Source organism: Amblyomma mixtum, chromosome 3, assembly GCF_055824585.1.
Source record: "Amblyomma mixtum isolate Tamu chromosome 3, ASM5582458v1, whole genome shotgun sequence".
Taxonomy (NCBI): Eukaryota; Metazoa; Arthropoda; class Arachnida; order Ixodida; family Ixodidae; genus Amblyomma; species Amblyomma mixtum.
In genome coordinates this window covers 405,835,807-405,959,935 of record NC_143014.1, presented here as the reverse complement: position 1 = coordinate 405,959,935, position 124,129 = coordinate 405,835,807, and the positions used below count along the sequence as shown (strand labels likewise).

At 48.3% G+C, this 124,129-nt stretch overlaps 1 protein-coding gene across 1 annotated transcript; it reads left to right on the top strand.

The window, feature by feature from the left end:
* Positions 1-6,811: 6,811 nt before the first annotated feature.
* Positions 6,812-121,831, top strand: LOC149357487 (uncharacterized). Its single transcript, XM_089584747.1, has 31 exons — positions 6,812-6,889; positions 8,876-8,951; positions 13,326-13,439; positions 15,715-15,828; positions 16,821-16,922; positions 18,112-18,144; positions 30,872-30,936; positions 32,791-32,860; positions 37,701-37,814; positions 40,090-40,203; positions 41,196-41,297; positions 42,487-42,519; positions 55,252-55,316; positions 57,171-57,240; positions 62,081-62,194; positions 64,470-64,583; positions 65,576-65,677; positions 66,867-66,899; positions 79,637-79,701; positions 81,555-81,624; positions 86,465-86,578; positions 88,854-88,967; positions 89,959-90,060; positions 91,250-91,282; positions 104,012-104,076; positions 105,929-105,998; positions 107,985-108,060; positions 116,381-116,445; positions 119,691-119,798; positions 120,600-120,677; positions 121,814-121,831. The coding sequence occupies exons 4-29, from the start codon at positions 15,760-15,762 to the stop codon at positions 119,757-119,759; spliced, it is 2,043 nt and encodes a 680-aa protein (XP_089440873.1). The 5' UTR covers positions 6,812-6,889; positions 8,876-8,951; positions 13,326-13,439; positions 15,715-15,759; the 3' UTR covers positions 119,760-119,798; positions 120,600-120,677; positions 121,814-121,831.
* The last annotated feature ends 2,298 nt before the right edge of the window (positions 121,832-124,129 follow it).

The following is a 124,129-nucleotide window of genomic DNA, read 5'->3' as shown; positions in this document are numbered from 1 at the left end:
AAAATGTGAGTCTGTGAGCACTTAGGTAGTCCAGAAATTGCATGGTGTTGCATACTGTGAAGTGTAGAAATGGAGACCTGTGATCTATAAATTACTGATGCCTATCTGTAGGCTCTCCTAGTAGCCTGCAAAGATGTGGCGCTTTTAACTTTTCCTGGTTTGTGAGAGGCCTGGCTCTGGCCTGACCGTGCCCGGCGATGTGTAAAGTTGCGTGTTTAGTTTTGAGCTTGAAATGTGTTAAGTTGTGGTTCCTAGCTTTTAAGCAGAGCGTTTGGCAGAAGCAAAGTAGGCCTTGTTCTGAAACTGGAAATTTTGTCATCTTGGCCTGTTTAAAGAAAGATTTATTAAAGGCTCTGGCAGTGACGCCTATTTTCTCTTTAAAGGTGCACAGTTCCACACGACAGTGTTCAAGCATTGCCCCTGCCAATGTATAAAGGTAAGGATTCTGTTGTTAGGCATTGTTTGCACTTGTGGAAAATTTGGAGCGCTAAGCATGTGAAATTTGGTTGTCGCACGTGATTGTGGGTTCTCTGCTGCATTCAGAAGTGTATTATTCGGCTCAGGTTTTTATGGCAACACACTGTAGGGATTAAGCGTGTTGTGCTCTCCTCTGAATGTGTTTTAGAACTCCTTTAGATTCACGGTGTCAATAGTATCAGATCATGCAAAAATTTTTTGTATATTTCTACGAACTTGTGTGAAATGCTTTTAGGTTGGCTTTTGGCAGTCACTTTGAAGTCATTTGCAAATACGTACCTGGATTACCTTAACTTTAAAGCTCAATGTTCAAAACACTGATTCTGCCTACTCGTATTCTTGTAACTTTTTTGCAGTTTGTTGTAATATTTTGAAAGCTGTGATTTCCAAGCTGTAGAATGTTACTGCGAGTTCAGGATGGCACTGGTCCGTTTCTCGACTATTCTCAATAACGACGCCGCTGCCATTTGCCCACCGGCTTGAGCCTGAGGCAACCGGCCTTCATTGCAATGGCTGACGCTGCGTAAAGTGTTCGTGCTTCCAATGCATCAAAGTGTCCATTGGGCCTGTGCCCAAATTGAACAAATCTAAGAAAGACAGGGGCACAGGTAGAAGACTGGACTGTGCACGGTTGCCACATGCGGAGTCTTTGTCAGCATGGAAAGCACGGCTTCTTTTTAATTAAAAGAGGCACTATTCCAGATTTTGGCGAAAGTCATTCCACTTTATTATCTGTACATAGTCTGCACAAAATACTATCACAAACAGCAGCATCACTAATTCGCTTACAGGTTTCTTCTCCTTCAAGAGAATTCGTACCGGGCTCTCTATGACTTGCTTTGGCATAAAACTACTTTCAGTCAACTATTCGTACTTCTCTCTGCATTCTATCTTCATTGTTTCTGTGTTAATAGAGCTTTAAGTGAGCACAGTGTCAGGACCAGGAAGAGTAACCTGCCGGGACGTGGTAGAGCGGAAGACGTGCTGCTTACACAGGGAGCTCCTAGCGGGGATGACATAGACTTCGGACATCGGTCAGAGAAGGAAGATCAGAAATGCTTCTTACATCATCCTGATGTATGTGTAGTGAAAGTGTCAAATGGTGGTTTTGGCGATGAGAGGGTGTAATTATATTTATAAAATTCTTACATAATAGGTCTCACATACACTGAATTACCCAGTCTGCAAGCATAAGGAATTCACAGTCCTAAATTCACACCCTACTTTGGCTTCATTCTTAGATACTTTCGATGTGTGTGTGTTGCAGGGTAGATCTCCAGCCATGAGATATGAGCTGCTTCAAGAGGATTCTTCGTTGTGTGTGCTAATTTTTGCAGAGCTCGTGTAGAATACCTGCATCGCATCCAGACGAAGGTCAGGCACGTGGGTTCACCCAGGGTGCACAAGGCCTTTCAGAGTGAGTCGATAGTTGTCTTGGATGCATGGAAAGAAACAAGGGAGTTAACGCACTGGGTGTCGAGCCAGGATTTCTGAGTGTAAGGTGTGTGTTCACGCGGTGCAGTTTCAGTCCAGCTTCGGATGCAAAGCAGCATTCTTTTGCAGTTCGTATGTCAAATCGGTGCAGAGATTTTAGAACCAAGCAAACAAAAACTAACTACTACAAGAATTTTTCTATATTATTACCTCAATGCCTTTCTTTGTTCTGTTTTTTTTTGTCGCGTCGGAATGGGAAAAAATTTATATATTCTGTTCTCAATATGCTTGCTTGTCTCACTTTATTTCACAGAGCACGAGAAAAAGTTCATGATAGACTATGTCTGGCTTCCCTCTCCGTTTTTGAGTACTGAAAAATTAGATAAGATTTTTTTATTTTTTGGTTCCTGCAGTGTTTTGTGTAATTAGAGAGCTCGAAAACACTTGGGTTAGTATAACAGGTGCGCGAGGTAACCTGCTGCTTTAAATAAAGATGTGCATTAGGCGCTGGAACAATACCATCGTGCAGCACTCGCAGGGCGGGGTCATTTTGTTTCTTCATGCAATGTTTATGTCGTTGCATATGGGCGGGTATGGGTGATGTAGTGCATCCTGAGTTTTCCTGTAGCATCTATTTCTGTGCAGTTGTAAAGAGTCTTAAAGAGCGAATAACTGACATTTGAGTGGAACGCTAATTTGTCGTACAATTTGCAGCTAAAACGTCATCTGCCACCTAGGCTCATTCCAAATTTCAGTAAAACGGCGTGTTGAGCGAGGTGGTACATACTGCTGGGAAACAGCGCAGGAACAGGGACAAGAGAAAAGAAGACGACGGGACAGGCGCTGCCCGTCCCATCGTCTTCTTTCCTCTTCTAGAGGCCCGTGTGTTGTGCGATGTCAGTGCACGTTAAAGAACCCCAGGTGGTCGAAATTTCCGAAGCCCTTCACTACGGCGTCCCTCATAGCCTGAGTTGCTTCGGGACGTTAAACCCTAATAAACAAACATAAACAAACAACTTCTTTTCTCTTGTCCCTGTTCCTGCGCTCTTTCCCAGCAGCCCATTCCAAATGTTCTATTAATTTCTCTCTGAACAGCCTGGTTTTTGAACTGGCGAGGAAGGGCACCCAAATTCACCGGAGTTCACACCCGCTCGCAATTCTGCGGTTAAAGATGATTCTGAAGCAAAACTGGGAATTCCGTTTACCTCTGCTGATTTTTTAACACCTGGCAGACAAAGCTAATAAGGTACATTGTATGTTTAATTGAATGCGGCCATGTTTTGCTTTGCGCTTTCCTTACTTAAGTTGACGTGCGTGATTTTATGAGATCTAGGTAGCTATTTCAATGATGTTTCTTTCTTTTTTGTTGAAGAGACTTGGAAAAGATGCATGCTGCAGATTGGGCCACGTATGTCGATATGTTAGGTAGCGATAAGGATGCATTTCACACCCTGTGCTCGAAAGACCCCAGAAGCGAAGGCAAAAGTCCACTGAGTGGTTTACCCAACTAGTCCGACTGTGCACAGGAAAGAAAGGACGTTTTTGAATACACATCTCCTAATTATGATTTTAGATGCAGTTCACGCATTCGGTGATGAGAGCATGGCCCCAGTTTCTGCCCTGTGATATTTCCGGCAGCTTGCTAAAGCATTTGGCATACAACCGTGGCGTTACATCATGACATGGTTGCGTGACAAGGACAGTAGCCGAAGGCACTTAGGGAGGTGCAGAGCAGATGAAAGAGGCTCCAGAAGCAAACTGGCAAGCAAAAAAGTGGAGATGTGACACAGCAGAGGAATTGGCTAGCATAAAGAAGGTTTACTTTGTTTTTCTGGTAAAATATTGAAGTAAATAGGTTTGTTGTGTTTCACATTAAACATTTCAAAATCTCATTTCTTGATGCATTGGACCCATTATTAGAAAAAGAAAGGGTACCAGGTTTTTATTCTTTCCCAGATTCATCTACAGAGAGCTCCAAAGCTACTCAACTAGAATGGTGCGTGTCTATATGGTAGGTCCTATTTATGCACAGAAGTGGCTCCATGTAGGCACCTCAACTTATTTAAGTGACCTTTGAAAGATGGAACCTCTTTGTGGAGAACACCATGTTGAAAGCAGAATTCTATCGGCAAGGTTTTTCTTATTTTGAACCATGGTACTGAAACAGTGATTCACCACATGTTTTTCCGTTAACTATTAAATTAACATTTTTTTCGTGTCATATTAAAATCACAAGCATGCCTAACCATAATAAGTGATAAATTACATATTGCCTTATCGTTTGAAATGGAGACAATCAGTTAAGAGGATTACGTGAAGAGAAATATTTTCACCCTGAAAAATAAATCACTGCTCGAATGCAGTAGACCTGAAGAGGGCATTATTCACAATGGTAATTTTTCCAGTCGAACAGTTGGGTCCAAATAGGTTTTAAATGTGCAAAGCCATGGTTTGCAATGGTATGCGATATGAGAATGAAAGAGAGAGAAGCAAATGATTTTAATACAGGAAGATAAAAATGCCTTTAGCTTTGAGACCATAGCCTGCTAGTGCCAGCTCAGGGCTTAAGTTATCACCGTGTGGCTTGGAGTCAAATTATCTGTCTAGTGTAACCCGAAAACATTTAATGGTGTACTTAATTTTGGGTAGGTGTGTCCGGAGCTCAATATACGTGAGTAAAAGTTTCTTTTGGCTGCATAAATGCCCTGTTACAGCATCCTTTAATAAATATTCAAGGTAAGCACTACTTTCGTGCATAATATGATAATCTTTTGACATATCGAAATGGATTGCAGCTAGATGTGGCCCTCCATTTTCACTACATTTTTTAATGACAGAACTTTGGTGTGGGGTGAACTAATATTCGTAATTTCAAGTGCGTATGCAGTACGTGTGTAGCATGGTTGAAAATCATTTGTATGAATTTATATTTGAGAACTTCCATCTTTTCGTATTCCATATATATATTTCTTTCTCAATGTTTCCATCTAGAGTGCTGTCGTCGCGTGGGTGTCTTGTTGGTCATCTTCCTGTCGACAACACAGGAAGTACGCCAGGTGAGGTCGCAAGCTCATTTCCAGAGAAGCGCCAGAAATGCCCATTCAATTTATTTCATCATGAAACTGCACAGGAAACACCAGCAAACAACTGTTGGGTCAATAGCGAAAGCATGCATTGGCACATACAGTATGCATGCATAAGTGCAGCAGCTTACAAAACAGGATTGAACAATAGTGTAATCAGTTGGAATGACAGAAAACACACGTCAATGCAGGAATGATATAATTTTATTACAAAGCATTGGCTCCATGTAGGCATCTCAAGTTATTTAACTGACCTTTGAAAGATGGAACCTCTTTATGGAGGACACCACGTTGAAAGCAGGCTTCTATTGGCAAAGTTTTCCTTATTTTGAACCATGATACTGAAACAGTGATTGGCCATACGTGTTTTCGTTAACTGGTGAATTAACGACGGCTAACCATAATGCCATAATGAGTGATTATTACATATTGCCTTATCGTTTGAAATGGAGACAATCAGTTAAGCGGATTTTGTGAAGAGAAGTATTTTCATCCTGAAAACTAAATCACTGCTCGAATGCAATAGACCTGAAGAGGGCATTATTCACACCGCTAATTTTTCGAGTGAAACAGTTGTGTCCAAATAGGTTTTAAATGTGCAAGGCCATGGTTTGCAATGGTATGCGATATGAGAATGGAAGAGAGAGAAGCAAATGATTTTAATACAGGAAGATGAAAATGCTTTCAGCTTTGAAGCCATAGCCTGCTAGTGCCAGCTTAGGGCTTAAGCTACGAAACCCATGGAATGGGAGCTTGGACAGCAAAGGAGTCTGGCTGCGCTTGTGACGGTCAGTCGAGGACATCTCCATTGAGTCTGAGACCACTATCTCCACACTCTCTAAGGGTGGGAGGAAGCATAAGGGTGAAAAGAGGTGACATTGGCGAAGATGCGTTCAATGAAGGCGGAGGTTTTAGGACTCTAACCATGCTTGCAGACATCATTTCATACAGTTTTTAGTGGTGGCCCCAATGATTATACATCGGGATTGGAAGGTATTTAGACGTGAGATATACAAGTATCTAAGCATACGCACAAATCGTGGGGTAACTGACTGTGACGCCGGCCAGAAAAATTAATTAAAATATTATGAGAAATGCCCTCTCATGAATGTAAGGGTGCTCCCGGGTACAATACACGGTAATTGATTCGAGCATTCTTAAAACATGGAGTGGTTCTGGGCACGTCGTTGGCAGATGTTAGTAGCTAAGATCCGGCAGACATCCTGTGCTTGTTATTTAGCAGAGGGAAGTGCAAGGTTGCTCCAGGCGCCAGTTGCAGTACGAGTAGGGAAAGGAATAAGGGTTGGATAAGAATGGGGGGGGGGGGGTGAGGGGGTGGATTTTCGGAAGCATGCAAAGTGACCAGGATCACTTGGTGTGGAAAGCATCTGAGCCAGAGTGGGGATAACAGTGAGGTACAATTCATTTCAGGTGTCTAAACCTTGTTGTAGCTTCACTACTTGGGGGAGAAGAATCTAGCCCCTCGCTAAATTTTAAAAAGACAAAAGTTAGGAAACTCGGGGAGAGTGGACTTGGGACAGTTTAGAGCACACATCAGAAATATTCACTGCCACAAAAAAAAAGGCAGCCAAAATGACGTCGGAACTCCATAAGTTAATCCAAATAAATTTTGAAGTTCCAACACTTTGCAGATAAGCACTTCATTTGGGGCGCAAAAAATTGCCGCTTAAAGTCAGAATGACACCTTTTAAATGTGCTTATGGTTTCGCTTTTTGGCGCTGCAATAAGCACTTTTAGTGGTTTCTATGCAGAAATTACCCCTGGCTGCCCTGATTATGTCCCTTCTGTGATGCCGTATTTTCAGTCTCGTCGGGACCACAAGAAAGGCAGCGTTATTACAGACAGCAGCTCGAGCGCGAAAGGCTGAAATTGCAGTAAGTAAAGTATAAAATAACTAGTTTTTTTGTGCATGTCAAGTAACCCCTCCAGTCCACGTGGCTAGTGGAAAAAGCCAAACTTTGTCAAGCCAGAGCGCCAAGGGTAGCTTTCGAAATGCTAAGAACTGATATGGCTATTACTAGCGACCGGGTACAAATCTCTATTTGCAGCTAGGTGCCTAACTCTACAAGTAAAAAGTTAAAAATGCGTTAACCAGCTTACTACTGAAGACAGTTGACCAGTTTTCTTGGTTTGCCAACACTAGTAATACTGTGCCTCAAATGCCATTTTTTTTCTCCAAAAAGCCTTTTTTAATTTTTAATGTGTTCCCTGAAACACCTGGTACATTTCCTGTGTACGGTTACAAGCCAGTGAATAGTGAACGTATGGAAACTTTCCACTTCAATGAAATTGGCATTCTTTTTCATCTTAGTCTTTACTCAGCAATGTATTCAGACATGACTGCTTGACAATTACGGCAACTTATTAAAAATTCCAGCTTATAGGCTGCTGGATCTCTATGCAGGCTGCACTGCTGGGATGATCAGGAAACCAAACTGAAGTTTGGCGGCATGACTAAGGCTCTTCTGCTTTTTAAAAGGAGCGACAGCTACATGGGCTCTCTCTCGGGGGTTCCATGAAGCAGCGCTAGTAGACAACTTGCCTATCTCTGCCATGTTTTCTGCGGACGATTGAAAGGGCACTCAGTGAGCGCATTTCATGTGCTGCTATGCTGGGGTTCGTGCACCTTTTAGTCTCTTACTCAGAAGTTTATCCTTTGAGCTTTTGCACGGCAAGCATGCAGTTTATTCTATTATTTATTTTCAGTACACCCTGCAGCTCCGAAGCTTTATAGCAGGGGAGTGGGTACAACGTTAAAGTGACCAGCAGTTGAATAAAATCACATGAGAGAAAGAACAAAGGGGGAGTGAGGGTTGACAAAGAAGCAATGTATAGAGATAAATTAAACAAATAATATACAACCGAAGAAGCAGCAGTACATTTGTTCAACTAATATTTGAAAGAACAGTTAAATCACCAATCATTGATAGCCATAAAAATACATCACGATGAGCACTCGCAGCTCCAATTGGCAGCTTGTTCCGGTGAGAAATAGTATGTATAGGATACCACATCGGCTGAAGAAGCAGCTATCGCACTAACGATATCCAAGAATAGCAAGGAAACGATTATGTCCGACTCACACGTAGCGGTACTTAGTTATATTAGGGGCTGCGTGGGCATTCCATGTTGGAACATTTTCGAAACGTCCAATCCCCAGAATGTCCTGATGGTCTGGACACTAGGGCACCTCTCAACGACGGCCAATGGGGTGGCCAACACAGCTGCTCGAGCTGCCCTCCTCCAAGCATCTGGCACACAGCCTCTCTCTGACACCATTAACGATGCCTCACCCTTACTAAGCTACGCTGAAACTAAAGATTACGATAAGATTGTTACAAGGAAATATTTTCTAGCTCACAAAAGCCGTAGCAAATTTGAAGAACACATCATCCGGCGGCTGCAAACTGTCCAATCCCTACTTTATGAGCTAATGGTATCAAGACATACGCAATTCATTCTGCCCCTTCTGTGGAGCACCTGGCACACTATTTCACACAGTTTGGGAATGTCAAGAAAACCCAGACCTGGGCAACAATCTTTATCCAACATGTCGCTGTCCTCTCGACCAGAATTCATTAGGACTTGGGAGAGTATAGAGCACACTTCAAAAATATTCACTGCCGCGAAAAAAAAAAGGCAGCCAGAATGTCGTCAGAACTCCATAAGTTAATCCAAAGAAAATTTGAATTTCCATCACTTTGCACATAAGCACTTAATTTTTGGTGCAAAAAAATCGCCGCTTAAATGTGCGTAAGGTTTCGCTTTTTGGCGCTGCAAAGAGCACTTTTTGTGGTTTCTATGCAGAAATCACCCCTGGCTGCCCTGGTTATGTGCCTTCTGTGACGCCGTATTTTCAGAGTCTCGTCGCGACCAAAAGAACGGCAGCGTTATTACAGCCGGCTCCTCGAGTGGGAAAGGCTGAAAATATTTGCAGTAAGTAAAGTATAAAATGTAGTTTTTTTGTGGATGTCAAGGGATGACACATCGCATCGGCATGTACTGAATCCGCTTGTCTCAAGGGTAAGGGAGGACGAATTCAGTGCTCCTTGACCGCTGCTAAAGTGGAGTATTGAGCTCCCACTCACAGACCGACACTCTACGAATAAAGGCTATAACTGGACAAGCTAAATTTGCATGATGGCCTTTTGTGGTTAGCAGCAGGTGCGAAGTCGCGTGGACAACCTCAGCACACGATACTTATAGATATAATATCTCCATGCAGGGCAAATCTAGAGTACCTCTGAATTATTCTTTGGAAAAATGAAATGAAGCTTTCATGTCGAGAGGAAAAGTGGAGGGAAGTCACTCATTTCGCAGTGAAAGCCGGATCAAGTTTACCGACGCATTATTTGCTCTAAATTTGTGTCATAACTTATTTTCCTAGTTTCGTGGTCTTACTCTGTTTGTTTCTTATGTAGGAGGTGTTGGAAAACCTTCTTTCTTCCCCACTACTCCCATTTAAAATTCAGAGGGTCTGTGGATGGCGTCTACGTACGGAGCGTAGGTTAGATATATCGAACAGCTATTAGAGCCATCTCCCGGATGCGTATCTTCCCGCATCGTTGAGCGAAATACTTGTGGCATCTATTCTGCGCACGTGTCTTAATTTTCATAGCTGATCTCTCATCGCCTAATGGCGCCAAAATTTGAACACAGATGACGTAAAACAATGAGAGAACAGTGAAAATAGGCCAGCCGGCCACGTGATGAGTAAGTGACATATGCAACTGACACGTAGACCCGCCGATCAGATGCAGCGGCAGTGGGGGAGGGGGCAGTTGAAAGGCTCTGAAACACCTTCCCTCTTAATTTGGCGAGCCCTTCCCGGCGAAGCTTTCATGCTCGCATCCTACTCCGTCACCCACACCTGCGTATACAAGTTGATAGGTGGCTATTGGTTACATTCTTTCAGACCTTAGGCAGCTACCATGGCCGCGGCCAATAAGCCGCATAGCTCCGGCGGATCGGGAAGCTCCGCACCACTAGGCGGCGTGCAAAAAAGTGAGAAAAGTAGAGGGAAAGGCGCGAACAAGCTGAAATTCAAATTCTGACTACAGATAACTGAGCTTCCACAAAGTGCATTAAAAAAAAATCTTGCTGGACAATATTCCTAACGCGGCGTGCTTTAGCATCCCATGCATACCGCCATTTTATTAGAGCGCCATTTCAGAGCTCCTTTAAGGTGGCGGTCCCACTGACGGTGAGCGGGAACCATTTTTGGTGATATTTGTACGTCGACTGTACCTCGCTCGTTCGCTTCATAAATATGGTTCAGATATCTCCAAAAAGCTACTTTTCTCTGCTTTCAAAAGATGCATTTTGTTTAACGGTAGCTGCAAATTTGTTTCAACTGTAAAAGAAAACGCAAAGATGAAAACTGGCAGTTGAGCTCAACTTGTCTCAGGAAATGCAAAATTGTGAAAAACCTCTTGCACCTAGAGAAATATCTTTCGAGATACTTTGAGATTGGATGCTAATCAACATAGTTAAGCATTTAGAAGTACGTGTATGTATTAGTTTATTAGCCACACATGTTTGAAAAGCATAGAAAACAGAACAATGTAATCTGCAATAACTTTTGGGATATGTATTGCATTGCGGCGCCTTTTTGTACAGTTTGAGATCGTCTAATCGCCCTTCCATTCTGAAAATTTCATCCGTCTGCCTTGTTTAGTTTAAAATTATTCCTGATCAAAATTAGCGTTTTTTCGAAATAGTTAAAAACGGAATGCAAAATTGTTCAGGTAACCAGCGCGTGGCAGTTTTGAGATTTTGCGTGAAGAAACTTAATACTTCGCTCTACGCGGCTAAGCATCGCCTTTACTCTAAGGCTTTTGGGGAATGCGCAATGTCTAGTTGATTTTAGCTACCTTTTTTGTTCTCCTCATGAAGGACACAAGCTCTTGAAACGTTCCGCGGCTTCTTTTTTTCTGGCAAATATACTCTTAAAATGTCGGTCTCTCATTCCTTTAATCAACTTGTAACAATTGCCAAGAACAAAGTCCACAGAATACAAACAATAATAGCAATAACGCAGCGACATGCGATAAATGTAGATAAATTTAGTAAGTAGCGCCATCTACACACATGCACGTGTACAAAATAATCACAGTTCAAAAAAATAACGAGTGTGGCGCTGCTAAACATTTACAATCAGGAGGTGTTCACGAGAGGGAACGATACCTCTACGATGTTCGCACGTTTCCCTCGATTTTGCCCTATGTAGTGTGTGTCGAACTTCCAAGCAGATTTCCGCCATATTGCTTTGCTGGATTGTTTTGTAGCGTAAAGCTAGTAAAGCCACACTACGCGGGTCAGAGCCGAGTTGCGCGAGTGTGCGCCGCCTGTTATGCGCAGCGCGAGAACCGCGTGACGTCACGAGAGGCGCAGGTCCGCCGGTGCGAGCTCCTCGCTGCCGGCGCCGCCGGCGTGCGCTCCTCTCCGACGCGTGACCTCGTGTTTACGACAGTTGCGCCGCGCGCTACTGCGCATGCGCGAGGAGGGTGCGCGGAGAAATGACGGTCGCGCTCAACATGTAAGCTCTGGTAAGCTAACGAGAGTCGAGCCGCTGCCAAACGGCGCAGAAGACTGGAAAATGTAAATTCTTCCGATCCCGAGGTTGTCGCCTGGCAGTTTGCCGTCGAGCAGCCAAGGCGAAACGTGCGGCCGAAACACCGGATCACTTGACGCTACGTATATCCAGGCATAGAAGTGCTAAGCCACTGCCAATTTTTTTCACCTGACGCTACGAAACGCATTCTGGGCGTCGTATTATTTTTCGAGGACAGCTTTGGCATTGCTAAAGCGACAGGAAAGGGAAGAGACAGGCTTTCGCTTCGTGCTGCCGGTTGTTCGTTGTTCCGGCTAGCGCTGTGGAGGGGAAGTTGGAGAGCGCTCGATTCGCCTGCACTCAATGCACCAGTTCGGCAAAGTTCTGCGGCAGCGGCGGTGCGGCGGGTGTGTACCGCTAGTTCCGGCACTTTGAGCGCAGTTTGGCACTGTCTGCTGCCAAAACGGATGGTCGAGTGCAGGCCTGGTCGTCGCTAGCCTTTGCGATGCCAATGAATTGGAGCCAGCTGTTTACAGCCTACATCAGCGGCAGCCAACCTCTCGTATCTCATGAAGAAATGTGCAAACCGCACATCACAATAACATGTTGCCATGAACCAGCCTCGATCCGTTTCTTTGGAGAACTCGAGCAGCGTTCTAGCTTGTCGACGAGTGAAAGTTACTTGAGTCTCCGCCGTTTATCACAACCCGCAAACCAACATCTGCTTCCATGGCGGCTGCAGCTGCACTATTTCAGCACTAACCATGGAGCAGGTGCAGTTTTCCTGAACTAGACTCGCACTTCTTTCAAACGAATGCCGTGGTTCAGAGGGCGCCATGTTCCACCGCTGAAATGAATCCATGTGGTATATAAGTCGGGTACAACTCAAGAACGAAGCAGCACATGCCTATCAAAGGAGACCGCCCAGCCAAGCGCGTCGACCGAACAGTTTTCTGTTCGGTCACCACAGGTGCGCCGCGACAGCAGTGGAGACTGAAGCTGCCACGACCGTCTGTTGCCGAATATGACCCCACCTGTAGCATTCAGCGCTTTTGCGAAAAAGACGCTCTCGCGCGGATCTATGCGAAAGGTGAGCAGCCCAGCCCTCTCCCCCCCTCCCCCTTTAGTGGCCAGTGCAGCTGAGACAATTAACGGGGGCACCACACCTACTAGTACCTTCGCCTTTCTCCCTGTCTTTTCCCCTGCTCCTGCTCAGGTGCTCCTAGAGACGATGGCGGATGCCGGGGCAGCAAAATCTCTTCCTTTCTTTTTGCGTTATTATTCTTTTAGCCTTATCCCGAACAAAGGACATCCACCGTCTTTGTAGGCAAAAATCAGGCAATTCACGAGCTAGTTTTAGTGCCTCTTCAGTCCCGTTGTCTCTTGTCCACGGCGTCGTCATCACCTTAAGAAAATACCTTTCTCTCTTTCAATCTTGCGACATCATCTCTACCTCTTTTCCCCTCCCGCGGCGAATAAGATAGTGGTTACGTGCCTTATTCACTTTTATGAAAAATGAATGGATACCTCAGAGACCTCACACAATGCCACGTTTCTGTAAAAGACAATGGCAGGAAACAGCATGACACCAAGGGCACACCACTTAAGCTCAAAGCGCCCGAAAATGCCTCCCGACTTGAAATGGCTAGGGTGAGGTTGCAGCGAAAGGGAAATGGGTTGTTGGAAGGAAGAGAGGTCAGGTATGAAATATACGACAAAGTGTTTTTGTCGAATGACGCTGATAATCTCTTTTTCAGGCCTTAGTGGAGGGGAGATATCCTTCGGTGGTGGCTACCCGGGATACGGTGTGCCCTTCATTTCCTGAAGGTGCTCGCCGGCGCGCCAACCAGCCTGCATGTTTGCATGAGCAGGTACGTTCACTGTAGCTGGAGGTACTTAGGCGCTTTCCGAAAGATACTCGCGGCATAGACTTGAATCCTTTTGTAATATCTAGACCCAGCGCCTTCGGTTAGGCAGCTGTTTGAATAGAAGAACTCGATCTTTGTTATGTCTTCTCTTAAGTGACTCGTCAAGAAGAAAGTTCCGAAGCCCCGAATTTTGTTCTCAGTATGGTAAGGTATTTAAGCCGCCGTTAATAACTAACGGTCGGTATCATCAGCTTTCCGCCTTGTTTTGGCTCTACCACAAGCTTGTATTTTTGTTCGCCAGCCCCCTGGGGGCGCCGGAATACCTTCGCCAGAAGCCTACGAGCAGTGGCTGGGCTGTGCGCTCGGCCTGCTGCAACGATGTCCTACGCGATCTATTTTGCAATCAAAGCTCATTAAGAAACCCAACCGCTGAGAAGTCTCAGGTTTTACACTATCCAGAACAACTAGGGCTAGCGCACCTTTTTGGCATTTGGCCTAACCAAGATAAAACGTTTGGTATTTTTTTTCTTCTAACTTAGATCGTCTCGGCGCCCTAGAAGTGCTCATCGCGCACTTGAGTGAGGGGTTTACTACTATACTGAGAGCGTCTATTTTGTAGTGTGTTACACACAATATTGGAGACAACTGCGTGCGATCGATAGAACACCGGCCGAAAGCAACGCTTTCGCATGACAATTTCCGATACGCTTGCCACGCATGTCGATACAGAGCAAAAGAGCTAAGATGACAACCAGGCTTAGGAGCAGCGCGGTGCAATTCACATTACAATAACACTATCCAGCTTATGCACGTCAAGGAAGCCAAGGTAGCGCTTAACGCAATGCGGTGTTGCGTCACTGGAGAAGAGAACACTTCGAAGACAACCCTTTGAGCTCTGTATGGGAATACGTTTCAGGCATGCTTACCATCCGAGATTTGGTATTGAATATCGTTCTTTCATATTGTTTCGGCGCCATTGAATGCTTAGGTTCCAGCTGCCAGCACCCGCGACGCGTAAGGGCTCCCTGCGCGTGAAGACAACGGCAGCGGCCGGGTGGCGCTTTCTTCGGGCCACTAGGCTATTCTATGTCTTCCTTTTTACAGTGAAAGCTTCATAATAAAATCGCAAAGAAGGCGCTCGTCGCCTCGTACTCATCGCACACGCACTAGATCACATTCAGTTACGTGATTAGCGCTGGTCACATGATGTCCCACGGTGGCGCAGTGGTTATGGCGCTTGGCTGCTGACCCGAAAGACGCGGGTTCGATCGCGGCCGCGGAGGTCGAATTTCGATGGAGGCGAAATTCTAGAGGCCCGTGTACTCTGCGATGTCAGTGCACGTTAAGAACCCCAGGTGGTCGAAATTTACGTAGCTCTTATCTACGGCGTCCCTCATAGCCTGAGTTGCTTTGAAACGCAAAACCCCGAGAGACCAAACCAAACCATTTATTCTCGTTCGCCGCACACTCTTAAGATGGGGCCTGCTTACAAGAGGGGTAATTTTGCTTTTTTCATGTACCTCTACTACTGCGCCTTGTTTATCCTCGGTGGCACTTGGGCTATGAGGATTACATATGCAAGAACAGATCAGAATGCTCTAGAAAAACACACTTATGCTTTCCTGTTTCTACGGTCTTCGAAATTACTGCCGTTCTACTGTGCCCTTTATTTCGAGCATTTATTGCTCTCTTTCAATTTAGTACGGTGGAGGATGTTGTCATTGTGTTCTTGGACGAACACCGACCCGCTGGTTGCTATCGCCGCCGGGCACGATTTTTTTAGTCCTTGTGGGCGATAATCAGCTTATTGAAAGGTTAGTTTTAGTGCCACTTCAGTCCGGTCGTCTCTTGTTCACGGCGTCGTCATCGTTATCGCCGCGTGCTAGTACCGTTCTCTAACTATTTCTATCTTATGGCAAAACCTCTTCTTACTTCCGCTCTCATGCCGGCAAAATGGTATAGGTAATGCGCCTTATTCAGTTTTATAGAAAATTGAATGGGTACCCAGAAGTTCTAAGAAAATTTCACACTGCTGTGAATAACAGTAGCAGGGAAGAGAATGACGGTACTTAGAGGAGGAGGAGGAGGTAAGAAAGGTTAAAGTACTTTGAGAAAACCATTTAAGCTGAGAGGGCTCAGAGAAGGCCCTGCGGTATTAAAGAGGAAGGGTGATATTGCAGCGAAAGGGAAATTGGTTGTTGGGAGTAGAAAGGTCTGGGAAAAGGTTCACGACAGCGTGGTTTTGTCGAATGATCTTGATAGTCTGTATCTTTTTCAGGTCTTAGCAGAGGATGAATACTCCGCTGCCGTGGCTAATCCGGCCATGTTGCCCGTTTCTTTTTATGAAGAGGCTATGCGGCGCTCCCCCCAGGCTATCGAATTCCCAGAGCTGGTACGTTCACTCAAGCAGGGGGTACTTAGGTGGTCCCCGAAGGATACTCGCGCCACAGACTTGTGTAGTGTTAGATACGGCGCATACGGTTGATTAACTGATTGAGTGAAAAAAAAAACAAGCTATTTTTATATCTTCTCAAAAGTGGCTCATCAAGAACAAATGTACGAATCCCTGAATTTATTCTCAGTATGGGAAGATATTTAAGCCGATTTAACAGACTGGCCCTCTATTGTGATCAATGGCCTTTTGCGTTACTTTGGCGCTACCCTCGAGGCATTGGGATGCCTGCGTCAGAAACCTACGAGCAGTGGCTGGGCTGTGCGCTCATCGTACTGCAAGGGTATACTGCGCAATTTTTTTTTTTGCAACGAAAACTTTCCGTAATAAGCGAAACCGTCGAGAAGCCTCATGTGAAACTATCCAGAACTACTATAGCTAACTCACCTGAGTCACACTTCGCCTAACCAAGATAAATCTTTTGTTACTGTTTTCGACGAACTCCTTACTGCGTCAGGGCGCCGTAGAGGTGGTCATCACGCACAGGTGTGCTTGGCCTCTGAGGAGACATCTGCGTACATTTATGCGCCCAAATGAACACTTCTTTCCTCTCATTTAGCTTTTGTACCTTTAATTCCCGTTTAGAGCACTCGCTCAATAGTTATATCAAAGCGGTTTCTCTTTCCACGTTATTCACGATGACTCCCGTTGTTACATACCCATTGTTCACGAAATACGATTCTGTCTTTAAATTGAGTTCGTCCGCCGGCGTGGTGCTTTTCTTTCTCGAAGATCCCTGAGCAAGGTTGTTGCTGTCGCCTCGCCAAGCAATTTCATTGTCAGCGCAAACGAACCCATTAAAATCTTTCATATGGTAGCACCTTTCAGCTCTCAATTGGATAGTTCGCAACAGGAGGGCAGAAGTGGGATGTGATTTACGGCTAGCTGCATTTGTCAAATAGACTCTGTCTCATTTCCATCCTATCGTGCAGCAAGGACACCGCGCGGGTAACGTCCCAAGGGCCAATGCAAGCTATCGTCAACCCGAAGCTTTGAGCTGGCGTCGCGACCAACCTGGTGAACCTTGGGATCTGGTACGTTGGCTCAAGTAGAGAGTACTGCGCCGTTTGCCATAACGTACTCGTGACGCACACAGCAACGCTTTTCTGCTGTTCAAATTTGGTAGACTCGGTCGAGCCACTCTTTAAATGGAGGACGCTGCACTTGCTTATGTCTTCTCCTGAATGATAGTTCAAAGGTAAAGGTGCGAAGTGCTAAACATTTGTGCACGTTATAGGAATACGGTTTAGAACCAGACTTACCCATCAAGACTGGGCATTAAGCATGTTTCTTTAGCATTGATTCGGCGACATCCCAAGCGTAGGTATTCCAGCTGAAAGCAGCCGCGAGTCGCTGCGCTCGCTACGCCTGACGACAACGAGCAGCGGCCGGGTTGCGCGTTCTGCTTGCCTCTAGGCTAATCTCTGCGCTCCTTTTTGCTGTGAAAGCTTGCATATGAAAACCACAGTAAAACCTCTCGTTGCCTCTTATTCATCGCGTACCCACGAGATCACATTGACTTTACGTGATTATTGCCGGTCACAAGATGCGCAGAGACGCTACAGCAAGCGCGTAGTGGTCTGAGCACACTTCCTGTTTTTGACTGAGCTCCAACATGGAATCGCCTCACTGCAGCCATTATTCGCATTGTGTAGGGACACTGTAGTGGTTTCTCTATTTGTGGTTTCTCTCATGGAATTGGGTAACGACGGCGCCATTGTACTTTGTCTGCAGAAGCAGGCGCAGAATAAATGTTGCTAAGCTGTTGAAGTAGCACGGGCAGTGCCTGCCTCCATAAGAAGTAGCGTTAAGGGACAGACCGCTCGAGTTTATTACGGTTGCAGGTCAGTCAGGCAGTTGGCGGTGTACAAGAGCATTGCCTCGGTGCGAGCGCACCGCTAGTCGAGTAGATAAACTGAGTGATAAACTACTTCGCAAGATACAGAAAACGCACAGTGTTCTTCATAGAATAGAACACGAAAGAAATTTGGGCGCCGCAATTTGAAAAGCGTTGTGGTGCCACCTGTTAAACACGGAGAGAACCACAATTTTCTGGCTGTCATGCCAAGCGGCACGACGTAGGGTACAGACGGGAGGACCGCCAGACCGCACTTTGGCAGCGCTGCCCGAAGCCATAATTAAAGACATAGTTTGTAGTCGAACTGTTCTTGAGTATGGGACTTCCAGCGAGGCCATTCTGTTCACTGACGATGTCTTTCGCAGGAACTTTGTACCCCACCGGCTCAAATCTCTCCGGTAAGTGTGAGAACCGCTGAAGGTTTTTTGAAACTATGTGTTGTGAGAACTCCACAATCTTCAGTAATGCAGCGAGCATTGATATAAAATGTTTATCTGGACCTCTGCCATTTGAGGGATAATGTGGGAGTAATTGTACACATAGCAGTTGTGATATAATTTTGACAAGCCACTATTTCAAGCCCTCCCGAGCTGGTATTTTTGAGAGCCACGAATTGCGAGCGTGTAGCCGTGATGTGCCAATATAAGGCGGTGAGCCCTGAAGACGACAAAATGCAAGCGAGGTGGTTGGAATGACTAAAATGGGTCATTGTCGTTCGCTCTTATGAGCTACGGTGGCTCAGTGGTTACGACGCTCGAGTGCTGAGCTAGAGCTCCCGGGTTCGAACCCTTCCTCGGCGGCCGCTTTTCAATGAAAGTGAAACGCAAAGGTTGCCGTGGGCTGTGGGATGTCGTAGCACATTGCCCAGAGACCCGCAGGCGATCATAATTACTCCGGAGCGCTCTACTACGGCACCTCTTTCTCTCTCTCGTCTTTCATCCTGCCTTTCCCATTTTCCTTACGCTGCGGTTCGGGTACCCAGAGGGATGTGAGAAAATTGCTGTGTCATCTCCTATGCTAAAAAATAATTTTTTGGACCACCGCACTCGACCCAATTCATTCACTTCTATGTTGAGATCTGCTTGGAAGTCTAAGTTCCAATCTATCCGCAAGTCTATGCAGTCGCGCTTCTTCAGCGCGTCCGCCAAGATCGATGCTGCTAACGCGTAAACACACAAAATCAACGCTGTATGTGTAAGCTGCATTTTTCATCTTGTGTAGCCGATTAGCAGCATTGGCACAGTGGGTACTGCGGTGGGTACAGGCCATCAATCAGCATGGGTTCGAACGCCATGCGAGCCGAAATCTGCCACCAGTCCTCAGCACGCCTATAAACGCACCGTGGGGGCGCACGCAACCTCCGGGCGAGGAGCTGTCCTCCTTGTGTGTGTGTGTCTCAGAAGAACGGTTGAATAAACGAGACACACACGCACACGCACACACAAACACACACGCACACACACACACACACACACACACACACACACACACACACACACACACACACACACACACACCATCCCATCGAGCAATTTTGCATGTTCCTCTTACACGATCACTGAATGCTCCAGTGAGGCCCATTTTGTGTTTTCGGCTTTCTTACTTGTCTTATAATTCGTCTTGAGCGCCCCGCCGATCAATATTTAACGCAGGTTGGCGTTTTTAACGCCCGTTAGAAAAAAAACGCAAGCTGAACAGCATGCAGCGGCATAGATATTGTCACGGACGCCGGTAGGACGTTCTATCTCTGGCAGAACAGTACCTGGCGAGCACACTGGGCAGAACGCAGCCGGCAGGCACTAGCACCGAGCAGAAGAGGACGAAGTCCGGCGCGCGACAAAGGTCGAAGACAGACCGCACGGGGGCGCCGGTAGAGTGATGGCTAAACTAAGTGCGGCATTGCCCCTCCCCTCTGGAAAGGCATCGACTCGATGCCTGAAAGTGAGGGGGAGCCACGTGTGGGTGTTAACAGAATCCCAGGCACCGTACGTGGTGAGAGGTGTCCTAGCGGGCATGGTATGGCTTGAGTCTTGCGACGTGCACAATTTCGGATGTCGGCGGGCGTCTGGAAGAACGAACACTTCCTTGCGGGCGCACTTCATACGTAACGTCGCTGAGTTTGCGGAGGACCTCGTAGGGGCCGAAGTAACGGCGCAAAAGCTTCTCGGAGCGACCGCGCAGACGGATGGGGCTCCAAACCCACACTTGATCGCCAGGCTGGAAAATGACTTCGCGGTGACGGAGGTTATAGCGGTGAGCATCGACTTCTTGCCGCACGCAGGTTCGTTGCCGAGCCAGCCGGCGGGCAGCCTCTGCATGGCGAACGAATGAATCAGCGTCGGCAACGGATGGGCGTGCAATATCGGGCAACAACATCGTGTCCAACATAGTCACAACTTCACGACCGTGTATCAAACGAAATGGGGTGAACCCCGTCGTCTCTTGAAGGGCAGTATTGTAGGCAAACGTGACGTACGGAAGGATTTCGTCCCAGTTCTTATGGTCATCATCGACGTACATAGAAATCATATCAGCGATAGTCTTATTGAGGCGCTCGGTTAGGCCGTTGGTTTGAGGATGGTAAGCTGTGGTCTTACGATGACTTGTGCCACTGAGCCGCATAACTTCCTGAGTAAGCGTGGACGTGAACGCTGTGCCTCGGTCAGTTAAAACGACATAAGGGGCGCCATGGCGGAGGACTATGCTGATGATGAAAAAGTCAGCAATTTCAGCAGCAGTGCCGCGGGGAAGAGCTTTCGTCTCACAATACCGGGTGAGGTAGTCGGTGGCAACCACAATATACCGGTTACCCAATGATGACGTGGGAAATGGGCCCAGTAAGTCCATGCCGACTTGGTGGAAAGGAATTCTCGGCGGAGCAATGGGTTGGAGCAAGCCAGCCGGCATGAAAGGTGGTTTCTTCCGACGGTGACACTCTCGGCAAGTGCGTACATAACGCTTGACAGCCGCAGAAAGCCTGGGCCAGTAATACCGGTGACGAACTCGTGCCATCGTTCGAGAAAATCCGAGGTGGCCGGAAGGAAGCTCGTCGTGGCATGCCTGCAAAACGTCAGTGTGGAGCGCCGTTGGAACCACGAGCAGGTAACCGGAGTCCGTCGGGCCGTAATTTCTTTTGTAGAGGACGCCATCTCGCAAGCAAAACGACGACAAGCCACGCACGAATAGACGAGGCGGTAACGAGGCGGTACCCTCAAGATAATCGATGAGTGGCCGCAATTCCGTGTCGTCCCTCTGTTGTTGAGCGAGGGCGGACGTGGTCAGAGCACCAATAAAGAGAGGGTCATCTTCGAGGTCGTCAGAGATGGACGGGATAGGAGCACGGGACAAGCAGTCTGCATCGCTGTGTTTGTTTCCCGACTTGTAGACAACTGTTACATCAAATTCTTGCAAGCGAAGGCTCCAACGAGCTAGCCGGCCCGAGGGGTCTTTAAGATTCGCGAGCCAACACAGTGAGTGGTGGTCACTCACGACCCGAAACGGGCGACCATACAAGTAGGGCCGGAACTTCGTTATCGCCCACACAACAGCTAGGCACTCCTTTTCAGTGGTTGAGTAATTGGCCTCGGACCGAGACAGCGTGCGGCTGCCGTAAGCAATCACGCGCTCAACACCATCTTGCCACTGGACGAGGACAGCACCGAGGCCAATGTTGCTGGCATCGGTGTGAAGTTCTGTATCCGCCTCCTCGTCGAAATGGGCAAGAATGGGCGTTGTTTGTAGGCGTTTGCGGAGCTTTTCGAAGGCGTCCTGCTGTTCCTGTGCCCAGACGAAAGGCTGATCGTCTTTTGTCAGCCGTGTGAGAGGCTCAGCCAGCCTGGAGAATTCTGTCTTGCACGAAGCGTCTGTAATATGCGCAGAGGCCAAGAAACCGGCGCACAGCTCGCTTATCAGTGGGAGTCGGAAACGCAGCTACAGCGGCCGTCTTGTCGGGGTCGGGGCTTACACCCTCAGGTGTCACAACATGGCCCAAAAACTTCAATCGTTGGTACGCGAAGTGGCATTTTTCGGGTTTTAGAGATGGACCGGCTGATCGGATGGCCGTCAATACTGCACTCAAGCGTTTGAGATGTTCTTCGTAGGTCGCAGCGAAAATAACCACATCATCAAGATAGACGAGACACGACTGCCATTTGAGGCCAACCAGGACAGTGTCCATCATTCTTTGAAAGGTGGCAGGAGCGGTACACAGGCCAAAGGGGAGCACCTTGAACTCGTACAAGCCGTCGGGGGTTATGAACGCGGTCTTTTCACGGTCCCGTTCATCAACTTCGATCTGCCAGTACCCACTGCGTAGATCAAGAGAGGAAAAGTATCGGGCATGACGCAGGCGATCGAACGAGTCATCAATTCGGGGCAACGGATAAACGTCCTTTTTAGTAATCTTGTTGAGGCGACGATAGTCGACGCAGAATCGGAGAGTGCCATCCTTCTTGGCGACCAGCACAACGGGCGAAGCCCACGGGCTTGTTGACGGCTGGATAACCTCGTCGCGGAGCATTTCCTCAACCTGCCTCCGAATCACCTCCCGTTCTTTCGCAGACACTCGATAGGGGTGGTGTTGTATAGGCATCTCGCCTTCATCCACTACAATGCGGTGTTTAGCGACCGATGTTTGCCGAACTTTAGAAGTGGTCGCAAAGCAGTCACGAAAAGAGTCGAGGATCATGTGGAGGCGGTGTTTCTGATCGGCGGTTAGGTCGGGGTTCACGTCAGTCATAACGGGGGCGTCAGAGGTCGATGCATGGGTATCGTTGAGGGACAAGGCGCAGTGGGAGACTGAGTCACTAATTTCATCGAAATAGGCTATGGCGGTTGCTTGTGGCAAGTGGCGGTATTCGGCGCTAAAGTTCGTAACAAAAAGCTGCGTTCGCAGTCCGCGGAGGGAAGTAACACCCCGCGCAACGCAGACTTGTTGATTCAGCAGTAACGACAGGTTGCCTTACGCAACCCCGTGAGGAGTGCGTGGGTTGGAGCACTCCACCGTAATAAACAAACTGGAGCGTGGTGGTAGCGTGACATTGTCATCACACACGCGAAAAACAGGCCTGTCGGGCTCGCTGCTGTCGGCTAGGGCACAATGAGGTGAGAACGTCACGACAAGTTCGCGGAGGTTGATTATCGCACCGTGTTCCTGAAGAAAATCTAACCCGAGGATGAGGTTCTTCGAGCAATGAGCCAACACAGCGAAGCAGGCAGTGAAGGTAACACCACGAATCTCCATTCTAGCGGTGGAGACGCCAAGCGGTGTCACGAGATGGCCTCCAGCTGTCCGGATGTGCGTTCCAGGCCAAGGTGTCAGTACTTTCCTCAGGACAAGCGTCAGACCACGACTCATGACGGAGAAATCGGCGCCGGTATCTACGAGAGCAGTCACGCGGCGGCCATCAACGATGACCGGGATTTCAGCCGAAGCTTGGTCACCTTCAGAAAAACGCTGTGTGAGGGAGGTCGGACTAGGGGATCGTTCTCGCGGTCGGGTTGGGGCGTCAAGCGGAGGCGTCTCCGTTCGTTGAAAAGTCGTCGGACTTAAGGGTCGTTCAGATTGTCCAATTGAGGCGTCAAGCGAAGGCGTCTCTGGGCGTCGAAAGGTCGTCGCGGCGTGGGGTCGGAGGTCGGGTCGCATGCTAACGTCGGTGAGCGGAGGATGTTCGTCATGTCCGGTGACGGCGGCCCTACCTCCGGGGGTCGCCGTCCTCAGTTTTCCCGGCGCGGGCTGGAGGACTGCCGGACGTAGGACTGGCGGGCTGGTGAAGAAAAACGTCGAGGCGACGGTGACCTGGACTGACGTTGGGCAGTGGGTGCAGGTGGGACGTTGGCCGCTAGGTACTGATCGATCTTGCGGGGTCGTTCACCATAGCGTGGCAGGGGTGCGTCGGGCGAAAAGCCACGCAGGCCAATCCGGCGGTACGGGCAGTGACGACGGATGTGGCCTGCTTCGTCGCAGTGGAAGCACAGGGGCCTGTTGTTCGGCGTTCGCCACATGTTTGCCTTCGTGACGGGTGGGCGGTCGGCTGGCAGCGCTGTCGTATACGGGAATCGGTCGGACGGCGCGGTAGGGGCTGGAGAGTAGAACGCCGGCGGTGGTGGCGCAGGGCTTCGCAATGCCTCGCTGTATGTCATCACATAGGGCGCTGGCGGTTGCGGAGGTGGAGTGGGCTGCACCGTGCGGCGTATCTCGTCACGGACAGCCTCCGAGATGGCGGTGACACTAGGAGGCTGCTCCACAGAGCGAAGCTTCTGCAGCTCTTCGCGAACGATGCTCCTGATGAGCTCTCGGAGGGTGGTGTTCTCATCCCCGGGCCTCGGCATGTGGCACTCCACAGCAGTGATGTTTGACGGACGGCCGTAGTGCGCAAACCGCTGCTGCAGGGCGCGCTACATGCCTGCCGCTTCCTTTGCAAAATCGGCGACTGTAGCCGGAGGATCGCGCACGAGCCCAGCGAACAATTGCTCCTTCACGCCCCGCATCAAATGGCGCACCTTCTTGGCTTCCGACATCGAAGGATCAGCGCGGTTGAAAAGCCGGGTCATATCCTCCACGAACATCGCCACGCTCTCGTTTGGCTGCTGCGCTCGCGATTGCAGGGCCAATGCAGCACGCTCCCTCCGTTCGTTGCTGCTGAACGTATCCAGCAACTGGCGCCGGAAGTCTTGCCAGGTGTGGATGGCGGACTCGTGGTTTTCGAACCACGTCTTAGCGGCGTCCTGGAGGGCAAAGTAGACGTTCCGAAGCTTGCGGTCCTCGTCCCACAGATTAAATTCAGAGACCCTGTCATACCCGTCCAACCAGTCCTCCACATCTTCAAACTTGTCACCATGAAACGACGCGGGCTTACGAGGCGAATGAAGAAGCAGCGGTGGCGAACTCACAGTTTGCTGGAAGGTCTGGCTGGCCACCGTAGAGGTCATCTTGCGTGATGGCGCGGTGAGGGGATTGTACTCGGGGGCTAAGCCTTTCAAGCGGCGGCTTGACTTGTGGACAGGTGTCGTGTCCAGGGGGTGTGGCTGAGCGCTGGAGGTTCCTGGGACGTCTTCGTACATAGATCGTACCCAGCACCTCCACCAAAAATGTCACGGACGCCGGTAGGACGTTCTATCTCTGGCAGAACAGTACCTGGCGAGCACACTGGGCAGAGCGCAGCCGGCAGCCACTAGCACCGAGCAGAAGAGGACGAAGTCCGGCGCGCGACAAAGGTCGAAGACAGACCGCACGGGAGCGCCGGTAGAGTGATGGCTAAACTAAGTGCGGCAATATCCAAACACGTCGTGTACATCGGTCACAGCGCTCCACAACCCAGCTGCTTCTTTTGTGTCTGTCACTGCCTCCGTAGACAGCGCAGCGTTGCCCAGACGACTTCCTGTACTTGTAGGAGAATGAGAGGGGCGTGATTAAGCACTCTTAGAGGTTCCCAAGCTCGCTTATTATGCAAGGCTTATATTCACTTCGTAACGGTTTGAGCGTTTTAGCGTTCGAGCTAACCGGTCCAGGTGCTATTGTCGTAGTCTGGTCTGTACGCAGTCTATTCGTGTGATTGTAAATCCTGACAAATAGGAGGCGCGGCTTACGAAAAAAAAAAACTGGTTGTCAAGTGCATTTCTTGAACGCAAGTCAAGAAATGGCAGTACGCCAAGGAATGCTAATGCATGAAATAGGATACTACGGCTATTATGGCATACACTTTACTGACGCTTGTAAGTACGTTGCTGCTACTATAGAAGGAACGGGCACCTAGTTAACGTTCGAGGGTTAAAATTCTCGGAGACGTTAGACAAAGGAGCAAGTTGTGAGGAAATGTGAAGGAAATAAAACCCACTGTGCGAACAGCAACAATTACTTTTTGCATATAAAGTTCCCCCGGAAGGAAACTGCGATATCGCGATTAACACTTGTGGCAAAGCAGCGTCAGAAATATTAATTGCCATGTTCGCCCTGAATATTGCCGTATTCTCGAGTTGGCACAAAATTTTAAGCTAAAAAAATTCTCATTAAATTACGTAGTTTTTGGGTGTGGCGGCCATCAGCTGACTCTAGCTGGGATGCCCAGGAAAACTGTGCAAGAATACGCCGTGCCTTCTGATTGGGTGGAGCGTTTGCGGGAAAACGTTCAGTGATGTAATTTTATTATTCTGACAGTGAGGCCCTTTTTGTCTCTTTAAGTAATTTTGTCAAGGAGGCGAAAGTGCGCTCTGCTCGGTAATAAACCCAAATCATCATCTTGCTGGGCTGAGAAAACCAGGGTGATTTTTTTTTCAGATGAATGATTGCACTACAGGAATTCAGACGTTGGAGTGGCGTCACCGTCGATGTAAAACTGAACTAAAATACCCCTCAGCTGGGAAAGCCACTTTTATTTGCGGTTTTCTAATCATTCAAAGACAAATATGCTCTGCAGCGTTTACTCCTAGGCTACCTGCCTGATGTTTAAAGATGTATCATTTCACAGATGAACACAGAGCACATTTCATATGAAGAAGAACGGGGCTAGCTATGAAGGAGTGTGTCGTTAGGACAGGTGAACTTTCTCTATGTACTTTTTTCATTGAGAAGTTTAAGAAGAATTTAAGTCACTGCATATGATTAGAAAAATTCAGGACGGCACTTTGTTGACCTAAAGTGCGGTGAGGCGAAAGCCTTAAGGCAGTGTTGCTGCTTGCATCAGTGATGTATGGTTAAGATGTTAAGCTTCGCCTCTGAGTGGAACGTGACAGCGTCTTGCAACGCTGCCAGGGAGTTCACAGAACGCCATCGCCCATTCGGCTCTACGCTTTGCTCGATGGTAAATTGGTTTTTGAGTAAAGGAAATCTCTCTCACATATCTCGGTGGACACCTGAACCTCGCCGTAAGGGAAGGGAGGAAGATGAGAGTGAACGAAGCCGTCGTATTAGCTAGACGCGCCTTTGTTCATTCCAAACTATCCAGCTGGCATGGCGGAGTAGTTAGCGCGCTCGTCTCGCACTCCGCTCATCCTGGTTCTATTCCCCAACTCGACCGATTTCCTGCTCGGTTTTATTTATTTATCTGGTCTGACTAGAAAGGTTAATTAGGCTAATTGGTCTTTACTATTCTTCTAATGCCATCCATCATGTCCTGTCACTCACCTGTCAAGTGACGGAACTCTAGAATGTTCGACACAATGTGTATGAAACGCCTAGAAACGTCTATTATTGATGTTTGATAGTTAAGCAATACTCGCGCATTTTCCTATACTAGTTAATGTATCGTTAGTAATAGTTAACGTGACCTTAACTGATACACTGATTAATTAGCGTTAGTTAAGGTACAGGCGCAATGCACAGTCCCACATGCCACTTCTTTACTACTAATTACCAATTTGTCATTTAGTCATTAAGTGCAATGATATAATCATGAAATTCGTTTATATCATGTTCCGATATCTTTCGATTGCGCCCTATTAAGTATCGGTTGGCTATTGATTGGCATATGCCCATATAAGGCATGCATCTGAAACTCGAACATTTGCTAACACGTCTTGGTCACGACAGTATGAGGCATTAAAGGCTTTCGGCTTAGAAATTTCAACAATTAAAAAGGTCGCCGAGGGTAGACTCCTTTCACCTCATAACTAAAGCAAAAGACACTGTTTAGGACGATTTCCTTGCCCAGAGCTTGATGAAAGACTTTTTATCATAGACTCCAATGTTTCTTTCTTTTTAGCACAACTGAAACAAAATAGGCTCTAAGCCGAGCGTCATGAAGTTGCTACAATCCTTAAAGCGACTGATCAACAACAGAAACGCTTTGCGGTCAGGCGTGGTTCCTGTAGGGTCTCGATTTTTTCACTCAACATTTAGCCACCTCTTCGTCGACTAGGTGGAACTACATTAATTCGAACATAAAACATAGCGCACAATATATATTTCGTGGCTATTTTTTTGTCCAAAAAGGGCTGCGTTCTAGGACTTACTTTAGTCTTCAGCAGACTGTCCACTAATTCATAACGGTGCATTTGCGGCCAGAAGAAAAAATAAATTGTGCATTTTGGCAGCCAGTTGAAGGGATGTGTACAATATGCGTGTAAATAAGCTCATTCCGCCATGCTTCGGGCATCTATCAAAGAACTTCAACCACAGGATAGCAGGTCTTGGCTAAGGGCCATGCGCCAATCCGCGCCTGGCGCTCTATCTACCACCTCCATGACTCCAGTTGCGCGCCAACTCACTGATACTCTAAAAAGCCCTGCCAATCGAAGCAGAGTTCCGGAGGAACCCGGACCACCACCGCCTTTCGCGGTCACTGCTGTGAAGCTGCCTATATGCCCCAGCACTGAGCACACAGAAGAATGAGCTTCCAGGCCTTCTTCACGATGCACCGTGAGCTCAGTGCGGCTAGCGACCTCTTGAGGTAGACAAGTACCAGGGCAATTCCAAAAGTAAGGTCTCCAAAGTGTTGGGGCTGCAGGAAAACTATCAGCGCCGCTGTTGGCCACACTGCTTTGTTCGCGGTTCCCTTCTCTCTAAAACCAGCTATCGCGTGCCACCTGGCCGGCCATTCTCGGCTCGGCAGCCGCTTGTGTAACGGAACGCTGTCTTATATCTACCGCGAGGTGCGACGTTCACGCTGTTCTTCGATATCTGAACTCAAGAGGCCTTCAACCTGCTGAAATCCGTCGCCAATTGACCGAAGTGCATGTAGAGGAGAGAAACTTTATTAGACCGAAGGGTGTTGAGGGCACGTACGCCCTTCAGCGTCCATACGACCACACGGCGCTCAGATGCCATGAGTCCACAATGGTCCTTCACGTCGGCGGTCCTGTGTGTCGCGATCTTGTGCGTTTCCGAATCCGCGAAGCGCAAGAGGGTCTCTCATTTCCACCGGCTGGTCATGCGCTCCATGCCCTGCGGGGGAGGATGCACCTAGCATTTTGAGAGGATATAGGTGACGGTGGCGAGTGGGTGGTGCAGAGAGAGTAGTGGGGATGTAGGCTCGCGGGTGGATCAGGGAGAGGATATAGGGGGATGGGAGTGTCCGGGTCTGAAGGCGTTTCCGGAGGAGATGGTGGTAGTTATCCAAGGAGGGGTGAAGGGTAGAGCTGGCGCGCTCGGCCTTATAAGCTTGCGTCAGCTCGCTGAAGGGTGCATGCGCTCCCGGGAAGAGCCGGCGCCCAGTCCGCCGCCACCAGGAAGACCGGCGGTTATCTTGCCTTCCCATTACTCTCCCTGCACAAGCCATGTCCTTGGGCGTGGTCATTGGCGGCCTAGTTTTCGGGATTACCGGAGTACGCAAAGTCTCATATGAGCTCCACATGGAAGGGCAGGCATGCGGGAAGCAAATTGAGAATGCAACAATTCTCGTCGACTCACCGTTTCGGGAAATTTAGGAGGGAGGTTAACGGAGCCTTTAATTATATTGGCGGCTTCCGGGCGAGTAAGCGCGAGCGCTATCGCTGCTTTCTCAGCGGTTTCTAGCTGGAGGAAGGTGAGTGGAGAGCGTAGCAGTAGGTTGTAGGGTGTGATCTACAAGCACTGTTGCTGCCGCAGTAACCGTGCAGGCCGCGTCCACCCATACAGCGTAAGGTTCCGACCAGTGGTATTTCAGACGTTCCCGTGCACGGGCCGCGTGGCGCGGCTGGTGGTATGTTGGGTGAGTGTTTCGAGGAAAAGTTGACTAAGAGTAGCGAAGGTATGGGTGGTGTGATGGGGAGAAAGAAGGGCTCTGCAGTCTGGATACGCATTTTAAGTTGTTGAGGCCTTGGCTTGCAGTAGAGGATTGGGGAAGTCCATCCCATAGGAAATGGGTCATTGGTTCAAGGCGATGGTAATGCGAGCGGTGGGTGAAGAGCGGGATGTGGAGCGTATAAGGAGGTGTTCAGACTTTTCTGGGGAGCAGGAAAGTCCGATGTTTATCTTGTGCTGTGGGATGTTAGCTGTGGTTTGTAAGGTTTTTTCTGTGGCTGAATCACTACCATGAATGGTCCACAGCGTGATATCGCCTGCATAGAGTGTGTGTCGAAGGTGGCGGATCACGTGAACGGTTGTTGAAAGTGGTACGAGTGCTGCGTTGAATAGAAAAGGGGAGAGCACCGAGCCCTGCGCGGTGCCAACCTCATTACGGGTGTACGATGGCGACGCATGAGGGCAATGTGGACCTTGTCTAGCCCTTTCGGCTCTGGATTTTTTATTTTCGTCGTAGATTTTTTTGCTTCATGTTTTTAGAATGTCTAGCGCACTATAACTGCGCAGTAAAAAGTTGAAGCTCGTGGTGCAAGTAATAATTGATTTACAGGTATGGTGTCAAAATTGGACATCAGGGCTTAATGGGTGTAAAATGCGAAAGGGACCGTTTTGGTTGCCACAACCGACCACAAATAAATTAACGAAAAAATTTCATATTTTCCAGTGTGGAGACTTGTAAAGAAGCTTTTTTTTCCTTTGTGAAGGATAGATGGATATTGCAGTTGCCACAAAAGACTCCGCTCCCTCCTGTTTACCTTGATTTTAGTATCCAACCTCATAATTCTTGTTGCTGACGGGCTTGTGTTCTAAAGAGTTGAAAACTGGGCGAGTTGGTACGAATTCATACTGGTGTGGCACCACAGGGACAGGGATAAACTTTGGCACCACAGGGACAGGGATAAACTTTGTCAGTTGTTAGTGAGCACTTGTGTTGTTGTCACTCTGTCTCTGTCCCTGTCCCTGTGGTGCCACACCAGTATGAATTGTGTTCTAGCTTGTGTACGTCATGTCGCCAACACAGATGTTCAAAACTTGCGTAGCCCTTTTGGAAGGCAACTGTAGTCAAGATGAAGGTTTTCCAAAATTTGTAACACTCTCCTTTATCGAGCTTCATGAAGCGCTTCCGTAGCCCAGTGCGAAGCTCGGCATATCTAACTTCTAAGCTTGCGCAAGCTGACGGGCGCCTTTTGCGTTCCACAGACCGGCACCTCTTTCTCTCTTCTTTCACTCTCACCTTCCTCCCTTCATTTTTCGACGCGGTTCAGGTGTCCACTGAGATATATATGTGAGACAGATACTGCGCCATTTTGTTTCCTCAAAAACCAATTTGATTGGCAATGCATCTCGCTTGCGAACTTCCATCTTTTCGTATTCCATATATATATTTCTTTCTCAATGTTTCCATCTAGAGTGCTGTCGTCGCGTGGGTGTCTTGTTGGTCATCTTCCTGTCGACAACACAGGAAGTACGCCAGGTGAGGTCGCAAGCTCATTTCCAGAGAAGCGCCAGAAATGCCCATTCAATTTATTTCATCATGAAACTGCACAGGAAACACCAGCAAACAACTGTTGGGTCAATAGCGAAAGCATGCATTGGCACATACAGTATGCATGCATAAGTGCAGCAGCTTACAAAACAGGATTGAACAATAGTGTAATCAGTTGGAATGACAGAAAACACACGTCAATGCAGGAATGATATAATTTTATTACAAAGCATTGGCTCCATGTAGGCATCTCAAGTTATTTAACTGACCTTTGAAAGATGGAACCTCTTTATGGAGGACACCACGTTGAAAGCAGGCTTCTATTGGCAAAGTTTTCCTTATTTTGAACCATGATACTGAAACAGTGATTGGCCATACGTGTTTTCGTTAACTGGTGAATTAACGACGGCTAACCATAATGCCATAATGAGTGATTATTACATATTGCCTTATCGTTTGAAATGGAGACAATCAGTTAAGCGGATTTTGTGAAGAGAAGTATTTTCATCCTGAAAACTAAATCACTGCTCGAATGCAATAGACCTGAAGAGGGCATTATTCACACCGCTAATTTTTCGAGTGAAACAGTTGTGTCCAAATAGGTTTTAAATGTGCAAGGCCATGGTTTGCAATGGTATGCGATATGAGAATGGAAGAGAGAGAAGCAAATGATTTTAATACAGGAAGATGAAAATGCTTTCAGCTTTGAAGCCATAGCCTGCTAGTGCCAGCTTAGGGCTTAAGCTACGAAACCCATGGAATGGGAGCTTGGACAGCAAAGGAGTCTGGCTGCGCTTGTGACGGTCAGTCGAGGACATCTCCATTGAGTCTGAGACCACTATCTCCACACTCTCTAAGGGTGGGAGGAAGCATAAGGGTGAAAAGAGGTGACATTGGCGAAGATGCGTTCAATGAAGGTGGAGGTTTTAGGACTCTAACCATGCTTGCAGACATCATTTCATACAGTTTTTAGTGGTGGCCCCAATGATTATACATCGGGATTGGAAGGTATTTAGACGTGAGATATACAAGTATCTAAGCATACGCACAAATCGTGGGGTAACTGACTGTGACGCCGGCCAGAAAAATTAATTAAAATATTATGAGAAATGCCCTCTCATGAATGTAAGGGTGCTCCCGGGTACAATACACGGTAATTGATTCGAGCATTCTTAAAACATGGAGTGGTTCTGGGCACGTCGTTGGCAGATGTTAGTAGCTAAGATCCGGCAGACATCCTGTGCTTGTTATTTAGCAGAGGGAAGTGCAAGGTTGCTCCAGGCGCCAGTTGCAGTACGAGTAGGGAAAGGAATAAGGGTTGGATAAGAATGGGGGGGGGGGGGGTGAGGGGGTGGATTTTCGGAAGCATGCAAAGTGACCAGGATCACTTGGTGTGGAAAGCATCTGAGCCAGAGTGGGGATAACAGTGAGGTACAATTCATTTCAGGTGTCTAAACCTTGTTGTAGCTTCACTACTTGGGGGAGAAGAATCTAGCCCCTCGCTAAATTTTAAAAAGACAAAAGTTAGGAAACTCGGGGAGAGTGGACTTGGGACAGTTTAGAGCACACATCAGAAATATTCACTGCCACAAAAAAAAAAGGCAGCCAAAATGACGTCGGAACTCCATAAGTTAATCCAAATAAATTTTGAAGTTCCAACACTTTGCAGATAAGCACTTCATTTGGGGCGCAAAAAATTGCCGCTTAAAGTCAGAATGACACCTTTTAAATGTGCTTATGGTTTCGCTTTTTGGCGCTGCAATAAGCACTTTTAGTGGTTTCTATGCAGAAATTACCCCTGGCTGCCCTGATTATGTCCCTTCTGTGATGCCGTATTTTCAGTCTCGTCGGGACCGCAAGAAAGGCAGCGTTATTACAGACAGCAGCTCGAGCGCGAAAGGCTGAAATTGCAGTAAGTAAAGTATAAAATAACTAGTTTTTTTGTGCATGTCAAGTAACCCCTCCAGTCCACGTGGCTAGTGGAAAAAGCCAAACTTTGTCAAGCCAGAGCGCCAAGGGTAGCTTTCGAAATGCTAAGAACTGATATGGCTATTACTAGCGACCGGGTACAAATCTCTATTTGCAGCTAGGTGCCTAACTCTACAAGTAAAAAGTTAAAAATGCGTTAACCAGCTTACTACTGAAGACAGTTGACCAGTTTTCTTGGTTTGCCAACACTAGTAATACTGTGCCTCAAATGCCATTTTTTTTCTCCAAAAAGCCTTTTTTAATTTTTAATGTGTTCCCTGAAACACCTGGTACATTTCCTGTGTACGGTTACAAGCCAGTGAATAGTGAACGTATGGAAACTTTCCACTTCAATGAAATTGGCATTCTTTTTCATCTTAGTCTTTACTCAGCAATGTATTCAGACATGACTGCTTGACAATTACGGCAACTTATTAAAAATTCCAGCTTATAGGCTGCTGGATCTCTATGCAGGCTGCACTGCTGGGATGATCAGGAAACCAAACTGAAGTTTGGCGGCATGACTAAGGCTCTTCTGCTTTTTAAAAGGAGCGACAGCTACATGGGCTCTCTCTCGGGGGTTCCATGAAGCAGCGCTAGTAGACAACTTGCCTATCTCTGCCATGTTTTCTGCGGACGATTGAAAGGGCACTCAGTGAGCGCATTTCATGTGCTGCTATGCTGGGGTTCGTGCACCTTTTAGTCTCTTACTCAGAAGTTTATCCTTTGAGCTTTTGCACGGCAAGCATGCAGTTTATTCTATTATTTATTTTCAGTACACCCTGCAGCTCCGAAGCTTTATAGCAGGGGAGTGGGTACAACGTTAAAGTGACCAGCAGTTGAATAAAATCACATGAGAGAAAGAACAAAGGGGGAGTGAGGGTTGACAAAGAAGCAATGTATAGAGATAAATTAAACAAATAATATACAACCGAAGAAGCAGCAGTACATTTGTTCAACTAATATTTGAAAGAACAGTTAAATCACCAATCATTGATAGCCATAAAAATACATCACGATGAGCACTCGCAGCTCCAATTGGCAGCTTGTTCCGGTGAGAAATAGTATGTATAGGATACCACATCGGCTGAAGAAGCAGCTATCGCACTAACGATATCCAAGAATAGCAAGGAAACGATTATGTCCGACTCACACGTAGCGGTACTTAGTTATATTAGGGGCTGCGTGGGCATTCCATGTTGGAACATTTTCGAAACGTCCAATCCCCAGAATGTCCTGATGGTCTGGACACTAGGGCACCTCTCAACGACGGCCAATGGGGTGGCCAACACAGCTGCTCGAGCTGCCCTCCTCCAAGCATCTGGCACACAGCCTCTCTCTGACACCATTAACGATGCCTCACCCTTACTAAGCTACGCTGAAACTAAAGATTACGATAAGATTGTTACAAGGAAATATTTTCTAGCTCACAAAAGCCGTAGCAAATTTGAAGAACACATCATCCGGCGGCTGCAAACTGTCCAATTCCTACTTTATGAGCTAATGGTATCAAGACATACGCAATTCATTCTGCCCCTTCTGTGGAGCACCTGGCACACTATTTCACACAGTTTGGGAATGTCAAGAAAACCCAGACCTGGGCAACAATCTTTATCCAACATGTCGCTGTCCTCTCGACCAGAATTCATTAGGACTTGGGAGAGTATAGAGCACACTTCAAAAATATTCACTGCCGCGAAAAAAAAAGGCAGCCAGAATGTCGTCAGAACTCCATAAGTTAATCCAAAGAAAATTTGAATTTCCATCACTTTGCACATAAGCACTTAATTTTTGGTGCAAAAAAATCGCCGCTTAAATGTGCGTAAGGTTTCGCTTTTTGGCGCTGCAAAGAGCACTTTTTGTGGTTTCTATGCAGAAATCACCCCTGGCTGCCCTGGTTATGTGCCTTCTGTGACGCCGTATTTTCAGAGTCTCGTCGCGACCAAAAGAACGGCAGCGTTATTACAGCCGGCTCCTCGAGTGGGAAAGGCTGAAAATATTTGCAGTAAGTAAAGTATAAAATGTAGTTTTTTTGTGGATGTCAAGGGATGACACATCGCATCGGCATGTACTGAATCCGCTTGTCTCAAGGGTAAGGGAGGACGAATTCAGTGCTCCTTGACCGCTGCTAAAGTGGAGTATTGAGCTCCCACTCACAGACCGACACTCTACGAATAAAGGCTATAACTGGACAAGCTAAATTTGCATGATGGCCTTTTGTGGTTAGCAGCAGGTGCGAAGTCGCGTGGACAACCTCAGCACACGATACTTATAGATATAATATCTCCATGCAGGGCAAATCTAGAGTACCTCTGAATTATTCTTTGGAAAAATGAAATGAAGCTTTCATGTCGAGAGGAAAAGTGGAGGGAAGTCACTCATTTCGCAGTGAAAGCCGGATCAAGTTTACCGACGCATTATTTGCTCTAAATTTGTGTCATAACTTATTTTCCTAGTTTCGTGGTCTTACTCTGTTTGTTTCTTATGTAGGAGGTGTTGGAAAACCTTCTTTCTTCCCCACTACTCCCATTTAAAATTCAGAGGGTCTGTGGATGGCGTCTACGTACGGAGCGTAGGTTAGATATATCGAACAGCTATTAGAGCCATCTCCCGGATGCGTATCTTCCCGCATCGTTGAGCGAAATACTTGTGGCATCTATTCTGCGCACGTGTCTTAATTTTCATAGCTGATCTCTCATCGCCTAATGGCGCCAAAATTTGAACACAGATGACGTAAAACAATGAGAGAACAGTGAAAATAGGCCAGCCGGCCACGTGATGAGTAAGTGACATATGCAACTGACACGTAGACCCGCCGATCAGATGCAGCGGCAGTGGGGGAGGGGGCAGTTGAAAGGCTCTGAAACACCTTCCCTCTTAATTTGGCGAGCCCTTCCCGGCGAAGCTTTCATGCTCGCATCCTACTCCGTCACCCACACCTGCGTATACAAGTTGATAGGTGGCTATTGGTTACATTCTTTCAGACCTTAGGCAGCTACCATGGCCGCGGCCAATAAGCCGCATAGCTCCGGCGGATCGGGAAGCTCCGCACCACTAGGCGGCGTGCAAAAAAGTGAGAAAAGTAGAGGGAAAGGCGCGAACAAGCTGAAATTCAAATTCTGACTACAGATAACTCATGGTTCATGGCGCCGCGTTACGGATCCGACGCAGTCACGCAAAGCTACAGTCAGGAACCCTCTTCGCAGCCGTAAGAACCCATACTTGAGCAAGCCAGGCCAAGGACTGGAGAGATCTGGAGGACCGCTGAACAATACCTCCCACTTTGCGTTCACTGCATTGAAGCCGGCCAGTTCTATCGCCGCTGCGCAAACCGAAGAATAAGCATGTGCGCCTGTTCCATGAAGCGCCGCGAACACAAATCTGTCTGCGACCTCGTGAGGAAGAATAGTACTTGTGTTTCGCCGTATACAAGCTGAACCTCTCGACCTCGTCCCGTCGCTGTCTTCTGTCCTCTTAGCGTCGCTACGATGCAAGTACGTAGTGGCGGTCACCGCAAGACCTGAGGCAGCCATGTTGGAAAGTGAAGAAAGCAACCCTTGGAGTTAACACAGGCAGTAGCAAACATAACACTATTACATACCTGAGTAGTCTCCGCCGCACTCTACGGAATGCTACCGAACCTCACAGAAGACAATCTCGACGTCGCCACCTATCCCTAGCGCACAGCTAACAAATGATCATGTGGGTAGGGATGGCAACCCACCGACGCTTCATGGTATGCAATCGTTGATTACACGACGGGGAATACAAGCCAGTTCACCGCATATCTGTATAGACGCTTCTTTGTCGCTGAGGACTGGGAGAAAAACTGTTACGCCGCCGTTTCGGATCCTTAAAAATGCTGCGACCACTTGACGAGCTAAAATGCAAAGTAAATCCTGACGGAGCTACTAGTGACGTTCACTGCGTCGTATTCTTTAAGCCATTTGCGACCGCTAATGTATGCTTGTTCTCTGTAGTCGTTTCGTTTGTATACCTTTTAGTCACGTTCACTGCAACCTCTGAGTCCCTGATAAAGAGGGGTTTAAGGCTGCTGTTTTCTTGTACCTTTACTAGTGCGCCTTGTATACCATCGGTGGAACATAGGCTATCAGTCTTTGATATCCAAGGAGAGACCAAAGCGCCGCTCTAGAAGAACAGTATTATGCGCTCCTGTTTCCAGGTCTTCGAAATGACTGCTATTCTGCCCGTTCTGCCGGAATGACTGTCCATTATTTCCAGGAATTATAGCTATCTTTAAATTTAGTGCCTTGGAGGTTGTGGTGATTTTGTTCCTGAAAAAACGCCGAGCGGCTGGTTGCTATCGCCTCCGGCTAGCTGTTTGTCTTTGTAGGCAAAAATCAGGTAATTCACGAGCTAGTTTTAGTGCCTCTTCAGTCCCGTTGTCTCTTGTCCACGGCGTCGTCATCACCTTAAGAAAATACCTTTCTCTCTTTCAATCTTGCGACATCATCTCTACCTCTTTTCCCCTCCCGCGGCGAATAAGATAGTGGTTACGTGCCTTATTCACTTTAATGAAAAATGAATGGATACCTCAGAGACCTCACACAATGCCACGTTTCTGTAAAAGACAATGGCAGGAAACAGCATGACACCAAGGGCACACCACTTAAGCTCAAAGCGCCCGAAAATGCCTCCCGACTTGAAATGGCTAGGGTGAGGTTGCAGCGAAAGGGAAATGGGTTGTTGGAAGGAAGAGAGGTCAGGTATGAAATATACGACAAAGTGTTTTTGTCGAATGACGCTGATAATCTCTTTTTCAGGCCTTAGTGGAGGGGAGATATCCTTCGGTGGTGGCTACCCGGGATACGGTGTGCCCTTCATTTCCTGAAGGTGCTCGCCGGCGCGCCAACCAGCCTGCATGTTTGCATGAGCAGGTACGTTCACTGTAGCTGGAGGTACTTAGGCGCTTTCCGAAAGATACTCGCGGCATAGACTTGAATCCTTTTGTAATATCTAGACCCAGCGCCTTCGGTTAGGCAGCTGTTTGAATAGAAGAACTCGATCTTTGTTATGTCTTCTCTTAAGTGACTCGTCAAGAAGAAAGTTCCGAAGCCCCGAATTTTGTTCTCAGTATGGTAAGGTATTTAAGCCGCCGTTAATAACTAACGGTCGGTATCATCAGCTTTCCGCCTTGTTTTGGCTCTACCACAAGCTTGTATTTTTGTTCGCCAGCCCCCTGGGGGCGCCGGAATACCTTCGCCAGAAGCCTACGAGCAGTGGCTGGGCTGTGCGCTCGGCCTGCTGCAACGATGTCCTACGCGATCTATTTTGCAATCAAAGCTCATTAAGAAACCCAACCGCTGAGAAGTCTCAGGTTTTACACTATCCAGAACAACTAGGGCTAGCGCACCTTTTTGGCATTTGGCCTAACCAAGATAAAACGTTTGGTATTTTTTTTCTTCTAACTTAGATCGTCTCGGCGCCCTAGAAGTGCTCATCGCGCACTTGAGTGAGGGGTTTACTACTATACTGAGAGCGTCTATTTTGTAGTGTGTTACACACAATATTGGAGACAACTGCGTGCGATCGATAGAACACCGGCCGAAAGCAACGCTTTCGCATGACAATTTCCGATACGCTTGCCACGCATGTCGATACAGAGCAAAAGAGCTAAGATGACAACCAGGCTTAGGAGCAGCGCGGTGCAATTCACATTACAATAACACTATCCAGCTTATGCACGTCAAGGAAGCCAAGGTAGCGCTTAACGCAATGCGGTGTTGCGTCACTGGAGAAGAGAACACTTCGAAGACAACCCTTTGAGCTCTGTATGGGAATACGTTTCAGGCATGCTTACCATCCGAGATTTGGTATTGAATATCGTTCTTTCATATTGTTTCGGCGCCATTGAATGCTTAGGTTCCAGCTGCCAGCACCCGCGACGCGTAAGGGCTCCCTGCGCGTGAAGACAACGGCAGCGGCCGGGTGGCGCTTTCTTCGGGCCACTAGGCTATTCTATGTCTTCCTTTTTACAGTGAAAGCTTCATAATAAAATCGCAAAGAAGGCGCTCGTCGCCTCGTACTCATCGCACACGCACTAGATCACATTCAGTTACGTGATTAGCGCTGGTCACATGATGTCCCACGGTGGCGCAGTGGTTATGGCGCTTGGCTGCTGACCCGAAAGACGCGGGTTCGATCGCGGCCGCGGAGGTCGAATTTCGATGGAGGCGAAATTCTAGAGGCCCGTGTACTCTGCGATGTCAGTGCACGTTAAGAACCCCAGGTGGTCGAAATTTACGTAGCTCTTATCTACGGCGTCCCTCATAGCCTGAGTTGCTTTGAAACGCAAAACCCCGAGAGACCAAACCAAACCATTTATTCTCGTTCGCCGCACACTCTTAAGATGGGGCCTGCTTACAAGAGGGGTAATTTTTCTTTTTTCATGTACCTCTACTACTGCGCCTTGTTTATCCTCGGTGGCACTTGGGCTATGAGGATTACATATGCAAGAACAGATCAGAATGCTCTAGAAAAACACACTTATGCTTTCCTGTTTCTACGGTCTTCGAAATTACTGCCGTTCTACTGTGCCCTTTATTTCGAGCATTTATTGCTCTCTTTCAATTTAGTACGGTGGAGGATGTTGTCATTGTGTTCTTGGACGAACACCGACCCGCTGGTTGCTATCGCCGCCGGGCACGATTTTTTTAGTCCTTGTGGGCGATAATCAGCTTATTGAAAGGTTAGTTTTAGTGCCACTTCAGTCCGGTCGTCTCTTGTTCACGGCGTCGTCATCGTTATCGCCGCGTGCTAGTACCGTTCTCTAACTATTTCTATCTTATGGCAAAACCTCTTCTTACTTCCGCTCTCATGCCGGCAAAATGGTATAGGTAATGCGCCTTATTCAGTTTTATAGAAAATTGAATGGGTACCCAGAAGTTCTAAGAAAATTTCACACTGCTGTGAATAACAGTAGCAGGGAAGAGAATGACGGTACTTAGAGGAGGAGGAGGAGGTAAGAAAGGTTAAAGTACTTTGAGAAAACCATTTAAGCTGAGAGGGCTCAGAGAAGGCCCTGCGGTATTAAAGAGGAAGGGTGATATTGCAGCGAAAGGGAAATTGGTTGTTGGGAGTAGAAAGGTCTGGGAAAAGGTTCACGACAGCGTGGTTTTGTCGAATGATCTTGATAGTCTGTATCTTTTTCAGGTCTTAGCGGAGGATGAATACTCCGCTGCCGTGGCTAATCCGGCCATGTTGCCCGTTTCTTTTTATGAAGAGGCTATGCGGCGCTCCCCCCAGGCTATCGAATTCCCAGAGCTGGTACGTTCACTCAAGCAGGGGGTACTTAGGTGGTCCCCGAAGGATACTCGCGCCACAGACTTGTGTAGTGTTAGATACGGCGCATACGGTTGAGTAACTGATTGAGTGAAAAAAAAAACAAGCTATTTTTATATCTTCTCATAAGTGGCTCATCAAGAACAAATGTACGAATCCCTGAATTTATTCTCAGTATGGGAAGATATTTAAGCCGATTTAACAGACTGGCCCTCTATTGTGATCAATGGCCTTTTGCGTTACTTTGGCGCTACCCTCGAGGCATTGGGATGCCTGCGTCAGAAACCTACGAGCAGTGGCTGGGCTGTGCGCTCATCGTACTGCAAGGGTATACTGCGCAATTTTTTTTTTTGCAACGAAAACTTTCCGTAATAAGCGAAACCGTCGAGAAGCCTCATGTGAAACTATCCAGAACTACTATAGCTAACTCACCTGAGTCACACTTCGCCTAACCAAGATAAATCTTTTGTTACTGTTTTCGACGAACTCCTTACTGCGTCAGGGCGCCGTAGAGGTGGTCATCACGCACAGGTGTGCTTGGCCTCTGAGGAGACATCTGCGTACATTTATGCGCCCAAATGAACACTTCTTTCCTCTCATTTAGCTTTTGTACCTTTAATTCCCGTTTAGAGCACTCGCTCAATAGTTATATCAAAGCGGTTTCTCTTTCCACGTTATTCACGATGACTCCCGTTGTTACATACCCATTGTTCACGAAATACGATTCTGTCTTTAAATTGAGTTCGTCCGCCGGCGTGGTGCTTTTCTTTCTCGAAGATCCCTGAGCAAGGTTGTTGCTGTCGCCTCGCCAAGCAATTTCATTGTCAGCGCAAACGAACCCATTAAAATCTTTCATATGGTAGCACCTTTCAGCTCTCAATTGGATAGTTCGCAACAGGAGGGCAGAAGTGGGATGTGATTTACGGCTAGCTGCATTTGTCAAATAGACTCTGTCTCATTTCCATCCTATCGTGCAGCAAGGACACCGCGCGGGTAACGTCCCAAGGGCCAATGCAAGCTATCGTCAACCCGAAGCTTTGAGCTGGCGTCGCGACCAACCTGGTGAACCTTGGGATCTGGTACGTTGGCTCAAGTAGAGAGTACTGCGCCGTTTGCCATAACGTACTCGTGACGCACACAGCAACGCTTTTCTGCTGTTCAAATTTGGTAGACTCGGTCGAGCCACTCTTTAAATGGAGGACGCTGCACTTGCTTATGTCTTCTCCTGAATGATAGTTCAAAGGTAAAGGTGCGAAGTGCTAAACATTTGTGCACGTTATAGGAATACGGTTTAGAACCAGACTTACCCATCAAGACTGGGCATTAAGCATGTTTCTTTAGCATTGATTCGGCGACATCCCAAGCGTAGGTATTCCAGCTGAAAGCAGCCGCGAGTCGCTGCGCTCGCTACGCCTGACGACAACGAGCAGCGGCCGGGTTGCGCGTTCTGCTTGCCTCTAGGCTAATCTCTGCGCTCCTTTTTGCTGTGAAAGCTTGCATATGAAAACCACAGTAAAACCTCTCGTTGCCTCTTATTCATCGCGTACCCACGAGATCACATTGACTTTACGTGATTATTGCCGGTCACAAGATGCGCAGAGACGCTACAGCAAGCGCGTAGTGGTCTGAGCACACTTCCTGTTTTTGACTGAGCTCCAACATGGAATCGCCTCACTGCAGCCATTATTCGCATTGTGTAGGGACACTGTAGTGGTTTCTCTATTTGTGGTTTCTCTCATGGAATTGGGTAACGACGGCGCCATTGTACTTTGTCTGCAGAAGCAGGCGCAGAATAAATGTTGCTAAGCTGTTGAAGTAGCACGGGCAGTGCCTGCCTCCATAAGAAGTAGCGTTAAGGGACAGACCGCTCGAGTTTATTACGGTTGCAGGTCAGTCAGGCAGTTGGCGGTGTACAAGAGCATTGCCTCGGTGCGAGCGCACCGCTAGTCGAGTAGATAAACTGAGTGATAAACTACTTCGCAAGATACAGAAAACGCACAGTGTTCTTCATAGAATAGAACACGAAAGAAATTTGGGCGCCGCAATTTGAAAAGCGTTGTGGTGCCACCTGTTAAACACGGAGAGAACCACAATTTTCTGGCTGTCATGCCAAGCGGCACGACGTAGGGTACAGACGGGAGGACCGCCAGACCGCACTTTGGCAGCGCTGCCCGAAGCCATAATTAAAGACATAGTTTGTAGTCGAACTGTTCTTGAGTATGGGACTTCCAGCGAGGCCATTCTGTTCACTGACGATGTCTTTCGCAGGAACTTTGTACCCCACCGGCTCAAATCTCTCCGGTAAGTGTGAGAACCGCTGAAGGTTTTTTGAAACTATGTGTTGTGAGAACTCCACAATCTTCAGTAATGCAGCGAGCATTGATATAAAATGTTTATCTGGACCTCTGCCATTTGAGGGATAATGTGGGAGTAATTGTACACATAGCAGTTGTGATATAATTTTGACAAGCCACTATTTCAAGCCCTCCCGAGCTGGTATTTTTGAGAGCCACGAATTGCGAGCGTGTAGCCGTGATGTGCCAATATAAGGCGGTGAGCCCTGAAGACGACAAAATGCAAGCGAGGTGGTTGGAATGACTAAAATGGGTCATTGTCGTTCGCTCTTATGAGCTACGGTGGCTCAGTGGTTACGACGCTCGAGTGCTGAGCTAGAGCTCCCGGGTTCGAACCCTTCCTCGGCGGCCGCTTTTCAATGAAAGTGAAACGCAAAGGTTGCCGTGGGCTGTGGGATGTCGTAGCACATTGCCCAGAGACCCGCAGGCGATCATAATTACTCCGGAGCGCTCTACTACGGCACCTCTTTCTCTCTCTCGTCTTTCATCCTGCCTTTCCCATTTTCCTTACGCTGCGGTTCGGGTACCCAGAGGGATGTGAGAAAATTGCTGTGTCATCTCCTATGCTAAAAAATAATTTTTTGGACCACCGCACTCGACCCAATTCATTCACTTCTATGTTGAGATCTGCTTGGAAGTCTAAGTTCCAATCTATCCGCAAGTCTATGCAGTCGCGCTTCTTCAGCGCGTCCGCCAAGATCGATGCTGCTAACGCGTAAACACACAAAATCAACGCTGTATGTGTAAGCTGCATTTTTCATCTTGTGTAGCCGATTAGCAGCATTGGCACAGTGGGTACTGCGGTGGGTACAGGCCATCAATCAGCATGGGTTCGAACGCCATGCGAGCCGAAATCTGCCACCAGTCCTCAGCACGCCTATAAACGCACCGTGGGGGCGCACGCAACCTCCGGGCGAGGAGCTGTCCTCCTTGTGTGTGTGTGTCTCAGAAGAACGGTTGAATAAACGAGACACACACGCACACGCACACGCACACACAAACACACACGCACACACACACACACACACACACACACACACACACACACACACACACACACACACACACACACACCATCCCATCGAGCAATTTTGCATGTTCCTCTTACACGATCACTGAATGCTCCAGTGAGGCCCATTTTGTGCTTTCGGCTTTCTTACTTGTCTTATAATTCGTCTTGAGCGCCCCGCCGATCAATATTTAACGCAGGTTGGCGTTTTTAACGCCCGTTAGAAAAAAAACGCAAGCTGAACAGCATGCAGCGGCATAGATATTGTCACGGACGCCGGTAGGACGTTCTATCTCTGGCAGAACAGTACCTGGCGAGCACACTGGGCAGAACGCAGCCGGCAGGCACTAGCACCGAGCAGAAGAGGACGAAGTCCGGCGCGCGACAAAGGTCGAAGACAGACCGCACGGGGGCGCCGGTAGAGTGATGGCTAAACTAAGTGCGGCATTGCCCCTCCCCTCTGGAAAGGCATCGACTCGATGCCTGAAAGTGAGGGGGAGCCACGTGTGGGTGTTAACAGAATCCCAGGCACCGTACGTGGTGAGAGGTGTCCTAGCGGGCATGGTATGGCTTGAGTCTTGCGACGTGCACAATTTCGGATGTCGGCGGGCGTCTGGAAGAACGAACACTTCCTTGCGGGCGCACTTCATACGTAACGTCGCTGAGTTTGCGGAGGACCTCGTAGGGGCCGAAGTAACGGCGCAAAAGCTTCTCGGAGCGACCGCGCAGACGGATGGGGCTCCAAACCCACACTTGATCGCCAGGCTGGAAAATGACTTCGCGGTGACGGAGGTTATAGCGGTGAGCATCGACTTCTTGCCGCACGCAGGTTCGTTGCCGAGCCAGCCGGCGGGCAGCCTCTGCATGGCGAACGAATGAATCAGCGTCGGCAACGGATGGGCGTGCAATATCGGGCAACAACATCGTGTCCAACATAGTCACAACTTCACGACCGTGTACCAAACGAAATGGGGTGAACCCCGTCGTCTCTTGAAGGGCAGTATTGTAGGCAAACGTGACGTACGGAAGGATTTCGTCCCAGTTCTTATGGTCATCATCGACGTACATAGAAATCATATCAGCGATAGTCTTATTGAGGCGCTCGGTTAGGCCGTTGGTTTGAGGATGGTAAGCTGTGGTCTTACGATGACTTGTGCCACTGAGCCGCATAACTTCCTGAGTAAGCGTGGACGTGAACGCTGTGCCTCGGTCAGTTAAAACGACATAAGGGGCGCCATGGCGGAGGACTATGCTGATGATGAAAAAGTCAGCAATTTCAGCAGCAGTGCCGCGGGGAAGAGCTTTCGTCTCACAATACCGGGTGAGGTAGTCGGTGGCAACCACAATATACCGGTTACCCAATGATGACGTGGGAAATGGGCCCAGTAAGTCCATGCCGACTTGGTGGAAAGGAATTCTCGGCGGAGCAATGGGTTGGAGCAAGCCAGCCGGCATGAAAGGTGGTTTCTTCCGACGGTGACACTCTCGGCAAGTGCGTACATAACGCTTGACAGCCGCAGAAAGCCTGGGCCAGTAATACCGGTGACGAACTCGTGCCATCGTTCGAGAAAATCCGAGGTGGCCGGAAGGAAGCTCGTCGTGGCATGCCTGCAAAACGTCAGTGTGGAGCGCCGTTGGAACCACGAGCAGGTAACCGGAGTCCGTCGGGCCGTAATTTCTTTTGTAGAGGACGCCATCTCGCAAGCAAAACGACGACAAGCCACGCACGAATAGACGAGGCGGTAACGAGGCGGTACCCTCAAGATAATCGATGAGTGGCCGCAATTCCGTGTCGTCCCTCTGTTGTTGAGCGAGGGCGGACGTGGTCAGAGCACCAATAAAGAGAGGGTCATCTTCGAGGTCGTCAGAGATGGACGGGATAGGAGCACGGGACAAGCAGTCTGCATCGCTGTGTTTGTTTCCCGACTTGTAGACAACTGTTACATCAAATTCTTGCAAGCGAAGGCTCCAACGAGCTAGCCGGCCCGAGGGGTCTTTAAGATTCGCGAGCCAACACAGTGAGTGGTGGTCACTCACGACCCGAAACGGGCGACCATACAAGTAGGGCCGGAACTTCGTTATCGCCCACACAACAGCTAGGCACTCCTTTTCAGTGGTTGAGTAATTGGCCTCGGACCGAGACAGCGTGCGGCTGCCGTAAGCAATCACGCGCTCAACACCATCTTGCCACTGGACGAGGACAGCACCGAGGCCAATGTTGCTGGCATCGGTGTGAAGTTCTGTATCCGCCTCCTCGTCGAAATGGGCAAGAATGGGCGTTGTTTGTAGGCGTTTGCGGAGCTTTTCGAAGGCGTCCTGCTGTTCCTGTGCCCAGACGAAAGGCTGATCGTCTTTTGTCAGCCGTGTGAGAGGCTCAGCCAGCCTGGAGAATTCTGTCTTGCACGAAGCGTCTGTAATATGCGCAGAGGCCAAGAAACCGGCGCACAGCTCGCTTATCAGTGGGAGTCGGAAACGCAGCTACAGCGGCCGTCTTGTCGGGGTCGGGGCTTACACCCTCAGGTGTCACAACATGGCCCAAAAACTTCAATCGTTGGTACGCGAAGTGGCATTTTTCGGGTTTTAGAGATGGACCGGCTGATCGGATGGCCGTCAATACTGCACTCAAGCGTTTGAGATGTTCTTCGTAGGTCGCAGCGAAAATAACCACATCATCAAGATAGACGAGACACGACTGCCATTTGAGGCCAACCAGGACAGTGTCCATCATTCTTTGAAAGGTGGCAGGAGCGGTACACAGGCCAAAGGGGAGCACCTTGAACTCGTACAAGCCGTCGGGGGTTATGAACGCGGTCTTTTCACGGTCCCGTTCATCAACTTCGATCTGCCAGTACCCACTGCGTAGATCAAGAGAGGAAAAGTATCGGGCATGACGCAGGCGATCGAACGAGTCATCAATTCGGGGCAACGGATAAACGTCCTTTTTAGTAATCTTGTTGAGGCGACGATAGTCGACGCAGAATCGGAGAGTGCCATCCTTCTTGGCGACCAGCACAACGGGCGAAGCCCACGGGCTTGTTGACGGCTGGATAACCTCGTCGCGGAGCATTTCCTCAACCTGCCTCCGAATCACCTCCCGTTCTTTCGCAGACACTCGATAGGGGTGGTGTTGTATAGGCATCTCGCCTTCATCCACTACAATGCGGTGTTTAGCGACCGATGTTTGCCGAACTTTAGAAGTGGTCGCAAAGCAGTCACGAAAAGAGTCGAGGATCATGTGGAGGCGGTGTTTCTGATCGGCGGTTAGGTCGGGGTTCACGTCAGTCATAACGGGGGCGTCAGAGGTCGATGCATGGGTATCGTTGAGGGACAAGGCGCAGTGGGAGACTGAGTCACTAATTTCATCGAAATAGGCTATGGCGGTTGCTTGTGGCAAGTGGCGGTATTCGGCGCTAAAGTTCGTAACAAAAAGCTGCGTTCGCAGTCCGCGGAGGGAAGTAACACCCCGCGCAACGCAGACTTGTTGATTCAGCAGTAACGACAGGTTGCCTTACGCAACCCCGTGAGGAGTGCGTGGGTTGGAGCACTCCACCGTAATAAACAAACTGGAGCGTGGTGGTAGCGTGACATTGTCATCACACACGCGAAAAACAGGCCTGTCGGGCTCGCTGCTGTCGGCTAGGGCACAATGAGGTGAGAACGTCACGACAAGTTCGCGGAGGTTGATTATCGCACCGTGTTCCTGAAGAAAATCTAACCCGAGGATGAGGTTCTTCGAGCAATGAGCCAACACAGCGAAGCAGGCAGTGAAGGTAACACCACGAATCTCCATTCTAGCGGTGCAGACGCCAAGCGGTGTCACCAGATGGCCTCCAGCTGTCCGGATGTGCGTTCCAGGCCAAGGTGTCAGTACTTTCCTCAGGACAAGCGTCAGACCACGACTCATGACGGAGAAATCGGCGCCGGTATCTACGAGAGCAGTCACGCGGCGGCCATCAACGATGACCGGGATTTCAGCCGAAGCTTGGTCACCTTCAGAAAAACGCTGTGTGAGGGAGGTCGGACTAGGGGATCGTTCTCGCGGTCGGGTTGGGGCGTCAAGCGGAGGCGTCTCCGTTCGTTGAAAAGTCGTCGGACTTAAGGGTCGTTCAGATTGTCCAATTGAGGCGTCAAGCGAAGGCGTCTCTGGGCGTCGAAAGGTCGTCGCGGCGTGGGGTCGGAGGTCGGGTCGCATGCTAACGTCGGTGAGCGGAGGATGTTCGTCATGTCCGGTGACGGCGGCCCTACCTCCGGGGGTCGCCGTCCTCAGTTTTCCCGGCGCGGGCTGGAGGACTGCCGGACGTAGGACTGGCGGGCTGGTGAAGAAAAACGTCGAGGCGACGGTGACCTGGACTGACGTTGGGCAGTGGGTGCAGGTGGGACGTTGGCCGCTAGGTACTGATCGATCTTGCGGGGTCGTTCACCATAGCGTGGCAGGGGTGCGTCGGGCGAAAAGCCACGCAGGCCAATCCGGCGGTACGGGCAGTGACGACGGATGTGGCCTGCTTCGTCGCAGTGGAAGCACAGGGGCCTGTTGTTCGGCGTTCGCCACATGTTTGCCTTCGTGACGGGTGGGCGGTCGGCTGGCAGCGCTGTCGTATACGGGAATCGGTCGGACGGCGCGGTAGGGGCTGGAGAGTAGAACGCCGGCGGTGGTGGCGCAGGGCTTCGCAATGCCTCGCTGTATGTCATCACATAGGGCGCTGGCGGTTGCGGAGGTGGAGTGGGCTGCACCGTGCGGCGTATCTCGTCACGGACAGCCTCCGAGATGGCGGTGACACTAGGAGGCTGCTCCACAGAGCGAAGCTTCTGCAGCTCTTCGCGAACGATGCTCCTGATGAGCTCTCGGAGGGTGGTGTTCTCATCCCCGGGCCTCGGCATGTGGCACTCCACAGCAGTGATGTTTGACGGACGGCCGTAGTGCGCAAACCGCTGCTGCAGGGCGCGCTACATGCCTGCCGCTTCCTTTGCAAAATCGGCGACTGTAGCCGGAGGATCGCGCACGAGCCCAGCGAACAATTGCTCCTTCACGCCCCGCATCAAATGGCGCACCTTCTTGGCTTCCGACATCGAAGGATCAGCGCGGTTGAAAAGCCGGGTCATATCCTCCACGAACATCGCCACGCTCTCGTTTGGCTGCTGCGCTCGCGATTGCAGGGCCAATGCAGCACGCTCCCTCCGTTCGTTGCTGCTGAACGTATCCAGCAACTGGCGCCGGAAGTCTTGCCAGGTGTGGATGGCGGACTCGTGGTTTTCGAACCACGTCTTAGCGGCGTCCTGGAGGGCAAAGTAGACGTTCCGAAGCTTGCGGTCCTCGTCCCACAGATTAAATTCAGAGACCCTGTCATACCCGTCCAACCAGTCCTCCACATCTTCAAACTTGTCACCATGAAACGACGCGGGCTTACGAGGCGAATGAAGAAGCAGCGGTGGCGAACTCACAGTTTGCTGGAAGGTCTGGCTGGCCACCGTAGAGGTCATCTTGCGTGATGGCGCGGTGAGGGGATTGTACTCGGGGGCTAAGCCTTTCAAGCGGCGGCTTGACTTGTGGACAGGTGTCGTGTCCAGGGGGTGTGGCTGAGCGCTGGAGGTTCCTGGGACGTCTTCGTACATAGATCGTACCCAGCACCTCCACCAAAAATGTCACGGACGCCGGTAGGACGTTCTATCTCTGGCAGAACAGTACCTGGCGAGCACACTGGGCAGAGCGCAGCCGGCAGCCACTAGCACCGAGCAGAAGAGGACGAAGTCCGGCGCGCGACAAAGGTCGAAGACAGACCGCACGGGAGCGCCGGTAGAGTGATGGCTAAACTAAGTGCGGCAATATCCAAACACGTCGTGTACATCGGTCACAGCGCTCCACAACCCAGCTGCTTCTTTTGTGTCTGTCACTGCCTCCGTAGACAGCGCAGCGTTGCCCAGACGACTTCCTGTACTTGTAGGAGAATGAGAGGGGCGTGATTAAGCACTCTTAGAGGTTCCCAAGCTCGCTTATTATGCAAGGCTTATATTCACTTCGTAACGGTTTGAGCGTTTTAGCGTTCGAGCTAACCGGTCCAGGTGCTATTGTCGTAGTCTGGTCTGTACGCAGTCTATTCGTGTGATTGTAAATCCTGACAAATAGGAGGCGCGGCTTACGAAAAAAAAAAACTGGTTGTCAAGTGCATTTCTTGAACGCAAGTCAAGAAATGGCAGTACGCCAAGGAATGCTAATGCATGAAATAGGATACTACGGCTATTATGGCATACACATTACTGACGCTTGTAAGTACGTTGCTGCTACTATAGAAGGAACGGGCACCTAGTTAACGTTCGAGGGTTAAAATTCTCGGAGACGTTAGACAAAGGAGCAAGTTGTGAGGAAATGTGAAGGAAATAAAACCCACTGTGCGAACAGCAACAATTACTTTTTGCATATAAAGTTCCCCCGGAAGGAAACTGCGATATCGCGATTAACACTTGTGGCAAAGCAGCGTCAGAAATATTAATTGCCATGTTCGCCCTGAATATTGCCGTATTCTCGAGTTGGCACAAAATTTTAAGCTAAAAAAATTCTCATTAAATTACGTAGTTTTTGGGTGTGGCGGCCATCAGCTGACTCTAGCTGGGATGCCCAGGAAAACTGTGCAAGAATACGCCGTGCCTTCTGATTGGGTGGAGCGTTTGCGGGAAAACGTTCAGTGATGTAATTTTATTATTCTGACAGTGAGGCCCTTTTTGTCTCTTTAAGTAATTTTGTCAAGGAGGCGAAAGTGCGCTCTGCTCGGTAATAAACCCAAATCATCTTGCTGGGCTGAGAAAACCAGGGTGATTTTTTTTTCAGATGAATGATTGCACTACAGGAATTCAGACGTTGGAGTGGCGTCACCGTCGATGTAAAACTGAACTAAAATACCCCTCAGCTGGGAAAGCCACTTTTATTTGCGGTTTTCTAATCATTCAAAGACAAATATGCTCTGCAGCGTTTACTCCTAGGCTACCTGCCTGATGTTTAAAGATGTATCATTTCACAGATGAACACAGAGCACATTTCATATGAAGAAGAACGGGGCTAGCTATGAAGGAGTGTGTCGTTAGGACAGGTGAACTTTCTCTATGTACTTTTTTCATTGAGAAGTTTAAGAAGAATTTAAGTCACTGCATATGATTAGAAAAATTCAGGACGGCACTTTGTTGACCTAAAGTGCGGTGAGGCGAAAGCCTTAAGGCAGTGTTGCTGCTTGCATCAGTGATGTATGGTTAAGATGTTAAGCTTCGCCTCTGAGTGGAACGTGACAGCGTCTTGCAACGCTGCCAGGGAGTTCACAGAACGCCATCGCCCATTCGGCTCTACGCTTTGCTCGATGGTAAATTGGTTTTTGAGTAAAGGAAATCTCTCTCACATATCTCGGTGGACACCTGAACCTCGCCGTAAGGGAAGGGAGGAAGATGAGAGTGAACGAAGCCGTCGTATTAGCTAGACGCGCCTTTGTTCATTCCAAACTATCCAGCTGGCATGGCGGAGTAGTTAGCGCGCTCGTCTCGCACTCCGCTCATCCTGGTTCTATTCCCCAACTCGACCGATTTCCTGCTCGGTTTTATTTATTTATCTGGTCTGACTAGAAAGGTTAATTAGGCTAATTGGTCTTTACTATTCTTCTAATGCCATCCATCATGTCCTGTCACTCACCTGTCAAGTGACGGAACTCTAGAATGTTCGACACAATGTGTATGAAACGCCTAGAAACGTCTATTATTGATGTTTGATAGTTAAGCAATACTCGCGCATTTTCCTATACTAGTTAATGTATCGTTAGTAATAGTTAACGTGACCTTAACTGATACACTGATTAATTAGCGTTAGTTAAGGTACAGGCGCAATGCACAGTCCCACATGCCACTTCTTTACTACTAATTACCAATTTGTCATTTAGTCATTAAGTGCAATGATATAATCATGAAATTCGTTTATATCATGTTCCGATATCTTTCGATTGCGCCCTATTAAGTATCGGTTGGCTATTGATTGGCATATGCCCATATAAGGCATGCATCTGAAACTCGAACATTTGCTAACACGTCTTGGTCACGACAGTATGAGGCATTAAAGGCTTTCGGCTTAGAAATTTCAACAATTAAAAAGGTCGCCGAGGGTAGACTCCTTTCACCTCATAACTAAAGCAAAAGACACTGTTTAGGACGATTTCCTTGCCCAGAGCTTGATGAAAGACTTTTTATCATAGACTCCAATGTTTCTTTCTTTTTAGCACAACTGAAACAAAATAGGCTCTAAGCCGAGCGTCATGAAGTTGCTACAATCCTTAAAGCGACTGATCAACAACAGAAACGCTTTGCGGTCAGGCGTGGTTCCTGTAGGGTCTCGATTTTTTCACTCAACATTTAGCCACCTCTTCGTCGACTAGGTGGAACTACATTAATTCGAACATAAAACATAGCGCACAATATATATTTCGTGGCTATTTTTTTGTCCAAAAAGGGCTGCGTTCTAGGACTTACTTTAGTCTTCAGCAGACTGTCCACTAATTCATAACGGTGCATTTGCGGCCAGAAGAAAAAATAAATTGTGCATTTTGGCAGCCAGTTGAAGGGATGTGTACAATATGCGTGTAAATAAGCTCATTCCGCCATGCTTCGGGCATCTATCAAAGAACTTCAACCACAGGATAGCAGGTCTTGGCTAAGGGCCATGCGCCAATCCGCGCCTGGCGCTCTATCTACCACCTCCATGACTCCAGTTGCGCGCCAACTCACTGATACTCTAAAAAGCCCTGCCAATCGAAGCAGAGTTCCGGAGGAACCCGGACCACCACCGCCTTTCGCGGTCACTGCTGTGAAGCTGCCTATATGCCCCAGCACTGAGCACACAGAAGAATGAGCTTCCAGGCCTTCTTCACGATGCACCGTGAGCTCAGTGCGGCTAGCGACCTCTTGAGGTAGACAAGTACCAGGGCAATTCCAAAAGTAAGGTCTCCAAAGTGTTGGGGCTGCAGGAAAACTATCAGCGCCGCTGTTGGCCACACTGCTTTGTTCGCGGTTCCCTTCTCTCTAAAACCAGCTATCGCGTGCCACCTGGCCGGCCATTCTCGGCTCGGCAGCCGCTTGTGTAACGGAACGCTGTCTTATATCTACCGCGAGGTGCGACGTTCACGCTGTTCTTCGATATCTGAACTCAAGAGGCCTTCAACCTGCTGAAATCCGTCGCCAATTGACCGAAGTGCATGTAGAGGAGAGAAACTTTATTAGACCGAAGGGTGTTGAGGGCACGTACGCCCTTCAGCGTCCATACGACCACACGGCGCTCAGATGCCATGAGTCCACAATGGTCCTTCACGTCGGCGGTCCTGTGTGTCGCGATCTTGTGCGTTTCCGAATCCGCGAAGCGCAAGAGGGTCTCTCATTTCCACCGGCTGGTCATGCGCTCCATGCCCTGCGGGGGAGGATGCACCTAGCATTTTGAGAGGATATAGGTGACGGTGGCGAGTGGGTGGTGCAGAGAGAGTAGTGGGGATGTAGGCTCGCGGGTGGATCAGGGAGAGGATATAGGGGGATGGGAGTGTCCGGGTCTGAAGGCGTTTCCGGAGGAGATGGTGGTAGTTATCCAAGGAGGGGTGAAGGGTAGAGCTGGCGCGCTCGGCCTTATAAGCTTGCGTCAGCTCGCTGAAGGGTGCATGCGCTCCCGGGAAGAGCCGGCGCCCAGTCCGCCGCCACCAGGAAGACCGGCGGTTATCTTGCCTTCCCATTACTCTCCCTGCACAAGCCATGTCCTTGGGCGTGGTCATTGGCGGCCTAGTTTTCGGGATTACCGGAGTACGCAAAGTCTCATATGAGCTCCACATGGAAGGGCAGGCATGCGGGAAGCAAATTGAGAATGCAACAATTCTCGTCGACTCACCGTTTCGGGAAATTTAGGAGGGAGGTTAACGGAGCCTTTAATTATATTGGCGGCTTCCGGGCGAGTAAGCGCGAGCGCTATCGCTGCTTTCTCAGCGGTTTCTAGCTGGAGGAAGGTGAGTGGAGAGCGTAGCAGTAGGTTGTAGGGTGTGATCTACAAGCACTGTTGCTGCCGCAGTAACCGTGCAGGCCGCGTCCACCCATACAGCGTAAGGTTCCGACCAGTGGTATTTCAGACGTTCCCGTGCACGGGCCGCGTGGCGCGGCTGGTGGTATGTTGGGTGAGTGTTTCGAGGAAAAGTTGACTAAGAGTAGCGAAGGTATGGGTGGTGTGATGGGGAGAAAGAAGGGCTCTGCAGTCTGGATACGCATTTTAAGTTGTTGAGGCCTTGGCTTGCAGTAGAGGATTGGGGAAGTCCATCCCATAGGAAATGGGTCATTGGTTCAAGGCGATGGTAATGCGAGCGGTGGGTGAAGAGCGGGATGTGGAGCGTATAAGGAGGTGTTCAGACTTTTCTGGGGAGCAGGAAAGTCCGATGTTTATCTTGTGCTGTGGGATGTTAGCTGTGGTTTGTAAGGTTTTTTCTGTGGCTGAATCACTACCATGAATGGTCCACAGCGTGATATCGCCTGCATAGAGTGTGTGTCGAAGGTGGCGGATCACGTGAACGGTTGTTGAAAGTGGTACGAGTGCTGCGTTGAATAGAAAAGGGGAGAGCACCGAGCCCTGCGCGGTGCCAACCTCATTACGGGTGTACGATGGCGACGCATGAGGGCAATGTGGACCTTGTCTAGCCCTTTCGGCTCTGGATTTTTTATTTTCGTCGTAGATTTTTTTGCTTCATGTTTTTAGAATGTCTAGCGCACTATAACTGCGCAGTAAAAAGTTGAAGCTCGTGGTGCAAGTAATAATTGATTTACAGGTATGGTGTCAAAATTGGACATCAGGGCTTAATGGGTGTAAAATGCGAAAGGGACCGTTTTGGTTGCCACAACCGACCACAAATAAATTAACGAAAAAATTTCATATTTTCCAGTGTGGAGACTTGTAAAGAAGCTTTTTTTTCCTTTGTGAAGGATAGATGGATATTGCAGTTGCCACAAAAGACTCCGCTCCCTCCTGTTTACCTTGATTTTAGTATCCAACCTCATAATTCTTGTTGCTGACGGGCTTGTGTTCTAAAGAGTTGAAAACTGGGCGAGTTGGTACGAATTCATACTGGTGTGGCACCACAGGGACAGGGATAAACTTTGGCACCACAGGGACAGGGATAAACTTTGTCAGTTGTTAGTGAGCACTTGTGTTGTTGTCACTCTGTCTCTGTCCCTGTCCCTGTGGTGCCACACCAGTATGAATTGTGTTCTAGCTTGTGTACGTCATGTCGCCAACACAGATGTTCAAAACTTGCGTAGCCCTTTTGGAAGGCAACTGTAGTCAAGATGAAGGTTTTCCAAAATTTGTAACACTCTCCTTTATCGAGCTTCATGAAGCGCTTCCGTAGCCCAGTGCGAAGCTCGGCATATCTAACTTCTAAGCTTGCGCAAGCTGACGGGCGCCTTTTGCGTTCCACAGACCGGCACCTCTTTCTCTCTTCTTTCACTCTCACCTTCCTCCCTTCATTTTTCGACGCGGTTCAGGTGTCCACTGAGATATATATGTGAGACAGATACTGCGCCATTTTGTTTCCTCAAAAACCAATTTGATTGGCAATGCATCTCGCTTGCGAACTTCCATCTTTTCGTATTCCATATATATATTTCTTTCTCAATGTTTCCATCTAGAGTGCTGTCGTCGCGTGGGTGTCTTGTTGGTCATCTTCCTGTCGACAACACAGGAAGTACGCCAGGTGAGGTCGCAAGCTCATTTCCAGAGAAGCGCCAGAAATGCCCATTCAATTTATTTCATCATGAAACTGCACAGGAAACACCAGCAAACAACTGTTGGGTCAATAGCGAAAGCATGCATTGGCACATACAGTATGCATGCATAAGTGCAGCAGCTTACAAAACAGGATTGAACAATAGTGTAATCAGTTGGAATGACAGAAAACACACGTCAATGCAGGAATGATATAATTTTATTACAAAGCATTGGCTCCATGTAGGCATCTCAAGTTATTTAACTGACCTTTGAAAGATGGAACCTCTTTATGGAGGACACCACGTTGAAAGCAGGCTTCTATTGGCAAAGTTTTCCTTATTTTGAACCATGATACTGAAACAGTGATTGGCCATACGTGTTTTCGTTAACTGGTGAATTAACGACGGCTAACCATAATGCCATAATGAGTGATTATTACATATTGCCTTATCGTTTGAAATGGAGACAATCAGTTAAGCGGATTTTGTGAAGAGAAGTATTTTCATCCTGAAAACTAAATCACTGCTCGAATGCAATAGACCTGAAGAGGGCATTATTCACACCGCTAATTTTTCGAGTGAAACAGTTGTGTCCAAATAGGTTTTAAATGTGCAAGGCCATGGTTTGCAATGGTATGCGATATGAGAATGGAAGAGAGAGAAGCAAATGATTTTAATACAGGAAGATGAAAATGCTTTCAGCTTTGAAGCCATAGCCTGCTAGTGCCAGCTTAGGGCTTAAGCTACGAAACCCATGGAATGGGAGCTTGGACAGCAAAGGAGTCTGGCTGCGCTTGTGACGGTCAGTCGAGGACATCTCCATTGAGTCTGAGACCACTATCTCCACACTCTCTAAGGGTGGGAGGAAGCATAAGGGTGAAAAGAGGTGACATTGGCGAAGATGCGTTCAATGAAGGTGGAGGTTTTAGGACTCTAACCATGCTTGCAGACATCATTTCATACAGTTTTTAGTGGTGGCCCCAATGATTATACATCGGGATTGGAAGGTATTTAGACGTGAGATATACAAGTATCTAAGCATACGCACAAATCGTGGGGTAACTGACTGTGACGCCGGCCAGAAAAATTAATTAAAATATTATGAGAAATGCCCTCTCATGAATGTAAGGGTGCTCCCGGGTACAATACACGGTAATTGATTCGAGCATTCTTAAAACATGGAGTGGTTCTGGGCACGTCGTTGGCAGATGTTAGTAGCTAAGATCCGGCAGACATCCTGTGCTTGTTATTTAGCAGAGGGAAGTGCAAGGTTGCTCCAGGCGCCAGTTGCAGTACGAGTAGGGAAAGGAATAAGGGTTGGATAAGAATGGGGGGGGGGGGGGTGAGGGGGTGGATTTTCGGAAGCATGCAAAGTGACCAGGATCACTTGGTGTGGAAAGCATCTGAGCCAGAGTGGGGATAACAGTGAGGTACAATTCATTTCAGGTGTCTAAACCTTGTTGTAGCTTCACTACTTGGGGGAGAAGAATCTAGCCCCTCGCTAAATTTTAAAAAGACAAAAGTTAGGAAACTCGGGGAGAGTGGACTTGGGACAGTTTAGAGCACACATCAGAAATATTCACTGCCACAAAAAAAAAAGGCAGCCAAAATGACGTCGGAACTCCATAAGTTAATCCAAATAAATTTTGAAGTTCCAACACTTTGCAGATAAGCACTTCATTTGGGGCGCAAAAAATTGCCGCTTAAAGTCAGAATGACACCTTTTAAATGTGCTTATGGTTTCGCTTTTTGGCGCTGCAATAAGCACTTTTAGTGGTTTCTATGCAGAAATTACCCCTGGCTGCCCTGATTATGTCCCTTCTGTGATGCCGTATTTTCAGTCTCGTCGGGACCGCAAGAAAGGCAGCGTTATTACAGACAGCAGCTCGAGCGCGAAAGGCTGAAATTGCAGTAAGTAAAGTATAAAATAACTAGTTTTTTTGTGCATGTCAAGTAACCCCTCCAGTCCACGTGGCTAGTGGAAAAAGCCAAACTTTGTCAAGCCAGAGCGCCAAGGGTAGCTTTCGAAATGCTAAGAACTGATATGGCTATTACTAGCGACCGGGTACAAATCTCTATTTGCAGCTAGGTGCCTAACTCTACAAGTAAAAAGTTAAAAATGCGTTAACCAGCTTACTACTGAAGACAGTTGACCAGTTTTCTTGGTTTGCCAACACTAGTAATACTGTGCCTCAAATGCCATTTTTTTTCTCCAAAAAGCCTTTTTTAATTTTTAATGTGTTCCCTGAAACACCTGGTACATTTCCTGTGTACGGTTACAAGCCAGTGAATAGTGAACGTATGGAAACTTTCCACTTCAATGAAATTGGCATTCTTTTTCATCTTAGTCTTTACTCAGCAATGTATTCAGACATGACTGCTTGACAATTACGGCAACTTATTAAAAATTCCAGCTTATAGGCTGCTGGATCTCTATGCAGGCTGCACTGCTGGGATGATCAGGAAACCAAACTGAAGTTTGGCGGCATGACTAAGGCTCTTCTGCTTTTTAAAAGGAGCGACAGCTACATGGGCTCTCTCTCGGGGGTTCCATGAAGCAGCGCTAGTAGACAACTTGCCTATCTCTGCCATGTTTTCTGCGGACGATTGAAAGGGCACTCAGTGAGCGCATTTCATGTGCTGCTATGCTGGGGTTCGTGCACCTTTTAGTCTCTTACTCAGAAGTTTATCCTTTGAGCTTTTGCACGGCAAGCATGCAGTTTATTCTATTATTTATTTTCAGTACACCCTGCAGCTCCGAAGCTTTATAGCAGGGGAGTGGGTACAACGTTAAAGTGACCAGCAGTTGAATAAAATCACATGAGAGAAAGAACAAAGGGGGAGTGAGGGTTGACAAAGAAGCAATGTATAGAGATAAATTAAACAAATAATATACAACCGAAGAAGCAGCAGTACATTTGTTCAACTAATATTTGAAAGAACAGTTAAATCACCAATCATTGATAGCCATAAAAATACATCACGATGAGCACTCGCAGCTCCAATTGGCAGCTTGTTCCGGTGAGAAATAGTATGTATAGGATACCACATCGGCTGAAGAAGCAGCTATCGCACTAACGATATCCAAGAATAGCAAGGAAACGATTATGTCCGACTCACACGTAGCGGTACTTAGTTATATTAGGGGCTGCGTGGGCATTCCATGTTGGAACATTTTCGAAACGTCCAATCCCCAGAATGTCCTGATGGTCTGGACACTAGGGCACCTCTCAACGACGGCCAATGGGGTGGCCAACACAGCTGCTCGAGCTGCCCTCCTCCAAGCATCTGGCACACAGCCTCTCTCTGACACCATTAACGATGCCTCACCCTTACTAAGCTACGCTGAAACTAAAGATTACGATAAGATTGTTACAAGGAAATATTTTCTAGCTCACAAAAGCCGTAGCAAATTTGAAGAACACATCATCCGGCGGCTGCAAACTGTCCAATTCCTACTTTATGAGCTAATGGTATCAAGACATACGCAATTCATTCTGCCCCTTCTGTGGAGCACCTGGCACACTATTTCACACAGTTTGGGAATGTCAAGAAAACCCAGACCTGGGCAACAATCTTTATCCAACATGTCGCTGTCCTCTCGACCAGAATTCATTAGGACTTGGGAGAGTATAGAGCACACTTCAAAAATATTCACTGCCGCGAAAAAAAAAGGCAGCCAGAATGTCGTCAGAACTCCATAAGTTAATCCAAAGAAAATTTGAATTTCCATCACTTTGCACATAAGCACTTAATTTTTGGTGCAAAAAAATCGCCGCTTAAATGTGCGTAAGGTTTCGCTTTTTGGCGCTGCAAAGAGCACTTTTTGTGGTTTCTATGCAGAAATCACCCCTGGCTGCCCTGGTTATGTGCCTTCTGTGACGCCGTATTTTCAGAGTCTCGTCGCGACCAAAAGAACGGCAGCGTTATTACAGCCGGCTCCTCGAGTGGGAAAGGCTGAAAATATTTGCAGTAAGTAAAGTATAAAATGTAGTTTTTTTGTGGATGTCAAGGGATGACACATCGCATCGGCATGTACTGAATCCGCTTGTCTCAAGGGTAAGGGAGGACGAATTCAGTGCTCCTTGACCGCTGCTAAAGTGGAGTATTGAGCTCCCACTCACAGACCGACACTCTACGAATAAAGGCTATAACTGGACAAGCTAAATTTGCATGATGGCCTTTTGTGGTTAGCAGCAGGTGCGAAGTCGCGTGGACAACCTCAGCACACGATACTTATAGATATAATATCTCCATGCAGGGCAAATCTAGAGTACCTCTGAATTATTCTTTGGAAAAATGAAATGAAGCTTTCATGTCGAGAGGAAAAGTGGAGGGAAGTCACTCATTTCGCAGTGAAAGCCGGATCAAGTTTACCGACGCATTATTTGCTCTAAATTTGTGTCATAACTTATTTTCCTAGTTTCGTGGTCTTACTCTGTTTGTTTCTTATGTAGGAGGTGTTGGAAAACCTTCTTTCTTCCCCACTACTCCCATTTAAAATTCAGAGGGTCTGTGGATGGCGTCTACGTACGGAGCGTAGGTTAGATATATCGAACAGCTATTAGAGCCATCTCCCGGATGCGTATCTTCCCGCATCGTTGAGCGAAATACTTGTGGCATCTATTCTGCGCACGTGTCTTAATTTTCATAGCTGATCTCTCATCGCCTAATGGCGCCAAAATTTGAACACAGATGACGTAAAACAATGAGAGAACAGTGAAAATAGGCCAGCCGGCCACGTGATGAGTAAGTGACATATGCAACTGACACGTAGACCCGCCGATCAGATGCAGCGGCAGTGGGGGAGGGGGCAGTTGAAAGGCTCTGAAACACCTTCCCTCTTAATTTGGCGAGCCCTTCCCGGCGAAGCTTTCATGCTCGCATCCTACTCCGTCACCCACACCTGCGTATACAAGTTGATAGGTGGCTATTGGTTACATTCTTTCAGACCTTAGGCAGCTACCATGGCCGCGGCCAATAAGCCGCATAGCTCCGGCGGATCGGGAAGCTCCGCACCACTAGGCGGCGTGCAAAAAAGTGAGAAAAGTAGAGGGAAAGGCGCGAACAAGCTGAAATTCAAATTCTGACTACAGATAACTCATGGTTCATGGCGCCGCGTTACGGATCCGACGCAGTCACGCAAAGCTACAGTCAGGAACCCTCTTCGCAGCCGTAAGAACCCATACTTGAGCAAGCCAGGCCAAGGACTGGAGAGATCTGGAGGACCGCTGAACAATACCTCCCACTTTGCGTTCACTGCATTGAAGCCGGCCAGTTCTATCGCCGCTGCGCAAACCGAAGAATAAGCATGTGCGCCTGTTCCATGAAGCGCCGCGAACACAAATCTGTCTGCGACCTCGTGAGGAAGAATAGTACTTGTGTTTCGCCGTATACAAGCTGAACCTCTCGACCTCGTCCCGTCGCTGTCTTCTGTCCTCTTTGCGTCGCTACGATGCAAGTACGTAGTGGCGGTCACCGCAAGACCTGAGGCAGCCATGTTGGAAAGTGAAGAAAGCAACCCTTGGAGTTAACACAGGCAGTAGCAAACATAACACTATTACATACCTGAGTAGTCTCCGCCGCACTCTACGGAATGCTACCGAACCTCACAGAAGACAATCTCGACGTCGCCACCTATCCCTAGCGCACAGCTAACAAATGATCATGTGGGTAGGGATGGCAACCCACCGACGCTTCATGGTATGCAATCGTTGATTACACGACGGGGAATACAAGCCAGTTCACCGCATATCTGTATAGACGCTTCTTTGTCGCTGAGGACTGGGAGAAAAACTGTTACGCCGCCGTTTCGGATCCTTAAAAATGCTGCGACCACTTGACGAGCTAAAATGCAAAGTAAATCCTGACGGAGCTACTAGTGACGTTCACTGCGTCGTATTCTTTAAGCCATTTGCGACCGCTAATGTATGCTTGTTCTCTGTAGTCGTTTCGTTTGTATACCTTTTAGTCACGTTCACTGCAACCTCTGAGTCCCTGATAAAGAGGGGTTTAAGGCTGCTGTTTTCTTGTACCTTTACTAGTGCGCCTTGTATACCATCGGTGGAACATAGGCTATCAGTCTTTGATATCCAAGGAGAGACCAAAGCGCCGCTCTAGAAGAACAGTATTATGCGCTCCTGTTTCCAGGTCTTCGAAATGACTGCTATTCTGCCCGTTCTGCCGGAATGACTGTCCATTATTTCCAGGAATTATAGCTATCTTTAAATTTAGTGCCTTGGAGGTTGTGGTGATTTTGTTCCTGAAAAAACGCCGAGCGGCTGGTTGCTATCGCCTCCGGCTAGCTGTTTGTCTTTGTAGGCAAAAATCAGGTAATTCACGAGCTAGTTTTAGTGCCTCTTCAGTCCCGTTGTCTCTTGTCCACGGCGTCGTCATCACCTTAAGAAAATACCTTTCTCTCTTTCAATCTTGCGACATCATCTCTACCTCTTTTCCCCTCCCGCGGCGAATAAGATAGTGGTTACGTGCCTTATTCACTTTAATGAAAAATGAATGGATACCTCAGAGACCTCACACAATGCCACGTTTCTGTAAAAGACAATGGCAGGAAACAGCATGACACCAAGGGCACACCACTTAAGCTCAAAGCGCCCGAAAATGCCTCCCGACTTGAAATGGCTAGGGTGAGGTTGCAGCGAAAGGGAAATGGGTTGTTGGAAGGAAGAGAGGTCAGGTATGAAATATACGACAAAGTGTTTTTGTCGAATGACGCTGATAATCTCTTTTTCAGGCCTTAGTGGAGGGGAGATATCCTTCGGTGGTGGCTACCCGGGATACGGTGTGCCCTTCATTTCCTGAAGGTGCTCGCCGGCGCGCCAACCAGCCTGCATGTTTGCATGAGCAGGTACGTTCACTGTAGCTGGAGGTACTTAGGCGCTTTCCGAAAGATACTCGCGGCATAGACTTGAATCCTTTTGTAATATCTAGACCCAGCGCCTTCGGTTAGGCAGCTGTTTGAATAGAAGAACTCGATCTTTGTTATGTCTTCTCTTAAGTGACTCGTCAAGAAGAAAGTTCCGAAGCCCCGAATTTTGTTCTCAGTATGGTAAGGTATTTAAGCCGCCGTTAATAACTAACGGTCGGTATCATCAGCTTTCCGCCTTGTTTTGGCTCTACCACAAGCTTGTATTTTTGTTCGCCAGCCCCCTGGGGGCGCCGGAATACCTTCGCCAGAAGCCTACGAGCAGTGGCTGGGCTGTGCGCTCGGCCTGCTGCAACGATGTCCTACGCGATCTATTTTGCAATCAAAGCTCATTAAGAAACCCAACCGCTGAGAAGTCTCAGGTTTTACACTATCCAGAACAACTAGGGCTAGCGCACCTTTTTGGCATTTGGCCTAACCAAGATAAAACGTTTGGTATTTTTTTTCTTCTAACTTAGATCGTCTCGGCGCCCTAGAAGTGCTCATCGCGCACTTGAGTGAGGGGTTTACTACTATACTGAGAGCGTCTATTTTGTAGTGTGTTACACACAATATTGGAGACAACTGCGTGCGATCGATAGAACACCGGCCGAAAGCAACGCTTTCGCATGACAATTTCCGATACGCTTGCCACGCATGTCGATACAGAGCAAAAGAGCTAAGATGACAACCAGGCTTAGGAGCAGCGCGGTGCAATTCACATTACAATAACACTATCCAGCTTATGCACGTCAAGGAAGCCAAGGTAGCGCTTAACGCAATGCGGTGTTGCGTCACTGGAGAAGAGAACACTTCGAAGACAACCCTTTGAGCTCTGTATGGGAATACGTTTCAGGCATGCTTACCATCCGAGATTTGGTATTGAATATCGTTCTTTCATATTGTTTCGGCGCCATTGAATGCTTAGGTTCCAGCTGCCAGCACCCGCGACGCGTAAGGGCTCCCTGCGCGTGAAGACAACGGCAGCGGCCGGGTGGCGCTTTCTTCGGGCCACTAGGCTATTCTATGTCTTCCTTTTTACAGTGAAAGCTTCATAATAAAATCGCAAAGAAGGCGCTCGTCGCCTCGTACTCATCGCACACGCACTAGATCACATTCAGTTACGTGATTAGCGCTGGTCACATGATGTCCCACGGTGGCGCAGTGGTTATGGCGCTTGGCTGCTGACCCGAAAGACGCGGGTTCGATCGCGGCCGCGGAGGTCGAATTTCGATGGAGGCGAAATTCTAGAGGCCCGTGTACTCTGCGATGTCAGTGCACGTTAAGAACCCCAGGTGGTCGAAATTTACGTAGCTCTTATCTACGGCGTCCCTCATAGCCTGAGTTGCTTTGAAACGCAAAACCCCGAGAGACCAAACCAAACCATTTATTCTCGTTCGCCGCACACTCTTAAGATGGGGCCTGCTTACAAGAGGGGTAATTTTTCTTTTTTCATGTACCTCTACTACTGCGCCTTGTTTATCCTCGGTGGCACTTGGGCTATGAGGATTACATATGCAAGAACAGATCAGAATGCTCTAGAAAAACACACTTATGCTTTCCTGTTTCTACGGTCTTCGAAATTACTGCCGTTCTACTGTGCCCTTTATTTCGAGCATTTATTGCTCTCTTTCAATTTAGTACGGTGGAGGATGTTGTCATTGTGTTCTTGGACGAACACCGACCCGCTGGTTGCTATCGCCGCCGGGCACGATTTTTTTAGTCCTTGTGGGCGATAATCAGCTTATTGAAAGGTTAGTTTTAGTGCCACTTCAGTCCGGTCGTCTCTTGTTCACGGCGTCGTCATCGTTATCGCCGCGTGCTAGTACCGTTCTCTAACTATTTCTATCTTATGGCAAAACCTCTTCTTACTTCCGCTCTCATGCCGGCAAAATGGTATAGGTAATGCGCCTTATTCAGTTTTATAGAAAATTGAATGGGTACCCAGAAGTTCTAAGAAAATTTCACACTGCTGTGAATAACAGTAGCAGGGAAGAGAATGACGGTACTTAGAGGAGGAGGAGGAGGTAAGAAAGGTTAAAGTACTTTGAGAAAACCATTTAAGCTGAGAGGGCTCAGAGAAGGCCCTGCGGTATTAAAGAGGAAGGGTGATATTGCAGCGAAAGGGAAATTGGTTGTTGGGAGTAGAAAGGTCTGGGAAAAGGTTCACGACAGCGTGGTTTTGTCGAATGATCTTGATAGTCTGTATCTTTTTCAGGTCTTAGCGGAGGATGAATACTCCGCTGCCGTGGCTAATCCGGCCATGTTGCCCGTTTCTTTTTATGAAGAGGCTATGCGGCGCTCCCCCCAGGCTATCGAATTCCCAGAGCTGGTACGTTCACTCAAGCAGGGGGTACTTAGGTGGTCCCCGAAGGATACTCGCGCCACAGACTTGTGTAGTGTTAGATACGGCGCATACGGTTGAGTAACTGATTGAGTGAAAAAAAAAACAAGCTATTTTTATATCTTCTCATAAGTGGCTCATCAAGAACAAATGTACGAATCCCTGAATTTATTCTCAGTATGGGAAGATATTTAAGCCGATTTAACAGACTGGCCCTCTATTGTGATCAATGGCCTTTTGCGTTACTTTGGCGCTACCCTCGAGGCATTGGGATGCCTGCGTCAGAAACCTACGAGCAGTGGCTGGGCTGTGCGCTCATCGTACTGCAAGGGTATACTGCGCAATTTTTTTTTTTGCAACGAAAACTTTCCGTAATAAGCGAAACCGTCGAGAAGCCTCATGTGAAACTATCCAGAACTACTATAGCTAACTCACCTGAGTCACACTTCGCCTAACCAAGATAAATCTTTTGTTACTGTTTTCGACGAACTCCTTACTGCGTCAGGGCGCCGTAGAGGTGGTCATCACGCACAGGTGTGCTTGGCCTCTGAGGAGACATCTGCGTACATTTATGCGCCCAAATGAACACTTCTTTCCTCTCATTTAGCTTTTGTACCTTTAATTCCCGTTTAGAGCACTCGCTCAATAGTTATATCAAAGCGGTTTCTCTTTCCACGTTATTCACGATGACTCCCGTTGTTACATACCCATTGTTCACGAAATACGATTCTGTCTTTAAATTGAGTTCGTCCGCCGGCGTGGTGCTTTTCTTTCTCGAAGATCCCTGAGCAAGGTTGTTGCTGTCGCCTCGCCAAGCAATTTCATTGTCAGCGCAAACGAACCCATTAAAATCTTTCATATGGTAGCACCTTTCAGCTCTCAATTGGATAGTTCGCAACAGGAGGGCAGAAGTGGGATGTGATTTACGGCTAGCTGCATTTGTCAAATAGACTCTGTCTCATTTCCATCCTATCGTGCAGCAAGGACACCGCGCGGGTAACGTCCCAAGGGCCAATGCAAGCTATCGTCAACCCGAAGCTTTGAGCTGGCGTCGCGACCAACCTGGTGAACCTTGGGATCTGGTACGTTGGCTCAAGTAGAGAGTACTGCGCCGTTTGCCATAACGTACTCGTGACGCACACAGCAACGCTTTTCTGCTGTTCAAATTTGGTAGACTCGGTCGAGCCACTCTTTAAATGGAGGACGCTGCACTTGCTTATGTCTTCTCCTGAATGATAGTTCAAAGGTAAAGGTGCGAAGTGCTAAACATTTGTGCACGTTATAGGAATACGGTTTAGAACCAGACTTACCCATCAAGACTGGGCATTAAGCATGTTTCTTTAGCATTGATTCGGCGACATCCCAAGCGTAGGTATTCCAGCTGAAAGCAGCCGCGAGTCGCTGCGCTCGCTACGCCTGACGACAACGAGCAGCGGCCGGGTTGCGCGTTCTGCTTGCCTCTAGGCTAATCTCTGCGCTCCTTTTTGCTGTGAAAGCTTGCATATGAAAACCACAGTAAAACCTCTCGTTGCCTCTTATTCATCGCGTACCCACGAGATCACATTGACTTTACGTGATTATTGCCGGTCACAAGATGCGCAGAGACGCTACAGCAAGCGCGTAGTGGTCTGAGCACACTTCCTGTTTTTGACTGAGCTCCAACATGGAATCGCCTCACTGCAGCCATTATTCGCATTGTGTAGGGACACTGTAGTGGTTTCTCTATTTGTGGTTTCTCTCATGGAATTGGGTAACGACGGCGCCATTGTACTTTGTCTGCAGAAGCAGGCGCAGAATAAATGTTGCTAAGCTGTTGAAGTAGCACGGGCAGTGCCTGCCTCCATAAGAAGTAGCGTTAAGGGACAGACCGCTCGAGTTTATTACGGTTGCAGGTCAGTCAGGCAGTTGGCGGTGTACAAGAGCATTGCCTCGGTGCGAGCGCACCGCTAGTCGAGTAGATAAACTGAGTGATAAACTACTTCGCAAGATACAGAAAACGCACAGTGTTCTTCATAGAATAGAACACGAAAGAAATTTGGGCGCCGCAATTTGAAAAGCGTTGTGGTGCCACCTGTTAAACACGGAGAGAACCACAATTTTCTGGCTGTCATGCCAAGCGGCACGACGTAGGGTACAGACGGGAGGACCGCCAGACCGCACTTTGGCAGCGCTGCCCGAAGCCATAATTAAAGACATAGTTTGTAGTCGAACTGTTCTTGAGTATGGGACTTCCAGCGAGGCCATTCTGTTCACTGACGATGTCTTTCGCAGGAACTTTGTACCCCACCGGCTCAAATCTCTCCGGTAAGTGTGAGAACCGCTGAAGGTTTTTTGAAACTATGTGTTGTGAGAACTCCACAATCTTCAGTAATGCAGCGAGCATTGATATAAAATGTTTATCTGGACCTCTGCCATTTGAGGGATAATGTGGGAGTAATTGTACACATAGCAGTTGTGATATAATTTTGACAAGCCACTATTTCAAGCCCTCCCGAGCTGGTATTTTTGAGAGCCACGAATTGCGAGCGTGTAGCCGTGATGTGCCAATATAAGGCGGTGAGCCCTGAAGACGACAAAATGCAAGCGAGGTGGTTGGAATGACTAAAATGGGTCATTGTCGTTCGCTCTTATGAGCTACGGTGGCTCAGTGGTTACGACGCTCGAGTGCTGAGCTAGAGCTCCCGGGTTCGAACCCTTCCTCGGCGGCCGCTTTTCAATGAAAGTGAAACGCAAAGGTTGCCGTGGGCTGTGGGATGTCGTAGCACATTGCCCAGAGACCCGCAGGCGATCATAATTACTCCGGAGCGCTCTACTACGGCACCTCTTTCTCTCTCTCGTCTTTCATCCTGCCTTTCCCATTTTCCTTACGCTGCGGTTCGGGTACCCAGAGGGATGTGAGAAAATTGCTGTGTCATCTCCTATGCTAAAAAATAATTTTTTGGACCACCGCACTCGACCCAATTCATTCACTTCTATGTTGAGATCTGCTTGGAAGTCTAAGTTCCAATCTATCCGCAAGTCTATGCAGTCGCGCTTCTTCAGCGCGTCCGCCAAGATCGATGCTGCTAACGCGTAAACACACAAAATCAACGCTGTATGTGTAAGCTGCATTTTTCATCTTGTGTAGCCGATTAGCAGCATTGGCACAGTGGGTACTGCGGTGGGTACAGGCCATCAATCAGCATGGGTTCGAACGCCATGCGAGCCGAAATCTGCCACCAGTCCTCAGCACGCCTATAAACGCACCGTGGGGGCGCACGCAACCTCCGGGCGAGGAGCTGTCCTCCTTGTGTGTGTGTGTCTCAGAAGAACGGTTGAATAAACGAGACACACACGCACACGCACACGCACACACAAACACACACGCACACACACACACACACACACACACACACACACACACACACACACACACACACACACACACACACACACACACACACCATCCCATCGAGCAATTTTGCATGTTCCTCTTACACGATCACTGAATGCTCCAGTGAGGCCCATTTTGTGCTTTCGGCTTTCTTACTTGTCTTATAATTCGTCTTGAGCGCCCCGCCGATCAATATTTAACGCAGGTTGGCGTTTTTAACGCCCGTTAGAAAAAAAACGCAAGCTGAACAGCATGCAGCGGCATAGATATTGTCACGGACGCCGGTAGGACGTTCTATCTCTGGCAGAACAGTACCTGGCGAGCACACTGGGCAGAACGCAGCCGGCAGGCACTAGCACCGAGCAGAAGAGGACGAAGTCCGGCGCGCGACAAAGGTCGAAGACAGACCGCACGGGGGCGCCGGTAGAGTGATGGCTAAACTAAGTGCGGCATTGCCCCTCCCCTCTGGAAAGGCATCGACTCGATGCCTGAAAGTGAGGGGGAGCCACGTGTGGGTGTTAACAGAATCCCAGGCACCGTACGTGGTGAGAGGTGTCCTAGCGGGCATGGTATGGCTTGAGTCTTGCGACGTGCACAATTTCGGATGTCGGCGGGCGTCTGGAAGAACGAACACTTCCTTGCGGGCGCACTTCATACGTAACGTCGCTGAGTTTGCGGAGGACCTCGTAGGGGCCGAAGTAACGGCGCAAAAGCTTCTCGGAGCGACCGCGCAGACGGATGGGGCTCCAAACCCACACTTGATCGCCAGGCTGGAAAATGACTTCGCGGTGACGGAGGTTATAGCGGTGAGCATCGACTTCTTGCCGCACGCAGGTTCGTTGCCGAGCCAGCCGGCGGGCAGCCTCTGCATGGCGAACGAATGAATCAGCGTCGGCAACGGATGGGCGTGCAATATCGGGCAACAACATCGTGTCCAACATAGTCACAACTTCACGACCGTGTACCAAACGAAATGGGGTGAACCCCGTCGTCTCTTGAAGGGCAGTATTGTAGGCAAACGTGACGTACGGAAGGATTTCGTCCCAGTTCTTATGGTCATCATCGACGTACATAGAAATCATATCAGCGATAGTCTTATTGAGGCGCTCGGTTAGGCCGTTGGTTTGAGGATGGTAAGCTGTGGTCTTACGATGACTTGTGCCACTGAGCCGCATAACTTCCTGAGTAAGCGTGGACGTGAACGCTGTGCCTCGGTCAGTTAAAACGACATAAGGGGCGCCATGGCGGAGGACTATGCTGATGATGAAAAAGTCAGCAATTTCAGCAGCAGTGCCGCGGGGAAGAGCTTTCGTCTCACAATACCGGGTGAGGTAGTCGGTGGCAACCACAATATACCGGTTACCCAATGATGACGTGGGAAATGGGCCCAGTAAGTCCATGCCGACTTGGTGGAAAGGAATTCTCGGCGGAGCAATGGGTTGGAGCAAGCCAGCCGGCATGAAAGGTGGTTTCTTCCGACGGTGACACTCTCGGCAAGTGCGTACATAACGCTTGACAGCCGCAGAAAGCCTGGGCCAGTAATACCGGTGACGAACTCGTGCCATCGTTCGAGAAAATCCGAGGTGGCCGGAAGGAAGCTCGTCGTGGCATGCCTGCAAAACGTCAGTGTGGAGCGCCGTTGGAACCACGAGCAGGTAACCGGAGTCCGTCGGGCCGTAATTTCTTTTGTAGAGGACGCCATCTCGCAAGCAAAACGACGACAAGCCACGCACGAATAGACGAGGCGGTAACGAGGCGGTACCCTCAAGATAATCGATGAGTGGCCGCAATTCCGTGTCGTCCCTCTGTTGTTGAGCGAGGGCGGACGTGGTCAGAGCACCAATAAAGAGAGGGTCATCTTCGAGGTCGTCAGAGATGGACGGGATAGGAGCACGGGACAAGCAGTCTGCATCGCTGTGTTTGTTTCCCGACTTGTAGACAACTGTTACATCAAATTCTTGCAAGCGAAGGCTCCAACGAGCTAGCCGGCCCGAGGGGTCTTTAAGATTCGCGAGCCAACACAGTGAGTGGTGGTCACTCACGACCCGAAACGGGCGACCATACAAGTAGGGCCGGAACTTCGTTATCGCCCACACAACAGCTAGGCACTCCTTTTCAGTGGTTGAGTAATTGGCCTCGGACCGAGACAGCGTGCGGCTGCCGTAAGCAATCACGCGCTCAACACCATCTTGCCACTGGACGAGGACAGCACCGAGGCCAATGTTGCTGGCATCGGTGTGAAGTTCTGTATCCGCCTCCTCGTCGAAATGGGCAAGAATGGGCGTTGTTTGTAGGCGTTTGCGGAGCTTTTCGAAGGCGTCCTGCTGTTCCTGTGCCCAGACGAAAGGCTGATCGTCTTTTGTCAGCCGTGTGAGAGGCTCAGCCAGCCTGGAGAAGTCTTGCACGAAGCGTCTGTAATATGCGCAGAGGCCAAGAAACCGGCGCACAGCTCGCTTATCAGTGGGAGTCGGAAACGCAGCTACAGCGGCCGTCTTGTCGGGGTCGGGGCTTACACCCTCAGGTGTCACAACATGGCCCAAAAACTTCAATCGTTGGTACGCGAAGTGGCATTTTTCGGGTTTTAGAGATGGACCGGCTGATCGGATGGCCGTCAATACTGCACTCAAGCGTTTGAGATGTTCTTCGTAGGTCGCAGCGAAAATAACCACATCATCAAGATAGACAAGACACGACTGCCATTTGAGGCCAACCAGGACAGTGTCCATCATTCTTTGAAAGGTGGCAGGAGCGGTACACAGGCCAAAGGGGAGCACCTTGAACTCGTACAAGCCGTCGGGGGTTATGAACGCGGTCTTTTCACGGTCCCGTTCATCAACTTCGATCTGCCAGTACCCACTGCGTAGATCAAGAGAGGAAAAGTATCGGGCATGACGCAGGCGATCGAACGAGTCATCAATTCGGGGCAACGGATAAACGTCCTTTTTAGTAATCTTGTTGAGGCGACGATAGTCGACGCAGAATCGGAGAGTGCCATCCTTCTTGGCGACCAGCACAACGGGCGAAGCCCACGGGCTTGTTGACGGCTGGATAACCTCGTCGCGGAGCATTTCCTCAACCTGCCTCCGAATCACCTCCCGTTCTTTCGCAGACACTCGATAGGGGTGGTGTTGTATAGGCATCTCGCCTTCATCCACTACAATGCGGTGTTTAGCGACCGATGTTTGCCGAACTTTAGAAGTGGTCGCAAAGCAGTCACGAAAAGAGTCGAGGATCATGTGGAGGCGGTGTTTCTGATCGGCGGTTAGGTCGGGGTTCACGTCAGTCATAACGGGGGCGTCAGAGGTCGATGCATGGGTATCGTTGAGGGACAAGGCGCAGTGGGAGACTGAGTCACTAATTTCATCGAAATAGGCTATGGCGGTTGCTTGTGGCAAGTGGCGGTATTCGGCGCTAAAGTTCGTAACAAAAAGCTGCGTTCGCAGTCCGCGGAGGGAAGTAACACCCCGCGCAACGCAGACTTGTTGATTCAGCAGTAACGACAGGTTGCCTTACGCAACCCCGTGAGGAGTGCGTGGGTTGGAGCACTCCACCGTAATAAACAAACTGGAGCGTGGTGGTAGCGTGACATTGTCATCACACACGCGAAAAACAGGCCTGTCGGGCTCGCTGCTGTCGGCTAGGGCACAATGAGGTGAGAACGTCACGACAAGTTCGCGGAGGTTGATTATCGCACCGTGTTCCTGAAGAAAATCTAACCCGAGGATGAGGTTCTTCGAGCAATGAGCCAACACAGCGAAGCAGGCAGTGAAGGTAACACCACGAATCTCCATTCTAGCGGTGCAGACGCCAAGCGGTGTCACCACATGGCCTCCAGCTGTCCGGATGTGCGTTCCAGGCCAAGGTGTCAGTACTTTCCTCAGGACAAGCGTCAGACCACGACTCATGACGGAGAAATCGGCGCCGGTATCTACGAGAGCAGTCACGCGGCGGCCATCAACGATGACCGGGATTTCAGCCGAAGCTTGGTCACCTTCAGAAAAACGCTGTGTGAGGGAGGTCGGACTAGGGGATCGTTCTCGCGGTCGGGTTGGGGCGTCAAGCGGAGGCGTCTCCGTTCGTTGAAAAGTCGTCGGACTTAAGGGTCGTTCAGATTGTCCAATTGAGGCGTCAAGCGAAGGCGTCTCTGGGCGTCGAAAGGTCGTCGCGGCGTGGGGTCGGAGGTCGGGTCGCATGCTAACGTCGGTGAGCGGAGGATGTTCGTCATGTCCGGTGACGGCGGCCCTACCTCCGGGGGTCGCCGTCCTCAGTTTTCCCGGCGCGGGCTGGAGGACTGCCGGACGTAGGACTGGCGGGCTGGTGAAGAAAAACGTCGAGGCGACGGTGACCTGGACTGACGTTGGGCAGTGGGTGCAGGTGGGACGTTGGCCGCTAGGTACTGATCGATCTTGCGGGGTCGTTCACCATAGCGTGGCAGGGGTGCGTCGGGCGAAAAGCCACGCAGGCCAATCCGGCGGTACGGGCAGTGACGACGGATGTGGCCTGCTTCGTCGCAGTGGAAGCACAGGGGCCTGTTGTTCGGCGTTCGCCACATGTTTGCCTTCGTGACGGGTGGGCGGTCGGCTGGCAGCGCTGTCGTATACGGGAATCGGTCGGACGGCGCGGTAGGGGCTGGAGAGTAGAACGCCGGCGGTGGTGGCGCAGGGCTTCGCAATGCCTCGCTGTATGTCATCACATAGGGCGCTGGCGGTTGCGGAGGTGGAGTGGGCTGCACCGTGCGGCGTATCTCGTCACGGACAGCCTCCGAGATGGCGGTGACACTAGGAGGCTGCTCCACAGAGCGAAGCTTCTGCAGCTCTTCGCGAACGATGCTCCTGATGAGCTCTCGGAGGGTGGTGTTCTCATCCCCGGGCCTCGGCATGTGGCACTCCACAGCAGTGATGTTTGACGGACGGCCGTAGTGCGCAAACCGCTGCTGCAGGGCGCGCTACATGCCTGCCGCTTCCTTTGCAAAATCGGCGACTGTAGCCGGAGGATCGCGCACGAGCCCAGCGAACAATTGCTCCTTCACGCCCCGCGTCAAATGGCGCACCTTCTTGGCTTCCGACATCGAAGGATCAGCGCGGTTGAAAAGCCGGGTCATATCCTCCACGAACATCGCCACGCTCTCGTTTGGCTGCTGCGCTCGCGATTGCAGGGCCAATGCAGCACGCTCCCTCCGTTCGTTGCTGCTGAACGTATCCAGCAACTGGCGCCGGAAGTCTTGCCAGGTGTGGATGGCGGACTCGTGGTTTTCGAACCACGTCTTAGCGGCGTCCTGGAGGGCAAAGTAGACGTTCCGAAGCTTGCGGTCCTCGTCCCACAGATTAAATTCAGAGACCCTGTCATACCCGTCCAACCAGTCCTCCACATCTTCAAACTTGTCACCATGAAACGACGCGGGCTTACGAGGCGAATGAAGAAGCAGCGGTGGCGAACTCACAGTTTGCTGGAAGGTCTGGCTGGCCACCGTAGAGGTCATCTTGCGTGATGGCGCGGTGAGGGGATTGTACTCGGGGGCTAAGCCTTTCAAGCGGCGGCTTGACTTGTGGACAGGTGTCGTGTCCAGGGGGTGTGGCTGAGCGCTGGAGGTTCCTGGGACGTCTTCGTACATAGATCGTACCCAGCACCTCCACCAAAAATGTCACGGACGCCGGTAGGACGTTCTATCTCTGGCAGAACAGTACCTGGCGAGCACACTGGGCAGAGCGCAGCCGGCAGCCACTAGCACCGAGCAGAAGAGGACGAAGTCCGGCGCGCGACAAAGGTCGAAGACAGACCGCACGGGAGCGCCGGTAGAGTGATGGCTAAACTAAGTGCGGCAATATCCAAACACGTCGTGTACATCGGTCACAGCGCTCCACAACCCAGCTGCTTCTTTTGTGTCTGTCACTGCCTCCGTAGACAGCGCAGCGTTGCCCAGACGACTTCCTGTACTTGTAGGAGAATGAGAGGGGCGTGATTAAGCACTCTTAGAGGTTCCCAAGCTCGCTTATTATGCAAGGCTTATATTCACTTCGTAACGGTTTGAGCGTTTTAGCGTTCGAGCTAACCGGTCCAGGTGCTATTGTCGTAGTCTGGTCTGTACGCAGTCTATTCGTGTGATTGTAAATCCTGACAAATAGGAGGCGCGGCTTACGAAAAAAAAAAACTGGTTGTCAAGTGCATTTCTTGAACGCAAGTCAAGAAATGGCAGTACGCCAAGGAATGCTAATGCATGAAATAGGATACTACGGCTATTATGGCATACACTTTACTGACGCTTGTAAGTACGTTGCTGCTACTATAGAAGGAACGGGCACCTAGTTAACGTTCGAGGGTTAAAATTCTCGGAGGCGTTAGACAAAGGAGCAAGTTGTGAGGAAATGTGAAGGAAATAAAACCCACTGTGCGAACAGCAACAATTACTTTTTGCATATAAAGTTCCCCCGGAAGGAAACTGCGATATCGCGATTAACACTTGTGGCAAAGCAGCGTCAGAAATATTAATTGCCATGTTCGCCCTGAATATTGCCGTATTCTCGAGTTGGCACAAAATTTTAAGCTAAAAAAATTCTCATTAAATTACGTAGTTTTTGGGTGTGGCGGCCATCAGCTGACTCTAGCTGGGATGCCCAGGAAAACTGTGCAAGAATACGCCGTGCCTTCTGATTGGGTGGAGCGTTTGCGGGAAAACGTTCAGTGATGTAATTTTATTATTCTGACAGTGAGGCCCTTTTTGTCTCTTTAAGTAATTTTGTCAAGGAGGCGAAAGTGCGCTCTGCTCGGTAATAAACCCAAATCATCATCTTGCTGGGCTGAGAAAACCAGGGTGATTTTTTTTTCAGATGAATGATTGCACTACAGGAATTCAGACGTTGGAGTGGCGTCACCGTCGATGTAAAACTGAACTAAAATACCCCTCAGCTGGGAAAGCCACTTTTATTTGCGGTTTTCTAATCATTCAAAGACAAATATGCTCTGCAGCGTTTACTCCTAGGCTACCTGCCTGATGTTTAAAGATGTATCATTTCACAGATGAACACAGAGCACATTTCATATGAAGAAGAACGGGGCTAGCTATGAAGGAGTGTGTCGTTAGGACAGGTGAACTTTCTCTATGTACTTTTTTCATTGAGAAGTTTAAGAAGAATTTAAGTCACTGCATATGATTAGAAAAATTCAGGACGGCACTTTGTTGACCTAAAGTGCGGTGAGGCGAAAGCCTTAAGGCAGTGTTGCTGCTTGCATCAGTGATGTATGGTTAAGATGTTAAGCTTCGCCTCTGAGTGGAACGTGACAGCGTCTTGCAACGCTGCCAGGGAGTTCACAGAACGCCATCGCCCATTCGGCTCTACGCTTTGCTCGATGGTAAATTGGTTTTTGAGTAAAGGAAATCTCTCTCACATATCTCGGTGGACACCTGAACCTCGCCGTAAGGGAAGGGAGGAAGATGAGAGTGAACGAAGCCGTCGTATTAGCTAGACGCGCCTTTGTTCATTCCAAACTATCCAGCTGGCATGGCGGAGTAGTTAGCGCGCTCGTCTCGCACTCCGCTCATCCTGGTTCTATTCGCCAACTCGACCGATTTCCTGCTCGGTTTTATTTATTTATCTGGTCTGACTAGAAAGGTTAATTAGGCTAATTGGTCTTTACTATTCTTCTAATGCCATCCATCATGTCCTGTCACTCACCTGTCAAGTGACGGAACTCTAGAATGTTCGACACAATGTGTATGAAACGCCTAGAAACGTCTATTATTGATGTTTGATAGTTAAGCAATACTCGCGCATTTTCCTATACTAGTTAATGTATCGTTAGTAATAGTTAACGTGACCTTAACTGATACACTGATTAATTAGCGTTAGTTAAGGTACAGGCGCAATGCACAGTCCCACATGCCACTTCTTTACTACTAATTACCAATTTGTCATTTAGTCATTAAGTGCAATGATATAATCATGAAATTCGTTTATATCATGTTCCGATATCTTTCGATTGCGCCCTATTAAGTATCGGTTGGCTATTGATTGGCATATGCCCATATAAGGCATGCATCTGAAACTCGAACATTTGCTAACACGTCTTGGTCACGACAGTATGAGGCATTAAAGGCTTTCGGCTTAGAAATTTCAACAATTAAAAAGGTCGCCGAGGGTAGACTCCTTTCACCTCATAACTAAAGCAAAAGACACTGTTTAGGACGATTTCCTTGCCCAGAGCTTGATGAAAGACTTTTTATCATAGACTCCAATGTTTCTTTCTTTTTAGCACAACTGAAACAAAATAGGCTCTAAGCCGAGCGTCATGAAGTTGCTACAATCCTTAAAGCGACTGATCAACAACAGAAACGCTTTGCGGTCAGGCGTGGTTCCTGTAGGGTCTCGATTTTTTCACTCAACATTTAGCCACCTCTTCGTCGACTAGGTGGAACTACATTAATTCGAACATAAAACATAGCGCACAATATATATTTCGTGGCTATTTTTTTGTCCAAAAAGGGCTGCGTTCTAGGACTTACTTTAGTCTTCAGCAGACTGTCCACTAATTCATAACGGTGCATTTGCGGCCAGAAGAAAAAATAAATTGTGCATTTTGGCAGCCAGTTGAAGGGATGTGTACAATATGCGTGTAAATAAGCTCATTCCGCCATGCTTCGGGCATCTATCAAAGAACTTCAACCACAGGATAGCAGGTCTTGGCTAAGGGCCATGCGCCAATCCGCGCCTGGCGCTCTATCTACCACCTCCATGACTCCAGTTGCGCGCCAACTCACTGATACTCTAAAAAGCCCTGCCAATCGAAGCAGAGTTCCGGAGGAACCCGGACCACCACCGCCTTTCGCGGTCACTGCTGTGAAGCTGCCTATATGCCCCAGCACTGAGCACACAGAAGAATGAGCTTCCAGGCCTTCTTCACGATGCACCGTGAGCTCAGTGCGGCTAGCGACCTCTTGAGGTAGACAAGTACCAGGGCAATTCCAAAAGTAAGGTCTCCAAAGTGTTGGGGCTGCAGGAAAACTATCAGCGCCGCTGTTGGCCACACTGCTTTGTTCGCGGTTCCCTTCTCTCTAAAACCAGCTATCGCGTGCCACCTGGCCGGCCATTCTCGGCTCGGCAGCCGCTTGTGTAACGGAACGCTGTCTTATATCTACCGCGAGGTGCGACGTTCACGCTGTTCTTCGATATCTGAACTCAAGAGGCCTTCAACCTGCTGAAATCCGTCGCCAATTGACCGAAGTGCATGTAGAGGAGAGAAACTTTATTAGACCGAAGGGTGTTGAGGGCACGTACGCCCTTCAGCGTCCATACGACCACACGGCGCTCAGATGCCATGAGTCCACAATGGTCCTTCACGTCGGCGGTCCTGTGTGTCGCGATCTTGTGCGTTTCCGAATCCGCGAAGCGCAAGAGGGTCTCTCATTTCCACCGGCTGGTCATGCGCTCCATGCCCTGCGGGGGAGGATGCACCTAGCATTTTGAGAGGATATAGGTGACGGTGGCGAGTGGGTGGTGCAGAGAGAGTAGTGGGGATGTAGGCTCGCGGGTGGATCAGGGAGAGGATATAGGGGGATGGGAGTGTCCGGGTCTGAAGGCGTTTCCGGAGGAGATGGTGGTAGTTATCCAAGGAGGGGTGAAGGGTAGAGCTGGCGCGCTCGGCCTTATAAGCTTGCGTCAGCTCGCTGAAGGGTGCATGCGCTCCCGGGAAGAGCCGGCGCCCAGTCCGCCGCCACCAGGAAGACCGGCGGTTATCTTGCCTTCCCATTACTCTCCCTGCACAAGCCATGTCCTTGGGCGTGGTCATTGGCGGCCTAGTTTTCGGGATTACCGGAGTACGCAAAGTCTCATATGAGCTCCACATGGAAGGGCAGGCATGCGGGAAGCAAATTGAGAATGCAACAATTCTCGTCGACTCACCGTTTCGGGAAATTTAGGAGGGAGGTTAACGGAGCCTTTAATTATATTGGCGGCTTCCGGGCGAGTAAGCGCGAGCGCTATCGCTGCTTTCTCAGCGGTTTCTAGCTGGAGGAAGGTGAGTGGAGAGCGTAGCAGTAGGTTGTAGGGTGTGATCTACAAGCACTGTTGCTGCCGCAGTAACCGTGCAGGCCGCGTCCACCCATACAGCGTAAGGTTCCGACCAGTGGTATTTCAGACGTTCCCGTGCACGGGCCGCGTGGCGCGGCTGGTGGTATGTTGGGTGAGTGTTTCGAGGAAAAGTTGACTAAGAGTAGCGAAGGTATGGGTGGTGTGATGGGGAGAAAGAAGGGCTCTGCAGTCTGGATACGCATTTTAAGTTGTTGAGGCCTTGGCTTGCAGTAGAGGATTGGGGAAGTCCATCCCATAGGAAATGGGTCATTGGTTCAAGGCGATGGTAATGCGAGCGGTGGGTGAAGAGCGGGATGTGGAGCGTATAAGGAGGTGTTCAGACTTTTCTGGGGAGCAGGAAAGTCCGATGTTTATCTTGTGCTGTGGGATGTTAGCTGTGGTTTGTAAGGTTTTTTCTGTGGCTGAATCACTACCATGAATGGTCCACAGCGTGATATCGCCTGCATAGAGTGTGTGTCGAAGGTGGCGGATCACGTGAACGGTTGTTGAAAGTGGTACGAGTGCTGCGTTGAATAGAAAAGGGGAGAGCACCGAGCCCTGCGCGGTGCCAACCTCATTACGGGTGTACGATGGCGACGCATGAGGGCAATGTGGACCTTGTCTAGCCCTTTCGGCTCTGGATTTTTTATTTTCGTCGTAGATTTTTTTGCTTCATGTTTTTAGAATGTCTAGCGCACTATAACTGCGCAGTAAAAAGTTGAAGCTCGTGGTGCAAGTAATAATTGATTTACAGGTATGGTGTCAAAATTGGACATCAGGGCTTAATGGGTGTAAAATGCGAAAGGGACCGTTTTGGTTGCCACAACCGACCACAAATAAATTAACGAAAAAATTTCATATTTTCCAGTGTGGAGACTTGTAAAGAAGCTTTTTTTTCCTTTGTGAAGGATAGATGGATATTGCAGTTGCCACAAAAGACTCCGCTCCCTCCTGTTTACCTTGATTTTAGTATCCAACCTCATAATTCTTGTTGCTGACGGGCTTGTGTTCTAAAGAGTTGAAAACTGGGCGAGTTGGTACGAATTCATACTGGTGTGGCACCACAGGGACAGGGATAAACTTTGGCACCACAGGGACAGGGATAAACTTTGTCAGTTGTTAGTGAGCACTTGTGTTGTTGTCACTCTGTCTCTGTCCCTGTGGTGCCACACCAGTATGAATTGTGTTCTAGCTTGTGTACGTCATGTCGCCAACACAGATGTTCAAAACTTGCGTAGCCCTTTTGGAAGGCAACTGTAGTCAAGATGAAGGTTTTCCAAAATTTGTAACACTCTCCTTTATCGAGCTTCATGAAGCGCTTCCGTAGCCCAGTGCGAAGCTCGGCATATCTAACTTCTAAGCTTGCGCAAGCTGACGGGCGCCTTTTGCGTTCCACAGACCGGCACCTCTTTCTCTCTTCTTTCACTCTCACCTTCCTCCCTTCATTTTTCGACGCGGTTCAGGTGTCCACTGAGATATATATGTGAGACAGATACTGCGCCATTTTGTTTCCTCAAAAACCAATTTGATTGGCAATGCATCTCGCTTGCGAACTTCCATCTTTTCGTATTCCATATATATATTTCTTTCTCAATGTTTCCATCTAGAGTGCTGTCGTCGCGTGGGTGTCTTGTTGGTCATCTTCCTGTCGACAACACAGGAAGTACGCCAGGTGAGGTCGCAAGCTCATTTCCAGAGAAGCGCCAGAAATGCCCATTCAATTTATTTCATCATGAAACTGCACAGGAAACACCAGCAAACAACTGTTGGGTCAATAGCGAAAGCATGCATTGGCACATACAGTATGCATGCATAAGTGCAGCAGCTTACAAAACAGGATTGAACAATAGTGTAATCAGTTGGAATGACAGAAAACACACGTCAATGCAGGAATGATATAATTTTATTACAAAGCATTGGCTCCATGTAGGCATCTCAAGTTATTTAACTGACCTTTGAAAGATGGAACCTCTTTATGGAGGACACCACGTTGAAAGCAGGCTTCTATTGGCAAAGTTTTCCTTATTTTGAACCATGATACTGAAACAGTGCTTGGCCATACGTGTTTTCGTTAACTGGTGAATTAACGACGGCTAACCATAATGCCATAATGAGTGATTATTACATATTGCCTTATCGTTTGAAATGGAGACAATCAGTTAAGCGGATTTTGTGAAGAGAAGTATTTTCATCCTGAAAACTAAATCACTGCTCGAATGCAATAGACCTGAAGAGGGCATTATTCACACCGCTAATTTTTCGAGTGAAACAGTTGTGTCCAAATAGGTTTTAAATGTGCAAGGCCATGGTTTGCAATGGTATGCGATATGAGAATGGAAGAGAGAGAAGCAAATGATTTTAATACAGGAAGATGAAAATGCTTTCAGCTTTGAAGCCATAGCCTGCTAGTGCCAGCTTAGGGCTTAAGCTACGAAACCCATGGAATGGGAGCTTGGACAGCAAAGGAGTCTGGCTGCGCTTGTGACGGTCAGTCGAGGACATCTCCATTGAGTCTGAGACCACTATCTCCACACTCTCTAAGGGTGGGAGGAAGCATAAGGGTGAAAAGAGGTGACATTGGCGAAGATGCGTTCAATGAAGGCGGAGGTTTTAGGACTCTAACCATGCTTGCAGACATCATTTCATACAGTTTTTAGTGGTGGCCCCAATGATTATACATCGGGATTGGAAGGTATTTAGACGTGAGATATACAAGTATCTAAGCATACGCACAAATCGTGGGGTAACTGACTGTGACGCCGGCCAGAAAAATTAATTAAAATATTATGAGAAATGCCCTCTCATGAATGTAAGGGTGCTCCCGGGTACAATACACGGTAATTGATTCGAGCATTCTTAAAACATGGAGTGGTTCTGGGCACGTCGTTGGCAGATGTTAGTAGCTAAGATCCGGCAGACATCCTGTGCTTGTTATTTAGCAGAGGGAAGTGCAAGGTTGCTCCAGGCGCCAGTTGCAGTACGAGTAGGGAAAGGAATAAGGGTTGGATAAGAATGGGGGGGGGGGGGGTGAGGGGGTGGATTTTCGGAAGCATGCAAAGTGACCAGGATCACTTGGTGTGGAAAGCATCTGAGCCAGAGTGGGGATAACAGTGAGGTACAATTCATTTCAGGTGTCTAAACCTTGTTGTAGCTTCACTACTTGGGGGAGAAGAATCTAGCCCCTCGCTAAATTTAAAAAAGACAAAAGTTAGGAAACTCGGGGAGAGTGGACTTGGGACAGTTTAGAGCACACATCAGAAATATTCACTGCCACAAAAAAAAAGGCAGCCAAAATGACGTCGGAACTCCATAAGTTAATCCAAATAAATTTTGAAGTTCCAACACTTTGCAGATAAGCACTTCATTTGGGGCGCAAAAAATTGCCGCTTAAAGTCAGAATGACACCTTTTAAATGTGCTTATGGTTTCGCTTTTTGGCGCTGCAATAAGCACTTTTAGTGGTTTCTATGCAGAAATTACCCCTGGCTGCCCTGATTATGTCCCTTCTGTGATGCCGTATTTTCAGTCTCGTCGGGACCGCAAGAAAGGCAGCGTTATTACAGACAGCAGCTCGAGCGCGAAAGGCTGAAATTGCAGTAAGTAAAGTATAAAATAACTAGTTTTTTTGTGCATGTCAAGTAACCCCTCCAGTCCACGTGGCTAGTGGAAAAAGCCAAACTTTGTCAAGCCAGAGCGCCAAGGGTAGCTTTCGAAATGCTAAGAACTGATATGGCTATTACTAGCGACCGGGTACAAATCTCTATTTGCAGCTAGGTGCCTAACTCTACAAGTAAAAAGTTAAAAATGCGTTAACCAGCTTACTACTGAAGACAGTTGACCAGTTTTCTTGGTTTGCCAACACTAGTAATACTGTGCCTCAAATGCCATTTTTTTTCTCCAAAAAGCCTTTTTTAATTTTTAATGTGTTCCCTGAAACACCTGGTACATTTCCTGTGTACGGTTACAAGCCAGTGAATAGTGAACGTATGGAAACTTTCCACTTCAATGAAATTGGCATTCTTTTTCATCTTAGTCTTTACTCAGCAATGTATTCAGACATGACTGCTTGACAATTACGGCAACTTATTAAAAATTCCAGCTTATAGGCTGCTGGATCTCTATGCAGGCTGCACTGCTGGGATGATCAGGAAACCAAACTGAAGTTTGGCGGCATGACTAAGGCTCTTCTGCTTTTTAAAAGGAGCGACAGCTACATGGGCTCTCTCTCGGGGGTTCCATGAAGCAGCGCTAGTAGACAACTTGCCTATCTCTGCCATGTTTTCTGCGGACGATTGAAAGGGCACTCAGTGAGCGCATTTCATGTGCTGCTATGCTGGGGTTCGTGCACCTTTTAGTCTCTTACTCAGAAGTTTATCCTTTGAGCTTTTGCACGGCAAACATGCAGTTTATTCTATTATTTATTTTCAGTACACCCTGCAGCTCCGAAGCTTTATAGCAGGGGAGTGGGTACAACGTTAAAGTGACCAGCAGTTGAATAAAATCACATGAGAGAAAGAACAAAGGGGGAGTGAGGGTTGACAAAGAAGCAATGTATAGAGATAAATTAAACAAATAATATACAACCGAAGAAGCAGCAGTACATTTGTTCAACTAATATTTGAAAGAACAGTTAAATCACCAATCATTGATAGCCATAAAAATACATCACGATGAGCACTCGCAGCTCCAATTGGCAGCTTGTTCCGGTGAGAAATAGTATGTATAGGATACCACATCGGCTGAAGAAGCAGCTATCGCACTAACGATATCCAAGAATAGCAAGGAAACGATTATGTCCGACTCACACGTAGCGGTACTTAGTTATATTAGGGGCTGCGTGGGCATTCCATGTTGGAACATTTTCGAAACGTCCAATCCCCAGAATGTCCTGATGGTCTGGACACTAGGGCACCTCTCAACGACGGCCAATGGGGTGGCCAACACAGCTGCTCGAGCTGCCCTCCTCCAAGCATCTGGCACACAGCCTCTCTCTGACACCATTAACGATGCCTCACCCTTACTAAGCTACGCTGAAACTAAAGATTACGATAAGATTGTTACAAGGAAATATTTTCTAGCTCACAAAAGCCGTAGCAAATTTGAAGAACACATCATCCGGCGGCTGCAAACTGTCCAATTCCTACTTTATGAGCTAATGGTATCAAGACATACGCAATTCATTCTGCCCCTTCTGTGGAGCACCTGGCACACTATTTCACACAGTTTGGGAATGTCAAGAAAACCCAGACCTGGGCAACAATCTTTATCCAACATGTCGCTGTCCTCTCGACCAGAATTCATTAGGACTTGGGAGAGTATAGAGCACACTTCAAAAATATTCACTGCCGCGAAAAAAAAAGGCAGCCAGAATGTCGTCAGAACTCCATAAGTTAATCCAAAGAAAATTTGAATTTCCATCACTTTGCACATAAGCACTTAATTTTTGGTGCAAAAAAATCGCCGCTTAAATGTGCGTAAGGTTTCGCTTTTTGGCGCTGCAAAGAGCACTTTTTGTGGTTTCTATGCAGAAATCACCCCTGGCTGCCCTGGTTATGTGCCTTCTGTGACGCCGTATTTTCAGAGTCTCGTCGCGACCAAAAGAACGGCAGCGTTATTACAGCCGGCTCCTCGAGTGGGAAAGGCTGAAAATATTTGCAGTAAGTAAAGTATAAAATGTAGTTTTTTTGTGGATGTCAAGGGATGACACATCGCATCGGCATGTACTGAATCCGCTTGTCTCAAGGGTAAGGGAGGACGAATTCAGTGCTCCTTGACCGCTGCTAAAGTGGAGTATTGAGCTCCCACTCACAGACCGACACTCTACGAATAAAGGCTATAACTGGACAAGCTAAATTTGCATGATGGCCTTTTGTGGTTAGCAGCAGGTGCGAAGTCGCGTGGACAACCTCAGCACACGATACTTATAGATATAATATCTCCATGCAGGGCAAATCTAGAGTACCTCTGAATTATTCTTTGGAAAAATGAAATGAAGCTTTCATGTCGAGAGGAAAAGTGGAGGGAAGTCACTCATTTTGCAGTGAAAGCCGGATCAAGTTTACCGACGCATTATTTGCTCTAAATTTGTGTCATAACTTATTTTCCTAGTTTCGTGGTCTTACTCTGTTTGTTTCTTATGTAGGAGGTGTTGGAAAACCTTCTTTCTTCCCCACTACTCCCATTTAAAATTCAGAGGGTCTGTGGATGGCGTCTACGTACGGAGCGTAGGTTAGATATATCGAACAGCTATTAGAGCCATCTCCCGGATGCGTATCTTCCCGCATCGTTGAGCGAAATACTTGTGGCATCTATTCTGCGCACGTGTCTTAATTTTCATAGCTGATCTCTCATCGCCTAATGGCGCCAAAATTTGAACACAGATGACGTAAAACAATGAGAGAACAGTGAAAATAGGCCAGCCGGCCACGTGATGAGTAAGTGACATATGCAACTGACACGTAGACCCGCCGATCAGATGCAGCGGCAGTGGGGGAGGGGGCAGTTGAAAGGCTCTGAAACACCTTCCCTCTTAATTTGGCGAGCCCTTCCCGGCGAAGCTTTCATGCTCGCATCCTACTCCGTCACCCACACCTGCGTATACAAGTTGATAGGTGGCTATTGGTTACATTCTTTCAGACCTTAGGCAGCTACCATGGCCGCGGCCAATAAGCCGCATAGCTCCGGCGGATCGGGAAGCTCCGCACCACTAGGCGGCGTGCAAAAAAGTGAGAAAAGTAGAGGGAAAGGCGCGAACAAGCTGAAATTCAAATTCTGACTACAGATAACTCATGGTTCATGGCGCCGCGTTACGGATCCGACGCAGTCACGCAAAGCTACAGTCAGGAACCCTCTTCGCAGCCGTAAGAACCCATACTTGAGCAAGCCAGGCCAAGGACTGGAGAGATCTGGAGGACCGCTGAACAATACCTCCCACTTTGCGTTCACTGCATTGAAGCCGGCCAGTTCTATCGCCGCTGCGCAAACCGAAGAATAAGCATGTGCGCCTGTTCCATGAAGCGCCGCGAACACAAATCTGTCTGCGACCTCGTGAGGAAGAATAGTACTTGTGTTTCGCCGTATACAAGCTGAACCTCTCGACCTCGTCCCGTCGCTGTCTTCTGTCCTCTTTGCGTCGCTACGATGCAAGTACGTAGTGGCGGTCACCGCAAGACCTGAGGCAGCCATGTTGGAAAGTGAAGAAAGCAACCCTTGGAGTTAACACAGGCAGTAGCAAACATAACACTATTACATACCTGAGTAGTCTCCGCCGCACTCTACGGAATGCTACCGAACCTCACAGAAGACAATCTCGACGTCGCCACCTATCCCTAGCGCACAGCTAACAAATGATCATGTGGGTAGGGATGGCAACCCACCGACGCTTCATGGTATGCAATCGTTGATTACACGACGGGGAATACAAGCCAGTTCACCGCATATCTGTATAGACGCTTCTTTGTCGCTGAGGACTGGGAGAAAAACTGTTACGCCGCCGTTTCGGATCCTTAAAAATGCTGCGACCACTTGACGAGCTAAAATGCAAAGTAAATCCTGACGGAGCTACTAGTGACGTTCACTGCGTCGTATTCTTTAAGCCATTTGCGACCGCTAATGTATGCTTGTTCTCTGTAGTCGTTTCGTTTGTATACCTTTTAGTCACGTTCACTGCAACCTCTGAGTCCCTGATAAAGAGGGGTTTAAGGCTGCTGTTTTCTTGTACCTTTACTAGTGCGCCTTGTATACCATCGGTGGAACATAGGCTATCAGTCTTTGATATCCAAGGAGAGACCAAAGCGCCGCTCTAGAAGAACAGTATTATGCGCTCCTGTTTCCAGGTCTTCGAAATGACTGCTATTCTGCCCGTTCTGCCGGAATGACTGTCCATTATTTCCAGGAATTATAGCTATCTTTAAATTTAGTGCCTTGGAGGTTGTGGTGATTTTGTTCCTGAAAAAACGCCGAGCGGCTGGTTGCTATCGCCTCCGGCTAGCTGTTTGTCTTTGTAGGCAAAAATCAGGTAATTCACGAGCTAGTTTTAGTGCCTCTTCAGTCCCGTTGTCTCTTGTCCACGGCGTCGTCATCACCTTAAGAAAATACCTTTCTCTCTTTCAATCTTGCGACATCATCTCTACCTCTTTTCCCCTCCCGCGGCGAATAAGATAGTGGTTACGTGCCTTATTCACTTTAATGAAAAATGAATGGATACCTCAGAGACCTCACACAATGCCACGTTTCTGTAAAAGACAATGGCAGGAAACAGCATGACACCAAGGGCACACCACTTAAGCTCAAAGCGCCCGAAAATGCCTCCCGACTTGAAATGGCTAGGGTGAGGTTGCAGCGAAAGGGAAATGGGTTGTTGGAAGGAAGAGAGGTCAGGTATGAAATATACGACAAAGTGTTTTTGTCGAATGACGCTGATAATCTCTTTTTCAGGCCTTAGTGGAGGGGAGATATCCTTCGGTGGTGGCTACCCGGGATACGGTGTGCCCTTCATTTCCTGAAGGTGCTCGCCGGCGCGCCAACCAGCCTGCATGTTTGCATGAGCAGGTACGTTCACTGTAGCTGGAGGTACTTAGGCGCTTTCCGAAAGATACTCGCGGCATAGACTTGAATCCTTTTGTAATATCTAGACCCAGCGCCTTCGGTTAGGCAGCTGTTTGAATAGAAGAACTCGATCTTTGTTATGTCTTCTCTTAAGTGACTCGTCAAGAAGAAAGTTCCGAAGCCCCGAATTTTGTTCTCAGTATGGTAAGGTATTTAAGCCGCCGTTAATAACTAACGGTCGGTATCATCAGCTTTCCGCCTTGTTTTGGCTCTACCACAAGCTTGTATTTTTGTTCGCCAGCCCCCTGGGGGCGCCGGAATACCTTCGCCAGAAGCCTACGAGCAGTGGCTGGGCTGTGCGCTCGGCCTGCTGCAACGATGTCCTACGCGATCTATTTTGCAATCAAAGCTCATTAAGAAACCCAACCGCTGAGAAGTCTCAGGTTTTACACTATCCAGAACAACTAGGGCTAGCGCACCTTTTTGGCATTTGGCCTAACCAAGATAAAACGTTTGGTATTTTTTTTCTTCTAACTTAGATCGTCTCGGCGCCCTAGAAGTGCTCATCGCGCACTTGAGTGAGGGGTTTACTACTATACTGAGAGCGTCTATTTTGTAGTGTGTTACACACAATATTGGAGACAACTGCGTGCGATCGATAGAACACCGGCCGAAAGCAACGCTTTCGCATGACAATTTCCGATACGCTTGCCACGCATGTCGATACAGAGCAAAAGAGCTAAGATGACAACCAGGCTTAGGAGCAGCGCGGTGCAATTCACATTACAATAACACTATCCAGCTTATGCACGTCAAGGAAGCCAAGGTAGCGCTTAACGCAATGCGGTGTTGCGTCACTGGAGAAGAGAACACTTCGAAGACAACCCTTTGAGCTCTGTATGGGAATACGTTTCAGGCATGCTTACCATCCGAGATTTGGTATTGAATATCGTTCTTTCATATTGTTTCGGCGCCATTGAATGCTTAGGTTCCAGCTGCCAGCACCCGCGACGCGTAAGGGCTCCCTGCGCGTGAAGACAACGGCAGCGGCCGGGTGGCGCTTTCTTCGGGCCACTAGGCTATTCTATGTCTTCCTTTTTACAGTGAAAGCTTCATAATAAAATCGCAAAGAAGGCGCTCGTCGCCTCGTACTCATCGCACACGCACTAGATCACATTCAGTTACGTGATTAGCGCTGGTCACATGATGTCCCACGGTGGCGCAGTGGTTATGGCGCTTGGCTGCTGACCCGAAAGACGCGGGTTCGATCGCGGCCGCGGAGGTCGAATTTCGATGGAGGCGAAATTCTAGAGGCCCGTGTACTCTGCGATGTCAGTGCACGTTAAGAACCCCAGGTGGTCGAAATTTACGTAGCTCTTATCTACGGCGTCCCTCATAGCCTGAGTTGCTTTGAAACGCAAAACCCCGAGAGACCAAACCAAACCATTTATTCTCGTTCGCCGCACACTCTTAAGATGGGGCCTGCTTACAAGAGGGGTAATTTTTCTTTTTTCATGTACCTCTACTACTGCGCCTTGTTTATCCTCGGTGGCACTTGGGCTATGAGGATTACATATGCAAGAACAGATCAGAATGCTCTAGAAAAACACACTTATGCTTTCCTGTTTCTACGGTCTTCGAAATTACTGCCGTTCTACTGTGCCCTTTATTTCGAGCATTTATTGCTCTCTTTCAATTTAGTACGGTGGAGGATGTTGTCATTGTGTTCTTGGACGAACACCGACCCGCTGGTTGCTATCGCCGCCGGGCACGATTTTTTTAGTCCTTGTGGGCGATAATCAGCTTATTGAAAGGTTAGTTTTAGTGCCACTTCAGTCCGGTCGTCTCTTGTTCACGGCGTCGTCATCGTTATCGCCGCGTGCTAGTACCGTTCTCTAACTATTTCTATCTTATGGCAAAACCTCTTCTTACTTCCGCTCTCATGCCGGCAAAATGGTATAGGTAATGCGCCTTATTCAGTTTTATAGAAAATTGAATGGGTACCCAGAAGTTCTAAGAAAATTTCACACTGCTGTGAATAACAGTAGCAGGGAAGAGAATGACGGTACTTAGAGGAGGAGGAGGAGGTAAGAAAGGTTAAAGTACTTTGAGAAAACCATTTAAGCTGAGAGGGCTCAGAGAAGGCCCTGCGGTATTAAAGAGGAAGGGTGATATTGCAGCGAAAGGGAAATTGGTTGTTGGGAGTAGAAAGGTCTGGGAAAAGGTTCACGACAGCGTGGTTTTGTCGAATGATCTTGATAGTCTGTATCTTTTTCAGGTCTTAGCGGAGGATGAATACTCCGCTGCCGTGGCTAATCCGGCCATGTTGCCCGTTTCTTTTTATGAAGAGGCTATGCGGCGCTCCCCCCAGGCTATCGAATTCCCAGAGCTGGTACGTTCACTCAAGCAGGGGGTACTTAGGTGGTCCCCGAAGGATACTCGCGCCACAGACTTGTGTAGTGTTAGATACGGCGCATACGGTTGAGTAACTGATTGAGTGAAAAAAAAAACAAGCTATTTTTATATCTTCTCATAAGTGGCTCATCAAGAACAAATGTACGAATCCCTGAATTTATTCTCAGTATGGGAAGATATTTAAGCCGATTAACAGACTGGCCCTCTATTGTGATCAATGGCCTTTTGCGTTACTTTGGCGCTACCCTCGAGGCATTGGGATGCCTGCGTCAGAAACCTACGAGCAGTGGCTGGGCTGTGCGCTCATCGTACTGCAAGGGTATACTGCGCAATTTTTTTTTTTGCAACGAAAACTTTCCGTAATAAGCGAAACCGTCGAGAAGCCTCATGTGAAACTATCCAGAACTACTATAGCTAACTCACCTGAGTCACACTTCGCCTAACCAAGATAAATCTTTTGTTACTGTTTTCGACGAACTCCTTACTGCGTCAGGGCGCCGTAGAGGTGGTCATCACGCACAGGTGTGCTTGGCCTCTGAGGAGACATCTGCGTACATTTATGCGCCCAAATGAACACTTCTTTCCTCTCATTTAGCTTTTGTACCTTTAATTCCCGTTTAGAGCACTCGCTCAATAGTTATATCAAAGCGGTTTCTCTTTCCACGTTATTCACGATGACTCCCGTTGTTACATACCCATTGTTCACGAAATACGATTCTGTCTTTAAATTGAGTTCGTCCGCCGGCGTGGTGCTTTTCTTTCTCGAAGATCCCTGAGCAAGGTTGTTGCTGTCGCCTCGCCAAGCAATTTCATTGTCAGCGCAAACGAACCCATTAAAATCTTTCATATGGTAGCACCTTTCAGCTCTCAATTGGATAGTTCGCAACAGGAGGGCAGAAGTGGGATGTGATTTACGGCTAGCTGCATTTGTCAAATAGACTCTGTCTCATTTCCATCCTATCGTGCAGCAAGGACACCGCGCGGGTAACGTCCCAAGGGCCAATGCAAGCTATCGTCAACCCGAAGCTTTGAGCTGGCGTCGCGACCAACCTGGTGAACCTTGGGATCTGGTACGTTGGCTCAAGTAGAGAGTACTGCGCCGTTTGCCATAACGTACTCGTGACGCACACAGCAACGCTTTTCTGCTGTTCAAATTTGGTAGACTCGGTCGAGCCACTCTTTAAATGGAGGACGCTGCACTTGCTTATGTCTTCTCCTGAATGATAGTTCAAAGGTAAAGGTGCGAAGTGCTAAACATTTGTGCACGTTATAGGAATACGGTTTAGAACCAGACTTACCCATCAAGACTGGGCATTAAGCATGTTTCTTTAGCATTGATTCGGCGACATCCCAAGCGTAGGTATTCCAGCTGAAAGCAGCCGCGAGTCGCTGCGCTCGCTACGCCTGACGACAACGAGCAGCGGCCGGGTTGCGCGTTCTGCTTGCCTCTAGGCTAATCTCTGCGCTCCTTTTTGCTGTGAAAGCTTGCATATGAAAACCACAGTAAAACCTCTCGTTGCCTCTTATTCATCGCGTACCCACGAGATCACATTGACTTTACGTGATTATTGCCGGTCACAAGATGCGCAGAGACGCTACAGCAAGCGCGTAGTGGTCTGAGCACACTTCCTGTTTTTGACTGAGCTCCAACATGGAATCGCCTCACTGCAGCCATTATTCGCATTGTGTAGGGACACTGTAGTGGTTTCTCTATTTGTGGTTTCTCTCATGGAATTGGGTAACGACGGCGCCATTGTACTTTGTCTGCAGAAGCAGGCGCAGAATAAATGTTGCTAAGCTGTTGAAGTAGCACGGGCAGTGCCTGCCTCCATAAGAAGTAGCGTTAAGGGACAGACCGCTCGAGTTTATTACGGTTGCAGGTCAGTCAGGCAGTTGGCGGTGTACAAGAGCATTGCCTCGGTGCGAGCGCACCGCTAGTCGAGTAGATAAACTGAGTGATAAACTACTTCGCAAGATACAGAAAACGCACAGTGTTCTTCATAGAATAGAACACGAAAGAAATTTGGGCGCCGCAATTTGAAAAGCGTTGTGGTGCCACCTGTTAAACACGGAGAGAACCACAATTTTCTGGCTGTCATGCCAAGCGGCACGACGTAGGGTACAGACGGGAGGACCGCCAGACCGCACTTTGGCAGCGCTGCCCGAAGCCATAATTAAAGACATAGTTTGTAGTCGAACTGTTCTTGAGTATGGGACTTCCAGCGAGGCCATTCTGTTCACTGACGATGTCTTTCGCAGGAACTTTGTACCCCACCGGCTCAAATCTCTCCGGTAAGTGTGAGAACCGCTGAAGGTTTTTTGAAACTATGTGTTGTGAGAACTCCACAATCTTCAGTAATGCAGCGAGCATTGATATAAAATGTTTATCTGGACCTCTGCCATTTGAGGGATAATGTGGGAGTAATTGTACACATAGCAGTTGTGATATAATTTTGACAAGCCACTATTTCAAGCCCTCCCGAGCTGGTATTTTTGAGAGCCACGAATTGCGAGCGTGTAGCCGTGATGTGCCAATATAAGGCGGTGAGCCCTGAAGACGACAAAATGCAAGCGAGGTGGTTGGAATGACTAAAATGGGTCATTGTCGTTCGCTCTTATGAGCTACGGTGGCTCAGTGGTTACGACGCTCGAGTGCTGAGCTAGAGCTCCCGGGTTCGAACCCTTCCTCGGCGGCCGCTTTTCAATGAAAGTGAAACGCAAAGGTTGCCGTGGGCTGTGGGATGTCGTAGCACATTGCCCAGAGACCCGCAGGCGATCATAATTACTCCGGAGCGCTCTACTACGGCACCTCTTTCTCTCTCTCGTCTTTCATCCTGCCTTTCCCATTTTCCTTACGCTGCGGTTCGGGTACCCAGAGGGATGTGAGAAAATTGCTGTGTCATCTCCTATGCTAAAAAATAATTTTTTGGACCACCGCACTCGACCCAATTCATTCACTTCTATGTTGAGATCTGCTTGGAAGTCTAAGTTCCAATCTATCCGCAAGTCTATGCAGTCGCGCTTCTTCAGCGCGTCCGCCAAGATCGATGCTGCTAACGCGTAAACACACAAAATCAACGCTGTATGTGTAAGCTGCATTTTTCATCTTGTGTAGCCGATTAGCAGCATTGGCACAGTGGGTACTGCGGTGGGTACAGGCCATCAATCAGCATGGGTTCGAACGCCATGCGAGCCGAAATCTGCCACCAGTCCTCAGCACGCCTATAAACGCACCGTGGGGGCGCACGCAACCTCCGGGCGAGGAGCTGTCCTCCTTGTGTGTGTGTGTCTCAGAAGAACGGTTGAATAAACGAGACACACACGCACACGCACACACAAACACACACGCACGCACACACACACACACACACACACACACACACACACACACACACACACACACACACACACACCATCCCATCGAGCAATTTTGCATGTTCCTCTTACACGATCACTGAATGCTCCAGTGAGGCCCATTTTGTGCTTTCGGCTTTCTTACTTGTCTTATAATTCGTCTTGAGCGCCCCGCCGATCAATATTTAACGCAGGTTGGCGTTTTTAACGCCCGTTAGAAAAAAAACGCAAGCTGAACAGCATGCAGCGGCATAGATATTGTCACGGACGCCGGTAGGACGTTCTATCTCTGGCAGAACAGTACCTGGCGAGCACACTGGGCAGAACGCAGCCGGCAGGCACTAGCACCGAGCAGAAGAGGACGAAGTCCGGCGCGCGACAAAGGTCGAAGACAGACCGCACGGGGGCGCCGGTAGAGTGATGGCTAAACTAAGTGCGGCATTGCCCCTCCCCTCTGGAAAGGCATCGACTCGATGCCTGAAAGTGAGGGGGAGCCACGTGTGGGTGTTAACAGAATCCCAGGCACCGTACGTGGTGAGAGGTGTCCTAGCGGGCATGGTATGGCTTGAGTCTTGCGACGTGCACAATTTCGGATGTCGGCGGGCGTCTGGAAGAACGAACACTTCCTTGCGGGCGCACTTCATACGTAACGTCGCTGAGTTTGCGGAGGACCTCGTAGGGGCCGAAGTAACGGCGCAAAAGCTTCTCGGAGCGACCGCGCAGACGGATGGGGCTCCAAACCCACACTTGATCGCCAGGCTGGAAAATGACTTCGCGGTGACGGAGGTTATAGCGGTGAGCATCGACTTCTTGCCGCACGCAGGTTCGTTGCCGAGCCAGCCGGCGGGCAGCCTCTGCATGGCGAACGAATGAATCAGCGTCGGCAACGGATGGGCGTGCAATATCGGGCAACAACATCGTGTCCAACATAGTCACAACTTCACGACCGTGTACCAAACGAAATGGGGTGAACCCCGTCGTCTCTTGAAGGGCAGTATTGTAGGCAAACGTGACGTACGGAAGGATTTCGTCCCAGTTCTTATGGTCATCATCGACGTACATAGAAATCATATCAGCGATAGTCTTATTGAGGCGCTCGGTTAGGCCGTTGGTTTGAGGATGGTAAGCTGTGGTCTTACGATGACTTGTGCCACTGAGCCGCATAACTTCCTGAGTAAGCGTGGACGTGAACGCTGTGCCTCGGTCAGTTAAAACGACATAAGGGGCGCCATGGCGGAGGACTATGCTGATGATGAAAAAGTCAGCAATTTCAGCAGCAGTGCCGCGGGGAAGAGCTTTCGTCTCACAATACCGGGTGAGGTAGTCGGTGGCAACCACAATATACCGGTTACCCAATGATGACGTGGGAAATGGGCCCAGTAAGTCCATGCCGACTTGGTGGAAAGGAATTCTCGGCGGAGCAATGGGTTGGAGCAAGCCAGCCGGCATGAAAGGTGGTTTCTTCCGACGGTGACACTCTCGGCAAGTGCGTACATAACGCTTGACAGCCGCAGAAAGCCTGGGCCAGTAATACCGGTGACGAACTCGTGCCATCGTTCGAGAAAATCCGAGGTGGCCGGAAGGAAGCTCGTCGTGGCATGCCTGCAAAACGTCAGTGTGGAGCGCCGTTGGAACCACGAGCAGGTAACCGGAGTCCGTCGGGCCGTAATTTCTTTTGTAGAGGACGCCATCTCGCAAGCAAAACGACGACAAGCCACGCACGAATAGACGAGGCGGTAACGAGGCGGTACCCTCAAGATAATCGATGAGTGGCCGCAATTCCGTGTCGTCCCTCTGTTGTTGAGCGAGGGCGGACGTGGTCAGAGCACCAATAAAGAGAGGGTCATCTTCGAGGTCGTCAGAGATGGACGGGATAGGAGCACGGGACAAGCAGTCTGCATCGCTGTGTTTGTTTCCCGACTTGTAGACAACTGTTACATCAAATTCTTGCAAGCGAAGGCTCCAACGAGCTAGCCGGCCCGAGGGGTCTTTAAGATTCGCGAGCCAACACAGTGAGTGGTGGTCACTCACGACCCGAAACGGGCGACCATACAAGTAGGGCCGGAACTTCGTTATCGCCCACACAACAGCTAGGCACTCCTTTTCAGTGGTTGAGTAATTGGCCTCGGACCGAGACAGCGTGCGGCTGCCGTAAGCAATCACGCGCTCAACACCATCTTGCCACTGGACGAGGACAGCACCGAGGCCAATGTTGCTGGCATCGGTGTGAAGTTCTGTATCCGCCTCCTCGTCGAAATGGGCAAGAATGGGCGTTGTTTGTAGGCGTTTGCGGAGCTTTTCGAAGGCGTCCTGCTGTTCCTGTGCCCAGACGAAAGGCTGATCGTCTTTTGTCAGCCGTGTGAGAGGCTCAGCCAGCCTGGAGAATTCTGTCTTGCACGAAGCGTCTGTAATATGCGCAGAGGCCAAGAAACCGGCGCACAGCTCGCTTATCAGTGGGAGTCGGAAACGCAGCTACAGCGGCCGTCTTGTCGGGGTCGGGGCTTACACCCTCAGGTGTCACAACATGGCCCAAAAACTTCAATCGTTGGTACGCGAAGTGGCATTTTTCGGGTTTTAGAGATGGACCGGCTGATCGGATGGCCGTCAATACTGCACTCAAGCGTTTGAGATGTTCTTCGTAGGTCGCAGCGAAAATAACCACATCATCAAGATAGACGAGACACGACTGCCATTTGAGGCCAACCAGGACAGTGTCCATCATTCTTTGAAAGGTGGCAGGAGCGGTACACAGGCCAAAGGGGAGCACCTTGAACTCGTACAAGCCGTCGGGGGTTATGAACGCGGTCTTTTCACGGTCCCGTTCATCAACTTCGATCTGCCAGTACCCACTGCGTAGATCAAGAGAGGAAAAGTATCGGGCATGACGCAGGCGATCGAACGAGTCATCAATTCGGGGCAACGGATAAACGTCCTTTTTAGTAATCTTGTTGAGGCGACGATAGTCGACGCAGAATCGGAGAGTGCCATCCTTCTTGGCGACCAGCACAACGGGCGAAGCCCACGGGCTTGTTGACGGCTGGATAACCTCGTCGCGGAGCATTTCCTCAACCTGCCTCCGAATCACCTCCCGTTCTTTCGCAGACACTCGATAGGGGTGGTGTTGTATAGGCATCTCGCCTTCATCCACTACAATGCGGTGTTTAGCGACCGATGTTTGCCGAACTTTAGAAGTGGTCGCAAAGCAGTCACGAAAAGAGTCGAGGATCATGTGGAGGCGGTGTTTCTGATCGGCGGTTAGGTCGGGGTTCACGTCAGTCATAACGGGGGCGTCAGAGGTCGATGCATGGGTATCGTTGAGGGACAAGGCGCAGTGGGAGACTGAGTCACTAATTTCATCGAAATAGGCTATGGCGGTTGCTTGTGGCAAGTGGCGGTATTCGGCGCTAAAGTTCGTAACAAAAAGCTGCGTTCGCAGTCCGCGGAGGGAAGTAACACCCCGCGCAACGCAGACTTGTTGATTCAGCAGTAACGACAGGTTGCCTTACGCAACCCCGTGAGGAGTGCGTGGGTTGGAGCACTCCACCGTAATAAACAAACTGGAGCGTGGTGGTAGCGTGACATTGTCATCACACACGCGAAAAACAGGCCTGTCGGGCTCGCTGCTGTCGGCTAGGGCACAATGAGGTGAGAACGTCACGACAAGTTCGCGGAGGTTGATTATCGCACCGTGTTCCTGAAGAAAATCTAACCCGAGGATGAGGTTCTTCGAGCAATGAGCCAACACAGCGAAGCAGGCAGTGAAGGTAACACCACGAATCTCCATTCTAGCGGTGCAGACGCCAAGCGGTGTCACCAGATGGCCTCCAGCTGTCCGGATGTGCGTTCCAGGCCAAGGTGTCAGTACTTTCCTCAGGACAAGCGTCAGACCACGACTCATGACGGAGAAATCGGCGCCGGTATCTACGAGAGCAGTCACGCGGCGGCCATCAACGATGACCGGGATTTCAGCCGAAGCTTGGTCACCTTCAGAAAAACGCTGTGTGAGGGAGGTCGGACTAGGGGATCGTTCTCGCGGTCGGGTTGGGGCGTCAAGCGGAGGCGTCTCCGTTCGTTGAAAAGTCGTCGGACTTAAGGGTCGTTCAGATTGTCCAATTGAGGCGTCAAGCGAAGGCGTCTCTGGGCGTCGAAAGGTCGTCGCGGCGTGGGGTCGGAGGTCGGGTCGCATGCTAACGTCGGTGAGCGGAGGATGTTCGTCATGTCCGGTGACGGCGGCCCTACCTCCGGGGGTCGCCGTCCTCAGTTTTCCCGGCGCGGGCTGGAGGACTGCCGGACGTAGGACTGGCGGGCTGGTGAAGAAAAACGTCGAGGCGACGGTGACCTGGACTGACGTTGGGCAGTGGGTGCAGGTGGGACGTTGGCCGCTAGGTACTGATCGATCTTGCGGGGTCGTTCACCATAGCGTGGCAGGGGTGCGTCGGGCGAAAAGCCACGCAGGCCAATCCGGCGGTACGGGCAGTGACGACGGATGTGGCCTGCTTCGTCGCAGTGGAAGCACAGGGGCCTGTTGTTCGGCGTTCGCCACATGTTTGCCTTCGTGACGGGTGGGCGGTCGGCTGGCAGCGCTGTCGTATACGGGAATCGGTCGGACGGCGCGGTAGGGGCTGGAGAGTAGAACGCCGGCGGTGGTGGCGCAGGGCTTCGCAATGCCTCGCTGTATGTCATCACATAGGGCGCTGGCGGTTGCGGAGGTGGAGTGGGCTGCACCGTGCGGCGTATCTCGTCACGGACAGCCTCCGAGATGGCGGTGACACTAGGAGGCTGCTCCACAGAGCGAAGCTTCTGCAGCTCTTCGCGAACGATGCTCCTGATGAGCTCTCGGAGGGTGGTGTTCTCATCCCCGGGCCTCGGCATGTGGCACTCCACAGCAGTGATGTTTGACGGACGGCCGTAGTGCGCAAACCGCTGCTGCAGGGCGCGCTACATGCCTGCCGCTTCCTTTGCAAAATCGGCGACTGTAGCCGGAGGATCGCGCACGAGCCCAGCGAACAATTGCTCCTTCACGCCCCGCATCAAATGGCGCACCTTCTTGGCTTCCGACATCGAAGGATCAGCGCGGTTGAAAAGCCGGGTCATATCCTCCACGAACATCGCCACGCTCTCGTTTGGCTGCTGCGCTCGCGATTGCAGGGCCAATGCAGCACGCTCCCTCCGTTCGTTGCTGCTGAACGTATCCAGCAACTGGCGCCGGAAGTCTTGCCAGGTGTGGATGGCGGACTCGTGGTTTTCGAACCACGTCTTAGCGGCGTCCTGGAGGGCAAAGTAGACGTTCCGAAGCTTGCGGTCCTCGTCCCACAGATTAAATTCAGAGACCCTGTCATACCCGTCCAACCAGTCCTCCACATCTTCAAACTTGTCACCATGAAACGACGCGGGCTTACGAGGCGAATGAAGAAGCAGCGGTGGCGAACTCACAGTTTGCTGGAAGGTCTGGCTGGCCACCGTAGAGGTCATCTTGCGTGATGGCGCGGTGAGGGGATTGTACTCGGGGGCTAAGCCTTTCAAGCGGCGGCTTGACTTGTGGACAGGTGTCGTGTCCAGGGGGTGTGGCTGAGCGCTGGAGGTTCCTGGGACGTCTTCGTACATAGATCGTACCCAGCACCTCCACCAAAAATGTCACGGACGCCGGTAGGACGTTCTATCTCTGGCAGAACAGTACCTGGCGAGCACACTGGGCAGAGCGCAGCCGGCAGCCACTAGCACCGAGCAGAAGAGGACGAAGTCCGGCGCGCGACAAAGGTCGAAGACAGACCGCACGGGAGCGCCGGTAGAGTGATGGCTAAACTAAGTGCGGCAATATCCAAACACGTCGTGTACATCGGTCACAGCGCTCCACAACCCAGCTGCTTCTTTTGTGTCTGTCACTGCCTCCGTAGACAGCGCAGCGTTGCCCAGACGACTTCCTGTACTTGTAGGAGAATGAGAGGGGCGTGATTAAGCACTCTTAGAGGTTCCCAAGCTCGCTTATTATGCAAGGCTTATATTCACTTCGTAACGGTTTGAGCGTTTTAGCGTTCGAGCTAACCGGTCCAGGTGCTATTGTCGTAGTCTGGTCTGTACGCAGTCTATTCGTGTGATTGTAAATCCTGACAAATAGGAGGCGCGGCTTACGAAAAAAAAAAACTGGTTGTCAAGTGCATTTCTTGAACGCAAGTCAAGAAATGGCAGTACGCCAAGGAATGCTAATGCATGAAATAGGATACTACGGCTATTATGGCATACACTTTACTGACGCTTGTAAGTACGTTGCTGCTACTATAGAAGGAACGGGCACCTAGTTAACGTTCGAGGGTTAAAATTCTCGGAGACGTTAGACAAAGGAGCAAGTTGTGAGGAAATGTGAAGGAAATAAAACCCACTGTGCGAACAGCAACAATTACTTTTTGCATATAAAGTTCCCCCGGAAGGAAACTGCGATATCGCGATTAACACTTGTGGCAAAGCAGCGTCAGAAATATTAATTGCCATGTTCGCCCTGAATATTGCCGTATTCTCGAGTTGGCACAAAATTTTAAGCTAAAAAAATTCTCATTAAATTACGTAGTTTTTGGGTGTGGCGGCCATCAGCTGACTCTAGCTGGGATGCCCAGGAAAACTGTGCAAGAATACGCCGTGCCTTCTGATTGGGTGGAGCGTTTGCGGGAAAACGTTCAGTGATGTAATTTTATTATTCTGACAGTGAGGCCCTTTTTGTCTCTTTAAGTAATTTTGTCAAGGAGGCGAAAGTGCGCTCTGCTCGGTAATAAACCCAAATCATCATCTTGCTGGGCTGAGAAAACCAGGGTGATTTTTTTTTCAGATGAATGATTGCACTACAGGAATTCAGACGTTGGAGTGGCGTCACCGTCGATGTAAAACTGAACTAAAATACCCCTCAGCTGGGAAAGCCACTTTTATTTGCGGTTTTCTAATCATTCAAAGACAAATATGCTCTGCAGCGTTTACTCCTAGGCTACCTGCCTGATGTTTAAAGATGTATCATTTCACAGATGAACACAGAGCACATTTCATATGAAGAAGAACGGGGCTAGCTATGAAGGAGTGTGTCGTTAGGACAGGTGAACTTTCTCTATGTACTTTTTTCATTGAGAAGTTTAAGAAGAATTTAAGTCACTGCATATGATTAGAAAAATTCAGGACGGCACTTTGTTGACCTAAAGTGCGGTGAGGCGAAAGCCTTAAGGCAGTGTTGCTGCTTGCATCAGTGATGTATGGTTAAGATGTTAAGCTTCGCCTCTGAGTGGAACGTGACAGCGTCTTGCAACGCTGCCAGGGAGTTCACAGAACGCCATCGCCCATTCGGCTCTACGCTTTGCTCGATGGTAAATTGGTTTTTGAGTAAAGGAAATCTCTCTCACATATCTCGGTGGACACCTGAACCTCGCCGTAAGGGAAGGGAGGAAGATGAGAGTGAACGAAGCCGTCGTATTAGCTAGACGCGCCTTTGTTCATTCCAAACTATCCAGCTGGCATGGCGGAGTAGTTAGCGCGCTCGTCTCGCACTCCGCTCATCCTGGTTCTATTCCCCAACTCGACCGATTTCCTGCTCGGTTTTATTTATTTATCTGGTCTGACTAGAAAGGTTAATTAGGCTAATTGGTCTTTACTATTCTTCTAATGCCATCCATCATGTCCTGTCACTCACCTGTCAAGTGACGGAACTCTAGAATGTTCGACACAATGTGTATGAAACGCCTAGAAACGTCTATTATTGATGTTTGATAGTTAAGCAATACTCGCGCATTTTCCTATACTAGTTAATGTATCGTTAGTAATAGTTAACGTGACCTTAACTGATACACTGATTAATTAGCGTTAGTTAAGGTACAGGCGCAATGCACAGTCCCACATGCCACTTCTTTACTACTAATTACCAATTTGTCATTTAGTCATTAAGTGCAATGATATAATCATGAAATTCGTTTATATCATGTTCCGATATCTTTCGATTGCGCCCTATTAAGTATCGGTTGGCTATTGATTGGCATATGCCCATATAAGGCATGCATCTGAAACTCGAACATTTGCTAACACGTCTTGGTCACGACAGTATGAGGCATTAAAGGCTTTCGGCTTAGAAATTTCAACAATTAAAAAGGTCGCCGAGGGTAGACTCCTTTCACCTCATAACTAAAGCAAAAGACACTGTTTAGGACGATTTCCTTGCCCAGAGCTTGATGAAAGACTTTTTATCATAGACTCCAATGTTTCTTTCTTTTTAGCACAACTGAAACAAAATAGGCTCTAAGCCGAGCGTCATGAAGTTGCTACAATCCTTAAAGCGACTGATCAACAACAGAAACGCTTTGCGGTCAGGCGTGGTTCCTGTAGGGTCTCGATTTTTTCACTCAACATTTAGCCACCTCTTCGTCGACTAGGTGGAACTACATTAATTCGAACATAAAACATAGCGCACAATATATATTTCGTGGCTATTTTTTTGTCCAAAAAGGGCTGCGTTCTAGGACTTACTTTAGTCTTCAGCAGACTGTCCACTAATTCATAACGGTGCATTTGCGGCCAGAAGAAAAAATAAATTGTGCATTTTGACAGCCAGTTGAAGGGATGTGTACAATATGCGTGTAAATAAGCTCATTCCGCCATGCTTCGGGCATCTATCAAAGAACTTCAACCACAGGATAGCAGGTCTTGGCTAAGGGCCATGCGCCAATCCGCGCCTGGCGCTCTATCTACCACCTCCATGACTCCAGTTGCGCGCCAACTCACTGATACTCTAAAAAGCCCTGCCAATCGAAGCAGAGTTCCGGAGGAACCCGGACCACCACCGCCTTTCGCGGTCACTGCTGTGAAGCTGCCTATATGCCCCAGCACTGAGCACACAGAAGAATGAGCTTCCAGGCCTTCTTCACGATGCACCGTGAGCTCAGTGCGGCTAGCGACCTCTTGAGGTAGACAAGTACCAGGGCAATTCCAAAAGTAAGGTCTCCAAAGTGTTGGGGCTGCAGGAAAACTATCAGCGCCGCTGTTGGCCACACTGCTTTGTTCGCGGTTCCCTTCTCTCTAAAACCAGCTATCGCGTGCCACCTGGCCGGCCATTCTCGGCTCGGCAGCCGCTTGTGTAACGGAACGCTGTCTTATATCTACCGCGAGGTGCGACGTTCACGCTGTTCTTCGATATCTGAACTCAAGAGGCCTTCAACCTGCTGAAATCCGTCGCCAATTGACCGAAGTGCATGTAGAGGAGAGAAACTTTATTAGACCGAAGGGTGTTGAGGGCACGTACGCCCTTCAGCGTCCATACGACCACACGGCGCTCAGATGCCATGAGTCCACAATGGTCCTTCACGTCGGCGGTCCTGTGTGTCGCGATCTTGTGCGTTTCCGAATCCGCGAAGCGCAAGAGGGTCTCTCATTTCCACCGGCTGGTCATGCGCTCCATGCCCTGCGGGGGAGGATGCACCTAGCATTTTGAGAGGATATAGGTGACGGTGGCGAGTGGGTGGTGCAGAGAGAGTAGTGGGGATGTAGGCTCGCGGGTGGATCAGGGAGAGGATATAGGGGGATGGGAGTGTCCGGGTCTGAAGGCGTTTCCGGAGGAGATGGTGGTAGTTATCCAAGGAGGGGTGAAGGGTAGAGCTGGCGCGCTCGGCCTTATAAGCTTGCGTCAGCTCGCTGAAGGGTGCATGCGCTCCCGGGAAGAGCCGGCGCCCAGTCCGCCGCCACCAGGAAGACCGGCGGTTATCTTGCCTTCCCATTACTCTCCCTGCACAAGCCATGTCCTTGGGCGTGGTCATTGGCGGCCTAGTTTTCGGGATTACCGGAGTACGCAAAGTCTCATATGAGCTCCACATGGAAGGGCAGGCATGCGGGAAGCAAATTGAGAATGCAACAATTCTCGTCGACTCACCGTTTCGGGAAATTTAGGAGGGAGGTTAACGGAGCCTTTAATTATATTGGCGGCTTCCGGGCGAGTAAGCGCGAGCGCTATCGCTGCTTTCTCAGCGGTTTCTAGCTGGAGGAAGGTGAGTGGAGAGCGTAGCAGTAGGTTGTAGGGTGTGATCTACAAGCACTGTTGCTGCCGCAGTAACCGTGCAGGCCGCGTCCACCCATACAGCGTAAGGTTCCGACCAGTGGTATTTCAGACGTTCCCGTGCACGGGCCGCGTGGCGCGGCTGGTGGTATGTTGGGTGAGTGTTTCGAGGAAAAGTTGACTAAGAGTAGCGAAGGTATGGGTGGTGTGATGGGGAGAAAGAAGGGCTCTGCAGTCTGGATACGCATTTTAAGTTGTTGAGGCCTTGGCTTGCAGTAGAGGATTGGGGAAGTCCATCCCATAGGAAATTGGTCATTGGTTCAAGGCGATGGTAATGCGAGCGGTGGGTGAAGAGCGGGATGTGGAGCGTATAAGGAGGTGTTCAGACTTTTCTGGGGAGCAGGAAAGTCCGATGTTTATCTTGTGCTGTGGGATGTTAGCTGTGGTTTGTAAGGTTTTTTCTGTGGCTGAATCACTACCATGAATGGTCCACAGCGTGATATCGCCTGCATAGAGTGTGTGTCGAAGGTGGCGGATCACGTGAACGGTTGTTGAAAGTGGTACGAGTGCTGCGTTGAATAGAAAAGGGGAGAGCACCGAGCCCTGCGCGGTGCCAACCTCATTACGGGTGTACGATGGCGACGCATGAGGGCAATGTGGACCTTGTCTAGCCCTTTCGGCTCTGGATTTTTTATTTTCGTCGTAGATTTTTTTGCTTCGTGTTTTTAGAATGTCTAGCGCACTATAACTGCGCAGTAAAAAGTTGAAGCTCGTGGTGCAAGTAATAATTGATTTACAGGTATGGTGTCAAAATTGGACATCAGGGCTTAATGGGTGTAAAATGCGAAAGGGACCGTTTTGGTTGCCACAACCGACCACAAATAAATTAACGAAAAAATTTCATATTTTCCAGTGTGGAGACTTGTAAAGAAGCTTTTTTTTCCTTTGTGAAGGATAGATGGATATTGCAGTTGCCACAAAAGACTCCGCTCCCTCCTGTTTACCTTGATTTTAGTATCCAACCTCATAATTCTTGTTGCTGACGGGCTTGTGTTCTAAAGAGTTGAAAACTGGGCGAGTTGGTACGAATTCATACTGGTGTGGCACCACAGGGACAGGGATAAACTTTGGCACCACAGGGACAGGGATAAACTTTGTCAGTTGTTAGTGAGCACTTGTGTTGTTGTCACTCTGTCTCTGTCCCTGTCCCTGTGGTGCCACACCAGTATGAATTGTGTTCTAGCTTGTGTACGTCATGTCGCCAACACAGATGTTCAAAACTTGCGTAGCCCTTTTGGAAGGCAACTGTAGTCAAGATGAAGGTTTTCCAAAATTTGTAACACTCTCCTTTATCGAGCTTCATGAAGCGCTTCCGTAGCCCAGTGCGAAGCTCGGCATATCTAACTTCTAAGCTTGCGCAAGCTGACGGGCGCCTTTTGCGTTCCACAGACCGGCACCTCTTTCTCTCTTCTTTCACTCTCACCTTCCTCCCTTCATTTTTCGACGCGGTTCAGGTGTCCACTGAGATATATATGTGAGACAGATACTGCGCCATTTTGTTTCCTCAAAAACCAATTTGATTGGCAATGCATCTCGCTTGCGAACTTCCATCTTTTCGTATTCCATATATATATTTCTTTCTCAATGTTTCCATCTAGAGTGCTGTCGTCGCGTGGGTGTCTTGTTGGTCATCTTCCTGTCGACAACACAGGAAGTACGCCAGGTGAGGTCGCAAGCTCATTTCCAGAGAAGCGCCAGAAATGCCCATTCAATTTATTTCATCATGAAACTGCACAGGAAACACCAGCAAACAACTGTTGGGTCAATAGCGAAAGCATGCATTGGCACATACAGTATGCATGCATAAGTGCAGCAGCTTACAAAACAGGATTGAACAATAGTGTAATCAGTTGGAATGACAGAAAACACACGTCAATGCAGGAATGATATAATTTTATTACAAAGCATTGGCTCCATGTAGGCATCCCAAGTTATTTAACTGACCTTTGAAAGATGGAACCTCTTTATGGAGGACACCACGTTGAAAGCAGGCTTCTATTGGCAAAGTTTTCCTTATTTTGAACCATGATACTGAAACAGTGATTGGCCATACGTGTTTTCGTTAACTGGTGAATTAACGACGGCTAACCATAATGCCATAATGAGTGATTATTACATATTGCCTTATCGTTTGAAATGGAGACAATCAGTTAAGCGGATTTTGTGAAGAGAAGTATTTTCATCCTGAAAACTAAATCACTGCTCGAATGCAATAGACCTGAAGAGGGCATTATTCACACCGCTAATTTTTCGAGTGAAACAGTTGTGTCCAAATAGGTTTTAAATGTGCAAGGCCATGGTTTGCAATGGTATGCGATATGAGAATGGAAGAGAGAGAAGCAAATGATTTTAATACAGGAAGATGAAAATGCTTTCAGCTTTGAAGCCATAGCCTGCTAGTGCCAGCTTAGGGCTTAAGCTACGAAACCCATGGAATGGGAGCTTGGACAGCAAAGGAGTCTGGCTGCGCTTGTGACGGTCAGTCGAGGACATCTCCATTGAGTCTGAGACCACTATCTCCACACTCTCTAAGGGTGGGAGGAAGCATAAGGGTGAAAAGAGGTGACATTGGCGAAGATGCGTTCAATGAAGGCGGAGGTTTTAGGACTCTAACCATGCTTGCAGACATCATTTCATACAGTTTTTAGTGGTGGCCCCAATGATTATACATCGGGATTGGAAGGTATTTAGACGTGAGATATACAAGTATCTAAGCATACGCACAAATCGTGGGGTAACTGACTGTGACGCCGGCCAGAAAAATTAATTAAAATATTATGAGAAATGCCCTCTCATGAATGAAAGGGTGCTCCCGGGTACAATACACGGTAATTGATTCGAGCATTCTTAAAACATGGAGTGGTTCTGGGCACGTCGTTGGCAGATGTTAGTAGCTAAGATCCGGCAGACATCCTGTGCTTGTTATTTAGCAGAGGGAAGTGCAAGGTTGCTCCAGGCGCCAGTTGCAGTACGAGTAGGGAAAGGAATAAGGGTTGGATAAGAATGGGGGGGGGGGGGTGAGGGGGTGGATTTTCGGAAGCATGCAAAGTGACCAGGATCACTTGGTGTGGAAAGCATCTGAGCCAGAGTGGGGATAACAGTGAGGTACAATTCATTTCAGGTGTCTAAACCTTGTTGTAGCTTCACTACTTGGGGGAGAAGAATCTAGCCCCTCGCTAAATTTTAAAAAGACAAAAGTTAGGAAACTCGGGGAGAGTGGACTTGGGACAGTTTAGAGCACACATCAGAAATATTCACTGCCACAAAAAAAAAGGCAGCCAAAATGACGTCGGAACTCCATAAGTTAATCCAAATAAATTTTGAAGTTCCAACACTTTGCAGATAAGCACTTCATTTGAGGCGCAAAAAATTGCCGCTTAAAGTCAGAATGACACCTTTTAAATGTGCTTATGGTTTCGCTTTTTGGCGCTGCAATAAGCACTTTTAGTGGTTTCTATGCAGAAATTACCCCTGGCTGCCCTGATTATGTCCCTTCTGTGATGCCGTATTTTCAGTCTCGTCGGGACCACAAGAAAGGCAGCGTTATTACAGACAGCAGCTCGAGCGCGAAAGGCTGAAATTGCAGTAAGTAAAGTATAAAATAACTAGTTTTTTTGTGCATGTCAAGTAACCCCTCCAGTCCACGTGGCTAGTGGAAAAAGCCAAACTTTGTCAAGCCAGAGCGCCAAGGGTAGCTTTCGAAATGCTAAGAACTGATATGGCTATTACTAGCGACCGGGTACAAATCTCTATTTGCAGCTAGGTGCCTAACTCTACAAGTAAAAAGTTAAAAATGCGTTAACCAGCTTACTACTGAAGACAGTTGACCAGTTTTCTTGGTTTGCCAACACTAGTAATACTGTGCCTCAAATGCCATTTTTTTTCTCCAAAAAGCCTTTTTTAATTTTTAATGTGTTCCCTGAAACACCTGGTACATTTCCTGTGTACGGTTACAAGCCAGTGAATAGTGAACGTATGGAAACTTTCCACTTCAATGAAATTGGCATTCTTTTTCATCTTAGTCTTTACTCAGCAATGTATTCAGACATGACTGCTTGACAATTACGGCAACTTATTAAAAATTCCAGCTTATAGGCTGCTGGATCTCTATGCAGGCTGCACTGCTGGGATGATCAGGAAACCAAACTGAAGTTTGGCGGCATGACTAAGGCTCTTCTGCTTTTTAAAAGGAGCGACAGCTACATGGGCTCTCTCTCGGGGGTTCCATGAAGCAGCGCTAGTAGACAACTTGCCTATCTCTGCCATGTTTTCTGCGGACGATTGAAAGGGCACTCAGTGAGCGCATTTCATGTGCTGCTATGCTGGGGTTCGTGCACCTTTTAGTCTCTTACTCAGAAGTTTATCCTTTGAGCTTTTGCACGGCAAGCATGCAGTTTATTCTATTATTTATTTTCAGTACACCCTGCAGCTCCGAAGCTTTATAGCAGGGGAGTGGGTACAACGTTAAAGTGACCAGCAGTTGAATAAAATCACATGAGAGAAAGAACAAAGGGGGAGTGAGGGTTGACAAAGAAGCAATGTATAGAGATAAATTAAACAAATAATATACAACCGAAGAAGCAGCAGTACATTTGTTCAACTAATATTTGAAAGAACAGTTAAATCACCAATCATTGATAGCCATAAAAATACATCACGATGAGCACTCGCAGCTCCAATTGGCAGCTTGTTCCGGTGAGAAATAGTATGTATAGGATACCACATCGGCTGAAGAAGCAGCTATCGCACTAACGATATCCAAGAATAGCAAGGAAACGATTATGTCCGACTCACACGTAGCGGTACTTAGTTATATTAGGGGCTGCGTGGGCATTCCATGTTGGAACATTTTCGAAACGTCCAATCCCCAGAATGTCCTGATGGTCTGGACACTAGGGCACCTCTCAACGACGGCCAATGGGGTGGCCAACACAGCTGCTCGAGCTGCCCTCCTCCAAGCATCTGGCACACAGCCTCTCTCTGACACCATTAACGATGCCTCACCCTTACTAAGCTACGCTGAAACTAAAGATTACGATAAGATTGTTACAAGGAAATATTTTCTAGCTCACAAAAGCCGTAGCAAATTTGAAGAACACATCATCCGGCGGCTGCAAACTGTCCAATCCCTACTTTATGAGCTAATGGTATCAAGACATACGCAATTCATTCTGCCCCTTCTGTGGAGCACCTGGCACACTATTTCACACAGTTTGGGAATGTCAAGAAAACCCAGACCTGGGCAACAATCTTTATCCAACATGTCGCTGTCCTCTCGACCAGAATTCATTAGGACTTGGGAGAGTATAGAGCACACTTCAAAAATATTCACTGCCGCGAAAAAAAAAAGGCAGCCAGAATGTCGTCAGAACTCCATAAGTTAATCCAAAGAAAATTTGAATTTCCATCACTTTGCACATAAGCACTTAATTTTTGGTGCAAAAAAATCGCCGCTTAAATGTGCGTAAGGTTTCGCTTTTTGGCGCTGCAAAGAGCACTTTTTGTGGTTTCTATGCAGAAATCACCCCTGGCTGCCCTGGTTATGTGCCTTCTGTGACGCCGTATTTTCAGAGTCTCGTCGCGACCAAAAGAACGGCAGCGTTATTACAGCCGGCTCCTCGAGTGGGAAAGGCTGAAAATATTTGCAGTAAGTAAAGTATAAAATGTAGTTTTTTTGTGGATGTCAAGGGATGACACATCGCATCGGCATGTACTGAATCCGCTTGTCTCAAGGGTAAGGGAGGACGAATTCAGTGCTCCTTGACCGCTGCTAAAGTGGAGTATTGAGCTCCCACTCACAGACCGACACTCTACGAATAAAGGCTATAACTGGACAAGCTAAATTTGCATGATGGCCTTTTGTGGTTAGCAGCAGGTGCGAAGTCGCGTGGACAACCTCAGCACACGATACTTATAGATATAATATCTCCATGCAGGGCAAATCTAGAGTACCTCTGAATTATTCTTTGGAAAAATGAAATGAAGCTTTCATGTCGAGAGGAAAAGTGGAGGGAAGTCACTCATTTCGCAGTGAAAGCCGGATCAAGTTTACCGACGCATTATTTGCTCTAAATTTGTGTCATAACTTATTTTCCTAGTTTCGTGGTCTTACTCTGTTTGTTTCTTATGTAGGAGGTGTTGGAAAACCTTCTTTCTTCCCCACTACTCCCATTTAAAATTCAGAGGGTCTGTGGATGGCGTCTACGTACGGAGCGTAGGTTAGATATATCGAACAGCTATTAGAGCCATCTCCCGGATGCGTATCTTCCCGCATCGTTGAGCGAAATACTTGTGGCATCTATTCTGCGCACGTGTCTTAATTTTCATAGCTGATCTCTCATCGCCTAATGGCGCCAAAATTTGAACACAGATGACGTAAAACAATGAGAGAACAGTGAAAATAGGCCAGCCGGCCACGTGATGAGTAAGTGACATATGCAACTGACACGTAGACCCGCCGATCAGATGCAGCGGCAGTGGGGGAGGGGGCAGTTGAAAGGCTCTGAAACACCTTCCCTCTTAATTTGGCGAGCCCTTCCCGGCGAAGCTTTCATGCTCGCATCCTACTCCGTCACCCACACCTGCGTATACAAGTTGATAGGTGGCTATTGGTTACATTCTTTCAGACCTTAGGCAGCTACCATGGCCGCGGCCAATAAGCCGCATAGCTCCGGCGGATCGGGAAGCTCCGCACCACTAGGCGGCGTGCAAAAAAGTGAGAAAAGTAGAGGGAAAGGCGCGAACAAGCTGAAATTCAAATTCTGACTACAGATAACTGAGCTTCCACAAAGTGCATTAAAAAAAAATCTTGCTGGACAATATTCCTAACGCGGCGTGCTTTAGCATCCCATGCATACCGCCATTTTATTAGAGCGCCATTTCAGAGCTCCTTTAAGGTGGCGGTCCCACTCTGACGGTGAGCGGGAACCATTTTTGGTGATATTTGTACGTCGACTGTACCTCGCTCGTTCGCTTCATAAATATGGTTCAGATATCTCCAAAAAGCTACTTTTCTCTGCTTTCAAAAGATGCATTTTGTTTAACGGTAGCTGCAAATTTGTTTCAACTGTAAAAGAAAACGCAAAGATGAAAACTGGCAGTTGAGCTCAACTTGTCTCAGGAAATGCAAAATTGTGAAAAACCTCTTGCACCTAGAGAAATATCTTTCGAGATACTTTGAGATCGGATGCTAATCAACATAGTTAAGCATTTAGAAGTACGTGTATGTATTAGTTTATTAGCCACACATGTTTGAAAAGCATAGAAAACAGAACAATGTAATCTGCAATAACTTTTGTGATATGCATTGCATTGCGGCGCCTTTTTGTACAGTTTGAGATCGTCTAATCGCCCTTCCATTCTGAAATTTTCATCCGTCTGCCTTGTTTAGTTTAAAAATTATTCCTGATCAAAATTAGCGTTTTTTCGAAATAGTTAAAAACGGAATGCAAAATTGTTCAGGTAACCAGCGCGTGGCAGTTTTGAGATTTTGCGTGAAGAAACTTAATACTTCGCTCTACGCGGCTAAGCATCGCCTTTACTCTAAGGCTTTTGGGGAATGCGCAATGTCTAGTTGATTTTAGCTACCTTTTTTGTTCTCCTCATGAAGGACACAAGCTCTTGAAACGTTCCGCGGCTTCTTTTTTTCTGGCAAATATACTCTTAAAATGTCGGTCTCTCATTCCTTTAATCAACTTGTAACAATTGCCAAGAACAAAGTCCACAGAATACAAACAATAATAGCAATAACGCAGCGACATGCGATAAATGTAGATAAATTTAGTAAGTAGCGCCATCTACACACATGCACGTGTACTAAATAATCACAGTTCAAAAAAATAACGAGTGTGGCGCTGCTAAACATTTACAATCAGGAGGTGTTCACGAGAGGGAACGATACCTCTACGATGTTCGCACGTTTCCCTCGATTTTGCCCTATGTAGTGTGTGTCGAACTTCCAAGCAGATTTCCGCCATATTGCTTTGCTGGATTGTTTTGTAGCGTAAAGCTAGTAAAGCCACACTACGCGGGTCAGAGCCGAGTTTTGCGCGAGTGTGCGCCGCCTGTTATGCGCAGCGCGAGAACCGCGTGACGTCACGAGAGGCGCAGGTCCGCCGGTGCGAGCTCCTCGCTGCCGGCGCCGCCGGCGTGCGCTCCTCTCCGACGCGTGACCTCGTGTTTACGACAGTTGCGCCGCGCGCTACTGCGCATGCGCGAGGAGGGTGCGCGGAGAAATGACGGTCGCGCTCAACATGTAAGCTCTGGTAAGCTAACGAGAGTCGAGCCGCTGCCAAACGGCGCAGAAGACTGGAAAATGTAAATTCTTCCGATCCCGAGGTTGTCGCCTGGCAGTTTGCCGTCGAGCAGCCAAGGCGAAACGTGCGGCCGAAACACCGGATCACTTGACGCTACGTATATCCAGGCATAGAAGTGCTAAGCCACTGCCAATTTTTTTCACCTGACGCTACGAAACGCATTCTGGGCGTCGTATTATTTTTCGAGGACAGCTTTGGCATTGCTAAAGCGACAGGAAAGGGAAGAGACAGGCTTTCGCTTCGTGCTGCCGGTTGTTCGTTGTTCCGGCTAGCGCTGTGGAGGGGAAGTTGGAGAGCGCTCGATTCGCCTGCACTCAATGCACCAGTTCGGCAAAGTTCTGCGGCAGCGGCGGTGCGGCGGGTGTGTACCGCTAGTTCCGGCACTTTGAGCGCAGTTTGGCACTGTCTGCTGCCAAAACGGATGGTCGAGTGCAGGCCTGGTCGTCGCTAGCCTTTGCGATGCCAATGAATTGGAGCCAGCTGTTTACAGCCTACATCAGCGGCAGCCAACCTCTCGTATCTCATGAAGAAATGTGCAAACCGCACATCACAATAACATGTTGCCATGAACCAGCCTCGATCCGTTTCTTTGGAGAACTCGAGCAGCGTTCTAGCTTGTCGACGAGTGAAAGTTACTTGAGTCTCCGCCGTTTATCACAACCCGCAAACCAACATCTGCTTCCATGGCGGCTGCAGCTGCACTATTTCAGCACTAACCATGGAGCAGGTGCAGTTTTCCTGAACTAGACTCGCACTTCTTTCAAACGAATGCCGTGGTTCAGAGGGCGTCATGTTCCACCGCTGAAATGAATCCATGTGGTATATAAGTCGGGTACAACTCAAGAACGAAGCAGCACATGCCTATCAAAGGAGACCGCCCAGCCAAGCGCGTCGACCGAACAGTTTTCTGTTCGGTCACCACAGGTGCGCCGCGACAGCAGTGGAGACTGAAGCTGCCACGACCGTCTGTTGCCGAATATGACCCCACCTGTAGCATTCAGCGCTTTTGCGAAAAAGACGCTCTCGCGCGGATCTATGCGAAAGGTGAGCAGCCCAGCCCTCTCCCCCCCTCCCCCTTTAGTGGCCAGTGCAGCTGAGACAATTAACGGGGGCACCACACCTACTAGTACCTTCGCCTTTCTCCCTGTCTTTTCCCCTGCTCCTGCTCAGGTGCTCCTAGAGACGATGGCGGATGCCGGGGCAGCAAAATCTCTTCCTTTCTTTTTGCGTTATTATTCTTTTAGCCTTATCCCGAACAAAGGACATCCACCGTCGGCGACACGGGGACAAAGCGCCGACTCCTTCGTTCTCTTTCGCAGACTTGGCTGCATGCACAGCCACACAAATCGACGTGATTGGCTGGAGAGCTCCGTCTGAGTTGCGTGTGCCGCTTCGTTCTTTTGTTGTAACCGACTATAGTGCTGAGAAGTCCCCTTTTCGGGAACTGGCACAAAGGACCGCCCCCTCCCCTTGCTGCGCGCCCCTCCTGCAGGCGGGGTAGACTAGCGCCGCAGGAAAAGGAATTCTCGGCAAATGATTACAAGCACGTTATAAGCGGTGTTTACATGACGGGTTGAGTGGAGGATTTGAGCTGAAAACCGGTTACTGGGTTCATGTAAACGAGTCGGGTCCGGGAGTCGAGGGAGCGAGTCCAGTCAACTCCGCTGCAGGGGGTGGGTTGACTCACTCGACCCCAACAGCAGACAGCACGTAAACCGGTCTGAGTAGGGTTAGTGGAAGGCGGGGTGATAAATGCGAACCTGTTATTCGCTTGCGCCGTAGCGCCTGCGAGGCAGCCGTGCATGCCGCAATCTTCCCGGCTGCCACTGCCCTTTCCCGCTGCGCCGTTCGACGCTTGGTGCCGCTGCTGTTGAACCGGTCGCGACTCGCTAAAATCGAGTTCATGTAAACATGCAGTCAAGTTGGGCTGACCTTGCTCAACTCGATCTCCTGGCTCGACCCGCCGAAGTCGGGTTCATGTAAACGAGGCTATAGTTTCCTGACAATAGACGGTGTGAAAATAGCAGCTGTTCCTACAGTTTCCAGGTACGCGCGCGTGGACACGCACGCATACACACACACATACGCGGGCGCACTTTTTCAATCTTTGACCCAACCAAATCGAGGCAAATCGACGCAAGGTTAGAAAGATATACATTTCAACACGCGATGGAAAATTCTGGAGGGAATAAGCAACCTAATGATGCGAACTGGATACAAGAAAGACGTACGTCTAAAATGAATAAGAGCACGAAGTTGAGGGTCCAAACGAGAGAGGGGAGGGGGTCACCCTAGGTGCCTACAGAACTATCACTTTGTAGCCGACCCCTTTTTTTTGGCAGCATTCCTGCACACCTCGCCCCCCCCCCCCCCCCCCCGTTCTTCTTCGTACAATGTCTATAAAAAAGTCTCGAGTCCGCCTCGTGAATGGTATGCATCTGTATACTGCATTTTTGTGAGCCTTGGCAAAATTCCGTCGAAGTTGATCGGAATTGGTTGCAAGGTGCCGCCGCATGTACGACGAATATTTGCTTCTGAGGTAAACACATTCCGACACCCTGCGGTGCTAACCCTCTCAATAGCAATTTCACGTCTCTTGCGCAATGTCGATTCATCTCAAGGGTAAACAGAAATTGACAATTGCCCACTTCTCTCTGCCTTTTTCTTTACCAACCATAGTTTATAAGGTTGGACAGGCATACGCTGAGCGTTGACTAAATTGTATAGCTGTCTTTGTTATAGTTTTCTTATCATAGATGCAATATCATTTGATAAAAAAATATATTTTTTTTCAGCGCTTTAGTTAGCAGGTTACACTCTAGACCAGGAGTGTTCCGACTACTACTAATATTACTATGCATCAACAGTGACGAAGTGATTGAACGCGCAAAAGACGAGGGCAGAAGGAAGGACACAAGAAAGGCACCGATTTCAACTATAAGGTTCATTGAAAAAAAAAAAAACGCTAGAAATATATACATGGGACATAAACATAATTAATTTTCTTTATTTCACACCTTCCTTATTTTTGGCGTCCGCTTCCTCTTTTCGCTTACTTACTAATTTGCTCTGTGCAATTATGTCGACAGTTATCACTAACTCTCCCAAGTTTCCACTGTGTCGACGTTGTGCCTTTTGCGATGCGGGCTGGGCAGCATTATTTTTTTCTTTTTCTTTGCTCCCACTAATATATGTCACGACATTGAAAACAGGAAAGTGTAGTCGCGTAAAACTCAAGAACGAAACGGCACATTCCCTCAAAGGAGGCCCTCCAGATAGTAACATCGACGGTACAGCTTTCTGCGGCTATTTAGCCAAGGCTAAACAAGAGAGAGAAGGAAACGGTCCTCTGTTCCCGTGCTGGCATCCTTATCCCGAACAAGGATCACCTCACCTCTGACGCCGTTTGGACAAAGACGGTACCCTCTTTGCCCCGGCTCGCCCCACTCTCTTTGGCTTTGGCAAGGGACAGGCAGAGAAAGAAGCATGCGGAACCACCCCAGCCAACACCTCCCCCCACGCACGACGAGGACTAGCAGCCGGGCTTGCCATGGTTCGTTTGTAATCCTCTGAAGGCAGGCGCAGCAACAAAAGAACCCTCACGCAGCACAGGTGCACGGGTCAAGAAAGGACCGGACACGTATCTCAACATCTCAACCAAAACCAGTCTCGGGTCGCTGGGGGCAAGACGGGTAGACACTTTCTCAGTGATGGATCAGTGTCGTAGCCTGGTGGCAGAATATGAACTACTCGCAAGATGGCGGCAGTGGAACCGCCACCTTAAGCGCTGGGGACGATATGGCATTGATGCGGTGCCTTGTGATTCTCTGGTATCGCAGGCATTGCTGAATGTAACAAAGTGCGCTTGCACAGGATTGAGTAGTCTTGATTACTGGCGCTTTTCTGGTTATAGCAAGCACTGGAGGAGTTCCTTTAGGAATTTCAAGCGATGCGAAAAATGCGAGGACAACAAGGAATGCAGAATGACAAAATGGCAGCGCAAAACAAAAGGACTGCGCAGCTCCGCGCGTATCGTTCTGCATTTCTCATCCTCGGCTTTGTACTGTTGACGATTGTTTCGTGTTGTTTAAGCATCTAAACCTCGCCAGGTTTTACTTGATCGTAAGGAAGTTTTCGCCGGCCTGTTTTTACCGCCTCAGTTCTTTGTTAAATGTCAGACATCCGCACTGTATAAAAGACACCAGGGGAGTGCGTGCGAAGATGCAGCGTAGCACCGCCAGGAATCTGTTTTCGTGGTTCTGTCTGTCCACTTCGGCAACAGGCCGCAATGTGCACGGTTGTGAGGTCTCTCCAGGTGGCGCACTAGCGATGCGGCTGGGACGGGCGACACGCTTCGCTTGCAGCGTGGCGACTTTGGTTTCGCTGCAAATGCTCTCCGCCAACAATCGCTCCAGCCGAGCGCAGCTTCTGTTTTAAGTTTAGCATCATGTTTCTACTCCCCGTGAACCTATGAGGGGCTGCGTCCGTTTCCTTGTTGTCCGCCGCAATGCTCATTTTAAACAAAAAATCTACCCTGATGAAAATTAACATAAATTCTGTCTAGTGAAAGGCCTGAGCACAGCGAAGAAAGCGATTTGATACTTTGCGTGTAGAATGCCCAGTACCTATGCTTTGCTATAATTTCGTGAAAACTTTTTCAGCACAAATTCTTCATTTTGGCACGACTCTGATGGTGGCCAAAGCTGTGTTATGCATTAGAAGTGGGGTGCATTTGCGGCAATTTGCAGTAGAGTCGCTATGAAAATGTTTCGCATTCCTGGACTCCTGGAGGTATTGCAAGCACTACGCATGCTTTCTATGGTAAGATTGAAACACTGTTCCGGAATCAGGGAAGGTTTTAGCTCTCCCATGCCCAGCTTTCCTGGACATGTACTACTTGCGCCATCTGTCGGCAGTGGCGGCGACACGGCGCGTAGCTGAATGGTAAGGGGTACAAAAAAATCGTAAAACGTGAACAAAAGCACCTACAAAAAATGACCCAGGGATTTGTGTAGTATACACTTAGATGAGGAATGTGTCAAAGTGCTGTTCTGTGCTGTTTATACACGAGGTTCCCAGCGCGTTTGAATGTTGTACGATGCTGCCTAGCGGTGGGGGCCGCATTTTCCCATATCTCAGACTCTAAAATGGTATAGCGCCGCAACACAGATAGATATCAAAAATGACCCTCGGTTTTAGGAGAGGCGCATAACTGGACCCCCGGGAAAGTGGACACCTTACTCGTGCTTTAAGTTATCAGCGTGTGGCTTGGAGTCGTAGTGTAACGCACAAACATTTAATAGTGTTCTTAATTTTGAGTAGGTGTGCTCAGAGCTCAAATTATGTGAGTAAAAGTTTTTTTTTGGCTGCATAAATGCTCTGATACAGCATCCTTTAATGAATATTCAAGGTAAGCGCCACTTTTATGCATAATATGATAAACTTTTGACAGATATCGTAATGGATTGTAACTGAATGTGGCCCTCTATTTTCACTACATTTTTTAATGACAGAACAATGGTGTGTGGAGAAATAATATTCGGAATTTCAAGTGCGTGTACAATATGTGTGTTGCATGGTTGAAAATCATTTGAATCTATATTTGAGAACTTCCATCTTTCCATATTCATATTTCCATCTCCATTGTTCCAGCTAGAGTGCAGTCGTCGCGTGGGTGTCTGGTGGCCTTCCTGTGGAGGACACAGGAAGTTCCCCAGGTGAGGTTGCAAGCTCATTTCCAGAGAAACACCAGAAATGCTCATTCAATTTATTTCATCATGAAACTTCACAGGAAACACCAGCAAACAACTGTTGGGTCAATAGCAAAAGCATGCATTGGCACATAAGGTATGCATGCATAAGTGCAGCAGTTCCAAAACAGGATTGTACAATGGTGTAATAAGTTGGAATGATAGAAAACATAGTTCGATGCAGGAATGATATAATTTGAACATAGATTGGCTCCATGTAGGCACCTGAACTTATTTAACTGTCCTTTGAAAGGTTAAACCTTTTTATGGAGAACATCATGTTGAAAGCAGTCTTCTATTGGCAAGGTTTCCCTTATTTTGAACCGTGATACTGAAACAGCGATTGGCCATACGTGTTTTCGTTAAGTGGTAAATTAACTTTTTTTGTGTCATTTTTAATGTTATGGGTAGGAATCACAAGCATGCCTAACCATAATGAGTGATTATTACATATTATTGCCTTATCATTTGAAATGAAGACAATCATTTAAGAGGATTTTGTGAAGAGAAGTATTTTCACCCTGAAAAATAAATCACTGCTCGAATGCAATAGACCTGAAGAGGGCATTATTCACACCGCTAATTTTTCGAGTGAAACAGTTGTGTCCAAACAGGTTTTAAATGTGCAAGGCCATGGTTTGCAATGGTATGCGATATGAGAATGAAAGAGAGAGAAGCAAATTATTTTAATACAGGAAGATGAAAATGCTTTCAGCTTTGAGGCCATAGCCTGCTAGTGCCAGCTTAGGGCTTAAGTTATCAGCATGTGGCTTGGAGTCTAAATTTCTGTCTAGTGTAACGCGAAAACATTTAATAGTGTACTTAATTTTGGGTAGGTGTGTTCAGAGCTCAAATTATGTGAGTAAAAGTTTTTTTTTGGCTGCATAAATGCCCTGATACAGCAACCTTTAATGAATAATCAAGGTAAGCACCACTTTTGTGCATAATATGGTAATCTTTTGACAGATATCGTAATGGATTGTAGCTGGATGTGGCCCTCTATTTTCACTACATTTTTTAATGAGAGAACTTTGGTGTGTGGAGAAATAATGTTCGGAATTTCAAGTGCGTATACAATATGTGTGTTGCATGGTTGAAAATCATTTGGATAAATTTATATTTGAGAACTTCCTAGTATTGAGTCGTGTTCAAATACCACGCAGACTTTTATAAATCTGACCTTGCCAAAGCCCAATACCTTTGCAACTCATCCGAAGATCGAGTTTAAAGTATTAAGGACTTGGTGCAAAAGCGCTATTTCTTTCTCTTGTCCGTCATTCCTGGGTTGTACTGATCAAGTTTGAAGGTATGTAGGCTTCTTGGGCTCGAGTGCTTTCTGCGAGTGCTTTCTATTTATCTAAACACGCCATCCAAAAGGTGGGGTCTTGAAAGATCCCTTGCATGGCCTGTGACACTTCAGCTAGACACCCTGCGAGAGTCGTATGTGGTGTTCTGTTAATGGGCTTTCTTGTCTGTGTCAGTTTGTGTGAACAAGATTTCAGAGCCCTCACTAAAAAGAGTTTTGGATGTGAAAGGACTACTGCTAGAGTGGTGGAGTTTAGCATATCTGTGCCCGACTTGATAACCAATGTCTTTTTAACATCACAATCACAAAGAAATGCATTTTTGGGCTACTGGCCTCTCAGTGTATCGTCGAGTATGCTACAACTTCACAATTTCCAAAGCGGCCCATTTCAAGGACGTAACGGCTTTTTATGGTTTCACTCTTGACGAAGTCAGTAGCTGAGTAAACTTGCTTCAGTTCATTATGTGGTAGACTCTTTTTCTGGGAGATTTTTTGTATTCTGAGCACTTTAAGCTTTTATAAAACTCCTCAGATACAAGATACATTGAAAGCTGCATTCAAATTTGCACGTCTGGGTTTCTTCCTTTTTCAAGTCCCCTGAAATTGAGATCTTGTCTCCACTTATTTGTATGTCCTGAACTTAAGGGGTGAGTATCCATAAAAGCATTTTTTTTTCAGAAGGCTGCAGGTGACGTTTATTTTAAACACTGCAGTTGCAAGTGTGCATACTTATATATCAGGAGTTTCAGGGAAGACTTCCAAAAATTTGCCAGAATAATTTATGGTTTATGCTGATTTAACATCCTAAAGTGACTCAGGTTATGAGGGATGCTGTAGTGAAGGCCTCAGGAAATTTCGAACACCTGGGGTTCTTAAGGGGGGACATGGGTCTTAGAGCATTTTTTTTTTATTTACAGACCAGATGCAATGAAACTGCACAGACTTATTCAGTTTTTTCTGCTGATTTGAAATATGCAATTTGTTTATTTCTAGGTGAATTAGTTCCTGAGATATATATCATGCCATTCTCTGCTCAAACAATAGAAAAAAAAATGGGTTATCAGAAATTTAATTTTAATATGTAGGTAGGTACTACAATGTGTGAGGAATGCAACACTGGAAGCAGTTTTCAGTTTTTTGTCCGTGTGAACAAATGGGCTTAATAGTTAGTTTTCAAGTGAGTTAACCAGACATACAGTGTCAGAAAACACATGACACACATGAAACTAAATATTAAACCCATTTGTCCACACGGAAAAAAAATTGAAAACTGCTTCCAGCGTTGCATTCCTCACACATTGTAGTACCTACCTACATATTAAAATTAAATTTCTGGTGGCCCATTTTTTTTATATTGTTTGAGCAGACAATGGCATGATATATATTAATATCTCAGGAACTAATTGGCCTAGAAATAAACACATTGCATATTTGAAATCAGCAGAAAAAACTGAATACGTCTGTGCAGTTTCATTGCATTTGGTCTGTAAATAAAAAAAATGTCTTAAGACCCATGTCCCCCCTTAATGTGCACTGACATCGCACAGTACACGGCCCTGCAGAATTTCGCCTCCATCGAAATTCGACCGTCGCGGCCGGGATCGAATCCGCATGTTTCATGTCAGCAGCTGAGCGCCATAACCACTGAGCCACTGCGGTGGTTCAAAAGTTGTTTTTTAGGGGTAAAGTATGGCTTTTGCGGCCTAGTGTCACCATTGTTGGCGGGCACCGGAAAGCTGATGTATTGTCTTGGGTAGTGTGCTGGGTAATAATTTGCACGTGTGTTCGAATACACACGTGCACGTGCACGTCTGTTCGAATAGTGTTCTAATTGCTTTTTCATTCTCTTATTGCTTTTTCTCGTCTTTAATATCATCTTGGTTTTTGTGTTCTTATGTTTTGGCAGCGTGGGATGCGGCCATGGGGAATGGTTCCCTCAATGAAGAAGTCGGGACCATTCTTCGGTCGATTCTGACGAGTGAGAAGTTGGGGATTCTTTTGCGCCGGCTCGACGGTAAGCGTCCACACGAGGTTTTTGCACTGAAGTAAAATTGAGCCGTTTGCGTCTTTCTGAGCATTCGCTGTCGGGGACCGTTTGATTCGTGGCGTCGCGGTGATTTCGAAAATTTTGTTCAGCTTACTTGACACGCTTGCGTGCGCTCTTGCAGAGGCTTGAAAGTTCTGAATTGAATGCATTGTTGAATGACGGCGCAAAAGACGCCGACTTGAGACGCGCTCGCGTACGGTCCTTCTGACTGCGGCCAATGTCAAGTTTTCACGTACTGCATACGACATATCTTATTTGTCAAAACCTTTTCGGGAGTTTTTTTTTTTTTCATTTTATTTCCTATTTGCTTGCTTATCTGCAGTTGGCGGATAGGGCGAGTTTAGTCTCGGTCATGCAGTGGTTCATTGTGGCAGGCTGTTGATATCAGTACAGGAAGTGATTTCTTTTTTTGTTGCTGCCTGGGCTCTGTGGATTGTGTATCTGAAGGCGAAAAAGATACATAATATACAGCGTAAACGAAAGCTTGCAGTGTTCTGTGTGCCTTTGCGGCTTTCATCGGGGTGGAATCAGTGTGCTATGCACGCGGGCTGCTCGCGCCATGTCTTTTCACGCAGTTGACTTTGAGGCGGTGTTGCATCAATTGCTTTCACTCGTCCTACTCTGTTGACCATGTTAAAACCCTGCTATTTACCGACATGAGAAGCAGCATGAAAGCCAACAGTAAAGTAACAAGACAAGCCAACATTCGTGCACTCCTGCTTTTGCCCGTTTATGGAATTTAGCCAAAAATTGTTTTTTCCATTGCAGGTACAAATCATTGAGTATCAGCACTTGCCTCCATGATATGACCCATCATTGAACTTCGAGATTTCACAGATGAATGTGGTAAGTCATCGGGATTTTTATATAGATAGATACAGAGAAAGGGGAAAGGCAGGAATGTTAACTGGAAAGGTTTCCGGTTAGCTACTATATATATATATATATATATATATATATATACTGCTGCCTACACAGTTTCCAACCAATATTTCAGACTTGGCAGGTCCTGATACTATGGTCCAAACAGTTTGGAAAAAAAATCAGTGAACTTCAAAAAATTTACTTTCTTGTAAAAGAAACAATCAATATTAGATTGCATCTGAGAGGGTCATGCTTTCATGTCCGAACCACCTAGCATACCCGATGCCAAACTAACGGGGCCGCAGGTCCATTGTGAATGCACCGTACTACGCACCCCATGCTGCCCTGTGTACACTGCGAGAAGTCTGTTTACTTAGGCGCTAATGGCCACAAAGGCAGTATCCTTGTGGAGAAGTGAATGCTTCAGACTGCCCCCCTTCAGCCTTGCACCACGATTGGTGGTGCCTGAGCAGAGGCGGATGTCACTTCTTTACCGCTTTCAGTGCAATCGCGCATCCTCGCGCACCACTAGCCGTTCCTTAACGGGGGAGGAGGGTCTTAAAAACTTGTTTTGTATTGAGGCTGAAGCCTTTAAGAGTTTAGGTTAAATTGAGGACAACGTACCAATGTATGGAAAGGATCGGAGAGGTATATCGGGTTTTTTGCATCATAACTTTTTTCAGCAGGGTCATCTCATTCAAGAGTGAGTTTTAGTGCCACTTCAGTGTGGTCGTCTCTTTTCCATGACGTCATTATCTCCACATGACAGTACCTTTCTGTAAGTATATCTGTCTTATGGCAACACTTCCCTTTCGTTCAGTCCTCATGTTGACAGAATGATATAGGCTACGAGCCATAATCAATTTTAATGAAAACTGAACGGCTGCCCGGAAGGCCAAACAAAATTTCACACTGCTGTGAACGACAACCGCATTAAACGGAATTTCATTAAAGGAAAACCACTTAAACTGAGAGGGCCGGAGAAGACCCCTCGGAACTAAATCGGATTGGTGCAGTTATAATGAAAGTGAAAAGTGCTGTTGGATGCAGGAGAGGTCTGGGATGAGGTTTCCGACGTGTTTTGGTCTAATGATCCTAATAATCTGTATATCTTTCAGGCCTCAGTGGAGGGGACCTACTCTGCGGCCTTTGCTGCTCGGGCCTCAGTACACGCTTCCCAGCATGAAGATGGTCAGCGCCATCCAACCAACACCTCAGGATTGGCGGAGCAGGTACTACAGTCATTGTCGTTGTAGCAGAGCGTACTGAGGCTCTTCCCGTAGGGTAATCGCGCCACAGACTTGAACGCTTTTATAGTGTTTAAATCTGGCGAATTTGGTTGAGCAACTGTTCTGATGGAAAAACAAGCTCTTTCTTATGTCTTCTCTTAAATGACTCGTCAAGATCAGAGGTTTGAATGCCTGAATTTGTGCTCAGTATGGGAAGATGTTTAAGTCTATTTAACTGGCTGACGCTTGGTTCTGATCACTGGCCTTTCGCATTGTTTTTTTGCGCTATCCTCGAGGTGCTGGAGTGCATTCCTGTTTGAGAATTACGTAGCTTGTTGTGTGCCCTTCCTGAAGGTACAGTGTTTTCATTGTCCAGTAATACTATCTTTTTTTGCGAGTATTTCATCATTACGATATTTCAAAATAACGAACGATTATTCACGACCCCGCAAACTTCGTTGTATCAAGATTTCAATTTTGACCCGACGTTTCGATCGTAGCATGGATCTTTTTCAGGGTCTTTCGGGTAGCGTTAGTACTTAGCCTCTGCAAAAATTACTTGCTTGGGAAGGAATTTCCCGTCGAAGAGGAGCATTGCTGAGGAGGATTTACCCAACAGTCTCGCCCCGACAATTTCGACTCCATGCGTTAGGACTCTAAGTTCCGCCAGTAGTTCTTTGGTCTTGAGGCCTGGCCCAACTCTATGGATGACTCCCCGGATCACATCATCCGGCGCGCTATGTACGTGTTGACTTCGTAGTTGACCCCCTGGATGCTGAGTTGTCTTATTTGCTTGATTTGTTTTGCCGTCTCTTCGGATGGCGTGCTCGTGATGATTATGTTGGATCCTCGGTGGACACCCGTCATTCAGTTGTAGAGTAAGGGAGGAAGTGGGAGTGAAAGAAGAAACAGAAACAGGGGCCGTAATGAAGAAAATGAAATTGAGGAAAGGAAATTACGGAGGAGGCCGCGCCGCTGCGCGGAGGAGAGGCCACAGTTGGCACGATCCCAGGGCACGGATGGACACAGCGAGCATGGACAGACACCGCGAGCATAGACAGACACCGCAAACATGAGCCATTAAAGGCTTTCGCCTTAAAATTCTCTTCAAAGCTTGTAGATACGTGGGGTGATGAGAGAGAGATGTGGACTGCAGACATTGACAACGTTGTGCCAGATGTGCAGCGCGGAAGCCATAGGCCGTCGGCGTTCATTGTGCTCATTGCCGTTGGCGTTTACTACGTTTTGCACTCCGATCATGTTAAGGAAAGGAAGTGCGCATAACTGGCTCCCTGGGTCAGCGGAAGCCTGAATCATGCGTACATGTATTTGGGGTGGTGAGAGAGATGTGTGTTACATGCATTAGCACTGACAATGGTAAGCAAACTCTCGGGATCACCCATTAACTTCAACCTGCCAGATGGGCAGGGTGGGTGGAGACATACGGGTGTGACAACCTCCCGAAATGCTTCCGTAGAAATCATCTTTAAGAGCCAGGTATTGGTGCAGCAAGTCGAGCCTATGTCCATCTATTTCTTCGATCACAAAGCTTCATTCATGAAAATCAAGAACTGTTTTTGGAGTATCTTTTGACGAAGGATTATGGTGTGAAAAATAACGTTGTAGTGGCCGGGTTCGATGACTGTAAAAAGTTCCACGTGCATTTGTTAAAAGCTTAGGGAACCTTTCTGAAGAAAATATTTACTCTTTGCCTTCAAAAGAAAAGCAGGGTTGTTGCAGCAGCCATGCAAATGCCACTGTTACTCGCATAATATCGATATGCCTTGATGGTTGGGAAAAGCAGCATACCTTAAAATCGATGATTTGGTATCGTAGCATCTCTCTTTGCTTGGTGGGGTAGTCTTGCAGGAGTTGTTGTGAATATGTTTTGCACTGCTTCAGTGCCTTGTGTAATCACCCTCTTTGCCACTATTATTATCTCTGTCTTTGATTTTGGGGCTATTGTATGCTCACTCCGGAATTGGTAAATTTGCGCCATCATTGCCTAGATCTGTCGGGGGTAATACTTCTCTTGAATGCGGTGGATGGTGCGATTGCTTTCTCTAGCCCATTGGTTTTCTGACCGAGGACGGTGCCTAAGTGCACGATGGTTGTGTAGGTATGAATTTCAATTTCGGCATTTTTATCAAAGTGCGCGAGGATCAGTTGGGGACTGTAAACGACGCCGAAGTTCCTTGAAGGTTT

Excerpts from the sequence above, each read along its gene's own strand:
- LOC149357487 (XM_089584747.1), top strand. The coding sequence starts at position 15,760 with ATGTTGCCCGTTTCTTTTTATGAAGAGGCTATGCGGCGCTCCCCCCAG. Across the intron at positions 18,145-30,871 it reads CACCGGCTCAAATCTCTCCG|AGTGCTGTCGTCGCGTGGGT; the intron begins GTAAGTGTGAGA and ends GTTTCCATCTAG. Across the intron at positions 40,204-41,195 it reads CTATCGAATTCCCAGAGCTG|CAAGGACACCGCGCGGGTAA; the intron begins GTACGTTCACTC and ends CCTATCGTGCAG.